This window comes from Lytechinus pictus, chromosome 17 (assembly GCF_037042905.1).
Source record: "Lytechinus pictus isolate F3 Inbred chromosome 17, Lp3.0, whole genome shotgun sequence".
NCBI classification, from domain to species: Eukaryota; Metazoa; Echinodermata; class Echinoidea; order Temnopleuroida; family Toxopneustidae; genus Lytechinus; species Lytechinus pictus.
The window spans coordinates 25,501,197-25,645,375 of record NC_087261.1 but is presented as its reverse complement, the minus strand read 5'-3'; the positions used below and the strand labels follow the sequence as shown (position 1 = coordinate 25,645,375).

The 144,179-nt window shown below is 37.8% G+C and overlaps 7 protein-coding genes across 14 annotated transcripts; 3 read left to right on the top strand and 4 right to left on the bottom strand.

The window, feature by feature from the left end:
* Nucleotides 1-10,093: 10,093 nt before the first annotated feature.
* On the bottom strand, nt 10,094-13,258 carry LOC129280606 (Y+L amino acid transporter 2-like). Its single transcript, XM_064112503.1, has one exon. The coding sequence runs from the start codon at nt 12,893-12,895 to the stop codon at nt 12,161-12,163; it is 735 nt and encodes a 244-aa protein (XP_063968573.1). The 5' UTR covers nt 12,896-13,258; the 3' UTR covers nt 10,094-12,160.
* A 21,216-nt stretch (nt 13,259-34,474) lies between these two features.
* Nucleotides 34,475-47,077, bottom strand: LOC129281022 (rRNA-processing protein UTP23 homolog). 2 transcript variants are annotated; one of them, XM_064112345.1, is made up of 4 exons: nt 46,609-47,077; nt 39,779-39,983; nt 37,837-38,025; nt 34,475-36,239 (listed from the first exon to the last, which is right to left on the bottom strand). In XM_064112345.1, the coding sequence occupies exons 2-4, from the start codon at nt 39,950-39,952 to the stop codon at nt 35,838-35,840; spliced, it is 765 nt and encodes a 254-aa protein (XP_063968415.1). In that variant the 5' UTR covers nt 39,953-39,983; nt 46,609-47,077; the 3' UTR covers nt 34,475-35,837. The 2 variants fall into 2 exon arrangements, with proteins under 2 accessions (XP_063968415.1, XP_063968416.1); XM_064112346.1 differs by having other exon boundaries at nt 39,779-39,978; nt 46,609-47,068.
* Nucleotides 46,466-62,297, top strand: LOC129280008 (p21-activated protein kinase-interacting protein 1-like). Its single transcript, XM_064112344.1, has 9 exons — nt 46,466-46,827; nt 49,851-50,025; nt 51,319-51,439; nt 52,164-52,291; nt 52,751-52,896; nt 54,284-54,393; nt 55,638-55,755; nt 57,939-58,083; nt 59,058-62,297. The coding sequence occupies exons 1-9, from the start codon at nt 46,717-46,719 to the stop codon at nt 59,099-59,101; spliced, it is 1,098 nt and encodes a 365-aa protein (XP_063968414.1). The 5' UTR covers nt 46,466-46,716; the 3' UTR covers nt 59,102-62,297.
* LOC129280010 (ATP-dependent RNA helicase DDX24-like) lies at nt 61,138-84,696 on the bottom strand. Of its 7 annotated transcripts, none has more exons than XM_064112342.1 (15): nt 84,492-84,696; nt 75,685-76,138; nt 75,163-75,317; nt 74,106-74,660; nt 73,101-73,211; nt 70,586-70,704; nt 69,694-69,815; nt 68,825-68,943; nt 68,202-68,371; nt 67,202-67,313; nt 66,180-66,297; nt 65,362-65,536; nt 64,556-64,620; nt 63,916-64,014; nt 61,138-63,031 (listed from the first exon to the last, which is right to left on the bottom strand). In XM_064112342.1, the coding sequence occupies exons 2-15, from the start codon at nt 75,953-75,955 to the stop codon at nt 62,898-62,900; spliced, it is 2,325 nt and encodes a 774-aa protein (XP_063968412.1). In that variant the 5' UTR covers nt 75,956-76,138; nt 84,492-84,696; the 3' UTR covers nt 61,138-62,897. The 7 variants fall into 7 exon arrangements, with proteins under 7 accessions (XP_063968412.1, XP_063968411.1, XP_063968408.1 ...); XM_064112341.1 differs by lacking the exon at nt 84,492-84,696 and adding an exon at nt 83,973-84,151; XM_064112338.1 differs by lacking the exon at nt 84,492-84,696 and adding an exon at nt 83,523-84,149.
* Nucleotides 83,774-88,170, top strand: LOC135157277 (uncharacterized). The gene is made up of 2 exons (XM_064112343.1): nt 83,774-84,544; nt 85,615-88,170. Exons 1-2 carry the CDS (start codon nt 84,442-84,444, stop codon nt 87,105-87,107), a joined length of 1,596 nt encoding a protein of 531 aa, XP_063968413.1. The 5' UTR covers nt 83,774-84,441; the 3' UTR covers nt 87,108-88,170.
* Nucleotides 88,171-105,698: 17,528 nt separating this feature from the next.
* Nucleotides 105,699-107,117, top strand: LOC129283743 (uncharacterized protein K02A2.6-like). The gene has a single exon (XM_054919390.2). It carries the CDS (start codon nt 105,699-105,701, stop codon nt 107,115-107,117), a length of 1,419 nt encoding a protein of 472 aa, XP_054775365.2.
* Nucleotides 107,118-112,832: 5,715 nt separating this feature from the next.
* Nucleotides 112,833-134,678, bottom strand: LOC129280014 (uncharacterized). The gene is made up of 15 exons (XM_064111781.1): nt 134,562-134,678; nt 134,218-134,303; nt 133,921-134,039; nt 132,948-133,035; nt 131,066-131,227; nt 128,457-128,568; nt 125,713-127,539; nt 124,229-124,354; nt 123,647-123,778; nt 122,429-122,502; nt 120,528-120,565; nt 119,889-120,051; nt 117,878-117,955; nt 117,065-117,308; nt 112,833-114,322 (listed from the first exon to the last, which is right to left on the bottom strand). Exons 1-15 carry the CDS (start codon nt 134,617-134,619, stop codon nt 114,264-114,266), a joined length of 3,366 nt encoding a protein of 1,121 aa, XP_063967851.1. The 5' UTR covers nt 134,620-134,678; the 3' UTR covers nt 112,833-114,263.
* Between the last annotated feature and the right edge of the window lie 9,501 nt (nt 134,679-144,179).

The window sequence follows — 144,179 nt, the reverse complement described above, 5'->3', positions numbered from 1 at the left end:
TCGGCCCCCTCAAGCATATAGAGCTTCGCCCTGATGCTCACAATCATAAGTTCATAACAAAAATCCTGTTCACCGTGGCGTACAAAAAAAGAGAGAAAAAAGGAAAGAGAGGAGGGTGAATATATGATATCATCTTTTTAACATTATGTCAAAATCTATCACAAAATTTGATTTTTTGCAATAAAGATGTCAAAAAAATTTTGCTCGCTCGCTTCGCTCGCTCGCTTATATATATATACATTTTCCCGATACGCCATATCGCCCCCTCAAATTTTTTGCCTTATGACGCCATTGCCTGTTCAATGATATGACCGGGAAATTTTTGGCTCTTGCCCCCCCTGGCCACCGACCCCTGTTACGCCGCTGATGCTAAGCATTAACAAATGTTGCCGCCCAAAGAATTAAAAATCATCTTGGCCGATCACATGATGTAGGCCTAATATACTTATTAGTCTTAGCTCGTCTGTATTACAATTAAGAAATAATTGGTAAAAATTAGCTGCATTAGATAAGATATATAAGATCAAGTGTCATAATTCTCAGGAATTAATTCATCTAAAATTTCTTCTCTTTTAGGGAAACAAATTTCTCTTACGTTTTCCACCGCAAATCCAAATATCATGTGTCTCGTTGAAATGGCAGTCCCCCCACACGTTGGCAACTGTGCCGAGATCAAACAGCCTCTAAGATGTTGTTCTCTAAAGAAATTCGGTCGGCCATGGTTGTTGATTATCGAGGGATGTGTAACTATTCAACATCGTTTCTTCTGGGGAATAGGCCCATAAAGTGTTGTAAAAAATTGGACCAAATGTTGTCATCTTAGTAAAAAATGATGTTTAAAATACCATACAACGCGGTTTGCTATACGAACCTTACAGAAGTTGTATAATAGATTTAAAAATCATGCTTAATTGATTGAGATTTAAGTATCACAAATTAAACTTTGATGTTTAAGACTTTGAACACCCATTTAAACAACTACTGTATAGTCCAGGATAGGCCCCATAGAAAATTGACCAAACCTTGTTTTTTTCATATATACAATATTTTTTCATGGTTTCTTGTCAATTCGAGGGTGCTGATTACGAATATGAATGATGCCACTCGTGTAACCTTGAGCATTTTCCGCAAATTGGCAAAACCTAATATGGCCGCCAAAATATGCAAATTACCCATGAAAATCATAAAATTGCCAGCAGATTGGCTATAAAATGTATGTAATTGTGTTGCAGGAGTGAAATACTCTCTGAAAAAACGATTTTTGAAAAAAATATATATTTTCTTGATATTTAAAATGGCCGCTATAGACCGCTGTATTCAACATTATGTACAATATGAATGGGGAAAATAATTTTCACAAAAGTGAGCACTAAATGCAAATAATTGTTATTTTCTTTGTGAACTAATGGATGAAAACATGATTACTAACGTAATGTATCATTTGTTATATCATGTATGTAACAAATGAAGCATTTAAGTATTAAAAAAACCCACCAAACGCCCTGACAGTATATGTATAATGTTAATAGGGACAAAAGAAAATCGAAAGAGTACTAAAATGCATATTATTAAGATAAGCGAGTGGAATACTGGCTAAAATTCAGTTTTAACGGAATATAATATTCAAGATGCAATTTATGTGATAAATGCTGTACTTTGAAATTCAAAATGGCCGCCATAGGCCCATTATACATTATGTACAATGTGAATGGAGAAACTAATTTTCACAAGAATAAGTACAGATGCATGTAATTGTATTATACGAGTAAAATATTGTCTGAAAACATGTTTTCTAGCTAGACATATCATTTCTTTTATCCATATAATCCTTTTGTATTAGTTAAATATTATTTGAAAGCATGATTTTTATAAAATATAGCATTTCTTCTGCCATGTATGTGATAAATACTGTATTTTGACATTCAAAATAGCCGCTAAAAGCCCTAACTAAGTGTTACATGCGTTTTAGGGGAATCATAAAATATGCATGTTGCTGTGATGTACGAGTACCAATATTGTCTTAAATATGATTTCTAAATAAATACATCACATGTTGGTCATGGAGGTAATAAATGCTGTACTTTGAAATTCAAAATGGCTGCCATAGGCCCTAAAAGTATTATGTACATTGTACTTTGATACATATAATTTTGACAGAATTTGGCTTTGCTTGATTATAAGTATTGCAAATATTGTGATGTAAGAGTGAAATAATGTCTAAAACCATGGTTTCTAACGAGATATATCATATCTGGTGTAATTAAGGTGACAAATGGTGCATTCTAAAATTGAAAATGGCCGCCAAAGGCCCTTTACTGTATTATATGTACAATTTGAATGAGGACAGATAATTTTCACAAAAAGGCATATGGCGGCCATTTTTTGAATTTTGAAATATAACATTAATCACCTAAATTTTATATATGATATATTTCGTTAGTAATCATGTTTTCAGACAATATTTTACTCATACACCACCATTTAGTCAAGCAAAGCGAAAATCTGTTAAAAATCAATTTGTCCCCATTCACATTGTACATAATAATTTTAGAGCCTGTAGCGGCCATTTTGACTATCAAAATACAGTATTTTCACCTATCTGGCAGGAGAACTGACATATCTTGTTAGAAATCATGCTTTCAGACAATATTTTACTCATAGATCAGAATTACGCGCATTTATGGTGCTCACTCCTGTGAAAATTAATTTCCCAGAACTTCGCATTGTACATAATACAATGTATGTCTATGGCGGCCATTTTAAAAGTCAAAATACAGTATTAAACACAAACTTTAAACCTGATTGATATATTTCGTTAAAAATGATGTTCTTAGACAGTATCCGATTTATTTACCACAAATAAATGCATTTCAGTGCTCACTCTGATTTCTTTGGTCCTCTTATTTCTCATTGTACATAATACTTTTAGTGCCTTTGGCGGCCATTTTGAGTATCAAAATACAACATTTATCACATGCATGGCATATTAAATGATATATTTTGTGAACAATTATGTTTTTAGTCAATATTCCACTCGTTTATCTTAATAATATGCATTTTAGTGCTCACTCTTGTGATTTGTTTTTGCCCCCTTTGCTATAGTACATAATACTATTTGGGCCAGTGGCGGCTATTTTTAATATAAAATACAACAATTTTCCCATACATGACATGATAAATGACATATCTTGTTAGCATTGATGATTTTCATACATTACTTCATCCATAGATCACAATTACTTGCAGTTTATGGATCATTTTTGTAAATAATAGATTTCCCTTTTCATATTGTACATAATAGGGTATATGGCGGCCATTTTGAATATCAAGAAAATAGATATTTTTTTCGAAAAACATCACGATTCCATACATTTTGTAGCCAGTCTGCTGGCAATTTTATGATTTTCATGGGTAATTTGCATATTTTGGCGGCCATATTGGATTTTGCCAATTTGCGGAAAATGCTCAAGGTTACACGAGTGGCATCATTCGGATTCGTAATCAGCACCCTCGAATTGACAAGAAACCATCAAAAAATATTGTATATATGAAAAAACAAGGTTATGCCTCTTCTATCCTGGACTAGTATGGTCCATAATCATAGTACACAGCGTGGTATAACATTTTAAACCGTGTTTTCACTGTGTAATTTCATTTCATTCATTGCATTCATCTCATTAATTGATTTTCATTTCCAACATGCAGTTACAAACTTGCCATGAAGAATGTCATTGCATTTTATCACAACTGGATAAAGTGGCGTAATGTGCAGGTACAACACAGCATTCTTAACGGGGGGGGGGGGGGCAAGTTTTTAGTAAGTTGCAAGCGAGAAAAAGATGGCCCATTTAAAATGACAAAAAATGATTTTTTTTTAAATTATATTTATAACCTATATTTACCCTTTATCCTTTACTTTCTTTCTCTCCATTTTCTGTAATTGGCCACGGTGAGGGGCAATTAACACACCCAACCCCCCCCCCCCCCATACATATATTCGCCTATTACTGGAGGTATATAGGAAAATAAACATTAATGGAAACAAAATAAGTTAAAACAATTGATTTGGAATTGGTCTTGAATCAACATTCTCTCCTATTTCATGCTTCAACGAATTGTTGACTCGTTGTGATGCAGTCTCTGTCTTTTCTTATTTTTTTTTTCATTTTTAACACTTGGGGCAGCCCAGAGTTATCAATAGACATGTCTATTGATAACTCTGGGGCAGCCAGTCTTACTCCCTCAGCGATATATCTGATATATTCTAAAACAGTGAATGACTTGGGGCAGTTTTCACGAACCTGTTGGTGAAAGTGAGAAAAACATGATGATGATGATGATGGTGATAGAGATGATGATGATAATGATGATGATGATGATGATGATAATGTTATGGTGGTGATAATGATGATGATGATGGTGGTGGTGGTGGTGATGATGATGATGATGATGATGACGGTGATGATAATAATGATGATGATGGTGGTGGTGGTGATGATGATGATGATGACGGTGATAATGATGATGATAATGATGATGGTGATGATGGTGGTGGTGGAGATGATGATGATGGTGGCGGTAATAACAACAATAACAATTATAATTATTATTATTATTATTATTATCATTATTATTAGTTATTATATCATTGTTAATTTTTGTTGCTGTTGTTATTATTATTAGTATCATTAATATTATCATTATTCTCATTAGTAGTAGTCACTAGCGTACCTAAGGGGGGGGGCAGGGGGCAGACTGCCCCCCTGTTGAGTCACAACTAATGCAGGGGACGTACCCCTGCCCCCCTGACGAGTCACAACTGATCCAGGGGACGTGCCCCCCCCCCTTTTGAGAAGCAAAAGTAATAATTTGTAATGAAAGCATAATCATTCTGATTTACGTATATCACAAAATAAAAGGATATAGTGGGGACGCGACGCCAACGGATCATCAGCATATTCATATTTGTTTCAAACGAAATGCTGCAAAACCGAAAAGTGGAATAACTCGTTGTTTAAATCCTGTTTCGGTTATAAGTATTTCACTTGGCTGTTTAATTTCACTTTGATTATTGAAATTTCAACAACATCAGGTTGTGATACTCCAACCCCCCTCTTTCTTTCTCTCTCTCTCTCTCTCTCTTTACTCTTTTCTCTTCCTTGAGGGAGGTTCACATTATACAAGCTATGCTTTTGAGTGAATCTCCCATTTCCACAGATACCTTTTTTTCTATTTAAATTATATAATTTTATTATAATTTGTCTACGAAATGCACCATATTTTGTATATATCTTTATATGTCAATTTTCATGGATGTTTTTTAATATTATTATAATGACAATGATTTGTATCGAAAAATATTTGTTATAATGTATAAAAATGATTTGTATCAATATTTATGTCATTTCTGTTGGAAATAAATCTGAATCTGAACCCCTCTTTTCACAGCGTTCTCCCTTGTAACCATGGCGACAGACGCATCTAAACGAAGTGCCATTTCCAGAGCATGAACCGCCATTGAAACACGGATTCGAAGCACATGCTGAAATTTAATGTATGAAAACTATGAAAAATCTCTCCACTATCATAAAAAAATACTAATTTAAATAATTTTTTGTAAGTATGCTAGCACATTCAACCAATAAATAATATTTGCATGAAAAAAAAGTTTACAATGAGTTAATATTCCCAGAGTATTTTTGTTTCGTTTCCAACATTATAATTTCTATCGTTATTATTTTGTTTCATTGCTGGTAGTCAAAATGTTCACATCGTAAAAATAGGCACGGCGTTTCTTCATCAACATAATTTTTCAAATGATATTGATGTACATATATTTATAATCATACAATCCTTTACCTTTAACTATATTATATTCATTCGATTTCACATTCAATTTATAAAAGATGCATTTGATTTTATATTATATCATATTTGGCACACACGATATTTTCATATTAATATTATGGTTTATCAATATATTTTTTACGTTTTTGTATTAATGTTATATCAGCTATACGTGTATATGAATCTATATTCATATTCTTATACTTTTATTTTCATATCATAACCATATTTACCGTCTATCACGCCCATTGTGCAGACCCAATACTGACGTCTTCCGGTTGATCGTCCACAGTTTTGAATAGCATTAGAAACGGGTATTTCAAGCAGAATCAGACTCACGTTGACGTCGGCTGCGTGGACGACATCGCCGACTTTCTAAATTCATCACGACGTCGCATGAATAACTCGACCTGATTTTTTTCAGACATGATTTGAAATTTGCATAAATGATCATAATAACTTCTTCAGTCCATACCTTTTGCGTAGATCAATTTGGGCTCATCTCTCGACTACTATTGTGATTTCACTGAAATTGCAACATTTCCCCGAGTTTTGTACGACCCCCGTCTTTGTCATCCATCATGATAGCTATGATTACAGACATAGACCGATACCATTATCATCATCACATACACCATTACAGATCTAAACATTTTAATTACTATTATCTATTATCTTCATCACCATCATCATCCTCCTCCTCATCATCAAGGTTTTCACTAAGGTGGTTTTTGTCAAACCTCTCAAAAAGCGACATGTGACTATCGCCTATGTGTTAATTTGGTAAATTAATCCGAATGATATGATTTATTGCGTATAGGCACCCCCATAAAACCTTGGGGATGGGGTGCTTTGACAGCAGCCCCTGACCCCTCATCTCAGGGCCATGCACCTCCACCATCTCAATCATCACCATCATCATCATCACCACCACCACCACCATCATGATGATCATAATCATCACAATTATCATCATCGTCATCATCATCATTATCACAATCATAATCATCATTATCACAGTCATCACCATCATCATCATCATCACCATCATCATCATCATCACCACCAGTGGCGGACCGTGACCCGGAAGAGACAAAGCATTGGAGGGGCACAGCATTGTTCACAAAAAAAATGAATAAGTTCAATTCATATTCGCACCAAATACAAAGAAAAAAAGCTATAAACTCAGATTGAAAAATAAGATTCTAACGCAATATAACTTGATTCACTTTAGCAGACCGGCCACAGTACAAATAGCCCTTGGAAAAAAAATCGATGGCAACATTCGATAATGCCCGTACCTTGCTCCTTAGTGTTTTTACCAGGCATTTTTGTTGGGATGCTAAGCATTAACAAATGTTGCCGCCCAAAGAATTGAAAATCATCTTGGCCGATCACATGATGTAGGCCTACTACTTATTAGTCTTAGCTCGTCTGTATTACAATTAAGAAATAACTGGTAAAAATTAGCTGCATAAGATAAGATATATAAGATCAAGTGTCATAATTTTCAGGAATTAATTCATCTGAAATTTCTTCTCTTTTAGGGAAACAAATTTCTCTTACGTTTTCCACCGCAAATCCAAATATTATGTGTCTCGTTGAAATGGCAGTCCCCCCACACGTTGGCAACTGTGCCGAGATCAAACAGCCTCTAAGATATTGTTGTTCTCTGAAGAAATTCGGTGGGCCATGGTTGTTGATTATCGAGGGATGGGTAACTATTCAACATCGTTTCTTCTGGGGAATAGGCCCATTAAGTGTTTTAAAATGAGTGAATATTCCCAGAGTATTTTTGTTTCGTTTCCAACATTATAATTTCTATCGTTATTATTTTGTTTCATTGCTGGTAGTCAAAATTTTTACATCGTAAAAATAGGCACGGCGTTTCTTCATCAACATAATTTTTCAAATGATATTGATGTACATGTATTTATAATCATACAATCCTTTACCTTTAACTATATTATATTCATTGGATTTCACATTCAATTTATATAAGATGCATTTGATTCTATATTATATCATATTTGACACACACGATATTTTTATATTAATATTATGGTTTATCAATATATTTTTTATGTTTTTGTATTAATGTTATATCAGCTATACGTGTATATGAATCTATATTCATATTCTTATAATTTTATTTTCATATCATAACCATATTTACCGTCTATCACGCCCATAGTGCAGACCCAATACTGACGTCTTCCGGTTGATCGTCCACACTTTGGAATAGCATTAGAAACGGGTATTTCAGGCAGAATCAGACTCACGTTGACGTCGGCTGCGTGGACGACATCGCCGACTTTCTAAATTCATCACGACGTCGCATGAAGAACTCGACCTGATTTTTTCCACAGCGCATGATGAGGAATCGTTGACTGAAGTTGCTCCTGTTTGTTTTTTTCAGTCATGATTTGAAATTTGCATAAATGATCATAATAACTTCTTCAGTCCATACCTTTTGCGTAGATCAATTTGGGCTCATCTCTTGACTACTATTGTGATTTTACTGAAATTGCAACATTTCCCCGAGTTTTGTACGACCCCCGTCTTTGTCATCCATCATGATAGCTATGATTACAGACATAGACCGATACCATTATCATCATCACATACACCATTACAGATCTAAACATTTTAATTACTATTATCATATTATCTTCATCATCATCATCATCGTCGTCGTCGTCGTCACCATCATCATCCTCCTCCTCATCATCAAGGTTTTCACTAAGGTGGTTTTTGTCAAACCTCTAAAAAAGCGACATGTGACTATCGCCTATGTGTTAATTTGGTAAATTAATCCTAATGATATGATTTATTGCGTATAGGCACCCCCATAAAACCTTGGGGATGGGGTGCTTTGACAGCAGCCCCTGATCCCTCATCTCAGGGCCATGCACCTCCTCCATCTCAATCATCATCATCATCATCACCATCATCATCACCATCATCATTATCACCACCACCACCACCACCATCATGATGATCATCATCATCACAATTATCATCATCGTTATCATCATCATTATCACGATCATAATCATCATTATCACAATCATCACCATCATCATGATCACCATCATCATCACCCTCATCGTCATCATCACCAGTTTCACCACCAACACCATCACCATCATGATGATGATGATCATCGTCATCATCATCACCATCTTCATCATCATCATCACCATCATTATTATCATCGTCATCATCATCACCATCATCACCATCATCATCACCACCACCATCATCATCGTCATCATCATCATTATCACAATAATCATCATTATCACAATCATCATCATCACCATCATCATCATCATCACCACCACCACCACCATCATGATCATGATCATGATCATCATCACCATCATTATCATCATCGTCATCATCATCATCATCATCATTCCCACCACCACCACCATCTTCATATATCCTCCCCATCTTTATCTCCGTCATTAGACCCATAACTGTGTCATCATCACCACTTTTCATTTATCATCATCATATCATCGTTTTCGGCTTCATCTCAATGTTCTTCCTCCTCCTCTCTATTCACATTTAACTGCATTTACTAATACCTCGAACATGGCCCTTCGAGTTAATTATTAAAATTAACTACCTAGAACAAACACTGCGTTCAAGGCAAATGATGAAAATCCCGAACATTTCAATAAAATGATGAGAGCCAAATACTGGTGCGTTGCTATATGGAATCTAATTAATGAGAAGTTGGATTTGACTGTTTTAATAATCAAACATTGTTTTAACCAGTGTTTCTATAGCAGAAAAGTTGCGATTAATGGCAAAAAAAAGAAAGAAAATACAATGGCCAATCAAGGGCACCATTATATTCACATTCTGTTCAGAAGATTGACCAATAACCAATCAGAATCGTTGTTTCCTTTTATTGACTGTAAAGGTTTGTGTAAAGGGGTCTTGGCTTTTAAAGTTATTGATTGTTGAATCAACTGGAAGATGCATTTTTTTTAAAATTCATCAGCTCAACAAAGTAGATCTGTAGGTCTGAAATTCATAGTAATATCTACGGGAGGTATATTTCTAATAGGAAAATATGAGCTATATACTCTAAATGCAAAATGGCTAATCTGGTCCCTAATCAAATATTCCTTTCCTCTTAGACTGAGATATGAAATTTATATATATATATATATATATATATTTATATATATATATATATATATATATATTTATATATATATATATATATATATATATATATATACACTGTTCACTCCAGAAGGAGCTATATAATGCACTCTCAAAGGATGTAAATCCCACTCCCAAACGACTGGTCCCTCGTCTCACGCTGAGGGGAGTATGATTTAGGGACCGTCAGTCACATTAGCTCTTTTACATTTGGAGTGTAAGTTTGATATGATGCCTTAAAGGGGAATCTAACCTTAGCCATAACATGTTGCGTGAGAGACAAGAAAATACATGAAGCAGGATGGTGACAGTGAAAGAAATCAGGCAAGCAAAGTTGTTGGGCTGTTTTAGAATAAACCAGTTCGTAGTTCCTTTCTGCGCATGATCAAACGATCGGTTCTACGCATGATCAGAGGAAGGTCATTTGTACTAAAGTGACATGGTGGTTTAAAATCTAATGAGATAAGCACCAACTTTGATGTCTTGATTATTCATATATTCTTTTGAATTGTGGTTTTCATTTACATCCACAAAAAACAACAACGCGTCCACGAACGACTGCATGGTTTCCACAGTTTGCCAAGTACATTGTGCAACATGCTATGATATGCATTCAAAGTAGGAATGCAACAAATACCTTCATAAAGTGTTCATCGGTGTGCTATTCTAGTCACCTGGTCTATTCAATTTCTTCATCCTGCTATGTAAGGCAAGCTTACGTAATATTTTGCTCTGAAATCTGCCTATCATAATGAAAGAAATGAAAGGTCATTAAGACCGAAAATTGTACATGAGTAACTTCGAACTGGTCTATTGAGATCACACTATATTTGGATACAACGTCCAATGACCTATTGATTGGCAGAATGTGATTGAATTGACAATAGATAATGGCATGATTGATCCTCTCCTCCGCCATTCGGTTTTGTTGTTGTTGCTTTCTCCTACTTCCTCTTCTCTGTTTTTCATTTTCGAATCTCTTATAACACGATGTGGGGGCCAGGGGAGGGGGGGGGGGCGTCAAACCTCTAGCCCGCCAAATAGCCTCTCGGTTACGTTGTTGTAGATACGCGGCTGATCACCCTTTCTTCCCCCTCCCTATTTTGAAGGGGGATACAAAATCTAAGCAACGTAGAAGACATTTATTTTCTAAAGTAAAACGTTTATAAATATGTGTTGAGACTTATAAACAAAACATATGTGCTAACAGTAGGTGAAATTAATATGGTGAAGAATAAAGGGTCCTGAAAATGAAACGTCCATGTAAGAAAACACTTGAAAATGAGTTTATAGAATCAGTCTTTTCCGATCTTATCAACCAGTCTATTCATTTCTGATATGGTGTGGATTTAATTGAACTGACACAAGCCGACGCGACGTCATTGGTTGATTCTTTCAGGGGAAACAAACGTTACCTTTTGAAGGAAAGCAATTGTGTGTCGATAAAGATGCGTCACCCACGGGGCTCGGATGACACATCGACCCCTGATATAGTAAAGCGGTATCCCACTTAAGATAATCCCTACGCCAATGAGCGAATCCATGGGTGCTCCCCAGAAGGAAAACCCAGTCAGAAATGAGCACATCATCAGGAATATAACAGGGATGATGAAGGTGACGTGAAAAGATCTTGGTCGCTCAGGTTCCTTGATTCGAAGGTACAGGATCCCGATGGCTAACAGTCCAAAGAAGAAGCAGTTCAGGAAGCGGGAGACGTTAATGAGCAAGAAAATACTATCAACATAACAGAGTGCGATTGTTACAAGTGACGATGTGACGACGCAAAGGAGTGGCGTCTTGTGACGTATCCCAACTTGGACGAGAAACCGTGGGAGATGGCCTTCCCTGGCGCCTACGAAGTACGATCTTGACTGCGATATGATGCACCCGTTGAGAGAACCGATACAGGACAGTACAACGCATATGTATACAACGGCAGAAAATTTCCCAAGGGCCTGCTCGGCGAAACTGACTGCAACGGCGTCAGAACGCAGTAGTTCCGAAGAGGAGAGTACGGCAAAGTATGCAACATTGGCAAGGGTATTTACAACAGTTGCCACAGTAGGAGGAACTAAGACGGCGATTGGAAGGTTCCTGGAAGGGTTCTTTAGTTCTTCTACGACTGAATTTAGACTTTGCCAACCTGCGTATAAGAGAAGAGGCAAGAGTAGAACGCTGGCGCAAGTCCTTGGATGTTTGTCGATGCGAAAGGGTTTTGAAAGTTTTCGGTGTGTCCGTTCGCGAGTTTGACCAACCCCATGACGATGATGACGCCGAGAGCGACAAGTTTGGTGAACGACGTCACGTTCTGGAGACGGGACGAGAGCTTCACGTCCCAACAATTCACAAACGTGATGAACAGAACGGCTGCAACGGCGATAAGTTTGACGGCTACCCTTGGCGGCGGACATTCCGAATCAGGGTAAAATGGCTCAAGGCAGTACTTGGAAATCATCAACGCAATTACAGCATTGGCGATAGATGAAGAAAAGAATGTAAGAGACCAACAGCTTAGGAATCCCCAAAGGTCTCCGAAGATTACCCTGACATAGGTGTAAGTGCCTCCCGATGCTGGGATCATCGTACCTAGCTCGGCGTAACAAATAGCGCCGAAGACAGAAAAGACACCGCCAGCCAGCCAGATACACAAGGTGGCGCCTACGCTGTCGACACCGGCCAGGACACCCTTTGGTGAAATGAAGATTCCGGATCCGATGATGACACCGATGTTGATCATGGTGCCATCCAGGAGACTAAGCCGGCGTTCAAGCTTCACTTCGTGTTCATCATCGACACCGATCCGGGCGTCGGAGTCCCCATTGTTCTCCTCTTCAATTTTCTGATTGCCATGTCTGCTTTCCATCTCGCCGTCACTAAGGGCTATACCTGGCCTGAAGTCATGCAGAGCATCTAGTCCTTCGCCAACAGTCGTAAATCGATAGAGGTATTAACCCATAGTAATTAAGAGTTTGTGATAAAATTATATTGCAGTTGTTAAATTGGGTATTGGAAGTTCCACTCCTTTTATCTTGATCATTGGTGAATATTACTTCTCCCGGTTGTCCATTTCCGTTGTTTTAAATTAGCCTTCAACATGTTCAAAGTGCAGTTTATTCGGTCAATATGATACAGCCTCGCGTGTATACCTGACCTTAAAATGACCACTGATTGTCTGTCAGAGCAAGATAATTACAAATGGAAAAAAAGTGTGGTCTTAGCAAGCAAATGACGCTTGCTTGGACTGTAAACGTGGTTAACAATACTAACCTAACAGTCCAAAGGTTGTCAAGTTCAATCTGTTTCTGTTTTAGTGCGGGGGGGGGGGGGGGTCGGACTGTATAAATAGTATAAATATGGCATTTGGATGTAGGGTGATAGGAGACATGTTATAAGTTATTTGGATTAGGCTCTAACGGCACTTAAAGAGTAATTCGGTTATAATATCCGACGTTTGTTAGTGTAGTATGATATCATTATGATTTATTTTGACGTAGTGTTTTTTTTTAATTAGTTAAGGTGTTACTGGGGAGTGGTGAACGGGGGGGGGGGGGACAAGGTGCACATAAATTGTTACCATGGTTACACTCTATAAACATTGAGTAAAATTTTACCAAATATTGGATAGAAAGGGAACATGCATGTTTGCTGGGTATTTTTTTTTTATATATATATCGGGCAAAATGCATGTTTTAAGGGTAAATTTCAACGCAACATTGCGTAAAAAATACAAAATATTTGGTAACTTTTTACCCCACCATCATGCATGTTCTCATTTCACCCAATATTGGGTAAACCTTTTTTAGCTTGTAGGAATGATGAAGAAATTCTATGTGTTTTATTAAAATTGTAATTTGCATCAGATTTGTTTTCGTTTGTATCTTTCTTTTTCAGGAAAGCAACTTTTTTATTGCTTTTGCTGGAACACTTCCACTTCCATGGCATAATGCCCCAAACTATATTCTCGTCGGCATTTTTACAGCGTCCAAAATTGTTTGAGCGTCACCATGATGGCTAGAAATTCGAGAAACAGACGATTCTCTATTGATATTACTATTATTAACGGTATCAATTTCAAACAAGTAAAACGAGAAAATTAGATGTTCAAAATGTGGAGCGTTGTGGCCCAGTGGATTAGTCATCTGACTTTGAAGCAGTGGGTCGTGGGTTCGAATCCCAGCCATGGCGTAATTCCTTCAGCAAGAAATTTATTCACATTGTGCTGCACTCAACCCATGTGAGGTAAATGGGTACCCGGTAGGAAGAAATTCCTTGAATGCTTGAGCGCCTCGGCAGCCCAGCTAAGGCCAGGTTAATAATAATAGCAGGGCCCGCTGGGAGAACAGTTTTCAGAACTGAAGTGGCTTCCCTGGGTAAATATAACTTTAGTATTATTATTATTACTATTAAAATGGAATTGCGTTATGGCGTATTACAGACAATAAAAGTTCGCCCTCGTATTAAATTGATAAAAGCGTTAACAGTCTATCAAAGACTAACATGGCTCATTAAACATTAAACCTTAATCTTTAATAAAGATTTATTTATGTGAGGGTGACACGATATTTGCTGCGGCAATTGCTCCGCTCCGGGCATAAATTCTTCTAAGATGCAAGGTTGGGTTGCAGTAGGGTTTTGTGTTAGCTTTAGGGTATAGTATAGTGTTAAACCCAGGATTAAACTTGGTCATTCGATTAGTGTGTGAAATTTATAGTGGAGCAATAAAAAATTGTCGCCGGAGCCCATATGAGAGCAGTTTCATCATTATGTAAGTTGGAAGAAAATGGGAGGCGTTTACACCTCCGTAATTATTTGCAAGAAATTTATTTATTTCCACATATAAAAAAATTATAATACATCTTTAAACAATCAATATTACACGAAGTGGGGGGGGGGGGGGAGGTCACTAAAAGCTAACATGCTTGTCAAGAGAAGCTCTTGTTAAAAGAAAAAAAGTTCCTTGTAATATAAATGGTACACATCAAAATCGCACAAATTATTATACATATATACAACAAAAACAAAGGAGAATTTGGGTTGGATTCCCCTTTAAATTTAAAGGGGAAGCCAACCCAAATGAAAACTTGTATTTAGAGCAAAAAGAAAAATCAGACAAGTTCATATGTGAAAGTTTGAATAATATCGGACAAACAATAAGAAAGTTATGAATTTTTAAAAGTTGTAAAAATTGATAATCACTGTACCCATGGAGACTTCAAATTGGCCGCATATGTGATGTCATAGTGATGCAAGGCAAGGACTACTCTCTCATGTACCTCAATACATAAAATGGCTAAAATGTCATTTTCTTCAAAAGTTTTACTTCAAATTATATTTTTCTTTCATAAGGACATAAAACAATACACTACCTGGGATATATTTAGATTACTCCCCCAGGGGAATGGGTTCTTAGGAGAAAACCACAAATCCCTGATAATTAAGTACATGGCCTATGGGAAAGTTGTCCTTGCCTCTTGTCTTAATTTACTTACCCAGTTGCCAATTTTTAAATCTACATAGTCTTAGGGATCTCAATTTTAATACAGCCATAACTTTCTTATTGCTCGTCTGATTTCTTTCAAACTTTTATCATTCTGTTTAATTTATTTTTCTCCTTTCCAACCCAACATTTTATGACCAAGGCTGGATTCCCCTTTAAAACACTCCTCTCGATTACATTACATGGGAATATGACTGTACAGAAGCAAGAGAGACAGAAAAATATAGAGAAATTAATAGGGGAAAATAGAAGAAGAAAAAGAAGGAGAATAAGAAGAAAAACAAGAAAGAGGGGAAGAAAATTGAAATAAAGACAGGAAGAAGAATTTAAGTGGAAGACAAAGATGTAGAAAACGGAGAATAAAAAAGAGAAGAAGAGGAAGAAAAGAGAAGGAAAAGAAGAAAAACAAAATGACGAAGGAAAGAAGGAGGAAGGAGAAAAGGAAGAAGATGACAAAGAAGTAGAAAAAGAGGAAGAAAAAAAGAGAAGAAAGAAAAAAGGAGGGAGAGGAGGAGGAGGAAGTGCCAACACCCCATTTTGTTGTTCACATTTATTGCTCTGTGAAACATTGTACAGTTTATTATAAAAACAAACACAGTCACCAGGAGGGGGCGTTTCACCAAAACAAGATTAAGTTACACTTAATTTTTGCTTTTATGAGATGACTTATACATCAGGGCTATTCCACGGTTACTCACGTTACATTTGGAGACACCTTGACTCATACTTGGAGCTGTAACTCCATTATTATTGATAGGAACTAAACATCTCTTTATCACAACATAGTACGCAGTCTGACTATCCTTTGTATAAAAACAAAACTTGGGAAATTTCATTATGCTCCTGGCAAATCTTTGAAATGTGTCGGTTACTCATGTTACATGACTTGGACATGCATAAAATGAAAAGTGGACATAAGTGAAAAGTGTCCTCATGCAAGGCTTTTATGAAAGTTGATTATATCCATTTCAAAGAAATATATTAGGGAGACAAATTTGTATATAATTAAAAAAATAAAGAACACATGGTTTTTACTAGGGGTGCAGATAAAGTGGTTACTCACGTTACGGTTCAGATGGGCTATATGTACTAAGACACATTGAGCTCATGTCCACCAACCTATGGAATTGCCCATCACTGCATTTGTCAAAATTAAATGTAAGGGTTAACAATGGCGCAGTCACATTTCCCCTCCAGTGAGTCAAAATCAGCCGTTTAAACATTTTTGTTTGTACCAGGTGCATAAAGGTGGTTTGATAAAATGAAAGGGCCCTTTTCGACTCGCCCTAGAGGAAATGTGACTGCAGCATAACACATCTTAAACCATTGTTCCAATGTATATCACATGGGCGACAGAATGAGGGAGGGGGGGGGGGGGGCTTGGCAACCATTTTTAAGTGAGTGTTTTAAAAATGTGAATATAACCATCAAAAATTGCGATCTATGTACGTTGCCCCCCCCCCCACTTTCAAAACTGCTCCACAGCTCCCATTTTAAATGTCAAGTATGAGTTAAAGTATAATTAAAAAAAATTGCTTTCATGATGTATACACAACATTAATGCATTTTTAATCAGATTTCAAGGGTAATTTTATATCCAGAGACAGTGCTTGATGTATTTAAAGTTATATGAAAGGGGAATTATATTAATCATTGTTACTTATATGACCTCTGGTGTTTGTGCAGCATAACACATCTTAAACCATTGTTCCAATGTATATCACATGGGCGATGGAATGAGGGAGGGGGGGGGGGCTTGGCAACCATTTTTAAGTGAGTGTTTTAAAAATGTGAATATAACCATAAAAAATTGTGATCTATGTACGTTGCCCCCCCCCCCCCACTTTCAAAACTGCTCCACAGCTACCATTTCAAATGTCAAGTATGAGTTAAAGTATAATTTAAAAAATTGCTTTCATGATGTATATACAACATTAATGCATTTTTAATCAGATTTCAAGGGTAATTTTATATCCAGAGACAGTGCTTGATGTATTTAATGTTATATGAAAGGGGAATGATATTAATCATTGTTACTTATATGACCTCTGGTGTTTGTGCACAACTTTTGAATCAAACTCCTCTTTTGGTGGATCCCTTAATAATGTAATAAAATTATGAAATTCATAACTCTAAATCCTTCTAAATCTTTGTTCAAGAAATCAAACAAGAAGTATTTGATTTGATATTCGTCTGTTTAATAGCAAAATTTGTGTTTCATTTCATTTTTACTTCCAAACATTCAGCAAAGAATACAGTAAAAAACAAGTTTAAAAAATGAGAATGCAAGAATATAATCATGAGAATTGAGTAACGCACCATTTCAGATTTAAATAATTTGTATAGAATTGGTAACTATTTAACCATGCAGTAAAAATTGTAATTAAGGGGAAGTTCACCCTGACAAAAATTTTATTGTAAAAATAGCAGAAAAAAAAAAAATATGGCCGAAGGTTTGAAAAAAATCCATCAAAGGATCAAAAAGTTATTAGAATTTTAATTATTTGATATGTGATGTCATATGCAAGCAGCATTTCTACTTAGCGAATGGTAAAAAATCAATGAAATGTCATTTTCACAGAAAATTGTCTTTACTGTACCTTTTATATATATAAATAGACAAATCATTTCACACCGATCATGAAAAGAAAACAGACATACATCATCAGGAACCATTAAAAAATAAAATTCATACATATTATATTACATAACATATGAGGTAGCTGACGTCACAAATCAAAAATGTGAAATTCTAATAACTTTCTTAATCTTTAGGTAACGGATTTTCCACAAACCTTCACCAATATATTTTATTATTTTTTTCTGCTATTTTTACAATGTTTAAACTTTTCTTCAGGATGAATTTCCCCTTTAATATTGTAATAAAAAATGATGAATGAAATTCACAACAACCAAACATAACACAATCACACATTCTTCTAATTTTTTGTTCAACAAATCAGACAAAAGAGAAAGAATTTCATTTCATATTCAATTGTTTAATAGCAAAATAAATTTCATTTTATAATTTCTTTCTTTACCTTCCAAACATTGGATGAGGAGTACATTAAAGTTCAACTTTTCAATCTAATAATGAGAACACATGAACATGACCAGTCAGTGTATATAATAAGTCCCTATTTCATATTTGAATCATTATTATAGAATGGGCAAACTATTCAATAATGAAATTAAAATTTTCAGAGAAGGGATTCTAATATAAATGAAAAAATATAACTATTATGAGACTATTTTTTGACAGAGTCTAAAGGTGATTATTTACTAGAATCATTTGTTTAAATAACGAGGAAAAAATGAACATCACAAAGAAATGTAATTACATAAACCTGGAAACTTCTAAAATAACCTATGTACATATCGGATAATGAAGCAAATATTTTTGAAAATATACATGTGTATTCAGCTTCAATGCCCATTTAGTTTCCATAGGTGATGCTGTAATATCAACAACATAATGTACCTCTGAGCTCTCTCAACAAATACCTTTCTGCTTTTCTTTGCCCTACCAACCCAAACTTAACATCTTCAACTGACATAGATGTTCACCAATTTTTTTAAACATAGACAACAAGAAAAGTTCTGGCTATGATAATATAAGTAACATCATTCATGTGCTTGAATCCAGCATCTCAATAAAAATGTTGATCCCCTCATATACCTTTTCAATTTTTTCTTTCTTAATTGAGCAAATTCCAAAATCTATGGAGATTGTAGCTGAACGTTACAACAACCATGTTTAATTTGGAATACAAATAATATACTTTAACAGGTTAAGGCATTTTCAGTGTCATTCGATTTTAAAGAAAACAACCTAGCAAGTATCATTCATGCTTCACACCTATTTTGTTGAGAAAGCAGCTCCCACATTGATAATATTTCTGTCATTTGCCAAGGTCTTCAACACAAAGAAACAATAAATCACTTATAATGTTTGCACTATGGTGTATTACAATACTAAGAAAGGCCTTGGAGTGGTTTAGGAACTACCTTTTAAGCCCCCATCACACTTATTCCGAATCAAGCAGAATTGGCCTGAATGAAAGGACTATTGTTTGACCACCAGTTGGTCATTTAAATCTACTTCGAACACCGTTCGAAAATACCCCTCGAATGTTTTGAACATGACCAAAACCTTCGGGACGGCCAAAAGAAATGACAAAAATATTTCGAATGCACCCAGAATGCAGTCAGAATATTTAGAATGCGCCTAGAATGTCCAAGAATGTAGCACGAATTATCAATCTGACTCCATTGCGGCTCATTTTGACTAGTGTATGATGATTCACCTGGTCAATTTACTGAATTTGAACTCCAGTTTGGTGAATTCATAAGTTCCTCCCAAAAATTTCTAGATTTTTTAAATATTTTTTTCGTTCCAGCTTCGGCTTGATTCCTGCTGATTCCGAATAAGTGTGATGGGGGTTTTAGATAAACTACCTTGTCTCTCTAAATGACAATTTTTTCAACATAAAGTGTGGTTTCCAACAAGGAATCACCTTGGGCACCCTGTCAGGAAAGAAATTTAGTTATAGAATGTTTCAGTTTAAACATGTGTTCAACATATTTACTTGTCCAGGTTAGGGTTGTCTTGTAGACAAGCATGTACATATGTTTTGAACATTTTAAAAGCAAGCGTTGGAAACGTTTGATACCCCCCCCTTTAGAGTACAAGTGTACCAGGTTGATGCCATATTTTGTACCGGTGCTAGAAATATTTCTTAGTACTAGGTGTAGCATTTTCATACAGGTGTCATAAATAGCCAATACAGTGCTCTAGCATTTATGAATGTGGTTGACAGATGCACAGGAAGTGTCTTTTATTAATAAGAATGTGTTGCTTTATGCACATCTGTTATTTGAAATTCTTTGAATTACTTTATAGAAATTTTACAGTTAGTCCTAGTAACGAAAGGGTATATTAGGAGGTTAGTTTCAGTAATTCAGGGAGAACCACCTAAGCTAGAATAGACTACAGATGTTAGTATAGGCAGTCTAAGTTAAAACTGAGGGACTACGTCGGTGACAAGATAACGACCCCAGCTGCCGCCGGTTCTCCACCGACACGATTGGTCAAAATTTATGTCATCATTGGGGGCTCGATCTCGTCCACTAATTCGTTGAAGCCAAATCTCTGATCTGGGGGCTACTCATCAGGGGGCAATTGTCGGCGGAGGCAGAGTGGAAGAGACATCGCAAGCTGCGGAGGCCAGGAACTGGACCGACCACCAGGGACGAGTGGGGCATGTCAAGCCAGAAGAGATGATGGGGGCTCTAGTCAACTATTGTTTAAGTTAAGTTATATTTTGTTATATCCATGTATATTTAATGTACAATCATTGTAAAAGAAATCAAAAGGAAACCACAGAATGACAAGAGATTTGATTAAATCTTTTTAATAACTGTATTTATCAGTTTTACGTGTTCTTTATTTGGTGTCAAGCAGCAGGAGATAAATAATTTTTAAAAAAGTCACTCCCACGTGACACATCCTTCTATTCATATGGGATTTAAGCGACTTTTTGTAGATCATCCTTTAAAATCCACCCAAGCAAAATGAGATAGTTTAGATAAACTTTTGTCAACAAGATGTCAGCCTATGTATGTTTAAAAGATTCCCAGCAAATCCAAGCATTTTTATGTGGAATTACAGAATTTCTGAGAAAGGTTTGCTTATGAACTGCCAGTTGTGATATTCATTTAAGGAGACAGGAGTCACTTGATCACAATTATGGCCAGAAGTAGGGTCACAGTACAGTAAAGTAGCCACAATACTACACAGCCAAGCCAGGGACTTTATCACGAATACTAGTACCTGGGGCCCGTTGCATAGATCTTTTGCCATAAAAAACTCTGGCAAATATTTTGCCAGAGTTTTTTGTATGTACTTTTCAATGGCATAATTTTGTTTGCCAGAGTTTTGTTTATTTGCCATTTTTTTTATGGCAAAAGTTTTATGCAACGGGCCCCTGGTGAGTGTTTCATAAAGCTGTTCATAAGTTACAAATGACCAATGACTTTACACACGACAGATGACCCTGAATGTACATGTATCAGGGTCTATCACCCCCCCCCGCACAACTACCCCGGGACAATTACCCCCCCCCCCCCCCGGACAACTACCCCCTGGACAACTACCCCAAAGACAATTATCCCCCTGACAACTACCCCCTGGACAATTATCCCCCTGGACAACTACCCCCGGACAACTACCCCCAAGGACAATTACCCCCCAGACAACTACCCCCTGGACAACTACCCCCAAGGACAATTACCCCCGGACAATTACCCCCTGCACAAATACCCCCTGAGGAGAACTACCCTCAGGAAAGAACAAGAGATTTGAATGAAAAGCTATATTAAGAAGGTATAAAGTGATACAATGGATTTTGTTATTGTTTTTTAAACGCTGAATACAGAATATTCCAGCTTATAATATCCTACTGGGGTTTGAACTTCGTTTGTAACAATAATCGACACGGCGCAAACCCTACATAACAGTTTGCCTTATTATTAGGTTTTGGTATAACTGTTTGTGTTTGAATAGAGATATTATCATGATTATCTGGCGTGCACGAAATATCTGTCGTGTTGATTTCTTTCATGAGAATGCTCTACTTAATCAATGGCAAAATTTAAAGGGAATTGGGAGATTTTTCTATGCAAACCATAAGACTCGCCATTGATATGGTACATTCGACATTCTCACACTTATTTCCCTGCACTGTCAAACTCCCAATCTCTGCAAGACATCTATAATATCTTCAGGACGGTAATAATAGAATCATACCAGATAAGTGCAGTCAGGATCACGTTTATTTACAATCAATCTCCGTATGGTTCTCATTGGATAGTGTTCCCTCTCTATAGCTGGGTTTAGATAAGAGAACATATGCTGTACGAGAGGAGACTACTGAAGTCAAAGACAAGTATCCTCACCTCTTCCAGGGACTAGGGTGCATGCCAGGAAAGCATCAGATCAAGCTACGAGATGCCGTACCAAAGATTCATGCTCCTAGAAGACTTCCCGTAGCTCTGAGGGAGAAGGTCAGAGAGGAACTTAAAAGAATGGAAGACCTGAATGTCATTGAAAGGGTGACACAGCCGACAGCTTGGGTTAATAGCATGGTCACAGTAGCTAAGAAGAACAGTGACAGAGTGAGGATATGTCTTGACCCCAAGGAACTAAACCAAGCTATAGAGAGGGAACACTATCCAATGAGAACCATCGAAGATATCTAACATCCCTTCACCTTTTTCGGTCATATTTCTCAGATTTGTCAATGCCCCTCACATTATGATTTCACAAGTTTTGCAACATTTGTGGTCATGTGGTCGAGAATAAGGAAAAAAAGTGTTCATGTTGTGGTTGCATATTCAGCAACAGTGATAAGTTCACAAGTCATTTTATAGAAATACCTATTACCCTTTTTACACACGCTAAAATTTCCTTAACCCCGTACTATAGGTGGGGCTAAATTGCCATTTAGCCCCACCTATAGTACGGGGTTAAGCTTAGCCCACTTTCTTTTTACACAGCATTTTTGCAAAGTGGGCTAACCCCACCTTTAGTACGGGATTATTTGGCCCTGCAAAAAAGCAGGGTTATCCCAGCAATTGCGGTGCTAAGAGCGATAGTACGGGGTTAAGATCGCTAGTGTAAAACGAAAGTGGGCTAAGCTTAACCCCGTACTATAGGTGGGGCTAAATGGCAATTTATAGTACGGGGTTAAGGAAATTTTAGCGTGTGTAAAAAGGGTACGAGTGAATGAGCTACCACTAGTCCGGGGTTAGCGAGTTTCGTGTGTGAAAAGCAAGCATTCCTTATCCGGGGTTAGCAATAACAATTTGGCATGTGTAAAAAGGAAAAAAAATAGTACGGGGTTAAGGATAGTACGGGGTTAGCGATAGTCCGGGGCTAAGAAAATCCTGTGTAAAAAGGGTATTAGTTAGTACAACTTCAAAATTTATTCAAGCGCGAAGATTTTTGTCAAGATTTGAAATATAAATCAGGACGTACAAAAATTAATTCAAGAAATATTGAAGATATTTATGATGCTAAATTGTATCAAAGTTTTTCAAAGCCAGGTGGGTTTCTACATAATGAAAATAACATATCATTCATGCGGAACACCGATGGTGTACCTGTATTTAAATCCTCAAAATTTTCGATTTGGCCTTTGTATTGTATAATTAATGAACTTCCCCCATCCAAGAGATACAAAAAAACACATGATTATTGCAGGTCTTTGGTATGGTGAAGCAAAACCGTGCATGGGCACATTCCTTAAACCGTTTCATAATTCATTAAAACAAATTTATGAAGGGGTTGAAGTTGAAACCTGAGGTTATACTTCAAAAATAAAATAGAATTATAACTACCTGGAACCCTTTGTATAAATATGTTGAACACTCAACTACTGTTTTAATTTTCTCAGGTCAAAGCCAGCAATAAATACTGGCAGAGAGCGGCTGACCACATTGCCATTGAATGTGGGATAGAAAGGTAGCGGGAGGAAAGAATGAAGTGGTCAGCCTCAAAGGTCAGGGCCAACAACTACAAAACAGAAAAGAAGAAGTTGTAACAAGAAATATTTTTTTATAAGAATGGTAGAATATCTCAAACTGTAAGGATATCTTTTCATGATAACTACATGTATACTACTTGTTCATAACTTGTTTTTCTCAGGCAGAAGCCAGGATTTAGTAATGAATTATTTTCCCCTAGTCAATTGGATCTCTCACTTGCACTGTTGCCAATGGATGTCTCTTCTTAATAAAGCTTTCAAGGTGGCGGACCACTATCACGCTTAAATCATAGATTTGTTGATTGTCAGGAATTTTTCAAAATATTATATTTTAACTTTTTCTTTTTTTTCAAAGCAAGACTTTAATCAATATTTCTACACAAAAAATTGATTTGTGGAGGATTGTTTTCCTTTTTCTGTTTCTTGATGTAGATGGTACAAAAGAGATCCGAAAGGGAATACGGGGATGTATCTAGACGATGCAGGGCCCAGACAGGGGGCCATCGGAGGATTGCTAGATGCAAGAACAAAACTACACATTTGAGCCACACTTGTTGGTTGCACCTAAAGGAGTTGATGGATTTGAAGTAAGTATCCCTATTCCCTCCTTTTCCTTTGATCTCATGACTAGGATGTATAATGTATTTTTTTCAATGTATGGACCATAGAGATATTATGTACTAATTTTGTCAATTTTATGTTTTATTACTACTGTAATTGTTAGTAACTTTTTTTCTTTTTCTCAGGCAGAAGCCAGGAAGTAGTAATGAATTCTCCCCCCCCCCCCCCCCCCGAGTCGATTGGATCTCTATCTCACACTTTCGCCCATGGATGTCTCCTCTTAAAGTATACACACAAAGAAAATTCACGAAAGTGATGATTATAGACAAATTATATATGAATGGAAAGGTCTTGTCTTTTTATACACAAATATGTCACTAAAAAGTCTTATCGATGTCGTGGAAATGCAAGAAATGAAATTATTAGAGACCATTCTAAGCCCCCCAGCCGCCCCCCAGACCGACAGTTCACGCAGTGAAAACAGTCGAGAATAATGACGTCACACAATAATCGAGCTCATCATCCCTCTGTGCATAATACACTGAATCACCTTACTGACCTCTTCAATATCTTCCGAATTTACCGTTTTCTTCATGTAATGTGACATCCGAATTCTGTTTTCGACAACTTCAGACTATAAGGGAACCAGAACTGTGTTATTTTGCCCGTTTTTTATTGAATTGTGAACTGGAAAGATCGATTTTGTCCACTCGACAGTCTTCGTTGTGTTGCTCTACTAACTATTGAAAAACTCCAAGCTACACGGTCCCATTCACTTGCTCCCGATGCATGTTGCAGGCTACGCTGTTTGATCCAGTCAAAAGTCAAGGTAAGCATGTTTGGAAACTGTACTTGTTCTGACGATGCATTCAGGTCAGATGACAGATACAGATCTGATATAAGTTTAGAATCATGCATTTTGGCATAACTACTATTAAAATTAAAAAGTTTTTATTTTAGAAATAATGTTTTTGTACAATTCCACCCAAGGCAAGGGTTCATTACATGCCGCCACGCACAGAAAAATCAAGCCATAGAAGTCGTGTGTTGTGGACCCAAGAAGTGAGATCCCAGACGCCTCCAGGCTAAGCACGCGCGACCCACTAGTTAGAAATCCACTGCCAAACGCGGTTCGTGGTGCGGGGTTAGTATACTTAATACGTGTGAGTGGCACAATTCCAGCAGATTTTTTCTTCAGATTTCTAAAACTGGTCAGGACTCAGGCAGGCAATTAAATTATTTAGGAGCACTGAGTGGTATGGACCATGGCTGAAAATCTGCTGTTTCAGAGGAATGTTTAAGTTTTTATTATACACAGAATTATATCACCATGATGCCGATGTCATGAAGCCAGACAAATTTTCAGCAGTGATTACCCTGATTCCTGGCCAAAATCACTCACACGTATTGCGAGGTTAGTATTAGTATACTACTAGTACGTATTGCGAGGTTAGTATTAGTATACTAACCACGAACCGCGTTTGGCAGTGGATTTCTAACTAGTGGGTCGCGCGTGCTGGGATCTCACTTCTTGGGTCCACGACTTCTATTGCTTGAATTTTCTGTGCGCGGCGGCATGTAATGAACCCTTGGGTGGGCCAAAATTAGAGTCTGGTGTTTCTTTCTGATTAGAGTGTTGCTGCATATATGTATGCGTAATGCCTTCAACAATGAAGATAAATGCAATCTTTGTAATGACACAGAGACTCAGAGAGCACCGTACCTCAAGTGATGTTCGTGTAGTCTCCACTTCACTACTGGAGTACTGCTACAGCCTACACTACGCTACACACTTACCCGGGTAGGTGTGGCGTACATGTACGGTAGTGTAGCGGTAGTGAAGTGGAGTGGGGCCTACACAAACATCACTTGAGGTAGAGCACCAGTGTTCTGAGTGGAACTTTTCAGGTGTCTAAACCTACTATCATTTGTTGTTGACCGGGAATTACATGCCACCGCACGTCATCAATCATCACGATAATTAAATTCATACTTTGATTTGATTATCTAAACTATTTCTTTTTTTCTCTCTTCTACACACAGATCTGCACAATTGCTAACTCTGGTGACTTCTGGTCTCTGCTTGCTACCTCAATCTGGGAGATTCCATCATGTCCTTTTACTATGATTTGGATATAGCCATTTTTTTCTTCACTCTTTCCAGGACCTACGGTTTGCAAGTTGTGGAATGATAATGATACAAAAGAAAAAATTTCTTTATCAATCTTGGAAACAATTTTGAGCACAGTTTTGGAGAGAACTAAGAAATTTTACTCGGACAGGAATACAGCTTGTCAAAAATAATAACACACAATTTAAAACGAAAGAACAATTTTAATGTTACTAGGGCATTTTGCGAGAAATGTTATACTCAATCACACGTCCCAAATCAAGGGAAAGTCCTTTGATTAAACATGTAGTTGAATTGCGATTGCAACTCGACCTTATTACGCTTGAATTTGAATTTAAGACTTACGCTTGATTTGCAATTGAACATAAGTTTCTTGCAGTGCCCCATAATTATGTTTTGTTATCAGATATTTAACGTGCTGATTTTTCTCGAAAGGTATAATATATTTGTCCTTTTAAACGGTATTTGAATATGGGTACGCCTTTTATTTGTTTTCCACAATATTTATTGCATGTATGAACAGAAGTGAAATATTTATTGTGAAGCACTGTGAATGTTGTGTGATGGTTCATCATCAGACTGAAAGCCTGGTGGATGTGAGGAAGTGGCCTGGATGAAAGAAAAGTGAACATGTGTCCAATTACTGATTTGCATATTCTAAGACAATTTTGTTTCTGGATAAATTTTGCTATGCATTCCCTACATTAAGAGTAAAGGAGAAGTCCACGCAATCAAAAATTCATTTGAATTTAAAGAAAAATAACAAGATATTGCAGGAAATTTCATAAAAACTTTGATTCAAATTTATATAATTACTATTTTAACAGTTCCGTAAATATAACCTATTGTGATCAGATGAAGAGTTTCCTATCGTCAAATCTGCAAAGAATAAAAAAACAAATGCCACAAAAAATAGAAACGAATGTGATGTGAGTGACAACTCTAATTTGCATATCATTGTTTTGTGTATATGACTGTTTTGAGTAAAAACAACAAGGGAAATCACTCTATTCAAATAATTTTTAGTTGATGTGGACTTGACTTTTAACTCTACCCCTCCCATCCCAAATAAGAGTAGAAATAATCTAATCAAGAACTTGAAAATCAAAAGCAGCAATTAAGAAGCAAGATTTGATAAATACAGGTCTGAATAGAATTTCACAAGAAAATAAAAAGAGAAAAAAAAGATGGGTAGGGACGGGGAAGGAATAAAAAAAAAATACCCAGAAAAAAAAAATCCGAGTTTCGAACCAGGGTCCTCGCACATGACAAAACAATGGCCAACGCATTTGGCCACAGACCATCACCCTAACAGGAAGTCATTTTTAAGATATATGAAAGAAAGTCCGCTCGCCGCTGTTTCCTAATAATGCTTCGGCAATTCAACTGCAATTTCAGTCATTTCGCGATGGATATTGCCGTGTTTTTTTTGTGATTCCTGACTTTGCTACTTAATGAAATTTCATAATTTTTGTTCAGTCATAAAGAAGAATGTCTATGCTTTATATTGACTATAACATTAATGTGACGCAAGTGTGATTTCTACGTGAAAATATGCTTTGTTTATTCACCTATATTTCTTGAAAAAAAAAAAAAAATTCTAAGCTAAATATCGGTCACCAAAATACGTTAAATGTGCACTTTTTTTCACTGTTCAGTAAATTCAAACTTTTATCTATATAACAAGACCAATCTTAAGAGGAATAAACAATTCTAAGAGCAAAAAACGCTGATTGGAAAGATCGTCTCCAATGGGCTGCTGTCAGCTCAGCTGCTCACTGCTCATTGTGTGACGTCACTCAGCTGGAGCTCGCAAGAGGACCGGTGGAAGGCAGAAATATGGCATGAAAATAAATCATTTTTGAGAGCCGATTTCTGCAATCTCTGATCACTATTTTGAAAAGTGAAGTTATATATCTGATTAGTAATACTTCCCCTTTACAATGATGACCACATAAAGTCATTATAAAATACTTTTGATTCTTTGGATGTATACTTTAATAAAGCTTTCAAGGTGGCGGACCAGTATCACACTTATATCGACACAAGGGTACCTCTGCTAGGGATGAGAAAGTCAACAGTCGTTACTACAGTACTAGAGAGAGACAAGTCATAGAGATGGCTTCTCTCCAAACAGTGCCGGTCGTGGGAGGAGACAAGAAAGAAGTGGTCCGATGCCAAAGTCAGGGCCAACAACTATGAAACAAAAAAGAAGACCGGCAGATGTTTTCATTATTGTAACAAGAAATATTTCTGATAAGAATGGTAGAATATCTCAAATTGTAAGGATTTTTTTTCATGATAATTATACTAATTAGTAACTTTTTTTCTTTTCTCAGGCAGAATCGAGGAAGTAGTAATGAATTCTCTTTCCACTAGTCAATTGGATCTCCAACTTGCACTATCGCCCAAGGATGTCTCCTCCTAATAAAGCTTTCAAGGCAGCAGAACAATACCATACTTTCGACACCAGGATACCAGCTAATAATTACTCCACTAGGAAAGAGAACACCAACAGTCACTTCTTGAGTAAGGTATGTCAAAGAGATGGCCTCTCTCCATGCCAAGTACATCATTAATACAGCGTAGGTTGTGGGAGGAGACAAGAAAGAAGTTGTCGATGCAAAGATCAGGGCCAACAACTAAAGAGTCGGAGAAGAAGAAGACCAGGAGATGTTTTCAATATTATAAGAACGGTAGAATATCTACAATCATAAACTATCCAAACAGAAAGGGAATACGGGGATGTATCTAGACGATGCAGGGCCCAGACAGGGGGCCATCGGCGGATTGCCCGATGCAGAAATAAGACGACCCATTTGAGCCACACTTGTTGGTTGCACCTAAAGGAGTTGACGGATTTGGAGTAAGTATCCCTATTCCCGCATTTTCCTTTGATCTCATGACTAGGATGTATTATGTATTTTGTCAATGTATGGATCATAGAGACATTTTGTACTAATTTTTTTAATTATATGTTTTATTAGGAAATCACTATCAAATCACAAAGTGTACAAACAATTAGTCTGATTGAATACTAAATCGTATGAGGAGCTCAAGCGGTGTCTTAAGGAACATTTTAAACCGGCCCCAATTGTGATTGCAGAGCGTCATAAGTTTTGGACGGCTCAGCAAGGGGAGAGGGAGACAGTAGCAGACTTCATCGTTCGGCTGAAAAATTTGGCTTCGACGTGTGACTTTGGAGCTTTCCTGTTGGAGGCTCTTCGAGACTCCACCAGAAGAAGTCACGTACCCAACGGCAGCTTCTCGCCATAAGGGACTTTAACTTTTGAGAGTGCTAGGTCCCGTTGCATTGCTGATGAGATGGCTGGTGCTGCTAATAAGCAGCACATGTTACCAGCAGTGGCCAGCAGTGAAGTTCATCGTGTAGCAAATCAGGGACGTTACCAGGGTAACCGACAGTTTCCAAGGAAATCACCTGGCGCATCCCCTCCTTGGAAGAATTTGTCTTGTAAATGCTGTGGAGGAGACCATCCGGCGGATAGATGCCGATTTAAGGACGCCACATGCCACAACTGCCGATCGAGAAGACGGGAAGAGGGACGAAACCAGTGTGTTGCCCAAGTGCCAGATGGAATAAACTCTGACTCAGAAACAATAGTAGACCATGATCATGATGATGATGTGAATAATGTTGAGAGTAGTTCTGGATTACACAATATTGAGGGTGAGGGTGAGTGCAATCATACATCTTTGCCTTATTATGTACATGTTAATATAGGTAGTACTAGTTTGGAGATGGAGGTACATGTAGATACCGGGGCGGCACGATCAACGGTGTCGGAAGCCGTGTATCAGTCTGAATTATCGAGATACCCTCTTCGTAAACCAAATATAACTCTACGTAGTTATTCCAAACATGTCGTACCCCTTCTTGGCTGTATTAATATACCTGTGGTGTATAATGGGGGGAGGACGGTGATGCTAGAACTTCTAGTAGTAAAGGGCAGAAGACCTGCCCTGTTTGGGAAAGATTGGCTAAACAAGATAAAGCTGGACTGGAAAAGCATTTTTGCCATGCAAAATAAAATTTCTGTAACAACAAAGGAACAAAAGAGGGTTGATCCCAGCAAAACAAGGGACAAGCTTAATGCTTTCCTACTAAAACATGCAAAGTTGTTCAAAAAGGATAAGACTGGAATAAAAGGGTTCACTGCATCCTTAAAACTGAAACCGGATGCAAAGCCTTGCTTTCAGAAGGCTAGACCAGTCCCTTATTCCCTGGTGGAAAATGTAAATAAAGAGTATGAGAGACTGATAAAGGATGATATTCTCTACCCTGTCACTCACAGCGAGTGGGCATCACCAACTGCCTAAAGCACAGGGTGCCATTCGCGTAGTTTGTCCAGTATATAAATAGGAGGAACATAAAAGAACTCTTTTTTTTTCTTTTGATGAGGATACGCGTTTTTGGCACATTGGAACAAACAATTTAGATTTTGGAGTTTGGGACAAGGACAAACAATATTTTATCGAACTTTATAAGACCTGTTCAGAAATATTCAGAGGATCTATAATAGTTTTTTCTTTGATTTTACCTCGTTGGGACAATGAACTTCTATATATTCAATCTCTGTATTATAATGAACAATTGACATGTCTTGCTCGTACTCTTCAAAACTGTGCAATATTTGATGGTAATCTAAATGCAGACTATTCTGACTCTGATTTTTTGTATGCTGTTGACGGGTCTACATTTGCGTTTTTTGGGAAAGTGTTTTTATTTTTATGACTTAAGAGTCTTTTGTGATTCCTTCATTGAAGAAGATCTTATGCAAATGTGAAATTGCCAAGTCTACAAGGATTCCACAAGAACTAAAAAGGGTTTGGACACCAACTAAAAAAAGGAAGGCAAGAAAAGAAATAAAGGAACCGAAGTTTATTTTGTGTGTGTCACCCCGCAAGAAGAAGAGAAGGAGTTCAAAGAAGCAATTGCCATTTAATGATGAAGGAGGCTACATTCATCCTTAAAGATGTAATAAACCTGTTCCTCCCCCTGTACTGCCTCCTAACCGCCACATCCCAGAAAAAACTTCCAGTTTATATCCCATATGTACATGTGAACCTACATGAACGTTTTCCAACATGAAACGACCACAGTACAGTTGCCTGCTCCAACGTCCCCATATGTGGCCAGGAAAAAGAAGGGGAAGAGGAAGAGGATACTCCACCAGCAGAAACAGAGGAAGAGAAAAGTCAGATACATGTACAATGTAATTTTCACTTTAACACTCAACTACTGTTTTAATTTTTCTCAGGTCAAAGCCAGCAAGAAATACTGGCAGAGAGCGGCTGACCACATTTCCATTGAATGTGGGATAGAAAGGTCATGGAAGGAGAGAATGAAGTGGTCAGCCTCAAAGGTCAGGGCCAACAACTACAAAACAGAAAAGAAGAAGTTGTAACAAGATATATTTTTTCATAAGAATGGTAGAATATCTCAAATTGAAAGGATTTGTTTTCATGATCAGTATTGGCTACTAATTGTAATAACTTTTTTTTTCTTTTCTCAGGCAGAAGCCAGGAAGTAGTAATGAATCGTTTCTCCCCTAGTCAATTGGATCTGTATCTCGCTACTTTCGCCCACGGATATCTCTTCTTAATAAAGCTTTTATGTGGCAGACCAGTATCACACTTATATCGACTCAAGAGTACCTCCCCAGGATAAGTCTGCAAGGGACGAGAATGTCAACGGTTATTTCTACAGTACTTGAGTGAGGAATGTCAAAGAGATGGCCTCTATCCATACCAAGAATGTTATGATTTACAGTGCCCATCATAGTCTGATGCTAAGGTCAGAGCCAATAACTATACATGTAAGTCAGAGAAGAAGAAGACGACCATTAGGTGTTTCGATTACTGTAACAAAGAAATATTTTGAATAATGGTTAAATATCTAGATTATAAGGATTTCTTTTCTTGATAATTATAATCATATTTGAATGGCAGCATTGAAGGAGAATGAACCTATGGAACAGGTTAGCTTACAGTGTGAAAGAAGAAAAATCAAAGAATAAGATCAATGAAAGTTTGAGTAAAATGGGATAAACTATAAGTTATGAGTGGCATCTGTTGACAGTTTTCTGGAGGAACTTCCAGTGTATTCACTGGAACATGCAGATGCTACAAAAAAGAGGAGGATCCATGCCAAGTATGATCTAATTGAACAGATTTTCAGTGTGGAATGATAACAGCTTCAATTGTAAAATCTGTCATCTCCAGACAAGAGACTGAGTGAGAAAACATTGAAACTTTAATAGTCAGGCTCCATGTCCAACGATCCGAAACCTTTCCCGTTTTGGACTATAAACATTTTAGTCTTTTTCTTTTGTTTCAGCAGATGTTCCCTTCTTTTAGTATAGTGATATTTGCAGGGATGCCAGAGTTCCGGCTTTTTCATTTTTTTGACCTTCAGTTCCGGCTGGTCGAGTTTTCTCAGGCCGGACATAAACTGTCAACGGCCAGATCCGGCCGTTCAATGAGATGTCTTTGCTCCATACGGCTGTTATATGTACCTAAGCTATTGTGCAAGAAAAAATCCTATGATATAATGGAATTAGACTCGTACGAGCCGGTCAGTTAAACGCTAGTTTTAATCAAGGTTTTTTTTTTGTGTGTGTATATGGTCATATTTTGCTAGACTGCACTGTATGTATGTGATTGGTGGTGACTGATCGCCATACATTATAACGTGTATGGATTCTGAACGTAACTTTGAATTTTGATAAAACGACTGTATTTGAGTCTAGTGTAATACCAATGCGATAGTGGCATGGGTTGCATGGCCATGTATTCGCTGCACGATGTGTATGCCTATACCGGCCGTACACGGTGTTTTCGCGCTCCCATTCAATTCACATTGTATACTGAGCTGATTCTCCGTTTCGATTGTGGATTAAATCATAATTTTTCAACAAGTATGGATGTTGAAAGAGGAACCAACATTAAGCAAATAGACAGTGGAATCAAGAACAAATTCCAGTGGAAGTGGTTGGAGAACAAAGACAATCGTGGAACATTTCTCTCGGATTATTTTCGCAAAATCGATGTCGCTGGTAAAGCACAATGTATTGTGTGCAATCAAACAATCGCGTATGGAAGCAGTAGAATGAAAGCCCCGATGAAGCACGGGAATTCAGATGCTCACAAGACTGCCTCAAAGATAAAAAGGGAAAACCAAACTCTGCCTGCAGTATTCCAACATGCAGATGCAGTTAATTCTGGTGAAGCAGGTAAGCCAGTCTTGTTACCAGGGAATGAAGAGGGCCCAGGAAAAAGTTCATTTCCGTATGGTGCACCCCCTATTAAACGTTCATGAAACGGCAACATGCTCTAGCAAGAGAGATGCCCCCCTTCCTAATGTGAATTATCAAGATCGAAAGGCAAATGCTGAAGCCATGGTTGTATCATTCATAGCTGAAAATAATTTACCATTTACTATGACTTCAAAGGTTTCAGACCTGGCTAAAGAGTTATCCAGAGATGAAAAAGTGAAAAGGAAAATGATCCCTAAAATAGGCTCAGATTGCATCAGAGACAATTTAGAACCCTAGAGCTTCCAGGGCCCTTGGGCGGGCCGTGGCCGAATAGGACTTCGTGCACATAATTTACCTTCCAAGAAAAGTTCAGGCCCTGAGACCATTTGCCACTGGCATCCCTGTATTTGGAAAACAGACCATATTCATGTCAGATATTGAAAATTGAGTATTAATTGAATTTAGAGTTTAGCAGTGAAAATCTTTCGATTCTTGAAACTTTTCAGTTTTCTGTCCCAAAATCAGTCGTTCCAAATGCAAAGTTTTGATATGTGTACTTGAGAGAGAGAAACTTTACTGATTTCAATATCAGGTAGAATTTACAATCCTAGAACTGTTGCTTTCTTTGGTAGCATTTTTTTTACCTGATTGCTAAGAAAGCATGAATGCTTGTAAGCAAGCAACCAAGGGACGGACAGCTTAAGGTCCTCTCTGAGGGACCTGGTAATGAGGATGAATGCCTTACCAAAGGGCACTAGCACATCAAGTGGGAATCAAACCCGGGTCACCGGAATCCGAACCCCCCGCTCTATCGATTAAGCTATCGCACCTCCCCGATATGCACCGAGATAGATTCTCCATTTATTTCCTCACAAAAAAACATTTCTTCACAGCTTTTCACTGCAGGATTGAAATATAACATGATGATTGAATAGCAGCTGGCACTCCATAAATGTGTGGACCAAGTTTAAGGCCAAGTTCACCCCACCCCAAAAAAAATATATATATAATGCTCAAAATTTCATCAAAATCAGCTATAAAATAAAAAAGTTATACATTTCAAAATGTTTGCTTAATTCAGAAAACAGCAATATACACGTACATGGATAAACATCCCGGTTGCTATGCAAATGAACTGATGACATCGCCCGCTATTTCAGTATGTGAAATACCTCAATTTTTTCTTCATCATGATGAGAAATCAGATTTGAGTCCTCCTTGAATATGAGGGATTGCAATGCTCGCAACCTAAAAGAAACAGTGAGCAACATGATCAACTCTCTGATACATTTGCCTATAACTATTTTGTAGAAAAAAAGCGAAACTTTAAAAATGCATGCAACTCTCTTTATTCAATGCTTTGCAACTTTAAAGCAGAATTCCTGCAAGCAACTCTTGCTTCAAGTAAGGCGCCAAAACAAAATCTGAGCCACCTAGCTGCAACTTATTGCGGAAATTAATTTGCATCTTTTCCCTTCCAACCCTTTAACACCTGCATATGAGGGTTTGAAAAAATCAATGTGAAATCTTGGCCAATCATGTATAGGAATATCAATAGCTTATCACATTCACAGTTAAAATTCACCAACAGGATTCTACATGAATGTTTCCACAACATTACCATTGCATAAGACCTCCACTTATGATGTAAAAAGGGATTCTCTCACGGAGACTCTGAGTCTTGAAATCCCTCTAGATTTAAGACGGTATCTCTACCACCTTTTTGTTTCTTCTTACCGCTTGAATCAGACAACCCTTTTTTGTAATCCTTCATTTCGCAGACGTAGAGCATTTCAGGATCCAGAGGCATGCTGAATTTGAAGTTGCTCCTCCGCATGTGATGCTATCTTCACTTTCTTCCTCCTTCTCCTCTTTTTCTTTCCTTCAGTATCTCCTGTCACAACCGACACCTGCTCAGGACTCTTCTTCTTTTTCTTCTTCACGGACAGAGGGTTCGGCTGTTTTGGTCCTCTCCGCTTCTTCCTCTTCTTCTTTCCTTCATCGGTCCCATCCGCTGCTTGGAGTTTCTTCAAGGCGCTCTTCTCAAACTCCGAAGGGTTGATTTTCTTGGATGTCATAGAAGAAGCAGCTGTGGTAGAGGTGACTGAGGGTTTCTCCAGGACTATTGCACTGAAGTGAAGGTACAGGAGTGGAGTTCCTGGAGTTCTATGGACAAGAGAACTCAGATCTGGATCCTGTGAAGAAAAGGAAACGAGAGGCAAAGCCACCAAAACAATGAGACAATCTTCTGATACAAACAACTATTTCAGTGAAAGCTTGCACAACGATATTGAAGTACAGAATATACATGTAAGTTTAGAAAGGGAAACTTTATTAGGCCCTTGTGTCATAGGTTCAAAAGACATTTGCTCTGGCGACAATTTCTCCGGCGACAATTGCTCTGATGTGAAATCTGCATGTTAAGCCAAACATAAAACCTGACATCCGAAACTATTAAATAAACCCTAATCCTCGTCTTAACACTATTCTGAAACAAAAACTCTATTACAATCCTAAATCTTACCCTTTTCCCTCTGAGATATCAAGATCGGAGCAAATGTCACAGGAGCAAATGTCGCAGGAGCATATGTCTTGTCACCATTTCATAAGGGTTACAACTATGGTAAATTTACTACTATGGCAACTACCAAGGTATTACAGGCTCAGCAGCCAATAACAATCAAGCCTTCGATGGTATTTGCAACAATGACACCGTTCTCACTACGTTCCTAAAACTAGTTTACTGGAAACTAGTTTAACGCATAGTGAGAACTGTCAAAGCGGTCTTGGAAGCGATCTTCCAAACCAGTTTGGAAAACCACCTCGTGATGTAGTTTTCAAGATCGCTTCGCCTCGGTAAACTGGTTTTAGAGCAAGTGAGGACACAACCGTTCTTCGTGAAGCGATCTTCGCACATTTTGAGCACGCTACTCCACACGACAGGTGTAGAATGCCTACGCTGCGGTTTTGAATTTCGCGCAAAACGTGTCACCCAACTGAGAGCGTTTCCATAGCAACAAGATCACTTTACGTTAAGTGATTTTGAAAACCACTTTCGTGTGATCAAGTGGGAATGCTAGCAAAGTGATCTTCCAAATTGGTTTCCTGAACCGGTTTCCAGTAAACTAGTTTTAGAAAGCGTAATGAGAACGGCCTCATAGACAAACTTACCATAGTTTTTAGGTCTTTATGAAACTGGAACCAGATGTTGGGAAGATGAAATTATTTGTGAGCTTTCAAGTTATTTAGGAGGAATATCATAAAAAAATTAACTTCTTCGATGCCCTCATCGGATTTTGAACAAAGGTTGTTCATTGACAATCAAAAAGCTTGCCAGGCATAGCAACAAGTTATGTACATTTTTTTTAAAATGAATATCAAACTAATGAATCACATTAGGTCCCCACTTAAGTAACATCCATAAACTTGAGTCATTTCATTAATAGTTGCAAAATTTAAAAAGGAAATGCATACCCAAAGAGGAAAAACAAATTAAAACAAGTATTGAAATGGCAAAAAAAAAATATTCCCAAATCTGATAATTACTTGTTATGCAGAACAATACAAGATGCTAACTAAAAAAAAAAAGATACAAATTTGGGAACTACTTGGGAATTACATAGGAACTACTTGGAAATTACCTGGAACTACTTGGGAATTATCTGGGAATTACTTGTTATGCAGATCAAATAGATGCTATTGCAAAATTAAGAATCCATAAAAAATGTTCAATGGTGAAGTCAAACCGTTAGATGGGCAAATTCCTTTCAAAGATATTAACGCTGTACTTGCCTGAGTAGCAATAAAATAGTGGTTCTTGTTGGAGTCAGCTATCATGCTCATGACACACTTGAAAGCAGAGACCGGTTTATCCTTGTGACCGCATCTTCTCACTTGGAACCTCTTCAGGATGACGTACGCGCCGTACACCGCCTTGCCCAACGCTTCCGCTTCCTTCAGGATGCAGTTTGTTGTCGTCAACTGTTGGATAGGAAGTTTCCCGTGGTTTATCAACGAGTTTTAATACGTCAGTCATGACAATCTCAAAATAAATAGGTTAAAGATAAATGCCAGTTGTGGTAGTGATCTCAAAGTGAGTTCGTTCAGAATCCAATAAAATGATCACCCTAGTAACTGTGTTTATAAATAGAAAATATGTGCCAAACAATTGTGGAAGATGCTGAATAGGGCTTAATTGGGAATTTAACAAAATAAGTATGGGATTGGAATAAGTGTCGGGTATTTTTTGTAACTGTACCAGGGGCCCATTTTCATAAAGGACTTGCAACTGTTGTAACTGCCATAATGGCAACTACCATGGTAATGGGCTCAGCAGCCAATCAAAATCAAGGTTTCCATGGTAGTTGCCATAATGGCAAAGTTACAACAGTTACAAGTCCTTTATGAAATGGGCCCCAGATCTAGATCCATGATGACAATCTCGATTCTACAGACTTCCTTGTAAAATCAGTGTTCACGGCAACTATTTTCAATTTCCTTTAATATTCGAAAGGGCTGAAGTTCAAATCCCCCCCTCCTTGAAGTCTGATAAAATCCTTTATAGCCTATTGATATTTTTTATCAACATGGAATTAATGATTATCAAAGAAGTGATATCTTAATGATTTCCAACCAAAACTGTTTGTGTGAGAGAGAGAGAGAGAGACAGAGAGAAGAGAATCAAGATGGGTAGGCCTACATAGACAAAATTCTCAAGACCGTTGGCAAAATTGCATGGGGGTGGTGAGAGAGGACTGTATAAAAATTACCCACACACCGTCCCAATATCATGATTATCAAGTCCATCTGAATTCCATACAAACAACTGAAATTAAGAATGAGACTATTTGAATCAATGCTGATAACAATACCATATAGTGTATGCAAGAAGCTATGTTTATGGAGGTAGAACGGGGTTTCATCTAAGTTTTCACCTACATTCCCTTCAAGCAAGAAAAATGAAATGAGATTTACTCATTTATCCAACATTCATTTCAGAACCACACATTTTTTCCCTTCAAAATAAAACTTCCTTTTAAAATAGGACCCCATTCCCAAGGGATGCCATCAGTTTGTCTTTTAAAAAGTGAGAATGTTTGGGGTATGGCGATCAGAGTAAGAGAACATCTGATGTAAAGGTCATTTATTTTTTCTTTCTTGTTACAGAAAAGTCAGAACTGCAACTAAACTCAAAGTGATATCTACATTTTCTGCCTATTGGAACTACACAGAAATCTAAATACTACCTCTTCCCACTTGTAAATTGCCAATTCGTCTACTGCCAACTCGTCCACACACCACATGGTCTACTTTCATTTAGTCAAATGCCATTCCGTCCATCAACATTTCGTCTAACAACCATTTGGTCCAATAACCAATTGGTCCAATCATCACTTCTACTAATCACCATTGCGTCTATGACCATTTCGTCTCATAACATTTCATTTCATTTTCATTCATCTTGTACAATCAACACTTTTTCCAATTAGACCAAATGGTATATGGACCAACTGGTTATTAGACGAAGTGGTGAGTGGACAAATTGGCAATTAGACCATGTGGATAGTGGACGAACTGATGGTAGACCAAATGATAGTAGACGAGTTGGCAATTGGACGAACTGGCATTAGACGAATTGGAAATAAACCCTCCCACTCAGCCCCAAATATTATGTATTATTTTAACTAATGAAGAGATAGATATCATACTTCAAACGATTTTGAATAACTCTCACCTGAACCTCTCCTCCTAGATATTTAGGCAGCTGCTCCTTGATGTTGATCTTGTTCTGGAGAGCCATGCGTGTGAACGTTCCATCTATGAGGACCTGATGCGGCTCTCGGAAGTTGAAGTTGTGCTTGTAGAAGCCAAGGTATTTGCGTGCGTGCTTGTATCTCTTGACCTTCATGATGGATGATTACTCTTCTAGATCAGCTGTGCTGGTGTCAAAATATGGAATAATGAAGCATAACAAGTGGAATGCCTCTGGCCGTCTCACCTGCATCACGCGATTCAATATAGCAGCAGTGCTGATTTTGAAAACTACTATAACTCGCACAAGATGTTCAGTGATACTTGGTTACTCTTATTTCCACGTTTTATGAACTAGACCAATACACTTATAGAGATATGATGGCAATTCAACAAATACCCCCAACGTGGCCAAAGTTCTTTGACCTTACATGACCTTTGACCTTGATCATGTGACCTGAAACTCGCACAGGATGTTCAGTGATACTTGATTACTATTATGTCCAAGTTTTATGAACTAGACCAACACACTTTCAAATTTATGGCTGTAATTCAACAAATACCCCAATTTGGCCAAAGTTCATTGACCCTAAATGACCTTTGACCTTGATCATGTGACCTGAAACTTGCACAGGATGTTCAGTAATACTTGATTACTATTATGTCCAAGTTTCATGAATCAGATCCATAAACTTTCAAAGTTATGATGGTAATTCAACAGATACCCCCAATTCGGCCAAAGTTCATTGACCCTAAATGACCTTTGACCTTGGTCATGTGATGTGAAACTCATGCAGGATGTTCAGTGATACTTGATTAACCTTATGTATAAGTTTCATGAACTAGGTCCATATATTTTCTAAGTTATGATGACATTTCAAAAACTTAACCTTAGGTTAAGATTTTGATGTTGATTCCCCAACATGGTCTAAGTTCATTGACCCTAAATGACCTTTGACCTTGGTCATGTGACATGAAACTCAGGCAGGATGTTCAGTAATACTTGATTAACCTTATGGCCAAGTTTCATGAACTAGGTCCATATACTTTCTAAGTTATGCTGTCATTTCAAAAACTTAACCTCAGGTTAAGATTTGGTGTTGACGCCGCCGCCGCCGCCGCCGTCGCCGTCGGAAAAGCGGCGCCTATAGTCTCACTCTGCTATGCAGGTGAGACAAAAAGCAATAAATGTAAAAACATTTCTCAAAACTGATTAAAACAACTCTCATACTAAAATGAAACAAGTATATAAGCTTGTATTTGTCCTTAAAAACCCTGAAACACAATATAGGATGATTAATTATAATTTGAGACACAAATAGAAATTTATTTAATAACTGTCTCTCCGACATATTTAGTTCATGCCCAGTTTTCTCATATTCAAGAAGTCTATTGGCTTTGGTTTACTACATCTCCAAAGTTTTAAAATAGTTTCCCAAGATTCAATTCTCTCAAATCTTTTGGACTGGTATTTTTACATTAAGCTTTACAGTATGTTTAGCCCATTTCCAAGAACCAAATGAGATTTCTAAAAGTCGGAACAAAGTGAAACGATCACTGTCAGTGGCGGACCGTGACCCAGAGGAGACAAAGCATTGGAGGGGCACAGCATTGTTCACAAACAATACAGTGCCCCTCCAATCATTGTCTCCTGCGGGTCACGGTCCGCCACTGATCACTGTAACCCTGTGAAGAGCCAGATTACAAAGACCCATCCTACAACCAGAGGGGGACAGATTTTTAAAGAGCTTGGCCCTCCAGTATGTGGTATCACAGGCCTAATTCATTCCCCATAGACTCGTGTGTTAAATTGGCACTTTAAAAAATTCATAAAAAATAAGGATGAAATTCGGGGGTCGAATGTTTACTACCAGTGGATAGGATATATATCTGGCAATCCATATCTGACAAGAAAAGGGTCCCTCGACCGGCTCATTTAAAAAATAAATTGGCGTGTTTGAAGACATCGTCGGGGGGAGCAGATTCATCACCTCAAACAGCAAAATAGCCCTAATCCTTCCGCCAGTCAAAATATAGTCCAAAATTTGTGATATTTCTTCCCAATTTGGGAAACCGAAGTTCAGTAATTACCAAAAATAGAATCAGTGTTAGATGGACAATCATATGCATACACTTTGTCAATCAGCCATATCAAAATTAAAAAAATAGCAATGGGTTGGCTCGAATGAATATCTATGGCCTGCCACTAGTGATTAGGCCCGTGTAGCCATGTGTTCACAACGAAAATCACACGTCAACACCTTCCATTTATAAATCTTTGATTCACCAAAATTGCATGATTAATTATGCCAATATATACACTGCAAAAACTCTGGTGTTGATTTAACACCAGCCGGGAATCTATAATTGTCCACACCAGAGAAGTATTGAAACAACACCAGTTTGGAATCAAACCTATGCTGTTTTGATACTAATTGGTGTTGTATAAACACCTATCTGGTGTTAGACCAAAACGAAACTGGTATTGTTTAACACTTCTCTGGTGTGGACATATATATAGATTCCGGGCTGGTGTTAAAACAACATCAGAGTTTGTGCAGTGTATGCATGCGAGGCTACCGTTGCAGAGCACTCTGTCGGGTCCTAGCTGGAGTATATATACTGCTGGGGTATGTCACGTCCACAGGCCAAGTGATACACGCTTACAGCGACAGCTCCATTAGAAGCAAACTCAACTACTCTCTAACTAAAACTGTTTTCCTATTTATACCCTGTGCCTTACTAGGAGTTAGTGCTATGTCCCTGCCAAGCATCAGTGAGCAAGGCATGATATTACAATAGACCCCTATAAATTGCCCAAAGCAGCAGCTTAAGGCTAACATAATAGAAAGGGAGGCATTGTCATTAACATACTTGTAGCCAAGACAGAGGAATGTCTTAGTCATAGTAGAAGCTGTATCCACACAGCATACAATCTAGATTTACGGAAGTGTTCACATGATACATAAAATTAGTGCCTGTCTCTACACTTCTCCCCATCTTATTTAGGATAGATCCTATCTAGACTTATTTAAAATAAACCTCCACTCAAACTTCAACATTTAACCTAACAAACTAATCTCACTTAAATGCGGATATCAAGATAATATTAAAATATTCCTGCAAAAAAGGACTTGATGTGTTACATAAAACATCAATTTACCTTTTTTTTAAAGCATTTTCTTTTGTTTTCTCGTTTTTTCCCTCTTTTTCATTTGATGTTTTTTATATTCTTTTTCATTTGTTTTTTCTTCTTTTCTTGAAATAATATTTTTCTTCTTTGACATTCTTTTTCTTTTATCAATTTGTTTTCTTCTTTTCTTAATTCATTTTTTTCTTTTTTGACATTCTTTTCATTTTTTTCCTTCTTTTCTTTTCTCTTCGTTTTCTTTCTTTTTTTAAATTCATTTCTTTTCACAATGGTAACAATACATACGAAAACAGTAATAGTTTAAACTACAGGGAACCTTTAACTTAAGTACTGTATGGTACATCAACTCTAATACTGGGTACTTATCATTGAGAAGTTATCATGCATGTATAGAGATTTGCCACAGAAAATTTCACTACAACTATATACATGTATGTACAACTACGAATGTACAGTACATGATTTGACATTGTAATACAATATCTTTCTCAACCTAAATCTGAATGAACAATCCAAAACATTCTATTATCTGTTAGTATTTTCTGTCTAAATGTATATATGGGTAGCCTTGTTAATGAACCTACAAAGGTTCTGAAATGTGTTGAAATTTTAAATATCAGAAGTTCAGAATTTGGTTATCATGGAAAGCATCCGTACAGGTCAAGCGGTTGAGCAACCTCAGAGAACAAGAAGGTTGAATGAATGATCAATACCTGGAGCCACAAATCATGGCAATGGCATGATCATCAAAAGAATGGGCTGATAGGAAAGGATTCCCCTATATGAAAGTAGGTCATCACTACGACATACTTATGGAACCTGGAATCCAAAGTTTGAGGCATGAGGACCCAAATTGTAATTCTAAAATGCTATTGTCGGTAATCACAAGTCATGGCTTATTGCCCCTTTTCACTGGGATAACAATGTGTAGGATTGAAATAGATACTGTAGATGCTCAGTGCATATTTGAAAATTGATAGTGGGTTAGAATCTTTAAAAGTCACTGTTTGCATTAGGAATTCCCTAAATTTGTTTATGAATTAAGTTATAAGGTGGTATCAACAATCAGTAACACATTTTGTTATCAGTAAATCAATCTTTCATTAAACAGGTCACAATTCAAAGTTGTTTTGTAAATTATTATTCACAGATGAAGTTTGACAATGAAACATTGTTTATAAATGTGAAAACCTACATGCTTTACTGATCATACTCAAGTCTTATTTGTTTTTTATTGTTAGAATTATTTCTTTTTTACAGATTTGACAGTAAGAACCAACTTGACTGAACCATAAAATGTTAAACAATTGTAGTTCCACATGTTGGGGGAGAAATAAAAACTTGTTTCATAGGACAATGAGGAGAAAATTAAACTATTTCATATAATAAAATACAAAAGAAATAGTGAGTGATGTCATTAGTTCCCTCATTTGCATACTGATCTGGATGTGCATATAAACTATCTTGTGAAATTAAACGAAACTTTAAAATGTCATAACTTTCTTATTTTACATCCGATTTTGATGAAATTTTCATTGTTATGCTTGTTGGATTTTTCTCTTTTTATTCAAATCAATTTTTGTCGGGGTGGACTTGTCCTTTAAAGTTTTTAGTATAAATACCATCTCTAACCTTATAGTTGCAATGATTACATTGTAAAGTTTAAGTAACACATTTATTGGCAACTATTTTAGGTCATTAAGTCAACTTAATGTAGTTTATCACTTATCAATTATTCCTATTTTTAAACAATATGAATGAATTTAGTTATTAATCTAGAACCCCCAAAATAGTAATTATGATCAACTTTGATCAAATATCACTGACTATGAATTAATTATATTTTATCTCATTGATTTATTAAGTTAGTTGTTATATTAGAATTGTTGACAAGTATCATTTAGGATCAACTTTGTATTAATTATTTACATGATTTATACATTCCCTATATTCGTTACATGCACTGCACTGAAAATTTGACGGAATAAAAGCCTTATTTGCACTCTTTTTTTTGGTATCATACAGCCAGATCTAGATATATCATTATTTTTAACCTTCTCCATATTTTCATTCTCAATTTTAGTGGGGTACTCTTGGGAGCTCTTGCCGGATCGTGCAGCAAGCAGCAGTAACTTTACATGTATGTGCACTTGTGCCGGGCTTAATTCACCCAAGGGTTCACAGTCAGACTGCAGGTCCCAAGAAAGTGGCTTCTTTCATCCAAGTGATATTCATGACTTGAGATGTTTTGCATATTTAATGAGCTTGATGCGGACCAAAACACCTCTTTTCATTCGGTCATTGCTGCTCTAATTGAGCATCGAATTTCATAAATTTGGTACCATTGTAAAGAAGAAGAATCATTCTTTCAGGTCATGTGTTTGGATTTATTCAAAGATTTTGTAATATAGGTTAAAATTTTGATCTAAAATATGCTACAAAATAAAGATTTTCACCTGACAAAAGCTGCTATTTTCACTCTTTATTTTTGTTTGAGCCCAAATGATTTTTATATCACGATAAAAGTGAATATGTATGCTTTGAAATGATATAGTTTTCAAAATAAGAATTGGTTTAATCGGGTCAAGATCACACTTTTCATTTGCCAAGTACATAAAGCAACTTGAAAACAAGAATACTGCACTCTGATTGGTCAAAAAGACCACACAATGGCAAATTCCAACGGTTCCAGTGCCTGGGTTCGTGGGAAGGTCACACTTCCCATGTGGTAATCTCCTCAAATACCCCGCACCTGTTGTTCTGTGAACCTTATCCAGCCAATCAGAACTCTGGATTTCATGCAAGTACAAAATTTCAGAAATCTCGTATTGTACCTTGGTGGGAAAAGTGTGATCTTGACCCGATTAAAAGGTGCCGCATATCAAGAGTGGCATTGTGAGAAAGTACAGAAGTTCAGCTTTATGGTGATATAGATATCATTGAGGCTCAAAATAAAAAGTTTTACACAATTTGCAAAAGAAAACAGAGGAAGAAAATTCAGTTTTGAGGCACATTTTCGGGCCAGAAATTTACTTATTTAACAAAATATTGTATATAAAATAAATGACCAATATGAAAGAGTAACTTTTACTCTATCTGATGGTGCAATAATATTTCATGTAACTTGAGGTTAAGACAGGTAAATTCTTAGAGAAAGAAAATCTCACGAATCACGAGATTTTGCAAGGAGGAGGATTCAGCCACGAGATGATTTGGATGAATCTGGCCTTTTTGCTCATTAGCATAGGGACCTGCAGTCTGACTGTTCATTACATGCCGCCGCGCAGAGAAAAATCAAGCCATATTAGTCTTAGAAGTCATGTGTTGTGGACCCAAGAAGTGAGATCCCAGCACGCGCGACCCACTAGTTAGAAATCCACTGCCAAACGCGGTTCGTGGTGCGAGGTTAGTATACTAATACTAACCTCGCATTACGTGTGAGTGGGCTTAATTAAGCTTTACGTCTTCAGCAACCAAAGGCTGTGTGACCGCCCGAAAGTTCAGGCGACCTGCGCTGCCAGTGCTCGGTATCATTATCGCGGATGAGCTTGCGCTTGTGAAAAACTTAAAAATTTACCATTTCAATCATTTTCAGAGTTTGAAAAACAATATCAAGCTGGTCACACACTCTCTCTCTCCGTCTTTTCATCAGTAATACTCACACAATTATTAGAGGTCTATCTGTTATTTCAGACGGTCTGAGCTGAGTCGGCTTGCATTTCAACAGCAACCCGCCATGTGCTTGTGATTCCGTGACGTCATGGTTGGGCATGAATATTCATAAACTTTTAAAAATGGCGAAGCACGTGTGCCTTCAAGTTTTTGCTGGCTGCTATGAAAGGACCACTTTCGGATACGATTTGTTGGAAAATGAAGCGGAGGTATGATTAAATCTTAGGCTTTCAACAAAATGGCGGCCAACAAAACGCTCGATTGCATCTTCATGTCATTTAATTAATAATTTAAGTTTCCGACGTTCCTCAGCTCAGCGCAGGCAGCGCAACCAGCACCGCGGCCGCGTCAGCTCAGGCTCAGCTTAGCCTTAGGCTCAGGCTTAACCCAGGGAGCTCCGGCCCGCGCGGGCCGGAGCCCAGCGGCCTGTTGCACGACGAGATGAAATCTGGGGCCTGTTACATGAATGGGTCTTTTGTTCTCTCAATGCCGACGGTGGCGGGCGGTGTGCAAAGAAGATCATGCCTCCGTAGGACATGTCTGGCCTGGAGGTGTCTTTCCAAGGACCATTCTTCGTATCGCCCAAATCGGCTTTGTGAAACAGTTGAGCGATATCTCGTTCTTAGACTTAGTTTTTCTTACGTCAGTAGAGGCGCACGGCCAATATTGGAGACTGTCTCCAATGTAGGAGATTATCTCCAATAATAAAAAAAATATCAGAGACTTTTGTAAAGAATTTGGGTATCCAATTTCATTTTCAGACTCGGACTCAGACAGAATCAGAGACAGTCTCCAGTTTTGGAGACCAATTTCCTTTGTTTACATTTGCTGCAAAAGGATTACCTTGGCGGCAAATAAAAATGTGATAAGGAGAATCCTCATGAAAAATTACCCCTTTTCACCGTCTACTTTTGTTTTGATAAGGATTTTTGTTGTCAATCACGCATAAAACAAATGGGCTTCTGACCTCAGTGAGACAAAATTTTGGGTGGAAAAAATCTAGACAGCTGGCAGCCGTCTGTTTCGAGGAGTTTTTTAACATTTTTTTATTTTTTTATTTCTCCTCGTACACAGACGGCTCGCTATCGTGCAGCCACCATTAGGGGACTTGCAATGCAAAATCCCCCCGTCGAGGCTCTTCAATTTTTGTCTTTAATGAATAAAATTTTTGAAAATTAACGCAACCAAAATGCAAATTAATATTCCCTCTTGGCATTAATTGCCAAAAAACAGAGAAAAATCAAGTTAAAAGGAACAAAAACAGTGACTTACCTCGGCTGTCGCGCAAATTCACTTCCCCGTTATATCCGCTCTTAAGTACATAAACATATGGCCATTGAGTCCCCTGTACAGATCGCGCTAGAACTTCGGTCTCTGTATTTGGTGAGTGAAGCCAACGGAGTTCAGCTGAACAACCAACATAACAGAGACTGAAGCTTTTGGTCTAGAAAAAATCATGCTTTTGTTGGTGTTGTTTCTTTTGTCTTTTTGCAAAGCAAGTCTCCAATGTGGGAGATTGTCTCCCCTATTGGAGAGAGTCTCCCATATTGGCCGTGCGCCTCTACTGTACGTAGAACGGTGAACTACGAAAGACCCTTTTATGCAACAGGCCCCAGGACTCGTCCGTGTGATACGACGCGGACATATGCTCTCCAAAATGGGGTAGAATGGGGGCGCAATATCAAAATAAAAGGGGAAAATATAAATTATGCACTTACCTCGATTATATGGATGAAGGTCTACGTTATCGTGAGACACAAAATCCTGACTTCGAGGCACAAACTGGACCCTCAAAAAAAGGAAAAGTTCTGTCTTGTTCGTTCTCCTTTCAAAATGCAAAACAAAATGGCCGATCGATAACGAGAACACACACAACATGGAGGTCTAACTTTTCCTTTCTTTGAACTTTTCCTTTTTTTGAGTGTCCAGTTTGTGCCTCGATGTCAGGGTTCTGTGTCACGATAGACCTTTTTTATCCATATAATTGAGTAAGTGCATAATTTATTTTTTCCCCTTTATTTCGAGTGCTATTGCGACCCCATTCTAATTAACCCATTTTGGAGAGTACCCATGTCTGCTGGGCTTTTGGTAGCTAGGCCCTAGCTTTCCTGGCCTAACTTAGCCATGACTTTGTAGCCAGGCAACTCCTGAGAGCAGGCGCCAGTCTGCAGGTCTTCGCTGACGTTGCTGCTAGCTGCCGCACCGGATGTTGCAGCCTGGGGGGGCATACTGGGGGTAGTTACGGGGGACATGCCGCTGCGGCTTTGATGACCTTTTTCAGACCTCATTTTCTGTGAGCTTAATGTTAGACATGTTAAAGGTAGATGTAGATGATAGATCTACTCCAAATGACAAAATTTCCATTCAGAAGCAGCTAGCAGCCTGCCCTGCTCACAAGTCCCCTGTTACGAAACATCTCAGTTACCCATCCCTGCCTAAGTTGTCCAGCGCAAGCATCACAGGCTTTTTTTAGCTGCACATACGGCTTTATTCCCTCTATACCATATACCACGGCATGCTGAGCACTAGCAATGGCTGGCGCCCACAATACATGCACAGCGCTAGCAATCATAGCACGTACCGCGATCCTGTTCCTTAGACCCTGTTTTTCACAGTGCCTGGTGGTAGTCAGTTCCTAAATTGACCCCCATTTCAGGGTTTCGTGAGGCACACCCCCATCAAAATACATGTATAATTGAGTGCCCCCCCCCCCCAAGGGTTGCAGCATGCAGCAAGTCCGGCAAATCTGAAGCCAAAAAGTGACAATATGTTTCAAGGGACACTAGTACTGCTAAATGGTTGCCCACCCCCCCCCCCCCCCAAATAAAATAAAAAAAATCGAGTGCCACCAAAATTTTATAGTGCCTGTGGAAAATGGCTTTTTTTTTGCTTGTCAGGTATTGTGTGGCATTTATCATCTTTTGCTTATTTTTTGTAAGAAATATGACCCCAATGTTTTTGTAGATCCTGAATCTGCCCCTGGTAGTGGTACTGATTATTAGTCAAGCATCTTTTCACAGTGTGATGACAATGGAGGCATTGAATATTTTGACTGTTTGACAAAATAATCATGGACTATTTAAATATCAAGTTCTTCCTCCTCTTCCTCCTAATTTCTCCTCCTCCTGTATATGTCGACAGACTTTGTAGAGACACAGGAACTAAAGTGCCAACTGCCAATATGGTCATGACTAATAAAACTAATCAATTTGTTCTCATTTCACGGTTCAAGGATGGTTCCCCGGAATTTGCCTTCAAAGCGAGCTTCACAAACAATGCCCATACTGGATGCATCAAGGCACTTGCAGCAAGCAGCCGTCACCTAGCCTCGGGGAGCACAGATGAAATCATCAATCTTTATGATCTAGAGGAGAATGTGGAACTAGGATCTCTTCTACAACACAATGGTAATGATAACAATAGGTGTTTATAAATGCTATCTATTCAGAAATAATTTATTCTGAGGTGCTCTATATATTAAAGGTAAATGCCAGTTGTGGTAACGATATCAAAATGAGTTCGTACAGAATCCAATGAAATGACCACCTAAGTGTCTGTTTGTATAAATAAAAAAATTTGTGCCAAAGGATTCTGGAAGAAATTGTGTAATTGCTGAGAAATTAGCAAATAAGCACAGGATTCGGGTCAAGCGTCGGGCCGACATTCAAAGCAATAATAATACACTGTCCCACGTGCGCTTATCTGTGTTGGTGATCTTCAGTGTGAAAATTTTTCAGCGTAGATTTAAAGATTTCACAAAGTTCAATTTATGTAACTGTACCAGATCTAGATCCTTGATGATATACCGACAATTAAGCCTGATTTTACAGACTTCCTCATGAAATCAGTGTTTACTGCAACTACAGGCATTTCTCTTTAATTACCCCAGCTTTAGCTCAAGCTACCTTCCTAGTCTGCAGGCACAAACCCTGATTGAAAATTCGATCACAAAATGTGTCTCCATGCAAAGACTAGCACATACAAAACTTGCTGTTTCAATTCGAGAGGGCCTTCAGTACACAAGGCATGAGTAGGCTGCACATTCAGACCCTGAACTCTAGTGAAGGGTTTGCACAGCAGACTTACTGCCTTCCAGCACTCGGTGCATTTAGGGAATTAATCCTGCTGGAGTGCTGGGTACTCATTCACCTCACTTGGGTTGAGTGCTGCACAATGTGGGTGAAATTTTTTTCAAAGGAACACGTGCCATGGTTTGGATTCAAACCCATGTCCTTCTGCCTGAAAGACAACAGTCATAACCCCTAGACCATCATGCCCCCATAGTAGGAGTTTAGTCATTGCTTTAGTTTGTCTGCTAATAAACTTTGAATGAGGTTGGGAGTAAGATCAAATAAATGTAAAAAAAATCTCAGTCATGTGCCTTGCTGTGTAGATTTATAATAAATCTTTGGTTTTGTATGCTAACTCATTCTACAGAGCGATTGTCTCACAATACAATTTTCCTCATTAAGTCCCTTAGAAAGGACTGTAAGCTGTCAGTCCCCTGGTTGCTCATTCAGAAATCTTTATTGTACACTTCTTTAGGTAGGCAGGTAAAATCACCCCTCTCTCTCCTTAAATTTGGAGGGGGTTATTACCTCTAATAAAAAATTAAACTATAAAGCACATTTATTCCTATTTCTTCTTGAATACAAAATTTGTTCATAAAATCATGTTTTACCTTGATATTGTCTTTTCAGGCTCTGTGGCATCGCTCAGTTTTCATGAAGACAGTCACATGATTAGCAGTGGAGAAGACGGCGTAATTTGCATATGGGGCACTAAAACGTGGGAATGTATGAAGATTCTCAAAGGCCACAAGTAAGTTAAAAATATTTATAACTGTCACGTAATGCATGATCCCTCCTATCCCTCCCTCGTGCATACTATAACCGAAGTGCATTTACATCCAAATGTGCTTTTCATAATGAATGGGGGGGGGGGGTAGAGGAATAAGGTGAAGGAGCAGGAGGAAGGGAGGAGGAGGAGGAATAGAAAGGGTGAGAAGGGGGAAAGGAGGAGGAGGTAAGGAGCAGGGGGAGGGAGGGGAGTGGGAAAGGAGGAAGAGGAAGGAGAGGGAAGAAGAGGGGAGGGGGAGGAGAAGGATAGCAGGGAGAGGGGGTGGGTGTGGAAGAGAGGGGGATGGAGGAATGACGATGCAGGATAAAGAGGAAAGAAGGAGGGTATTGGGGGAAAAAGGAGGGAGAAGTGTAGTCTGCAGGCACAGACCTTAGTTTTTCGCAATTCGCGTAACATAGAGTCTGAAGTAGTGAGAATAGATTCACTATGTACTGTGGCTGGCTATTGACACAGACAGAGCCTTTGGCATCTAGTCTTTATTACTCTAGACCTGCTATTGGTTTAACTGTTAAAAATTAGTGTATGCTTGCAGACTAGAAGTGGGTGGAGTTTGAGGGAGAGGAATTGATTCTGTGAACTTTTTATTTTCTGGTGTTCCCAGTAGCAGAGTTTATATTTAACTGCAGAAGAATTAATAGATAAACATTCATCTTCTATGTCTCCACCTCATATTCCTTTTTTCCAGGGATGCCATAAATTCAGTAGCCGTCCATCCTTCTGGCAAGCTTGCCCTCTCGGTCAGCAAAGACAAGACGTTACGAACATGGAACTTACTGAAAGGCAGGGCAGCTTATACCACCAATATCAAGAAAGGTAAGGTTACAAATTGTAAGAAATGATAAAAGGTGAAATAGGGGCTGACAAATTAAATCTCTACTAGTAGAGACTAGTGTCATTATTGTCTCGCCCACCAGAGGTGAAGGCGAGACTTAGGGATCCAAATGAAGTTTCAATACACATCTGTCGCGTGCCCTCGCAAATCACAATATTTCTGGTTATTTTCATAAGTGGGTGAGACACAAAATCGATAGTAAAATCACAATTTTAGACTAGAGTATTACTTTCACCCAACTTAAGAATATGTGCCTTTGAGTTTTAACTATTTGGCTTTAAAGTTTTAAGCTTAAATTCTCATTCCAAGCATCAGGAATCCAGTGTTTTTAGGGGTTTATGAAGAAATTAGCAAAGATGTCCATTTGGTGTCATTGATCTTCCAAACTCAATATTTTAATATTTTAAACTGCTCACATCATTCCGTCTACATTCTTATAGTGTCGGACATTGTGCTATGGTCCCCCGATGGCCAGTTATATGCGGTCATCACCAACGATCTTGTCGAGATTTATGACATCACTACTGCTTCGATTTGCTGCTCGTGCAAAAGCAATGTCAAGATATTATCAGCATGTTTTCTTACAGTAAGTAGACCATGTTTATATACTGGTTGTGAAGATGGTGATGATGTTGATCGGTAGATGATGATGATGATGATGAAGATGATGATGATATTGATGATGATGTTGATGGTGATGATGAGATGATGATGTTGATGGTGATGATGGAGGTGATAATGATGATAATGATGATGAATGATGGAGATGATGATGATGATGGTGGTGATGATGATGATGTTGATGGTGATGATGAGATGATGATGTTGATGGTGATGATGGAGGTGATAATGATGATAATGATGATGAATGATGGAGATGATGATGATGATGGTGGTGATGATGATGATGGTGATGATGATGATATTGATATTGATAATGATGATGATGATGATGATGGTGATGTTGATGGTGATGATGGTGATGTTGATGATGGTGATGATGATGGTGATGATGATGATGGTGATGGTGGTGATGGTGATGATGATATTGATATTGATGATGATGATGATGATGGTGATGATGATGATGATGTTGATGGTGATGATGGTGATGATGGAGATGTTGATGGTGATGATGATGATGGTGATGATGATGATGAAGATGATGGTGGTGATGATGATGATGGTGATGATGATGATGACGACGATGATGATGGAGATGATGGTGATGGTGATGATGATGATGGAGATGATGATGATGGTCGTGATGATGATGAGGATGATGATGGAGATGTTGATGGTGATGATGGAGATGACGACGATGATGATGATGGTGATGATGATGATGATGGTGATGATGGTGATGATGACGACAATGATGGTGATGATGATGATGATGATGATGATGGTAATGATGATGAAGATGATGATGATGATGATGTTGATGGTGATGATGAGATGTTGATGGTGATGATGGAGGTGATAATGATGATGATGATGGAGATGATGATGATGATGGTGGTGATGATGATGATGGTGATGATGATGGTGATGTTGATGATGGTGATGATGATGGTGATGATGATATTGATATTGATGATGATGATGATGTTGATGGTGATGATGGTGATGGTGATGATGATGATGATGGAGATGATGATGATGATGGAGATGATTATGATGATGGAGATGATGGTGATGATTATGATGATGGTGATGATGATATTGATGATGATGATGATGGAGATGATATTGATGATGATATTGATGGTGATGATGATGATGATGATGATGAAGGTGATGATGGTGATAATGATGATGAAGATGATGATGATGAAGGTGATGATGGTGATAATGATGATGAAGATGATGATGATGGAGGTGATGATGATGAAGATCATGGGGATGAACAAGTGCTTGTACACCGAATGAATATAAACCATATATCTTTATATGTTATATTATATTTTCAGGACCGAGTTCTGGTCACTGCAGGCGAAGGGGAAATGATATCACTTCTCAAAGTGAATGAAAAGAAAACCAAGTTGTCTCAGCTGACAGAGTTCAAAGCTCACAAAAAGAGGTGGGTATAATATGGACATTCTATGTGTGCAATCAATAGATGCTTGCAGTTAATAATTACATCCTTCTGAAAGATGAATAGAAAAAAAGAATGCTAGAGGGGGAAAAAGGGCAATTAAAATGAAAATGGCATTGGAGTAGAGAGAGGAAGGGGAGGAGACGGTCAGAAAAAAAGGAGGAGGTAAGGTGGGGAGGGGAAAGAAAGATACACCACTCTCGTCCTTTGGCAAGGTATTTATCTACATTTGCAACTCTTCACCCAGGTGTAGTAAATGGGTACCCAGTAGAGGAAATTCCTCTAATGCTTTGAAAACCATCATCATAATTATTATTCTTATTAAAAATGAGGAAAACTACCAGAAGAGGTGGGAGGAATATAATGTAGATACATGTATACCCAGTAGAGCATTTCAACATTTTTTTGTCCAACAAGTTGTCGGATCTTACAACTTTCTTTGATTCTAATTGGCTGATGAGCACTGTTATGTACCATGATAACTGTCCGATAAAACAGGACTTTTCAGATAAACCGTCCGATAAGTCATTTCATTATTCCCATGTTGCTGTTTCACATTATAAGCAGTTTATTTCCAATTCGTCTAATGCCAATTCGTCCAATTGCCAACTCGTCTACTATCGTTTGGTCTACCCTCAGTTCGTTCACTCACCAAGTGGTCTACTTTCATTTAGTCTAATGCCATTCCGTCTAATAACCAGTTGGTCCAATAACCATTTAGTCCATATACCATTTGGTGTAATTAAACTAAAGTGTTAATTGTGCAAAATGAATGAAAAGAAAATGGGTATTAGACCAATTGGTTATTAGACGAAATGGTAATAGACGAACTGGTGATTAGACGAAGTGATGATTGGACCAAATGGTTGTTAGATGAAATGTTGATGGATGGAATGGCATTAGACTAAATGAAGGTAGACCATGTGGTGAGTGGACGAGTTGGCAATTTACTGTATAAGCATCACACAATTGGTAACCTGATCTTGTACTAAATGACCTATAGTACATGTATGTGTATCCCTATGTATCTGACCTAGCACCTGAGAACATGTTCCAGTCATGCATAATTGACAAATAGCTCTATAAAACACCAAATGGGGGGGGGGGAGAGATAAAATTGGGTGATGAAGAAAATAGAAATTTGAGAGCCGTAAGAAAAAGCAGACTCCGAAGTGCAGTTTCATAATGGAAACCCAAATATTTTTCTGTCTTTCTAATTCCTTCTGCAGAATAAAGTCTTTGAAATGTGTGAATGCTAAAGGGAGTCAATCAAACCAGACTGAGAAGTGGCTTCTGTCAGCATCCAGTGATGGTTTTCTCAAAATATGGTGTATAGATACTGAAAAGGTAGGTCAACCTGTAACTAACATTCTCATTTTACGATTCTGTGCCGCCAGAAGGAGTTTGTAAGAACCCTTGCGTTATTTTAGTTGCTTCGCTTCAATATACGGCTGGTACCAAGCCTAACTTGTTTACTTGACAGCCAATCACGGTTTGCCATTTAGCGTCCTTTGTCTAGTTTCGGTTCTATTATATATTGTTTTGCTCTAGCGTTTTAGTCATTCATGCGATTTACTCTGAGTGCATGTTGAAAGCTTCAGTATGTCCGTTTTTAAGGCTATTTTACGATTTTGCGGTACCAAATACTTATTTACTCTTATATAAACTGTGTATTGTAAACAGCAAATGGTGTACAAATATTTGTCAGTGTTTTTTAGTTCTGAATATCACATGAACTTCAAAGTTGAAAGTGAAGCGTTCAATCGGCATCTTTGGCACGGCTGTCATGTGTTGGTGTGCTACAGCTGGTTCCTCTGAATGTCACAAGGGCCGAAATCTCTTCCTAAAGGTAGGGGGGACCAGGGGCTGGAAAAAAGGTTATCACCCCAAATGTAAGGTCATTTCGACCAAAATGAATTTGACAGCAAAAAAAAGGGGGTTATCACCCAAAAAGTAAGGTAGTCTCGTCAAAAATACATGTACATGTTTTATTTAGATTTCGAATGAGGTATTTCTTAACATCATACAAGACCAAAAATAGTAGGGGGACATTTGATATTGTGTCCCCCCATACTATTTTGGGTAGGGGGGATGCGTCCCCTCCCCTGGGATTTCCGCCCGTGGAATGTCATGTGATGCACATTCATCCAATCAGCTGTCAAGGATCTATTATGTGTTGTATAAATTTGTTAATACATATACTTTTGAAAAATATGCATAGTGCCATCTGTTTCAAAATTGAATAGTTGTCTTGGTGTGGTGTGCAATTTCCTTGAAAGGTAGAAACTGAAGTCGACTGTTCTCTTTTTATACGCCCGTCTCGACGGGAGGTATTATAGTATCACACTCGGTGTCCGTCCATCTGTCTGTCCGTCCGATAACTTTTCCTTGTAAACGCAATAACTTCAGTTTAACTTAACCTACATGTAGGCTCATATAATTTGGTTTGTGTGATACTAGCATGGATCCTAGCAATTCTGTTGATTTTGAGGTCAGAAGGTCAAAGGTGAAGTTGCCATCATCCACTTTTGTTGCTTGACCAATAGCTCCATTTTCCTCGTTACAGACGGGCGTATTATGTGCTCGCCTTAGCGACACTCTTGTTGTTTATTTTATTGATATGACTAATATTCAAACAGTTCAGTTCAGTTCAGTTCAATTTCATTTATTTCCAATTAAAAATCACAATATCAAAATTCATAAAAATACATAATTGAGCAAATGTAAACCATATTCATGTACATGTATTACAAAAGTCTTCCACATAAAATATATATGTATACAATAAGTTAACATTTTAAACAGAGGAAATAGGGAAATTATAAAAACCCAAAAAAGAGTTTGTCAAGATAACCTCCCTTAAAGGAATTAGACAAAATATAATTAACAAAATAAGATATAAGAAACTTATTTGCCCACAATAAAACACAAGATCAAACAATAAAGGGGAACAAACAAAAAAAAACAAAAAAAAAAAAACCAAACAAACCATACACAAAGGTAAAAGGTGGAAAATAAATCTACACAAGTTGAAGATTGATTAAATGCTGCTTTATACTTATTTTAAATGCATTATAATTATTTATTGATGCTATATTACTTGGCAGGTCGTTCCAAACTGTTGGTGCTTTATGACTGAATGAAAATAAAAGATAGGATTTTTCGACTGCCCATAAATGATATTTATTTTTATTCCTTGTATTATAGTTATGTACTGACATATTTAATGAAAGCATATTATTAAGTAAACAAGGTAAAAACCCAATTCTGTGTTTGAAACATAAAATCAAGATGCAATATCTATTCAACTGATAAATGTCAAGAATTTTGAGTGATCTGAACAGAGGCCTACTATGGGCATAATATGAATTCAAAGAACATATTCTAACAGCTTTCTTTTGTAATAAGAAAAGGGACTTCAACTTAGATTTGTAAGTGTTTGCCCAAACAGCATTACAGTAAGTCAAAAATGGTAAAATAAATGTATTGTAAAGCAATCAGGATATCTTGTTATGCTTATCCTTATGCAGATCACAGATTATCCAGTCTTACTCTCAGAGGTAAATACCAAGGCTCGACTGACATGCTTAGCAATAAGAAAGGCGCCCTCTGCAGTTGATGGAGAGAAAGACGCGACGCAGGAAGCAACAAAACGCTCCACAGAAAGCAAATCTGGTGAGAAAAGGGATCTGTTATTGCAAAAGATATGTAGTTGATACCCTAGTGTAACAAAGTCCACAAAACCATTAAAATTACCTCTTTGAAGTACATGTAAGAGTCTTGTTTTCTTTATAAGCAGACATGGCACTATAGTCCTGGGGGTGTTTCACAAAGATTTAAGTATGACTTAGGTCGCACTTAAATGTCGACGCGTACATGATATGCAACGTGCAATCTTATTGATCAATACTCAGTAGTGCGTGTCATGGCATGATCTGACCAATACTGTCATGCCTTTTATACTGCGTGCAACTAGACATTTAAGTGCGACTCTAAGTCATACTTGAATCTTTGTGAAACACCCCCGAGGTCCTGTTTGGCCCTTTGTGAGAGGGAATAATATACTTTCCTCAAAGCCTAACATAGACTTATGACAGTCGCATTGTTCCTCCCCCTCCCCTCGCGTCTATGTCAGTTGCAGCCAACACATTTACTGAAGTAAACTGGAAGGGGGGGGGTAGCCTACAATGAATCTGATGCTGTTATGCGAACGTCAGCAATGGATATAATACGGAAGCAGCCTCCTCCTATACACACTGGTCTTGCATTAGTTCATTTGTGATTTTTATGGATTGAGATTCACTTCATGTTTTTGGTTACAAAAAAATGCCACCTGACTTAGTCAATACCAAAACAGGAAATAGCGCAGGACCAGAGTAGATAGGCAGTGGCTGTTTTTTTTATTTTGAATATCTTTTTTATTGAACCTATTCATGATGTATGGGGGGTGGTGGGTTACACTCATGGTGCCGAAATGGCCTCAGCCCCTGTGTATGTATTTGCTGGGCAGGTGTGTATATCTGTTCTATATCAGTTTTTACTGTCAATAATTTTTAAGTTGACATTGTTGTTTTTGCAGATTCAGTCTTTCTTTCACACTTGAAATGATAGTTTTTAGTAATAAATTAATTGTTTTCTTTGTATTACAGATGACTCTGTGGTCAAGAAGAAGAAAAAGAAGAGTAAACCTTGATAAACCATGCTTTTCCTGGATCCCCATACGTAGAAATATCTCTTATTTACAATATCAGATAACCTATCGGAGCTAAAGTCACTAATATTGTGTCCATCATACACATTTGTGTGGTTAGTTGGACAATGAAACATGCCGACAATGATTTGTGTCCAGATATACTTGTATGGTCTACTCAAATGGTGATAGGTCCAACAATTTTCAGATTCCAGCATCTTAAAAGGGAAGTTCACCCTGAAGAAAACTTTGTTGTAAAAATAGCAGAAAAAATAATACAAAGTATTGGTGTTTGAGGAAAATCCCATTAAAGATTAAGAAAGTTATTAGAATTGTCAGGTTTGGATTTTTGACGTCATAATCGAGCAGCTGCCCCATATGTTATGTAATATAATATGCATAAATCTCAAATTTTAAATGGTTCATAATTAGTTATGTTTGTTTTCTTTTTAGGAAAGGGTGTGAAATGATTTGTCTAGTGATATACTGAGGGTAGAGTAATTACTCTCACTCCTGGAGAGGGGGGGGGGGGGGGGGTCACAAAGGTTCAAGTGCATCTTATACTTAGAGTCACACTTAAATTCTCAGTTATGTGTGCTTTATTTAGCATATCACTACATTAGTCAACTCCTGCTTAGAGGAAGCACTATTCTGCATTATAAATCAATCGGGGCCCCGTCTTACAGAGTTACGATTGATCGGATCGCGCAACTATGGACGGCCAGATCTATTATGCATGTTTGTTCAAAATATTGATGTATATTCATGCATTCATTGTTTTCTTGAAAATTCACTGCGCTTCTCTTTGCATACAAAGGACATTGTGCACATTTCCTGTAGAAAAAATTATGACACTGATGGATTTCCATAGTTACGATTGATTGGATCAATCGTAACTCTTTGTAAGACGGGGCCCAGATTACGTGTTTAATATCATGTGCGTGTTAGAATTTAAGCAGGACTCTTTGTGAAACACCCCGGATGATGAACATTTGCACTGCTCTGAACAAAAAGCATTCTCATCTCATCATCTCTTCAAGCTGTCATACATTACTTCTTGTATCTCTATTATTCCACTTTGTTCTCATACAAAAACTTGATTCACCAACACTTCTCAAGATGGTAAATTGCGATTAGGTCCAAGCCCACTTAGGGGGTGTTGCAAGAAAATATTTGCGATCAATCGCAAATATTCTGTTGCAATTTTACAACTGATAGATCAACGTTAGCTGTAGCAAATCAGATTAAACGTCTTGTTTCAAGGAGCAAATTAGCAATCAATCACTAATGGGCAATTAACTGCAAGACATATGATTGATTTAGGGACCAAAAATAGACTTGCAATTGATCGCAAGCTTCTTGCAACACCCCATTAGTCCACTTTTCACCTGCCCTCATCCCATGTGGTCCAATCCTAGATTGCCTACAACTATATTGTAACCGTTAAGACGAACTGGGTTCCTTAACACAAAGATTAGCGATCAATCGCTAAATGAACTGACTAATCAAGATCAATGTTACATGCGCATTTGGCGCAAAATACTGACCAGGAACCAATCAGAAGTTTTCTTTCATATTAGCTTTTCATCGCTAATCTTTATGTTACGGGGCTCAGGTTGTAAATGTACTAGGATTAGACCATGTGGGACGAGACTAAATGGGACAAACACCACTTGGCCTATATTGTATGGTGAATGGCCAAAATGGCTATATGACAAAATGTGTAGTAGGCAAACAGCTTGTAGATGAGCTAGGACTAGACCATATGGAATGAGACTTATGAGGTGTTGCGAGAAACTTTCGATCAATTGCAAGACAAAGTCTATTTTCAGTTTCTAAATCAATTATAAGTCTTGAAAGTAATTGCAAATTTGGGATTGATTGCTAATCTGCTTCATGAAGCAAGGAGTGTACTCTGATTTGCTAGTTGAAATTGAACTATCAATTGTAAAATTGCAACAGAATATTAGCAATTGATTGCAAATATTTTCTTGCAACACCCCCTAAGCGTGAAGTAGCCAAAGAAGGGGTAGACCAAGTGGCAATTAACAAAGGTTTATTTTCATTTTCATCTAATAACCAGTTGGTCCAATAGCCATTTAGTCCATATAGCATTTGGTCTAATTGAATAAGTGTTAATTGGGCAAAGTGAATGAAAAGAAAATGGTTATTAGAACAACTGGGTATGAGACGACATGGTCAGACGATGTGGTGATTAGACAAAGTGATGATTGGACCAAATGGTTAGACGAAGTGATGATTGGACCAAATAGTTGTTAGACGAAATGTTGGACGGAATGGCATTAGACTAAATGAAGGTAGACCATGTGGTGAGTGGTAGTAGATGAATTGGCAATTTACCATTCAAGAATGCATGGGCGTTGTTGCAAGTGCCTGTAATGACTAATCCAAGCTAGTTACAGATTGACGCAAAGGTTTGAGGTTCAAGCCCTGGTCAAGTCTTTCGGATGGTGACGTTAAACGTAGGTCCCAGACAGAAATAATCATATTTGATTGATACACGTCTGACAAAACTCAAATACACACACACGCATGTCACAGCTGGATATATTCACAAGAGAAATTATTTGATTTATAATCTGTAAAGTTTTATTTACAGTTTGAAACTATAGAGCGTACAGATGCATCATTGATCATATGTATAACTTATTTCACTGGATAAATATAAAACATACATTCATCATGTTTTTAAAAACATGAGATGGATTTAAACATTTTGTAGCCCAACACTAACACTACTTTTAATCAAGAAAATCATTAAAATTGTGGATATGCAAATCAAGATAATTTCTGAAAAATTAAATACACTTGTCACCTAATTTTTATCTCGGAAGTCCATTTTACAGTACTGGGTTAACCTGAAATTTGTTTATATGGTAATCAAAGGGCAGATATATTCAGATTTTGCTTATTTTGTGTAATATGATGTATCGAAACAAACATTCGATGTGGTTTTTATAACTTATTTGTTTTAACAAATGCAATGAAAATGATTTTGTTAAAACAATTCTAATTTTTAGAAAAAACTGTTTACATTATGTGTATTACACATTCAAACTTATCTTTAATGAAAGGATATTGCCCAGGAATGAAAAAAAAATTATCTGTACATGTACCTGTGTTCTTTTATAATTTTTCCAAAATAAATGATGCCGCCATGTACCTGCATTATGCAAGCAAAATTTTGAAGTGTTATTGTCCTTCATATCATTTCTTTGCTAGATACTTTTCTTGTGAGCATAAATTAAATAAAGATGTGATAGTGATGATGATGATGATGATAATGGTGATGATGATGGTGGTGATGATGGTGGTGGTAATGATGTTCGTGGTAATGGTGATGATGATGAAGTTGGTGGTGATGATGCTGACGGTGGTGGTGGTGGTAGTGATGACGATGGCGACGGTAACAGAGGTAGTGGATATGGTTATGGTGGTGATAACGATGTGGTGAAACTAAAAAACTGCCAATGATTGCTGATGCTAGGATGCTGACAAACTCAAGCTAGAGCATCACTGGATTTAAAGCTCACGTGAGATGGCTCCTAATACGTATTCTCCTTACATGATGCCACTGAAAGAATGCAAGATAGCAAGAAAGTAGACCGAAAGATGGTAGGGACAATGAAATGTTTTCTGAGAATGGCCGAAATGTGATCACTATGATGAGGAATATAAACATCAAATGAAAAAAATTCTGAGAAGAAAAATCTGAATAATTTCTTATGCTCCCATAGCCTATATTCAGTAACTATCTTCTTTTTTAAAAGATTGTCCTTCATTTCCTTTTCTGGTATCTGCCCATCCGTTTGAACTTCTTCCTTTTCTTTTCCTTCTCTTTACCATCATCCTCCTTGTCCTTCTTGATACGAGCTTTCAGCTTGGAAAATGCTTCGTGAGATCCAACAGTGGCTGTGAAATAACAAAATTAGGGAGACAGTAAGATTTGGCCAATGTTTTTAGTGCAGGCAAAATACTTTTCGGGATTCCACTATGCAATATGATTTTGTGTCATTCATTGTAATTATGGCATAATTTTAATTATGTTGTACAAATGCAGAGACAATATATAGTTTGGTAACATTTGTAATCTAAAACAAACAAATTGGAGAGAGATTTTTCATGTTTTCAAATAACAGTGGTGGAAGTAGGTAGTATTAACATAAGGATTCCGAGGCCAACTGTTTTTATCTCTCTTTTTTTTATTGTAGGAGATAAAGTTTGTGAGAGCAATGGTGCTGGAACCAAGTTAATATTGATTTCTCACGGAATTGCTGGGAGTTGTTGCAAAATGAGTATCGTAGTAGACTTAGTACATGTAGTATGATTGTCACTTGGGTTGCACGAGGTCCCGGGTTCAACTCCAGACAAGCCCCCCGGTTTAACACGCTAATACAGAATCTCTGATGATACCTCAAAACAATATATTTTGACACTTAAAACCTGAAAACACTGAAAACAGAGATATGCCAAGAAATATCTAATTTGAATAAATTAAGTCCCAAAACATATTTTAGTGTCCACAAGGTAAATTAGAAGGAAATAATCTTTTTTTTTTACTGAAACAGTTGCGCATTTAAACACAATTAAAAATATCAATAGGAAGATTTTGTAATTGCATTTGATTGCAATTCTTACTGCAATGGGCCCCTGGGGATGTTTCGGAAATAGTTAAGTGTGACTCTTAAGTCACACTTAAATTTTGTGAAGCACAACCCTGGTGTCATTTTACGCAATGAAGGCAGTGGTTAAATAAGGAGCTGCTTTCACAAATTTTATTACTATGGCATTATTACCTTGAGAGAAAGGAGTGGTCAGTTTCCCTTGAGAAGTCAGGTAGCGTTGCGAGTAACCAGCCGCAAAGATTCTCCTCTTCAACAATGCTTTCAGATGACCTGTAAATTCAAAATGAGAACTGCTTAATTGACTGTGAGCTTCTTAAAATCCCTGCCATATATTCATATTGTCTAATAAAACAAATAATGCACAGGTTTAATCCAAGAATGTGACATGAGTTGCTAAACAGTCATCTCTGGTATTGTGGTTGAAAAGCACCTGGAAAGCCTAAAACTTCTTGCACCGTTGTAACTTTGTGTGCAGTGCATTGCCACAAACACATTCACAACTGTGCATTATTTGTTATATCAATTTAAAAAAATATACAAAAGGGTGTTGAAGAAAATGGGGAGAAATAGGCAACAAGGAATGGGCAAGAGATGATACAGAAATATATCACAGCCAAATCACAAAGAGGAATTCAGGAAGTTAAAAAGGAAATACATCTTAACCGCCAGACTACTGAATTCTGTAATTCTCATAGGCTTTGTACAGGGGCGTCTAGTTTTTAGTATGCAATGGGTGAACAGCTTGAAAGACTGAAGAAGCTTGGGAAAGAGACAGGGTGTACAGTTTGCCAGAGAATTACAACTATCTCACCTCTCATCATCCTTATTTTTTTGTTGAATTGTTTTTGCTCTGAAGAATCCCCCATGTCGTGAAGACTGGAGGGTGAAGTAATTAAGGAAAGATATCAAGAAATTCCAACAACTTTGATATAATGATCTTCATCACCATCATCATCAACACCACATCATTATCTTCTTCATCACCATCTCCTCCATAACTACTTCAATCGTTAGTCGGAAATAAATTTATAATCATTATCACCATCATCACCATTTGCATGACAACCACCACCACCACCATCGTCATCATGACCATGACCATCATCATAATCATTATCATCATCATAATCATCATCACCATCATCATCATAATCATCATCATTATCATCATTATCATCATAATCATCATCATCACCACCACCATCATCATAATCATCATCATCACCATCATCATCACCATCATCATCATAACCAACACCACCACCATATCCACCACCACCACCATCATCATCACCATCATTGTCATCATCATCATCATCACCATCATCACCACCACCACCACCATCATAAGCACCATCACCACCATCATAATCATCATCACCACCACCACCATCACCAACATGAACAAATAGGCACCACCAGTCAAGGATATTTCAAGTGCTCATCTACGTCCACATCCAGCTCCTTGGCGGCCCTGACAAACCAATCGTTCTGATGTTTCATCATGATGACCATCATCATCATAATCATCATCATGATGACCATCATCATCATCATCATCACCACCACCACCACCATCATGACCAAATAGGCACCACCACCACCAGTCAAGGATACTTCAAGTGCTCATCTACGTCCACATCCAGCTCCTTGGCGGCCCTGACAAACCAATCGTTCTGGTGTTTCTTCTTGGAATGGACATGCTCAAGTTTGTCAATATCCCTAGCAAGATCTACCCTCTCCTTCACAGCTTGGTAGTAACTATGCTCCACCGGAAAGCTGGGAATCTCCTCTGTAAAATGAAATCCAACGAAACCTTTGTTTACGCACATCTGAAAGATTAAAATAGCATGTACGATTTCCCTCTTGAAGAGGCAAATTCCATGAATCAATATGTAACTATCACTTCAGTAATGTACTCAAATTCTGCACATATATGTATCTTTCAAACAAGAGTTGTTCTAGGCAACCTGAAAGCTTGCTATATACAGGCGCCTGCTATAGACAGGTTCTTATACACACAATGGCCCGTATTCTGAAGTCGGGTTTAACTTAGACCATGGTCCTACTCTGTGCTAAAATTATGGGAAGCCAAATGTTTCAAAATTTTGTTTATAGTAAATACTTCTCATGTTTACTGTGCTCTTTATAATTCATTAATGGTGAAGACAACTGTCATACTTATCCTACCCAGCCAGTTTATAATGTTTTGGGAGTCAAATGAGCTGATACATTGAACCTCTACTGTTAGAGATTTATGTAACAACTGGCTTTCCATAGTTAGACCACAACTTAAAACCAGAGTTTAAATTAAACCAGACTTCAGAATACGGGCCAATCTGTCTCCATGGCAATGGGTTTTAGAGGTCACTATAGGCAGGCGGCTGCTATAGAGAGACCTGTAGTCGCTAACACAGGTTTGAATATATACATACCTCTGTTGAGTGTCTTGCATAATCTCCTGTAGAAGTTCATCTCGTTGGGGGATAACAGGGTCACACTTAAACCAGACTTGGCCTGCCTCGCTGTACGTCCACTACGGTGAACATAAGACTACAAAAATAAACAGGAAAAAAATGATAGTAGAAAAATGATAGTAGAGAAAGGACACAGCTGCATTAGAGAACATGGGTAAGCAGTGAGTAAGAACAAAAAGATATTGAATGTAAAGTACTCCCGGGGACGTTTCATAAATCTGTTCGTAAGTTAAAGGTCAAGTCCACCCCAGAAAATTGTTGATTGGAATCGATAGAGAAAAATCAAACAAACATAATGCTGCAAATTTCATTGAAATCGGATGTAAAATAAGAAAGTCATGACATTTTAAATTTCGGTTTTTTTTCACAAATCAGTTAAATGCCCAACTCAGCGATATGCAAATGAGAGAGTCGATGATATCCTTCACTCACTATTTCTTTTTTTTATTGTTTGAATCATACGATATTTCAATTTTTACAGATTTGACCAACGGACCAACTTGATTTAACCATAAACTGTTAAAACAATGGTAATTCCACATGTTCAGGGAGAAATAAAATTTTGTTTCACATGACAATGAGGAGAAAATTAGAATTTTTTTTATATAATAAAATACAAAAGAAATAGTGAGTGGGTGACACCATCAGTCTGCCAATTTGCATACCGATCAGGATATACATATAACTGTTTTGTGAAATTAAGCGAAACTTGAAAATGTGACTTTAAGAATTATTCATTATTTATTATTATGATTATCATATTATTATCAGTATTATTATCATCATCATCATCATTATTATCATTTTTCTCATTATGACCTGTGAAAATTTATATTGATACCCCAAAACGAAGAGCATTGTCACTCCCATTGTTTTTTTTACTTAAAGGGAAAATTATCAAAAAATACAATAATCATTGTAGATCTGGCAATGCTGCTAAAAGATGAATTATTATTATTTTTTTATAGAATCAGTCTTACCTCTGATGTTCGAGGGACTTGGTAATGTATAACATGCTCTATATCTGGGATATCCAAGCCTCTGGCAGCGACGTCGGTAGCCAGGAGTAGCCCTTTGGGATTCTTTGTGAATCTGGGAAACAAGTATGGGGGGGAATATATGGAGGTATATCCGATTACCAAACACTTTTCATGCATACAATCATATCGAACACCAAATTTCTTGAAAAATTTTCAGACTTCGACTTTAAATACACAAATAACAAATGTGGGTGCGTCGTGGTCTAGTGGTTAAGACTCTCGTCTTTCAATCTGAAGGACGTGGGTTTGAAATGGGTACCGGCAAGAAGTAATTCCTCAAAAAGCTGTGCGCACCGGAATTGGTAGACTAGCTTAGCCAGGGTAATATAGGAGCACCTTGAGCACCTACATGTAGCAAGGTGGATACATGCGCTATACAAATCCTATATTATTTATTTATAACTAATGACAATAAAGATGTAAAATGTAACTGAGATCAGTTATTTTCATTGCAATATCACCTTCTAATTACACCTTTATTTGAATTTCAGAGATTTTAAAATGGTAATGTACTGCCTATCATGTGTATTCAATGAAAAAAGTTAGATAATTGACATTAGTCATCAATCCAATATTTTAACCATATTTTTTTTATTTTAGGAGAACAAGGTATTTACAAATGTAACTGGTGTGTTGGCTTAGAGCGTCCGTCTCACATTTGGGAGGTCGGGGCAGCGTCATACCAAATGACGTAAAAAGATGGGAGTTGCTGCTACCCTGTTTGGCGTTCAACAATGCAAGGGATAGAGCTACGTTGATCTGGCGCTGCGCAGTGGCTGCCTGGCAAAAGGAATTTTTGGAGTATTTCTATTTTCTGATTTCATTTAGAACAATGAAATATGGATTTTTCTATTTTTATCTATTTTAGATTCTTTTGTCATCCTCCTATTGAAATTCCCTAGGAAGAATCTTACAAAGCTTGAAGTGTGTAAAATCTTACCTTTCTAGATTTTTAAGGCGCTGCTTTTGAATCATAGAGGAGTGTAGTGGAAGCGGTGTGCATTCTAGCAGAGAAAGGATAGACACCAGTCTTCTGATGCAGTCTATGCTGTTAGTAAAGACTAGTGTACGGCCTGGATACTGCCTCAGGAAGTAGAAGAGGTAGATATCCTGCAAAGAATACAATATTATATTATATTGCATGGATCAGAATGGGATATGAGAAGTAGTATAGTGTATTCTAGCAGAGAAGGGATAGATACCAGTCTGCTGGTACAGTCTATGTTCTCACTGTCACGATTCGCGACACGATTGATCGTGGAGTAATAATCTTATATGATCGTACCAGATCAGTTGTGGCAATCGTATTGAATATAGAATTTTTTTTTAAATGGTTCACTAATTTTCGTTATCAGGTACGAAAAGCCAATTGCAGCTTTTGTAAAGGGGCTTTCACAATTGCTCTTGCGATCGTTTGTGATCATTTGGTCACAATATATGTTGCACAGGATCGCAACAGTTGTAACCAGTCGCACCACCAATTGTGAAAGGGGTTTAAAGGATCACACAACAGTGGGAAAGAGGTACATGTATAAAGAAAGATACACCAGGAATAGCAATCACCTTTTCTTCAACAGCACAAACAATCTTGCTCTCCAGTAGAGTGGAAGCGGTGCCCTCTCGTTTGGTGAGATCCACCACCTCAGCATCTTCTCGGATTCCAACTTTGGCCATTACAGAGTCTAAAACAGAAAGAAACAAATGAATGAATTGGTAACCGGAGTTGAGTTCCAGTAAATGAATGATGAATGAATGAGTGGATGAATGAATGGATGAATGAATGGATGAATGAATGAATGAACGAACTAACGAGCGAACGAATCAATCAATCAATCAATTAAATGAAAAGAATGAAAGAATCATTTTAACAAATGAATAAATGAATGAAATATTTAATTAATAACTGAAAATGATAGAATGAATTGATTAATCAATGAAGTAATGAATGAATGCATGCATGAATGACTGAATAAATGATTGAATGAAGGAATGAATGAACGAAAGAACATACAAATGAGTGAACAAATAAATTAATGAAAGGATGGATGAATGAATGATGGATAGATGAAAGGCTAAATAATAAATGAATTAATCAAGGGAATAAATGAATGATTAAATTGAGTTAATGAAGAATGAAGTACTCAATCAATTAATAAATTAATAAATTAATGAATTTATGCATTGGTTAAATGAGTGGGGCAGAGACATGCCTTCTCTTTTTTTGTCAGCTCTACCACCTTCGGATCTTTCAACTTTTGCCATTATAGAATCTAAGTACATGTGCATTGACAAACAAAGAAATGAATGAATGATTTCATTACCAAATCTATTCACTTCATCGATTGATTTAGTGAATAGCGAAAGAATCAAATGTGCATTTGTACATATCTTTTTAATACCATACCTTAATATCATTTTGATCATTGACTCACCTAGTTTATCCTTCTTGTCTTGTTTGTAAGCCTTCTTGAGTGATTTCCTGAGTGGACCCAGATGGATTAGACTCAGCGTTGCTGAGAACACAAAGGTCTGTCGCGATGACTTCTGCTCTGAACTGGATATTTAATCAGACAAAAACAAGAAAAATATAAAAAATTAAACAAATAAATAAATGAAAATCATCAAATAATACAGAGCTTAGTCTTTATTTTTGTAGAGTAAACACTTTTGATTATAATATTCTGAAATCATAATCTAAATTATGGTCTTTAAGTTGAGGTTTTGACTATGGATAACCAATTGTCACATAGATCTCTAACAGCAGAGGTTCAATTCGTCAGCACATTTGGTGCTCAATTCACTCATACCTGTCTGGGAACAACTAAATTAGTTTTCTTTATCATTAATGCAAGGGGTAAGAAAAATCAGTCAAAATAATAGATACAATTGATCTAAACGAAATGTTCATACTCTTGGTTCCTGCCATTGAATTGTCTAAAAAAGTTCCCTCTCGGTCAGCAAATTGCCACAGCAAGTTTTATTATTGCTAGCCTTGTATGAAGACCTACTTGTTGATAGATGGAATTCTCTACTAATCCAACTTCGTAATTGTAACAACATTGAGACTTTGAAATCTGAACTAAAGACCCATTTTTTACAGCAACTTTGTGAATGTGTGACATACAGTATTAGGGAGCCAGTGCCTTTGAATGTTTCTGTACAGATAAATGGCACTTATACAAATGCTATTCATAATCATCATCATCATCATAGAAATTACGAATAGGGTCTGTGCCTGCAGACTAGACTGTGAACAGGTCGTCCATGTGCAAAGCCTATGGGAATTTAAGAATGTTCATTTTTCCCCCACAATTGTTTTCTAACCTGTTTAGAACGTCAAGTATCTCTGAAAGCTCTGCGTAGTGACCCTTCTCAACCATGCGGTCAGCCTCGTCGATGACCAGGCATTGTATATCAGGCAGACTGGCAAGATGAGGCTCGCCCTGCGTGGATAGTGAAACAAGAAAGAATTGAGTGATGAGTTGTAGGCCTGGGACGAATGTTAATTTTACCATTCGATTAGTTCCTGAAAAAACAATCGAATAATCGATTGATCGTCGGAAATCACGTCTTCTAATCCAGTAGTTGACCTACTTGTGAAGACTTCCCGAATAGGGTTTTTCAATTATTGAACATGTAGGGTAGAGTACTATCTGTTCCTTATGAATTGAATTAGGCCTTTTATCCCCCCTTCTTGATTTCTATTTCAAAGAAACTCTATGAAATAGGATTAAAACGTTCACTTCATTGTTCCACTGAAAAATCTATCCCAAATCATTCTTGTATTATGCATCCCTCCAAGTGCAACACCCCTGCATATGAATGAATCCGCCTACAGTCTTGGGTACAATTTACGTCTCTGTAAACAACTCATTCATGAAGTATTCTTTGAGACAGACGTACCCCCATGTGGTGCTTTTTACTTATTGAAAATTTTCATCCATTGCCCACACCATGCCCCAACCCTCACCTGTGGTAGTGCCACGATGTTAAAAATATTTTGCGAAATATTTTTCATTTGAATTACCTCTCAGAATTACAATTTCTGATAATTTGAACCTATAACGGGGTCTGTTTTGGGAGACTAGTGACATTTGGAATTACGTGATAGTGCGTATTGGAATGTTATTTTGATTGAGTGAGAGGGGGAGAGGCCAGGCTAAAAGAGATTGCATTGTTTTGAAACATGAAAGAATTCCCACCGCTATGTTTCTTTCTCTCTCTCACTCACACCATGCTCACACCCATACACAGAGATTGGGATGGGGTCAATTTTTTCTGGAGTCATGACCTTTAATGGGAACCACATGGCTTATTCTTTGTCTCCCAGAAGTTTCATTGGCCATTGAATGGTCCAATCACACATCGGCTCAAGTCATAGCTCCTTGTGTGTGTGTGTGTACTTTGTTTTAGGCACACAGACAAGGAACCATAGAGTTATTATACACCTATGCATACAATATACATTGTGTATCGAGGGCATGGAAGGCCGGGTGGGATTAAGATATTTAGACCTCTTTCAGGTTGGTGTTTATCTGTGAATGTGATACAATCATTGTTTATTTTTGACGAATGATATCGGTAACATAATTTTCTAAAGCCATATCAAGTACTTAACAATTGTTATCTTGTCATTTTGTTACTATTACTTGAGTAATCGTGTTATCCCAATTGTCTAATCGGGATCTGCCGATTATTCGATTAGTGTAAATTTTGCTAATCGATTAGCGATCGGCGGCAAGCCATTCGAACCATTCGATCAATCGATGTTTACTCCCAGGCCTAATGAGTTGTATGTGGTGATCACAGGGGGAGGGCATTAAAGACACATCATCATCTGTTTCATGGGACAGAGGTGTTGTGGCTCTGGATAAGTCACCAGACTTTGAATCACAAGGTCCGGGGTTCAAATCCTACCGCACCACTCTCGTCCTTTGGCTAGGCGTTTTATCTACATTTCCCACTCTCCAACCACGTGTAGTAAATGGGTACCCGGTAGGAAGGAATTCCTTGAATGCTTGAGCGTCCGATCAGAATAGCCTGCTAAAGCCGGGGTAATAGTATGTAGCGCTCAGGGAGATTTGTATTACAAAGCGCTATATACATGTTGCATATTATTAAGTTGGATATAAATCATCCAGACTAGAACAAGAATTATGACCAGCAGACATTATATAATGCCACTAGAAATTGTCTCAACTTTACCTGACCCCTGAGTTGCCCGATGCTCGGCATGCTTAGCCAAAACATTTCTCACTGATACACAAAGTTTGATCTCCTCTAAAGCGGTCTCTATTGCAGATTCTTCCAATGCTTTTCTCAAAGTGTGTGGTCAGCAAATGATAACTCATTCCCCATGAAAACTAACGCCTATATGTCTTTAAGGGGGTACCAGATAGGGAGCAGGGAGGGGGGTGTTTCATATAGCTGGTGGGCGTTTCATAAGACCGGTGATCCTTTCTTGTGGTAAATGGTATATTCATTGGCGATGGTACGTGCGTAAGAAAGGTTCATCAGTCGTTCTTAAAGTCGCTCTTAACTTACAAACAGCTTTATGAAACGGCCCCCAGGTCATAAGGTTCACCAGTCGTTCTTAAAGTCGCTCTTAACTTACGAACAGCTTAATGAGACGGCCCCAGGTCATAAGTTAAGAGCTACTTTAAGAACGACTGGTGATCCTTTCTTACGCGCTAAACAATCGGTAATGAACATTTTGGCGTATATCATATACCAAAGGCAGGGATCATCAGTCGCTCTTAAAGTTGCTCTTAACTTTAATACAAACAGCTTGATGATACACGAACCAGATATGGGAGAGCAAAGCAAAACGTTGTCTTACCAGTTGATAAAGCTCCCATAACCTTCCAGGGGTACCCACTATGATGTCTGGTCTTTTCTTCAGAACTCTCTTTTGCTTCTCGGCAGACATTCCTCCAACCACCACCGCAACCTGGAATAAATTAAAGGAACTAATCAACTTTTAAGCCAGAATAAGAGATAAATCGTACTTGTATCTCCTCATAGTGTATAATCGACAATACTGAAGTATTAAGATGAAGCAGTAGTAGTATGGTGACACAACATTTGCTCCTGCGACAATTGCCCGGGCTTTATTTCGTTGAAGATGTATGGTTAGGGTTTCAATAGGGTTTTATGTAAGGTTTAGGGTTAGGCTTATGGTCGGGTGTAGCGTTAAATCTAAGGTTGAAGTTTATTTGATTAGTGTGTGACATTCATAGCAGAGCAATTGTCGCCGGAGCAAATATTATCGAACCATTAGTAGTCCATGTTTTAAATCTGGTTTATCTCCCGCCTACGAGGGGGCCCCGGATGCACCTCGCACTCATAAAAACCATCCTCACCCCTTACCTCTATTTTAAACTACCAACATTCCATGTGCGTACACTCACCCCAAATTAAAGTCAACTATTGAAAAAGGTGGCTGATAATAGAAGTTTGCCATACATCATGTCTAAGGGCACCCAACAGGTAGACCTCATGGGTGGCCCAGAGTAGAGGCATACAACACATAGATATTGTTTAACTGCTGGAAGAATTTGTCATGGTTCTGTGGTACTCTTATTGCAAAATCGCAGAAGAAAAAAGACATTCAGGGATGCCACTTAAATTCGTTAAAAAAGTCTGAAAATCATCTAGAATGACAGAGCTTTCTTACATGAAAAATTTACTTTCTACGGCTGAAAATGTGTTTAAAAAGTCTTAATTCAGACTTAAGTGGCATCATTAGACGTTACTCTATATTCATTACCTTGATATTTGAAAATGCGTTGTGTCTTAATTCAGACTTAAGATGCATCTTTAGACGTTACTCTATATTCATTACCTTGATATTTGTCATCTTCGCTGCAGCAACCAGGTGATTCTTGACCTGCACAGCCAGTTCCCTGGTGGGTGTCAGGACTAGTCCAAAGAGCTTCTGTTGTTGGTCAAGCCCTCCGGCCGGTGTACTGGTCAACGGTAGCCCGGCCTTTACCCAGTCCTCATCCGCGATGTTATCGATGACATCTACGCACTTCATTTGCGACTTGAGCCTCTGCATGTCAACCCGTCCTTTGGCGTCATCAACCTCGGAATCGGTGTCGTCATCGCTGTCAGGTTCCTCGACATCATCATCTATGTCATCATCAAAGTTATTGTCATTTAGATCATCATTAATATCACCATCGCTCGCAACCTCCACCATCAAATCCACATCCTGGTCTTCATGTTCGTTTGTCCTTTCGTGATTCGATGGACTTTGTTCAATTCTCGTGATATCAGTCCCGTCTTTACTTGGGTTAGGCTTTGTCTTTGAGGTCGGGTCAGAAGACCTTGCTGCTTGATGCTGCAGTAGCTTGTATATTAGAGGTATCCCAAAGGCTAGTGTCTTTCCGCTACCCTAAATGTGCACAGGAGAATTAGAGCTAAATATCAGGGCTTTATATCAGAGTTTTGCAATCATTCGCTATAAATGGTGATGACTGATTAAGAGCGAACAATGATTATGGAACAATAAGGAATGTTCTTTCATAACTGCAATCAATCATAAACCTTTGCGATACTTTTGATACAGAGACCTAGAAAGCTTCCTTCATTTTCCCTCTTACTTTGAGAAATCAGGAGATGAACAAGATAGGATATTGCACTTCAATATTAAGAGTCACCAAATATGCTCAGCACTTTGAAATGTGTCTTATTTCTTTCTAGAAATATATCAACTAATAATGAAATTTTATAAAGTCACAAAATATACTCCACCCATTCCAAGAATATTCTAGATTGAAATTCTTTATAATTCATACTAATACTTCAATCTGAGGCAATTTTGTTTCAAACACCTTAACAATATTCGAAGTCAAGATTTTAGTGGTTAATAGATTTATTTTTTCTCACAATCTCACCGTTTCAGCTGCTCCCACTATGTCTTTGCCTTCGTTGATAGCAGCAGGTATGCAACCAGCTTGAATCGGGGTGGGGCGGGTGAATCCCATGGACTGCAGGGATTGATGCACTACGGTGGGGACAGATAGGCTGTCCCACTTTGACATAGCAACTTCTGGATTAAAATTAGAGAGAGAGAAGACATTCAGCATTATCATTGAAGACATGAACAAGGAATGGTCGAATGGGAGTGGGGCAAGTGACTGCAGAGACTGATGCACAAGGGTGGGGATAGATAGGTTCTCCCACTTAGACATAGAAACTTCTAGATTAGTATAAAGAGAAAGACATTTATTACAATCATGGTTAGGGATGCTTGAATGAGGTTTAGACAGGCGAATCCTTACAACTGAAGAGACCGATCAATGCACTAGGGTGGGGATATGTAGGGTGTCCCACTTAAGCATAGAAAATTCTAGATTGAATTAGGAAGAATAAATTTATTACAATTATGGGAATGCTTGTAAAGAATTTGTACTCACCAGTATTTGGTATCTCTCTTTCATTGTCTTTGTCCTCCTCATTCCTTGGCTCCTTCTCCTCTTCCACATCTCTCAAGTTCTCTTGTTCTTCTCCTCCTTGTTCACTCTTTCTCTTTTTCCTCTTAGCCCTAAGCTCTTCAAGTCGCTCTCTTCCTGATTTTCTCTTCCTTACTCCTGACTTTCCGGGGCTTGCTGCTTTCTCCTCATTCTTCAAAGCATCTTTCACATACTTGCTAGCAACGGCAGTTTCCTGCTTAGTCCTTGCTTTCATATTGGCAGATTTGTTTTGCTTGTCTTTTGATGAGGTGCTTTTCTTAGGGTTTGTGATGGTATTTCCTACAGTCGTGCCTTTCTTCTTGTTCTTTTTATTCCCTTTCACCTTCTTTTCTATGGATGTTTTACTGGCTAGGGGTTTCTGGACGTCTTGAACCTTCTTGAGTGATTTGGAATCCTGCTGCAGAGGGTAATAAAATGGAATAAAGGGATACAGAAATTAAACTGGCAACAATGAATACAGTGGGTGATTTCAACTTCAGTGTTGACCTTTAGGTGTTGGTGCATGGTCAGTTTTTTTAATTAAATAATAAATGGTTGTAAACATAACTATATTACAATGGTGATTGATTTCATAACATATGTATTACATGTAATTACCTCAGGCATGTGATTACTTTTTATTATATATTTTGAATTATGTTTTTCATTTCCGTTTTTCATTATGTTGTCATAATTATGATGTATATTTGTGTATTTGCTTTTATGTTTGAAAATCTGTAATTCAGCCTTTGGGCTGCAAATGATTTTTGTTCAATAAACCATTTCTGTTTCTATTTCTATTTTACTGCAAGCGGCCTTTAATCATCTTGCATCATATAAAATTAATATGTAATGAATATGGATACAGGAAATAAAATTATAATTTGAATCAACACTCTGGAAGGTAAATCAATTTTTTCATTCTTCTTTGGGCTTTAACTTAGGATTATCCAGCAAATCAGATAATGTTGATGTCTTTTTGATATCATACATATGTATTTCATATTTTTTTAAATTTTTATCTATGGATGTATAAGTACTGTGTGCGAATGTTTACACATTTAGTTTAATTCGCTTAGCCAAATTCAATTTTACATTTTCTACATTCTTTTGTTTAATCTTTTCTGTTAAAGAATCGAGCAGTATTTCCATGTATGTATTTATTGCTGTTTGTCAATGTCATGCATTTTATTTATTCACCTTTTTATTTTTGCTCAATTTACTAAGGTTACTAAATGTTCACATTTATTTTGTACTTTTAACATATTGCTGTACACTATGTACATGTATATAGTTTAAGTCTTGTTTTATCATCTTTGTCTGTTTGTACTGAGCTGATATACATCTCAGTGGTTATTTTCACGCATATTTTACATTGTATTTTTACAAAGGGCCCCAATGAAAACCAGTATTTCTGCTGATTGGGCTACCCTTTTTAAATATGTGTAATAAATAAATAAATGAATAAAAGGCCGAACATGAATCCTGAAGAACAGCCAACAACTTCAAGTTCATGGAAGCAAGGCGGTTGGTATCGCCATGAAAGCCCACCAACCGAAAACCTTAGCTGGAGGGATTTCCAGAATTCATGGACTTTCCATGACTTTTCCAGGAAAGATACTTGTGTCTGGATTCCCTGGCTGATACATCGAGGGAGCCTTCATGGAAGAGGAGGAGGGTTCACCCTTTTAGAACATTATCTCTTAACATCTTAATATTAACATTATTTTGTACCAGTAACTATCATAGGGAGGAGGGCTCTGTCACTAAAGCACTTAGTGATCTTGGCTGGGAATCTCTTCAGACAAGAAGAAGAAACCATAGACTTTGTAAGCTATACAAGATCAACAACGGTCTTGTCAATATCAAGATATTGAGCTATCCAACCTCAAATGCACTCCACTCTCTCCCACATCCTGAATGGTTTCATTAAAGTAATAAACCAGCAATTGGAATCGCAGCTTCCTGGAGGAGAGTTCTGGGATCCATCTGATGAACTTAAGGAAGCTGCGATGTCGTGTTCTCCCACCAACATAAGTGGTGAGAGGAATTTTGTGATGATGGATTCCAGACTTCAAAGAGCACCAAATACCAAGATCTCTAAATTGGAGAGAAAGGTTATGCTCTCTGTCAATAAGACAAGAAAGTGGTTTGAAACATCAAGTCCACAGAAGAAAAAAATACCAAGATCTCTAAATTGGAGGGAACGGTAATGTTCTCCGTCGATAAGACAAGAAAGTGGTTGGAAACGTCAAGTCCACAGAAGAAAAAATACCAAGATCTCTAAATTGGAGGGAAAAGTAATGTTCTCCGTCAATAACACGAGAAAGTGGTTGGAAATGTCAAGTCCACAGAAGAAAAATACCAAGATCTCTAAATTGGAGGGAAAAGTAATGTTCTCCGTCAATAAGACAACAAAGTGGTTGGAAATGTCAAGTCCACAGAAGAAAAAATACCAAGATCTCTAAATTGAAGGGACAGGTAATGTTCTCCGTCAATAAGACAAGAAAGTGGGTGGAAACATCAAGTCCACAGAATAAAAGGAACCTCATAGAAGAGGCAGTCACCCGATCCACAAGAGCAGATGGACAAGCTTATGTTGAAGCAGTCAGGAACAGGGTCAGAAGCAAGCAAGCAAGAAAAAATGAACGTAAAAGATGCCAGAGAACGAGAAAGACTGGAGGAGATAATGGAGTGTGTCGTAAACACATGGACTGATTGCACAGGACAATATTGGTGAGACACCTCAGTGTAAGTCCAAGACAAAAGCCTGTAATGTCCTCCGAAAGCAAATCAGCTTTCGCACCCGAAAGTTTTGCAACAAGGTGTTGAAAAGGATGCCTTCTCCAAATGCTCAAGAGAGGAGCATGAAAGAATTGTATGCAGTTTCCCCACAGGAAGCTGAGGATTATCATCACTTGTACCTGTGATTCATTATTGATCCATCTAGCATTCTACATCGATATGTGTGTATGTATGTATATATGTGTATTTATGAATATGTATATGTATATATGTCACCTGCATGCTTATCACTCCCTTCTATTATTTATGCCATGATGCATTTATTATTTATAAGTAGACATAAGTTTTTTTCTCTTTGACGAAATACTGTTTTATTTATTTTTGTTTATTTGCTTATATTCCTTGAATTGTATTATTTTGTACTCCTTGTTTTGAACAAAATATTGGCGAATGTCAGTAACGTTCTAATAAATTCAATTCAATTCACCAAGAATTCCACCATCGATGGGACGAAGATGGCAGAGACATCTAGTATAAAGGTAGAGTGGTAGCGCCTGACAGCGGAGAGCTCAAGATACTTTATGATGACCAGGATGAGCCCTACTTCATGTGGCTTTCAGAATTATTAACAGACTTGTATCTGCAAGACCTTATCATGGTTTAATAAACTCTTGCCTGCTAAAAAAAGAAAAACAAAATGCTAGTGGGAACACAAATGGTGTGCACGTAATACAACAATATTTTACAATTGCTTTGATAGCAGTAGTCCAAGCATATTGTTTGAATAACAGTTTATCGATACCAACAAAAGTATGGAAAACAAGCTCTGTGTGTATCTTAGAGAGTGTGGTAACTTGCTTCTTGATACCGATGAATCATGAGATTTTGAGTTATTTTCGAACAAATTTGAAAGGTTAGCTATTAAAACTGCGTATTAATGTGCATGAATATGCAAATATTTCCATTCATTGGTAGTTGATGAATGAATGGTTCACATCTGAACAAGAATAAAAGAAAATATATGCATGTTTACTATGTTGATATTTCACTTTTTGAAGAAATAATAGACATGTATATATATTAGAACAGCTGGTGCTGAATGTTCTAAGGGGGGTCACAAAGAGTTAAGTATGACTTGGAGTCACAAATGAATGTCCAGTTTCATGTGGTATAAAGGACATCACCGCATTGGTCAAATAATGCTGAGAGGACATGCACTACTGCATATTAAGCAGTAAAATTGTGTTTTCATTATAGAAGCGGATATCAAATTTTTTGTTGTTTGCTTCTCTTGCTTACATCTTTATAAATTTTGCCCAGTATGCAATATCTGGACCCTTCAAAAACTTTTGGCACACTATGCCACGGTTCATCTATAATTAATATAATATGATAAATATCATATTTATTGACCGATGCAAGTATTTTATGATTCATGATATTTATCGGCCGATGGAAGTATTTTTTTAAAATTTAAATTGGCACTGCTCATGATATTGTCGCCCTCTATACGCGTCTTGTAGCTATAGGCTACGATAACAAAGACGGCAAGATGGCGACGATAACATCTGTATCTGCTCATCTTCTTACATGATTTTTCTTCATTTTTATATTATTTTTTGTGTAAAAAGAAGTTTATTATTTCCTATAATGGGGGGAAATGAAGTTGTAGCCCATTTACATAAATTTGGGATAAGTAAGTTAAAGAAAACAAGTATTTTGGAGCAACATTGACGTTGTCTCCAAAATACTCGGTGTGAGTGGGCCTATGCCATCCCGTCCCAGGCTCCATAGAGAGTAATAAGCCTACATGTACGTCAGTAAATGACTTCTCCAGGCCAGGAGCCTCCTAGACCAAAAGCTTCGGTCTCTGTTATGTTGGTTGTTCCGCTGAACTCCGTTGGCTCCACTCACCAAATACAGAGACCGAAGTTCTAGCACGATCTGTACAGGGACTCAATGGACATATGTTTATGTATTAAGTTCGGATAAAACAGGGAAGTGAAGTTGCGCCACAGCCGAAGTAAGTCACTGTTTTTTCCCCCTTTATTTTATTTTTCCCCGTTTTGGTGCATTTCAGGCCAAAAAGGAATAATAATCTTTATTTTGGTACAGTTCTTTTTATATATTTTTTATGAAATAAAGCAGGGCTGCCAACTTTTGAGACGAGTTTGGAGTGTGACATTGCGAGGGAGCGGAGCGCCCGAGGGGGGATGTGTGGAAGGGGGGTGTCCCCCCTTTCACGGTAGGGAGCTTTTACAATTTTGCAATTTAAATGGTGCAATCTGGCACATACTTTTAACTCTGATTCCATAAATACATAAGGAGTCAAATAGGTTAATTGACTTTTTTAATGAAGTTCACTGACCTTGAAAAAAATTTCCACATTTTTAAGTGCATTATTCCAAATCAACTGTCTTTATAAGCTTAGCAGTGAAACCTCAACCTGTGATTATCTGCTGCTCCCAGGAGAGGAAGGAAGGAAGCAAGCAATATAAAAAAGAAAGAAAAGAATAGATGAAAGGAAAAAAAAGAAAGACAAAGAAAGGAATGAAAGAAAGAAAAGGAGAAAGAAAGAAAAAAAGAAAGAAAGAAAGAAAGAAAAGGTTAAAGGATAGATGGAACGAAGGGAAAAAAGAAAGAAAGAACAAGACAGAAAGAAGAAAGGAATTAATGAAAGAGAAAAAAAGCTAAAAGGAAGAAATAAAAAACAAGAAGGGGTAAAGAAAGGATGGATGGAAGAAAGAACAAAGAATGAAGGAAAGAAAGGGTAAAAAGAAGGAAGGAAAGAAACAAAGAAAGAAAGAAAGAAAGAAAGAAGAGATAGATATAGGATGGATGGACTCAAGAATTAAAGACAGAAAGAAATAAAAATAAAAATAAAAAAAAAGAGAAAAAGAAATAGAGAAAAATATTTTTTTTAAGGACAGAAAGAAGACAAAGAAAAAAAGGAAAATTAAAAAAGAAAGACAGTAACAAAAAACAAAGAAAGATTGAAAAGAAAGAAGGAGAGAAAGATATAAAGAAAGCTATAACTATCATGATAGTATCATCATATAAAAATTATCAGTTTCTTTTTGGCTCATTTAAAATAAAGCTACGAAAGAAACCAAGTGTATCAAAACACACACAAATGCATATGTGGGGCTATCATGTATTCAAAGCGCCGTGCCGGCGGGCTATCGCCATGGCATGGCATTGCATTGACACTCGATCGCTCGTTGTGCCTCGCTCAAAAACCCAGCTTCATAGTAAAATTTTGATGTCACCAGCTCTTCACGCGGGGTACAGTAAGCCAATCGCAACTCAATATCTTGTCTTAGCGCGGCAAACCGAAACCAATTTGCATTGATGGTTTAGCTTTGCGCTTGTGTGGTTAAAAACTTTGAAACTTTTGCCTGGCCGTGTTATAATGTTATTGAATATCCAATATAGGTTAATAAAGAGGCGCGATAGCTCAGTAGAGCGGGGGTTTCGGATTCCGGTGACCCGGGTTCGATTCCCAAGTGGTGCGCTAGTGCCCTTTGCCTTGGTAAGGCATTTAATCCTCATTACCAGGTCCCTCGGAAAGGACTTTAAGCCGTTGGTCCCCTGGTTGCTTGCTCACAGGCATTCATGCTTTCTTAGCAGTCAGGTAAAAAACCTCGGTACTGTCTTCAGGTATTAAACTTTTTTTCTCTCTATTTTCGGGGTTTAGCTTGAGAATTCCTACGGCTACGGTCAGCGTGAGAATCGGGTGAATTGTGTGCGACTCACGCAGCTCAGATTGTGTGAGAGTTGGCAGCCCTGAATAAAGACAACAAATAATCAACAATCGATGAGCCTTGTCGCGTCGCATCGGGGGGATTTTGCATTGTTTAATGTTAACATGATCTATTCTAAGTCTAACGACTAACGTTAATGGTGGCTGCACGTGCACGATAGCGAGCCGTCTGTGTCTGACAAGCCTCCAGGCTACTCCAGGGCCATGCTAAGTCAGTAGAGGCGCACGGCCAATATTGGAGACTATCTCCAATGTGGGAGATTATCTCCAATATCAGAGACTTTTGTAAAGAATTTGGGTATCCAATTTCAGAGACGGTCTCCAGTTTTGGAGACCAATTTCCTTTGTTTACATTTGCTGCAAAAGGATTACCTTGGCGGCAAATAAAAATGTGATAAGGGGATTCCTAATGAAAAATTACCCCTTTTCACCGTCTACTTTAAAAATTCACCGTCTACTTTAGACCAAAAGCTTCGGTCTCTGTTATGTTGGTTGTTCAGCTGAACTCCGTTGGCTTCACTCACCAAATACAGAGACCGAAGTTCTAGCGCGATCTGTACAGGGGACTCAATGGCCATATGTTTATGTACTTAAGATCGGATAAAACGGGGAAGTGAATTTGCGCGACAGCCGAGGTAAGTCACTGTTTTTGTTCCTTTTAACTCGATTTTTCGCCGTTTCTTGGCAATTAATGCCAAGAGGGAATATCAATTTGCATTTTGGTCGCATTAATTTTCAAAATGTTTATTGATTAAAGACAAAAATTGAAGAGCCCCGACGGGGGGATTTTGCATTGCAAGTCCCCTAATGGTGGCTGCACGCTAGCGAGCCGTCTGTGTATGAGGAGAACTTAAAAAAAAAAATGTTAAAAAACTCCTCAAAACAGACGGCTGCCAGCTGTCTACGTCTACTTTTGTTTTGATAAGGATTTTTCTTGTCAATCACACACAAAACAAATGGGCTTCTGACCTCAGTGAGACAAAATTTTGGGTGGAAATAATCACGCTTTTGTTGGTGTTGTTTCTTTTGTCCTTTTGCAAAGCAAGTCTCCAATGACATGTGGGAGATTGTCTCCCCTATTGGAGAGAGTCTCCCATATTGGCCGTGCGCCTCTACTGTAAGTGGAGCCAACGCAGTTCAGCTGAACAACCAAAATACAGAGACTGAAGCTTTTTGGGCTATCCTGAGCTGAGCCCCAGCTCCGCCTGAATCATCGGCGGCGTCTTTTTCGAGCTGCCGCAGCGCGCAGTAAGCGGCGGAGCGGAGCACCTTCACTCTGCATGCGCATGCTTACCTTTCCCACAGTCCCACTCGTAAGTTTTCTAAACATGTTTGGATCGTAATCAGTTAAAACCTCCATTCCAACGAATCCACCCATCTCTTCGTCAGCAAACGCTGACATATCCACTTCGAAAGGTTTCCAATTCTGTTCATCTAGAAAAGCGGGCTGTTTTCGTGATTCTCTCTTCATTTTGTTGTATTTCTTCAAGCGCTCGCGCCGCTTCACGTGTCGAATGGAAGTCGCCATCTTGATTTGATAACCTTATATTATAACTTGATTTAAGGCATAGCACAGCGTATGCGCACACAGTCTGCTTGAAATGCTAAATTCATCCATTCCTGCGTGAACATAATTTTTGTTACTTTTTAAAACATTCCTGTGAGTTTAAAAATAAGTATATAGTTTTAATTTCTTTACCTCCATTTTTATTGTATTGTCAATATGCTCTGTCTCGCTTCTCACCTTTTTTCATGAAGAATTCATATTTCTAATCAATATTTAACTCCAAGCACACCGCCGGTATTTGGGGGGAAATGACGCGTGGCGCTTAACTTCGCGTATTTTTGAAAACGCCCTGAAAATGACTAAAAACATCCCCTCAGAAAAATCAACGATCCTCACATGTTACACTCTAAATATGTGCATGAAATTTCCATATAAGGATATCGTGACCTTTCCGATCATGACCCTGTATTCTGCTTCCGTGGAAACCAATTTATGGTCACACCGCAGGCGATTTTACCGTGTGGCTTGGATTCTTCATATCTCCGGTATTCAAGTGTATTTCCGAAGAGTGAAGTACTTGTTACATTTTTTAGGGATGATATTATTTTGTCCTGAAAATGAGTGTAACTAGCAAGGAAATGGCTTTGAATTGAGCAAACCAAATTTTGGTTCACGATTTCGAGGTACTACGCGCTTGACTTCAATCATGGCATCCGCTGACTTCAGCGCAGAACATACACGAATACTCCAACTCACCGGATGGACTGCCGATGAAATTCACTCTCTTGTACACGAACGGAAATGTCCTGGTGAGTAGATTTGTGCCGATTACGTATTCTTAATACCCGATTGATTGGATTTTTATTATGAAATGATGTGAAATGGTTGTGATTGTGACATGAAATGTGAAAAATGTCGATCTTTTTCAAATATCTAATGAACAATTTTGCCGTGATTGTGCAGAGGGAGTGCGCGCAAAATTGCACAGCCATTTCTCCAGTCGACCGGCCACATTCGCCGACCGAATTTTTCTTTTCTGCGCATGCGCAGTTTAAGGTATGGATATTCCATTGCCTCTCTCCCTCCCTCTGGAACGACTGTTTTCATTTTCCTCGTACGTTTTTCAAATCAATAGTTGTGTGATGTCAGGCAATTCAAGAAATTAGACTTGAAAGTCAAATTTGTCACTTTTAATTAATTGTTTGGTCATATTTACTGAATTATTTTGTCTCAATTGTGCCCATAACCAATTCTTTTCCTTTATTAATTAATTTTTTTTTAGGGGGGAGGGGGAGGGGGTGGGGGCCTCAAAGAGACATAATTACAAAAGAAACAAATTATACTTTCAAATGGGCTTTAAAAATTATTATAAGCTAATAATTATTTCTCATTCTCAGAATTTCTTTATACCATTGCTGTGAATAACACATCCTTCCCCTATCAATTTTAAAACCCTTTCTCTGTTTAGTGCCCGTTCATAATTATTTTTTTTTAATTCATTGACAAAGAATTGTGGCCCCCCCCCCCCCTGCCCAATTTTTTTTTTTTTTTTTTTTTTTTTTTTTTAAGAAACACATATATTGGTTCAGTCCTAATATTTGTTTTGGTCTACAGTATGTGCATTTATTTTCAAGTTTCACATTATTTTTATTTTATAAATCCAGACTTTCCCTCTTAAATTAGCAAATATTATCCTTTTATTTAAGGTAGCAAACACTTTTTAATGTCAATAATTAAAGTTTAGATCAATAATTGATTGATATTTTTTTTCAATTATTTGAGTAAATATAGTAATTAGTATGCCGTTGATTTTAAATCACTCAGGCAAAGAACCTACATTGACATTTTTTTTTTCTTCTTCCTTTTCTTTTAATTACAGATCACTGGTGGGAGGACCCAAGGCCTACTTTTGGCTTAATGGAAATCATCAGAAAATGTGTTGATGACACTGAGAGCTTGAGCTTCCGGAAAGACTTTGTTAATATTTTGAAGAGCATGGGCATCAAAGAACCTAACTGCACATTACCTGGAATCCTGTCCAAAGTGAAACGCAGTGCTTTAAAAGCAATCAGTGCTGATAACTTAGAATCCCTATGTGAAGAATATACAGACTTGTCTGGGTCTAATCGTGTTATTGGTTCAGCATGTCAGCAATTGGGAATTACTCCTGGTTTGTTGAAAGAAGGATGCAGTAATTTACAAGGAGATATCTCAAATGGAATCATTGTAGAGCTATTTCATTATCGTAGACGAAATTCCATTCCTTGGAAGACTGTTCTTGATGAGTGGTGGTGTGCACTTTTTCCAGAAAAAACTGGTGAAGTACCACATAGAGGAACTGTTATAAGTAGTTGGAAAAGTGTAGCCACAAGGAGGATCAAATTGTCCCGAGATTCATCAAGAGAAAGGTTGGAGGAATTTTTAAGAACTCCCTACTGCTATCCAACTAAAAGACCCATCAATGAAGAGCAACTGGAAGATGACCATCCTGATGGAAATGAGCCTCCCCTGACTACTAAAGATGACAGTGAGCTTCCCCTGACTACTATAGATGACAGCAACGAGGACATCGTGAGCACATTTGATGATGCCACTAAGAATAAAAGAATAGTTATGAAGAGGTACCAAGACAAGGTTAAGGATATGAAGAAGGAAAGGCAAGAGATGATGGACAGACAGCAACAAGCAAAAGAAGAAAAGAAGAGAAAATCAGTAGCAACAGCAGTCAGAGCAACTGAGATGGTAAACAAGTTGTGTGATGGTCCTTGTACCTCCAGTGCTGATGTGGAGTCCATGATGGCTAAGAAGGCTCCGTCTGATCAAAGAAAGGCTCTGTTGGCACAGATTGACTACTACAAGTCTGTTAACAAAGGATTGGTCAAAGGTGCTTTGTTTTTTAAGTCAAAGGCTGGTAAACCCCTAAGCGCATCTGACCTGTGTGACAACTTAAAAGAGATAATTCAGGTTGTTCATTCAGCCCCCATCGGTCAGTCAGAAGATGCTGAATCTGGTACATCCTGCACATTCCCTGATAGTGACACTCTTCAAGAAGAAAGGAAGGCATTAAGAGAGAAACTGCTATCAAAAGTGACAGGGAGAAAGCGCAAAGAACCCTTTCCTGAAACTACCATTTTACACAAAAGAATTAAACACAAGTTTCTTCCTGAAGGTGGCAAACGTCTTGTCACATACCATGGCAGAGTGTTGAGAAAGAGTACTCAACAGGACATTGAAGACTTGATGGAATGTAACGATCAGGAATATTTCGACAAAGGTTATACATTTTACACCCTTGTGTATGACAATGACGAGAACCTGTACACATATCCTCTTGAGAAGGAATGGGAAGATAATTGTCTGGAGCTCATGTAAGAAAGGCAGCCAAAGTTATTCATTTGTACAAAGGAAAGAAAAATGATGTCTTAACTGAAAATGAACTCTGCACAAGAGATTTTGGCCCAAGTTCACTTCAGAGTTATAGCATTGATTTGAGAAAGATTACTTATCAATTCATCAGGATATTGAAATGAATACTTAATGGATCACTAACCTTTATTATTTGGACAAATTATTTACATATCAGACTTCTATGGTGGTTTGACAATGCTTAGTAATGGAACATATATCTTCTGGAATTCAGTAATTCATCCATGTCGACAGATAAAGAGGTATGTGAAATAAATTTGCTATCTTTTTTGTGTGTTTGAAAAGAAACTATTCATGCACACACCGAAAATAAATTTCGTTTTTACTCAATGTAATTGCATTTATTGCATGAATCCACCAATTACAATTATGTTCAGGGAATAACACTAATGTACAAATTATTTTTACTCAGTACATGTTTATAGCTGCTCTTTTTGTAGTAAATCAAGATTACTTCATCTTTTGCAATACATAAAAACATTGAATTGTAATATTTCCTGCCATATTGAGACACTAGTTTGTGGTACATATAATATGAATGTCTTTCAAAATTTTGTACCAGTCCACCAATTAATTTTTTACTCTTACAGTTTATACAAACCTGCAATCAAAAATCTACCAGGCAGATTTTGGAAAATTCTAATGAAACAGCATCTGTTATATTATTGTTGTGCTAAAAAAAAAACACAAGTTCAATGAATGAGGTAGAATATCTTATGCAGACTGTCCAATGGCTTTTACTATGCCTTGAATGCCCTCTTATCCCTTCTCATCAGGTTGTCCGCTCATTTGTGTCTGGCTGCAGTTTCCCCTTTCTCGATTTGATTCCCTTGGCTGTTGCTCATTGTCCTTGTCATGACCTACTTGAAATGGGATGAAGATTACAGTTATTTTTTGTTAAATTGTTTGAAGTCAGAATTCATAGAAATGTATTAAACATCAATGTTATTAAAAATTCAATTTATTATGCTAAAATTGGGAATATATTAAAATATCTAATGAAACAGCATCTGTAATATTATTGTGATACTTGAAAGAAAACTCAAATACCAGCCTGGATTGACTTGTGCAGCAACTGATCATTCAATTTCAGAACTGCCAAGAACAGATATGTGCTGTCTTTGGCATGTTAATAATAATATCCTCTTTCATTAAGGTTATCTGTCCAGTGCTGTTCTTAAACTCATTTTCAGCACTGTATAGGTAAAAGATAAGTGTTGTGAAATCATAAAGTTTATCAACCTTGTATAACCCATATGAAAGAGACAATTTGTAGGATGGTTTGATTGTTGCCGATGAATCTTTGATGAATTATGTATTAATAATTATGCATAAATTAGCTAATTTGCATAATAAATGAGCTAATTTGCATATTTGTCAAATAAGATTGTACAAAAGTGGTGAAAATTAAAGGTCTTAGTGCAAGAAAACATCTTGCCAAGTTTCATTGCGTGAAACCTAATATAACTGGAGATATTGCATTTACGCATATTAATTAGCTCTCATTTGCATATTTTGAAGGTTTTTCTGTGGTTGCGGATGGGTGATTTTGAATTAATAGGTCCCACTCTGACGACTATAATTCAGCAGTAACTTACTCATGTGATCCCGTTTTTGCAGACTGTGTAGAACACAAGTGCTATAGCTATGTTTAATTGTTTTTAGACACTATATAATCATATTTTTCATGTGACAGATACTTGAATTTGCCCAAAAACGCATTTTTTGCCTTTTTAGGGCGATTTTGATGATTTCCGGCAGGTTTTTACCCTTTTTCCGATAACTTAAATCGACCATAACTTTACCAAACATTGGTCAATTTACATGAAGTTGGTATCAAAATAAAGCTCTCACAAAGCTCTATAAGACAGAATGGATTTTGAATGGATATTAGCTAGTTTTAATTTTTGTGTGCTATCCCAGTTATATCCATGCGCCGTCTCGATCTCTCACCTATGGATTTTTGTAGATTTGAGAAAATGAGGGGGTCAATATTAATTCACAATTATTTACAACAATGATGATTAACAATTTCCATTAGGAATTAAGCCACATTTTACATCTATTTGCACGAGGAAAAGTTGGAAATATACATAGGGCCTAGATCTATAGCATATGCATTACGGAATCGGGGGGGGGGGGGCGGGTGACTGCCCCTAAAGAATATAGTTTAGAGAAAGAATAAAGAAGCAAAAAGAAGTATTAAAAGAGAGGTATAGACATGTCTGTGCACTGGCAGATCCGGGGGGGGGGGGACTAGCCGGCCCGTGCCCCCCTTTTAGATTCAAATTTATATAAAAATGGCATTAAAACAGAAGTTTGCCCTCTCCCCCCCCCCCCCCTTTGAAAGTGAAGACTTTTTTTGGTCTGTTTGTTTTTTGTGTTTTGGTTGTCAATTTTTTTTTTTGATGCAATATCCTCTTCTATTTTTGGTTAAAAACCTTTCTTTTTTTTTGCTCAAATTTGTTGAAAATATAGATCAGAGCATATCGATCTATTTTTCAATTTTTATTGTAACTCTACCTCTGGAAAATGCCAGATAGAAAAGACAAATCAAGAAAAAGATAATGTATGTATGTATATATATATAGAGAGAGAGATATAGTGTGATGATAAGTTTACTTCTACCAATCGCTGTTGAGTTGTGAATATTAAACATAATGAGATGAGGCAAGGCCAACTCAACAGATGACACAGGACACCATTATTATTTTTTGATGCAATATCCTCTTCTATTTTTGGTTAAAAACCTTTCTTTTTTTTTGCTTGTCAAATTTGTTGAAAATATAGATCAGAGCATATCGATCTATTTTTCAATTTTTATTGTAACTCTACCTCTGGAAAATGCCAGATAGAAAAGACAAATCAAGAAAAAGATAATGTATGTATGTATATATACACTACTCAAAAAAAGTTAAGGACCACTTTTTAAAACGTACATAAAGATTTTATACAAGGTGTTTTATTTCTGGAAATACCTCAGTACAACTGTCCTAAATGTCCTTAAACACGCTGTAATCAATTTCACGCATGGGTGGTTTCAGTTGTTGCACAATGTCTCTCGCATCACTGCACATCCTGAAAAGTGGGCCCCGAGGGGTATCAGCTACCGACATGAAGTGGTAAAAACGAATGTCTGAGTGTCTTTCAGGCAGTTCAGTAACGAGTGTGACCACCTCCTGCAGCAATAACGGCTTCACAGCGCTGTTTCATGGAGCTGATGAGGCGATTGATGTCTCTGACGTCCAGTGCATCCCATGCAGCCTCCAGAGCCACACCCAGCTGCTGCAGTCCAAGTGGATGGGCTTCGAGCTGCTCGAGACTCCTCCCCATCATGTCCCAGACGTGCTCTATCGGGTTTAAGTCCGGGGACCTCGCTGGCCACTCCATACGCTCAGTCCCCTGGCCCTCAAGGAACTCGGTCACCACCCTAGCTCGGTGGGCACGGGCATTGTCATCCATGAAAATGATGTTTTGTCCCACATTTTCTGCAAATGGCACCACTATAGGTTCAAGGACCTCATCCCTGTACCTCACTCCTGTCATTGCTCCCCCTGGGACCACGTAGAGACGAGTACGGTTGGCGTAGGTGATGCCTCCCCACACCATGACGCTGCCTCCCCCATAACGGTCATGTTCTGCAATACAGGGGTCTGCAAATCTCTCTCCTGGTCGCCTCCAGACTCTCGAACGTCCATCATTGTGGTCAAGGGAAAATCTGCTCTCATCTGTGAACAGAACTCTACGCCATTGCTGTCTGGTCCATCTGACATGCTCCCGGGCCCAGTTGAGACGAATTCTTCTGTGAGCAGGGGTGAGTGGGACACACTGAGCTGGCCGTCTGGCATGCATATTGGCTCTGTGAAGTCGGTTACGGATTGTTTGAGTGGAAACAATCACTCCAGTTGCTGCAGCGAAGTCATTGTTGAGGCGGCGTGCACTGTGAAAGCGGTTGCGGAGGCTGAGATTCGTCAAGTAGCGATCATCTCTAGGGGTCGTCGAAACTGGTCGGCCACTGCGGGGTCTCTCGGAGTATAGCCCTGTCTCTCGGTGTCTTTGATTTGCTCTGCTAATGACACTGTGTGACACGCCCATCATTCTGGCTACTCTTCGCTGACTGAGGCCAGCTTCCAGCATCCCTAGGGCTCTGGCTGTGGATTCAAATGCATTTTCTGTCTTTAGTCTCTACAATCAACAAATTGCTGACAATAGCAATGCCAAGATACAGCTGTCCAGAATGCCATCAAACACAATGACATCAATTTCACACATGCAGTTCTTTCATGATGTCTCTGGCATCATTGCAGTGGGCCATAAGACAAGTGTCTTCCAAAGCATTTTCCGTCTTTAGTCTGTACAATCAACAACTTGCCTACAACAGCAATGCCAAGACACCACCTAAGTGAAACAGATGTAGCCAGAGCCCTAGGGATGCTGGAAGCTGGCCTCAGTCAGCGAAGAGTAGCCAGAATGATGGACGTGTCACACAGTGTCATTAGCAGAGCAAATCAAAGACACCGAGAGACAGGGCTATACTCCGAGAGACCCCGCAGTGGCCGACCAGTTTCGACAACCCCTAGAGATGATCGCTACTTGACGAATCTCAGCCTCCGCAACCGCTTTCACAGTGCACGCCGCCTCAACAATGACTTCGCTGCAGCAACTGGAGTGATTGTTTCCACTCAAACAATCCGTAACCGACTTCACAGAGCCAATATGCATGCCAGACGGCCAGCTCAGTGTGTCCCACTCACCCCTGCTCACAGAAGAATTCGTCTCAACTGGGCCCGGGAGCATGTCAGATGGACCAGACAGCAATGGCGTAGAGTTCTGTTCACAGATGAGAGCAGATTTTCCCTTGACCACAATGATGGACGTTCGAGAGTCTGGAGGCGACCAGGAGAGAGATTTGCAGACCCCTGTATTGCAGAACATGACCGTTATGGGGGAGGCAGCGTCATGGTGTGGGGAGGCATCACCTACGCCAACCGTACTCGTCTCTACGTGGTCCCAGGGGGAGCAATGACAGGAGTGAGGTACAGGGATGAGGTCCTTGAACCTATAGTGGTGCCATTTGCAGAAAATGTGGGACAAAACATCATTTTCATGGATGACAATGCCCGTGCCCACCGAGCTAGGGTGGTGACCGAGTTCCTTGAGGGCCAGGGGATTGAGCGTATGGAGTGGCCAGCGAGGTCCCCGGACTTAAACCCGATAGAGCACGTCTGGGACATGATGGGGAGGAGTCTCGAGCAGCTCGAAGCCCATCCACTTGGACTGCAGCAGCTGGGTGTGGCTCTGGAGGCTGCATGGGATGCACTGGACGTCAGAGACATCAATCGCCTCATCAGCTCCATGAGACAGCGCTGTGAAGCCGTTATTGCTGCAGGAGGTGGTCACACTCGTTACTGAACTGCCTGAAAGACACTCAGACATTCGTTTTTACCACTTCATGTCGGTAGCTGATACCCCTCGGGGCCCACTTTTCAGGATGTGCAGTGATGCGAGAGACATTGTGCAACAACTGAAACCACCCATGCGTGAAATTGATTACAGCGTGTTTAAGGACATTTAGGACAGTTGTACTGAGGTATTTCCAGAAATAAAACACCTTGTATAAAATCTTTATGTACGTTTTAAAAAGTGGTCCTTAACTTTTTTTGAGTAGTGTATATAGAGAGAGAGATATAGTGTGATGATAAGTTTACTTCTAACAATCGCTGTTGAGTTGTGAATATTAAACATAATGAGATGAGGCAAGGCCAACTCAACAGATGACACAGGACACCATTATTTGCTTTAGCTTTCGTCTTTTAATTGAGACTTCATCAGAAGCGTCTGTAATTACAGACTATTGTGATAGTTAAGTATGACCGTATCCTATCTCGTTCTTTAGGAAAGAACGAGAGAGAGATAGATATGTATACATCCTACATAAGGGCGAAGTCTATGAATGGGTTTATTCCGTCATAACACATATAGACGTAAAGACGAAGGTAAAATATATATTTATTTTTTTTGAGAGAGAGAGAGCAGACGTGAGAAAGGGGGAAGATTATGTAGAGGGGAGGATTGTAAGAGGGGTGAAGTATATGTTCCCGATCTCTCTCCATACTTTGATTTAATTATTACCAACACCAACATCATTGCCATCATCGATCTCCATCGCCTTATCTATGCATACTTATCTTCACAATTGACATCTTTACCTTTTATCATCATTAAGATTATGAAACTGTTTTTGTCATTTAAGAAATACATGTATACCCATTCTGCTTTTTATGAAAGTAATAATCAAGCAGCTGACAGGTACATTCTAGCTCTGGCCTTAATAATGAAAATGGAAAAAAATTATTCCAAGTCAAATTCTTATCACCTTAAAAATGACTGTTATGTGAAATTATGAATAAAAACATTGGAATTTGCACATCAGCCCCCCCCCCCCAAAAAAAAAAAAAACAGGATGGGCCAGGATCACCATTCTTTCCTGTGCAAGCTAAAAAAAATTACCCCTTTTTGAATTTTGTGTAAGCTAAGTACAAGCTAAAAACAAACCTACTTTTCAAAACCACTTCAATTCTATGTTCACAGAAATGCTGAAAAAAAACTTGCCCACTTTTCCATTACATTTAGAATGATATCACCTTTGCATATAAGTGACATATTGCTAAGATTTAAATGATGATTAAAGAACAACTCTCAACTATTACAAAATTGAAAGTACAATTACTAAACACATGTTCATATTTTCTTTATATTTCTGAATTTTATTAAAAGTTGAAGAATAACTGATAAGGACTCATAAGATATGAAATATATTTTCAACACACTGCAACAAAGGAAAATCTCACATAATTCTGAGAGAAAAATATCAAAAAGAAAGTTATTCAATATTTTCAACGTACTGATAATAATGATTCACGTGAACAAATAATAAATTCTATAAATACCTGTAGTACAGAACATTTTGTGTAAACTTTCTCAGATAAAAGTAGACTTGAAACAAGTATCAATGTAAACATTCTCACACGAAATAAAATGCCCAATTCCTGAAGAAGTATGTATAATCCAAATTCATAATCAAATTCCTAGACAAATTCAAAACTTAAATACAAATGCAAATTTAAATTCAAATTCACTGAATGAGTTCTCCAACTTTGGAAATAAAGAGATATTTGTGAAATGTAAAAGTACAAACATAACAGGATGAGGAATGTGAGAGAGAAATATTAAAACAGAGATCAGGGCCCCGTATTACAAAGAGATACAATTGATCCAATCAATCGTAACTCTATGGAAATCCATCAGTGTCATAATTTTTTCTACAGGAAATACGCAAAATGTCCTTTGTAAACAAAGGCGAACACACAAAATTTTCAAGAAAACGATGAATTTATGAGTATACATCATATCTAGAAAATATTTTGAAGAAATTTGCATTTAAGATTTTGACGTTGCTGGCCGTCCATAGTTGTGGTTGATCAGATCAATCGCACCTCTTTGTAAGACGGGCCCAGGGGTTGCTCGTTGTAGTGGGCATGCATGAATAACCACCTCAATGAGCCAGTTCATAGCACTTTTTCTCAATGACATTTCCCCTTTTTCATTAGGATAACCTCTGAAACTTTTCAAATGAAGATTTCGTATTTAGCTGTTCCGACATACATGTAGCATTCTGTGGTATTCAAACTCTACAGAAATTTGAATATCTTGCTAAAAACATGATGAAGGTCATATTTACCGAGCTTCAGCTCAAAATAATTTGGCACGCCTGGATGACGGAATGACCCTGTTCAAAAGAAAGATTATCATTTACATGTAAAACCATAAATACATTTTAAACTAAGAGACTGAATATGCTTGCTATAACACACATTTTCAATAAACTCTAGCCCACAAATGCAAGCTCAGTCTCCAACGGTTAATTGCATAAAAATATGTGTCATATCCTCAATTTTTTTACTTCAAATAACTAACATACTTCAGGTAATCAGACCATTGATATTTTTTCAGTAGTTAATCACAATTAAAGAATGGAAAATATTATAGATATCATTTGTCAAAGACTCACAGCCTTGATTTCTTTCTTTTTCTCTTCTAAAAAATATTGTGTAAATGTCTATAACATATGATTTATATATAAATCTATATTTATCAAATCCTACTGACTTTGATATTTCTTATAATAATCTGGCATAATTCAGTACATAACAGTAATTCTCGGAGATATAGCATTCATATTTACAAGGTAATTGTGTGTTATATGGAATAAAACATAAACGCAATACAGGTATGTATACACAGTGCGTCCCACAAAAAACGAAACCGAGATTTATCGATGATTTATTATAACTTAATCACAAATACAATAGACAATTACCTACCATTGTAAAGCTTAGAATCTCCTCTTTCATCTGAAATTACTTAGATTATTTTTCATTCACGCATGAGTGAGCAAAAACAATTTGAAGAGGGGATACCAAAAACTCATTTGGCGAGCTGTATCTGGGTTTCAAAACGAAAACCACATTTTTTTAAAGTTCAATATATGCTCTTTAATTTGATACCTCAATTACAGAAAATGGTCAAGAAATAACAAAGTTCTGGTTATTTGAAATAAGGCTTGAATTTCAACAATTTCATAAAATGAAGAGGTTTTACATGCTAGCGTTCAAACTCACTCGGCACTCAGTTTTGTTGACGATCAGCCATGCATTAAGTCTTTTGTTAACCATGCGATAGCTTCTGTGGGAAACCGGTGAAAACACGTTTACTTAATGAAATTATGGAAATACAAGCATTGTTTCGAGGGAACATAACTTTTTTACTTCTGGACCATTTTTTGTGATTAAGGTATCAAATAAAAGAGCAGATATTGAACTTTTTAGGCATGTGATTTTCTTTTTGAAATTCAGATACCCCCCCGCCAAATGAGTTTTTGGTATCCTTTCTTCAAATTGTTTTTGCTCACTCATGCGTGAATGAGGAATAATCTAAGTAATATCAGATGAAAGAAGAGATTCTAAGCTTTACATTGATAGGTCATTTGTCTGTTTTATTTATGATTAAGTTATGATAAATCATCGCTAAATCTCGGTTTCGTTTTTTGTGGGACGCACTGTATATTGAAATTTTTCACTAAATTCATATTTATATACATGTTGCACATATCAGAAAAGAGATAAGGTAAAGATGCAATGCTAATATAAAATGGATATCGTTACATTGAAAAGTTATCTCAATATTTAAAAAAAATGTTGAAACAAAGGAAAAAGTCCATACTTGTACATTATCTTGTTTTTTCAGCACAGCATTAATTAGCACATCTAATTACAATTTTGTTTCAACACAACAAAACTAACCACATACTGTATAGTACAAAATATAGTGCATCCCATAAAAAAGGAAAGCTGTTTTCCAAGATTAATATCACAATTGTTGAATATGATTTGGTTCCAAAATACTAAGTGAATCATGTAGAAATGACAGATTAAAAATAATAAATACTACATGTTATAAACAATTTGTACAGACATTTATGTGTGAATCTGAATCCACTCTGACTTCAAGATTAGTTAAACTTAACAAAGATTACAGAAGAAAAGCTAACGAATCAGGCATCCCCTTCTTACGACATATTGGTGTATCCTTTTTAATATAATATCTTGGCCCATTTTGCTGCACAACTTGGCTTTGACATTAACATTTCAAACTGTTCTTACGCATGAGCCTTTCGTATCACATTCGGTACCAAAATCAAGGAACAATAAAAAGAATTATATATGTGTGATAAAATGAAACACCATATTAAAATTATTTGATGTTTGAAAAAAAAAAATAACCAGGAATCCTGATTTCCTTTATTCCATGATGTGCTGTACATGTTTTTAATAAACCTTGAATTATAAACCTAGAGTGACTCATTTGTACTTTGACTTGTTTGTATAAATATCTGGCAAGAAACAACATTCTACTGATTCTTAGCCTAAATGATACAAAAAAGGTATTTCTCTGACGGTCATGTAAAACAATGTACATGACTGTATATGAATATTCAGAGTAATCAATCATCATAAATAGAATGATTACACTGGATATTTATATAGTAAAGAAACATTTGAGCTATTTTATTGATGTCATGTTTTTAATCATATAGGCATATATTGCATTCCTCTGTCAGAGTTCTTCGTATCTGGTTTTTCTATTGAGATTGCACAATATAGCCAATTCATAGATTTGTCAATATGTGTCGCAATCTGATGGAACCGGGAGGAATGTAGTAATTGGGCCATGTACCTAGCTGTAGTACCCTATATGTATTAGTCTGTGTATTAGTCTATGTATTGATCTATGTTCATGTATATTAAGTTTGTGTGTATGATATGTGTATGTGAGGAGCGCTCTGATTGGAGCAGCCTTGATGTACGCTCCCACATTGCCTGCTACGTGCATGCATCGCACAGCACGCACACAAGTTGGTGCCTGGTCGGTATCAGCGAGAGATTGGAGAGAGACAACAGAGAGAGAAGACCCCAAGACGCTAACGAATGTGGACGCATGCAACCCAGCAGCTCCCCACCAGGCGCCATGGTGAACCTGTTATTAGAAGTCTTAGAAGAAACCTGATATTGTTATCTGTTGTTATATACCACGTGGAACCCTGTGTACAAGTGTCAGGTGAGTATAAGTCGCTGTCACTGTTTTGTACCGTCAGTAATCCATTTGTGATATTCGCGAGTCGTAACCAACGAACGTAGAGGGCAGCAACACACAAAAATATCGCTTAAAATTTTCATTTCTCTGCTTATATATATATATATCTAATATTTAGAGCACAACTATGCGGATAGTTTGGGGCATTCACTCGCCTTACGGGAAGAGACAGAAGAGATAAATGAACTGAAGAAAGAAGATGGTAAAAAGCAAGATGAGGTAAAATTAAAAAAAGAAGAAAAGTCAGATAAAGACAAAGAGGAAAGTGCAAGTAAACAGAAAGAGGAAAGGGTTGGTGAAGAGGATGTACAACATAAAGATGAAGAAGAAACAAGGACAATTGAAGACAAATAAGACAATACAGATGAAGAGAAAGAAGAAATGACAGAAAAGAAGACAAATAAAGAGGAAGAAGAGAAAACTGAAGAGGAGCAAGCCACATAAGAGAAAGGCGATACGACTGGGGAAAAAAAGAAGAAGAAATACCAACTCAAGAGGAGATGAACAGAAAATTAAGAAGAGAAAATCTAAAATTGCGAAAAAGAATGAATCAGAAGGTGAAAAGGTTAAATGCTAAAATTAAATTACTAACAAGTGATCTCTAAAAGGTAACCAAAAAACAAGAAATCAGTACTATAATAAATGTGATTTTGATGGCATCAAAGTACCTAGAAGAACCTACTCTTACAATTTTCCGGTCGCAACTAAGAGTTGGAAAAAGAAAAAGGAAAGGAAGGAGGTGGTCTTTGAAAGACAAGCCTTTTGCTGGGTCTCTGTACCATGCAAGTGCCAAAGGGTATAAACTAATGCGAAAGATAATTGCACTTCCATCTGTGACTTGTATTAAAAGAATGCTTGGTGACATACAGGTCCAGCCTGGTTTCTCTGCTGCTATTTTGGAAGCGTTGAAAAAAAAGGTTCAAACATTACCAGAAAGAGATAGGTACTGTTCTATCGTTATTGATGAGATGAGTGTAAAAGAACATTTACACTTCGATGAGAAAAATGACATTGTTTCTGGACTAGAGAACTTTGGAAAATTTGGGGGAACCCCCCAAGTTGCGAATCAAGCGCTCGTTGTCATGATACGTGGTGTGGCATCCAAATGGAAGCAGCCATTGGGATATTTCTTTTCAAACAATGGGATCAGAGCAGTGTTTTCAGTGTTTAGCCAACATAATAACCATTGGCTTCCATCCCGTTTGTCTAGTGTGTGACCAAGGTCTGAACAACCGGTCCTTGTTCAAAAATTTGGGTGTTACAAAAGTCTTTCAACTATTACAATCATGAAATATTTTGTATATATGATGTGCCTCACCTCATGAAAAGCACACGTAACAACCTGATGAAGTATGACATTGTGTTTGGAGGTGAGAAAAAGGCAGTGTGCTAACATATCAAGACTTTTTTTGATAAAGACCAAATCCTTAATATTAGATATGCTCCAAAGTTGACAAACCGACACTTCGAGATTTCATCTTTCAGCAAAATGCGAGTTTCTTATGCTGTGCAGGTACTCAGTAGGACAGTTGCTGCAGGCATTCTACCTCATTGCTCATTAGGCAGTATGCATCCGGAAGCTGTGTACACAGCAGAATTCTGCGAAAAAATGGATAAGTTATTTGATTCATTGCATTCAAGATCGTCGAGGGCCAGTAGAGATTGTAGAAGACCAGTTAAAGAAGGTTCATGCCACTTAAAGTTGTGGGAGGAAATTATTTCTTGGTTGAGTAGCTGGAAAATAGGAAACAGAAGCAAAGTGTGGTTTATGGATGGATGGATCACAACTATAGGGCTCACAGGCCTAATTCATTTCCCATAGACTTGTGTGTTAAAGTGGCACTTAAAAAGAATTCATAAATCTCACTACTGCAAGAAGATAATGGGAGTAAGAGGGGTAAGCAATCACGTGAATCACCCAAAAACACAGATGTAACTGTCGAAGCTGTGCAAGAGAGTTTACTTACCAGTTTGCCTATCTCACTACTGCAAGAAGAAAATGAGAGTAAGAGGAGAAAGCAATCACGTGAATTGCCCAAAGACACAGATGTAAGTGGTGAAGCTGTACAAGAAAGTCTACTTAAAAGCTTGCCTATTTCACTAAGTCTTCGAGAAGATGAGATTAAGAGGAGAAAGCAATCACGTGAAACGCCCAAAGACACAGATGTAGATGAAGATATTGACACCGTACAAGAGAATTTACTTACCAGCTCGGCTATTTTACTACTGCAAGAAGATAATGGGAGTGGGAGAGGTAAGCAATCATGTGAATCACCCAAAGACACAGATGACAGCTAACGTTATGAAACATGGTACTCCCCTCAGGTTATCAATAATGCACGAGAAAGATAACTCATGACGCAACATGTCTAAAAGAACTGCGTAATATAAAAGAGAGGATACTGCAAAATAGGTATTATGATACTCGCTGATAGCAGTAGTGAAACTATAGCTTTTTGCTAATGGGGGGGGGGGGTTAACCAGGCGCTTTGACCCAATGACAATGAGCCGCGACTCACCGTTCTGCTTGCGCGACCCTAGTTAGCAGGAAGCTGGTGTTGGAATTAAACCCCCTCCTTTTTTTTAAGGGAGCCCGGCCGGAGGGGGGGGGGGGGGTAGACCAATAACCCCCTAGATCCGCCACTGGATAGTTCTAATTACTCCTGCAGGGGCAATAATGACTGTTCTCCGCAAGGTCTCCAATAAGAAAAATATTACAATATTATTATTAGTTTAACTGCGCCTTAAGGGAAATAATGGCAAATAAACCCTGCTGAAAGTGGTATCATATTACTCTGCATGCATAATGATATATGTGTGTGAAATTGTGTGACATAATTCCTTCCATGAATTTGGGCGAATTTAATGTTTTTGTCCGAGACGTATGCAATCGAGACCGGCACCCATGAGTCCGACAGCCCACGATCGAGTCATACAACTTGCGAGCTCGACATGTCAAATAGGCCAACGAGATAGACATTGAATGAAATAGGGGGAATAGGCCCACTCATCTGACAGCTTACCAGATAGACGCTAGCCAGTAAAGGTCCACGAGACCGACAATACAAAAAGTTGACCCGCTAGACAGACACTACGCAAACCAAGCCCATGAGACAAAATACCAAAACAACCGACAAGATAAACCAGTCCACCTTAAGATCAAGTACAGTAAAGCATTTGTACAGGGTGTCTCAAGATTTTCAGGTAAACCCTTTATTCATACAGGTATTAAGCAAAACACACCAAACAATCCAAAAATATGAAAGAAGATAGTTGAATGGAATAGAACAAAATCACAAAGGGAAGACAAAATTTGAGGTATAGTCGAAGAAAAACATCGACAAAGAAGTAGATGTGGATACAATAAATTACATCACGAAAGGGAAATGGACAGATATATTGGAAAGACTGCATCTGTGGTACATGAATATAGTTAAGATTGACAAGAGAAAAAAAATTATATACAAAAAAGATTGATAGGGAATAAAGTAAATATATCAGAAAAGTCCTCTTCACTTTCTTGACGTAAATCTTTGTTTTGCATTAAGCTTTCCTCTCCCCGAAGTGTTTTTTCCCCCACATGACTTTCAATCTCCACTTATTTCTTAATGTTAGATACGTTAGAATTTATCTTCCAATTTTCTTTTCATGGTCTTTTTTCTTTCCTCAGCCAAGATCCTTTTGCTTTCGGGCGTTAATCCCTGAAAATTTTGAGACACCCTATACAAATACTTCACTTTATTTGATCACAAATCACGATGTAGCGCTGTTTATCTTGTCGGTCTGTGGGTTCTTTTTTGTCTATTGTGGGCTTCATTTTTAGATTAAGGAGATTTAATAATTGTTTGGTTTGTTTGGTTTTATGTTTTTCTTTGAAAGTCAGAACAAAACATTATTAAAGCTTCATTCCGATGACGGTAAATGAACAGATGGCTAAATGAGAGGCTTCGATTTAAAGTCAGTTACATCATTTTTAACTTAAAAAGGGAAGTAAATTGAGAGAACACGAGAGGCACTGTCTACAAACCTCTTTAAATATAAATAGTGACGCATTACATCAGAAAGAACTGTGAAATATATCTGGGATATTGAAAAGGTACTATTATAATACTCGCTGATAATTATTATATCTTCAGGGGGAATGATGATCCTTTAAGGGGAATAATAACTGTGTTCTCCCGAGGGTCACCAATCCTACTTTAGGGAAAATATAATAAAATCTCCCGAAGGATGGTCTTTTCGTAAAAATATGTTCGGGGGAACCCCAAAATTTTTTATATCTTTTGTTCTTTATATATTTTTTAATTTAGAGCAAGAAATATCATTATGTGTTAAAAATAGATATTTAACGCCAAAAAAAAATAAGAGGGCTTTTGAAAGAAATTATATTTTCAATTTTCGGATTTTCTCCTTAAGGGGTGTTTTTATGTTCCCCCCTAAGGTGGGATTTAGAGTCATTATTATTATCATTATCATTATTATTATTATTATTATTATTTTCCTACAATCTACTATACGGGGAAAATATGTGGTTAGAAACAGTATCACAGGGAGAAAACAACCAAGAGGGGAAATAATCACTTCCCCCTATCGTTTCTCAAGTTTATTTCAGGCAAATTTTGCCAATCAATGAAATCAAAGTTATCAGTACACATCAAGGAACAACATGGTGAAGAAGAAAGAGTGAAAATAGCTCTGCTCCTACCAAAATCTGAAAGAGATGCTGCATTTCAGGGTTTTAAGAAAGAGGGTATTCTCAAGCAAAACAAAGAAGAAGTTAAAAAGGCTAATCCAAAGTACTCAAGGGAGAGGTCATCAAATCACAAACATGCAGGGGAATTGGTTATGTGCTCCATATGTGAGGGGTTTTATTCCAAAGTGTACATCAAGAGACACCAGGACCAATGTATGAAGCAATCGCAAAGTAGCAACTGTGATACAAAACCAATTAGGCTTAATATGTTCGAAAGGTTCACGAACAAAGAAGATACAAGTTTTGTGATGAACGTATTGGGCAAATTTAGAGATGATGCAGTTGGCAAAATGTGCACTACAGATCCAGTACTGATGGAGATTGGAAAGAAGCTTTGGTCGAAAGAGAAGAGAAAGTGTTGTGTTTGTAAGACTGTGCTAACAGTCAACGTCGAGGGCTCAATCCCCTTTATGTACACATGATCACAATATGATCGGACATCTTGGAATAGATTAAATCATCTCAACTTCTAAATTCATTGTATCTAGTTTTATGTCTCAGAGTTCCTAAATACTACATCTGGCGACGAGAATGGCTGGAATAGGTCTTGTAGCACCTAACCCATTCCTAGCAACCCCAGGAGAACCTCCTGTGCCTTGGTCACGATGGATTTTGAGCTTCAAAACGTATTTGACTGCAAGCGGGTTGGACACAGCGGAGATACCCGACCTCCGCCGCCGCGCAATCCTGATCCACTGTTTGGGCGCAGAGGGGCAGCGGATCTTCGGACAGCTGGAAGTGTCTACTACCGGTACGTACGATAAAGCTGTTGATGAACTTGAGAAATATTTTGGGCCAAAAACAAGTGTGATGATTGAACGATATCGTTTCCGACAGAGAGTACAAGGTCATGGGGAGCCAGTAAAACAATATGTGGCAGCCATAACCGAACTGGCATCCAAGTGCAAGTTTGGCACCTTAAACGATGAACTGGTTAGAGATCAACTAATCGAAAAGACGTCTATTCCCTGTATTAGAGAACGTCTGTTAATGGAGGATGACGGTCTGACACTTAAGAAGGCGCTCGATCTAGCGATCCAGATCGAAGCCGCAATGCTGGACGCCAAGCTCCTCAAACAACACGATGTGACTGTGAGTGCCAGTACAGGACATAGTCATACTGCACATCAGGCAACTCCAGTACAGAACATCAAACGACCATATCATAACAAAGCCCGCTCTAACCATGCTAACTTGAAGTCGTGTTCGAACTGCGGACGGACACACCCTCCGAAAGCGTGTCCAGCGTTTGGAAAACGTTGCAATTCGTGCTCGAAGATGAACCATTTCTCTAGCGTATGCAGATCTACCAAGAAAAGTGCATCTTCAGTTCGACACGTTGATGAACCAATAGAGGGCGACATAGCAAGCAGTGTGTTCACACTCTCAGACCGGATTTCTTCAGCAAATTCAGGTCAGTTCAAAGAATGTGAAGTGCAGATTGCTGGTACTAACCTCTCTTTGATGATTGATGTGGGGGCCAAAGTGTCAATTCTTAGTGATAAACTGTATCATCGACATTTCTCACATTGTAGCCTGTCATCGACATCGAGCAAGCTCATAGCATATGGTGAACCACCTACACTGATTTCCGTTCTGGGCACGGTTGAGCTTCCTGTCGGGTACAAGGATGTACATCTCGACAGCTTTACGTTCTACATAGCGAAGGGCGAGAGCCTTATGGGAGTCAATCTGTTCGACGCCCTAGGATTTCAGATGAACGACCACACTGGTGAACGCATTCGGCTCATAGACAATGCGTATAGAGAACGCTATGCTGCACTTTTCAACGAGTTTGGTAAATGCAAAGGATATTGCCATGCACCAAGGGTGGATTCCTCAGTCCCACCTACTGCACAGAGTCTCCGTCGACTTCCGTTAGCTGTCAGGGATGAAGTCTCAAAGGAACTTCATAGGCTTGAATCCGATGGCATCATCGAGCGCATCGATTCATCCCCGTGGGTGTCTAATCTGGTCATCGCACGCCGTAAGAATGGAGATCTTAGACTTTATGTAGATTTGAGGGCAGTCAACAAGGCAATCATTCCGGATAAGTATCCACTTCCTACTATGAATGAACTTTCAGCTTCATTCCACGGAGCTAAAGTTTTCTCTAAACTAGACAGGAGACGTAGCTATCTCCAGGTTCCGCTAGCAGAGCAGAGCCGCCATCTCACTGCATTCAACACACACATAGGCATGTTTCAGTATCGCCGTATGCCCTATGGACTGAATTCAGCACCTAGCGCATTCCAGAAAATCGTTTCTTCAGTTCTAGCTGGAATCGAGGGCACGTTGAATCTCCTTGATGATGTGGTAGTCTTCGGAGAGGACAAGGCTCAGCACGATCAACGATTAGCAGAAGTCATGACGCGCCTCGCCAAGCATAACTTGACGCTCAACGAGGCCAAGTGCACGTTCGCTGCTTCGGACATTGATTTTCTGGGATATCATGTCACTGCAAGTGGTCTGACGCCTACACTCGACAACGTTGCAGCTATCCGAACACTCCCAGCCCCAACGAATGTGAAGGAGCTAGCCTCATTCTTGGGAACAACGAACTTCTACCGCAAATTCGTGCCACAATACGCAGAACCTCTGCAGAAGCTTCTCCGGAAGGACGCGCTTTGGGAATGGCACAACGCACAAGAGACCGCATTCAACACGCTCAAAGGAAGAATCGCAGAGCCGCCAGTTCTCGCTCACTTCACTCCAAGCGCTGAAACGTACGTGACTACAGACGCGTCAGCGTTCGCTATCGGAGCAGTGTTATCGCAAACGATCGACGGCAGTGTACGTCCGGTCGCATTCGCATCTCGTCGGACACAGAGCGAAAGTATTCTACAGGAGAACGCGAAGCTCTCGCATGCATCTATGCCTGCGAACACTGGCATATGTACCTCTACGGTCGCAAGTTCACACTTCGTACTGACCATCAAGCCTTAACAACCTTGTTGAGCACTTCAGGATCTGGACACCGCCCACTCCGCATCTACAGATGGTCAGATCGACTGCACCAATATGATTTCAAGGTCGAATATCTCGCGGGTTCACGCAACCGAGTAGCAGATATGCTTAGCCGTACACCGAACGCGAATAGCAATCGCGATAGCCATGCAAGAAGCGACATCGAAGACGACGTCGAAGACTACGTTCTTATGGTGATCTCTCACGTGACCGCAAAGCTTGTGACGTGTGAGCAGCTGAAAACAGAGTCAGCCGCTGATGCAACTCTACAGAAGGTCTGTCATTATCTCCAAACAGCATGGCCTAGAGAGATTTCCGAAGACCTCGTTCCATATCATCGTGTTCGCAATGAGCTAGCTATCTTCGACGACACGTGTATCGCCCGTGGCACCCGAGCGGTAATCCCGAAATCGCTTCAACATCGTGTGTTACAAACCGCACATGAAAGTCATCCAGGTGTGGTGAAGATGAAGCAACGATGTCGCGAAGCAATCTGGTGGCCAGCGATCGATCGACGCGTAGAAGATCTCGTCAGATCTTGTGAAGCGTGTACTCTCAGCGAGAAAACTCAACCGCGGCCAGCACCACTGCAGCCGACCCCATGGCCGAAGAAGCCATGGCAGCAACTTCAAGTCGACATCTTTGGGGAAGTCCAAGCCGCTCCTCAAAGTCAGCGATTTTTGTTAGTTGTACACGACCTCCATAGCAAGTGGCCTGAGATAGCAGCAACAAGCTCAGTCACTACGACATCAGTCATTAGCATCTTGGAGAAGATGTTTACCAAGTGGGGTCTTCCAGAATCTATCACCACGGACAATGGACCACAGTTCACGTCTGAACAGTTCGGAGAATTCCTAGCCGTTAATGGAATTCAACATCGCCTCACAACTCGCTACAACCCTCAAAGCAATGGCGGCGTAGAGCGTTTCAACCGGGTAATCAAGGAGAGCTTGAAAGCGAATCTCGCAGATGGAATGACCTTCGATAAGGCCATCCAGACCCTACTACGCACGTATCGCTCAACACCTCATTCGCTAACCGGAAAGACTCCAGCAGAGTTGATGTTGGGACGGAACCTCCGTATGCCATTCAACATCCTGAAACCACCGGTTTCAGAGCCTGCAAGCACACAGGCTGAAGCGAGAGAGATTGAGAGGAAACAGCAAAGCATGAAAGCTGACAAACGCAGACGAGCAATCACACCGAAATTCGCTATCGGTGACTGGGTTCGTGTAAAGCGTCCAAATCGCAAGCACAAGCTAGCTTCGGGGGTATCGAAACCCAAACAGATCGTGAAGAAGCTCGGCTCGAATGCATTTGTACTAGATGACGGAACGCGATGGAACACCAGACGCCTTATCGCGAGCAAGCCAGGCAACATGAATGAAAGCGATTGGGAAGACACCTTTCCATTCCCTACAAGCACTGAAGATCAAGAGCAACAGCGAGCAGAACCGCGAACTGTTCGTCGTTCTCAGCGTCTAAGGAGACGACCTGGATATCTACGAGATTACAGATCTTAAATCCTTAGAGCCGACAAGTATTGAGCATAGAAATTAAAAAACTGGAACGTTTAAGTTTTGGACTCATATGAAACAATTGCTCAATATAGGCTAATAAAATTTCAGGCTTGTTGTTAATAAACAAGTTTTATTTTCTGGACTCATAAACTTTTGAACTCATATCTGGACTTAGTTATATAACATTATTCATCTCTTTAAAGGAGGGAAATATGTTGTGTTTGTAAGACTGTGCTAACAGTCAACGTCGAGGGCTCAATCCCCTTTATGTACACATGATCTGAATATGATCGGACATCTTGGAATAGATTAAATCATCTCAACTTCTAAATTCATTGTATCTAGTTTTATGTCTCTGAGTTCCTAAATACTACATATATAATATACAAATAACGCACGTCCCAGAGTGCAATAGCGGTGAATGCAGAATGCGCGAGGTTTCTTTAGATTGGTGCCGCTCTGTGCAACGAGCCGCTTGCGGCGAGTTGACAGTGCGAACCATCTGAAGAAACCGAGCGAACACTTCATTTACGTTTCGCACAACAGGGTCAAGTGCGTTATTTGTTTTATAAAATAGGGACACAAACAGCAACAAACAAAAGTTTAGATCTTAAGTATACGAGAGTTCGATCTAGATCTAGAGTTATGTTGGTTCTAGAAATAAAATGAGGGTCTAAGACCTTGCAGGCTTACCAAAAAGTCCACAGGATTCATTGTTTGATTAAAAATAAAATGCATAGGGTGTCTAGAGACGAGTCTACTTCAGACAGCTGAAATTCCTGGCTTCATTATAAAATCCAAAAGTCAAAACGGGTCTAAATCCAAGGCAAAAGTAAAACAAAAATTTGCTTTCTAATAATAACCTGTTCTAGCTAGAGCTAAGCTACGCGTACGCTGCGCTGGGGATCATGGTGGATATGGAGCGTACAATATTAGCTACGCGTAGCCTATAGCCTACAATGCACTAGAGGGAGCGTACTAGTACTACGCGTACGCGCGCACTGGATCTCCATGGTCACGTACGCGCCGTGCAATATAACATTGTGCCCCCCCCCCCCCTTGGTCTTGATAGGGTTGATGTTTGTTGTATTTTCCCCGCTGGCTATCAATATTAAAGTGTTTATTAATATAAAGTTTAATACAGGGTGTTATATTTACGTGTTTATGAATAATAAATCTACAAAAGGGTGTTACAACTTGCAATTTTGGGTGGTTATCATACTAATTGGACCCTGCCTCAAAATTGATGGGTACAAACTTTATAGTGCTCTAAATTATTCATATTATTATCAATAATTTGTGTGAAGCCTATTAAATCATCTGGTGTCATATTCATGAAACCTTGATAAGTCTACTAAGCAACTACGGTCCATGCACTCACGGTCCATTTTAGTTGCTTAGTAGACTTCTTGAGGTTTATAAATATGGCCCCTGAATATTAAGAAAATGTTATCACATCTGGTAGGCCTACACATGTTGGGACAGCTTGAATACCAAAACTATTAATAAAACAAAATCTAATTTTCTTTTATTATTTTTATATATTATAAAGATCACAGGACCCCAAAAAAATGTTTATTTCCCAGAAATTTCAAATTTTCTCTAATTTAAATTGTATTTTTATGGACAAAAAAGGCAAACTTTCCCTCCAAATTCCAAAATTTTCCTCCTCCATGCACATCAATTTTTTTCGGGATGAGCTTCCCAAATTCCGCATTTTTTTCTCACCATGACAAAGATGTGTCAGTCTTCAAATAAACTGATTTTCTGCATTTTTCATAATCTAGAGGAAGCTTCAGTGTCTTCAAATACTCTAGGAGAAACACCAGCTGATACCACCGTATCTCAAGTAGCAACTTCTAGTCAATTTCCTAAAGGTGAGTCGAGGGGCTGTGATGCACACCAATTTTCTGCTAGTCAATATTCATTCTCAAATTCTGTCATCCAACAATCAGTTGCCAGCTGAGAAACTATTCCTCATTTGGGAAAATGTGTTTTGTCGATATTCAAAGGGGGAATAGTGAATATCCACACCATATGGCTGTTTAATAATTGCTTTGCTACTTTTCTGAAAAATAGCCTAGACTCAAGTAAAAAAATAAATGACCTACAGATTTTTGAATTCTTTAAAATGCTTCATCAAATTGCACACTTTTTTTTTCTTGCTCTCGCCTCCACTGCTGTTACCACTCTAATAGTTTCAGATTCCTGATTTTGTATACACTTGAATCATCTTTTGCTGCTTTGTAATTAATTCAATTGTTAAATGAAATTGTTACTGGTAATTGAAATCGTTATTGTTAATTGAAATTGTTGAATATATATAGGAATATATTTGTTGAATATATTAAAACCGAGGGACATGCAAAAAAAGCAGAGCTTGTAAGACCAGGCCCCTGTGACTTAGTTACTTTAAAGTATTGTTATTGTTAATTTAAATTATTGTTAATTGAAATTGTTATTGTTAATTGAAATTTTGTATTGTAAATTGATATTCATAATGGCATGTTTTTCTTGTAACATTATTGTAAATTCAATGGCAATTCAGGACTCCATGCAGGCTGCGAAAATTGAATAAATACATCTTGAATCTTGAATCTTTTACACATCTGTACAAACGTTGCCCCCTTATTTTCACACGTTCCTTACTCTAGACTTTTAGAGACTTTTGATATGTTATTCTCCAACAAATTCACACCAGAATGACGCTTGAAGTATATATGTATATATATGTATTTTTTTTTGGGGGGGGGGGTGGTTCAAACAGTAAATTTTGTCGTACGACTAGTGGAGGGGAGTCGGTTTCTGCAGGGCAACTAAAATTATTGCCTTTAATTTTGTGTCTAAGTGTTTATGTCTTGAATGTTAATACCTTTGCAAGAGTTTGTTTTTATAATAAAATTGTGTTCACGTTTTACACCTCTGTTTGCAAGTTTGATATTTTGACTTCGATGACATTCTTTTAACGCTTGAATTTTTCTTTCACGCAAGTTTCATTCTGATTTTAAAAGTCATTCAGAATGGAAAACATCTCAATCAAAACGAAAACGATGCCTACTTTAAAAAAAATACAAGTTACAAGGATATGTTACCACGCCTATAGACCACACCTTGTGTGCACCGATTAAAAGCGGTTCATCCATAATCTTTTAATGTAGGGATCGTGAATCGCGAGAACCGTGAAAATGGAGTTCAAAATCACTTACTTTCCCTTTGAAAAATGTTTAATAAATTACCCAAAGGAAAAATAATAATTATCATAAAAATTCCCCTATGAGTTCATATTTTGATAAAAATAGAAAAGGGGAAAATAATAATAATTAAAAAAAATCCCCAAAGAGGCGGTATTGTGGTTGAACATATTAAAGGGAGCCACGGTATATTTTTATATCTGTAATAACTTGCTTGATTAGAACCAAAGATGGTGCATGGTAATATAACACAAAAACAAAATTATTGACGTGGAGATGTTGCACATACGATGCACCCGTACGCCGGAATGCAATTTTCTCCCTATAGTACTGTTTTTAAGATTTCCCCTTTAAGTAGATTTTCATGTTATCATTATTATTATTATTATTATTATTATTATTATTATTATTATTAATATTATCATTATTATTATTATTATTATTATCATTTTACTACTATTATCATTATCATTATTATATCATTACTACTATTATTATCATTATTATTATTATTAGCTGTAGAAGTAGTACATATCATAATACTGCATCCTTGGTAAGCATCCACAGATTCTATGAGTAGTTGGAGTCTAGAGCTCGTGGGTGTTTCATAAAGCTGTTGTGAAGTTGCATGTGACAGCTCTGCAACTGGTATCAGAACAAAGCTTTTAGCTTCTAGCTTTTAACACATCCTTCTCAATAAAAATAAATGACCTACAGATTTTTGAATTCTTTAAAATGCTTCATCAAATTGCACACTTTTTTTTTCTTGCTCTCGCCTCCACTGCTGTTACCACTCTAATAGTTTCAAATTCCTGATTTTGTATACACTTGAATCATCTTTTGCTGCTTTGTAATTAATTCAATTGTTAAATGAAATTGTTACTGGTAATTGAAATCGTTATTGTTAATTGAAATTGTTGAATATATATAGGAATATATTTGTTGAATATATTAAAACCGAGGGACATGCAAAAAAAGCAGAGCTTGTAAGACCAGGCCCCTGTGACTTAGTTACTTTAAAGTATTGTTATTGTTAATTTAAATTATTGTTAATTGAAATTGTTATTGTTAATTGAAATTTTGTATTGTAAATTGATATTCATAATGGCATGTTTTTCTTGTAACATTATTGTAAATTCAATGGCAATTCAGGACTCCATGCAGGCTGCGAAAATTGAATAAATACATCTTGAATCTTGAATCTTTTACACATCTGTACAAACGTTGCCCCCTTATTTTCACACGTTCCTTACTCTAGACTTTTAGAGACTTTTGATATGTTATTCTCCAACAAATTCACACCAGAATGACGCTTGAAGTATATATGTATATATATGTATTTTTTTTTTGGGGGGGGGGTGGTTCAAACAGTAAATTTTGTCGTACGTCTAGTGGAGGGGAGTCGGTTTCTGCAGGGCAACTAAAATTATTGCCTTTAATTTTGTGTCTAAGTGTTTATGTCTTGAATGTTAATACCTTTGCAAGAGTTTGTTTTTATAATAAAATTGTGTTCACGTTTTACACCTCTGTTTGCAAGTTTGATATTTTGACTTCGATGACATTCTTTTAACGCTTGAATTTTTCTTTCACGCAAGTTTCATTCTGATTTTAAAAGTCATTCAGAATGGAAAACATCTCAATCAAAACGAAAACGATGCCTACTTTTAAAAAAATACAAGTTACAAGGATATGTTACCACGCCTATAGACCACACCTTGTGTGCACCGATTAAAAGCGGTTCATCCATAATCTTTTAATGTAGGGATCGTGAATCGCGAGAACCGTGAAAATGGAGTTCAAAATCACTTACTTTCCCTTTGAAAAATGTTTAATAAATTACCCAAAGGAAAAATAATAATTATCATAAAAATTCCCCTATGAGTTCATATTTTGATAAAAATAGAAAAGGGGAAAATAATAATAATTAAAAAAAATCCCCAAAGAGGCGGTATTGTGGTTGAACATATTAAAGGGAGCCACGGTATATTTTTATATCTGTAATAACTTGCTTGATTAGAACCAAAGATGGTGCATGGTAATATAACACAAAAACAAAATTATTGACGTGGAGATGTTGCACATACGATGCACCCGTACGCCGGAATGCAATTTTCTCCCTATAGTACTGTTTTTAAGATTTCCCCTTTAAGTAGATTTTCATGTTATCATTATTATTATTATTATTATTATTATTATTATTATTATTATTAATATTATCATTATTATTATTATTATTATTATCATTTTACTACTATTATCATTATCATTATTATATCATTACTACTATTATTATCATTATTATTATTATTAGCTGTAGAAGTAGTACATATCATAATACTGCATCCTTGGTAAGCATCCACAGATTCTATGAGTAGTTGGAGTCTAGAGCTCGTGGGTGTTTCATAAAGCTGTTGTGAAGTTGCATGTGACAGCTCTGCAACTGGTATCAGAACAAAGCTTTTAGCTTCTAGCTTTTAACACATCCTTCTCAATAAAAATAAATGACCTACAGATTTTTGAATTCTTTAAAATGCTTCATCAAATTGCACACTTTTTTTTTCTTGCTCTCGCCTCCACTGCTGTTACCACTCTAATAGTTTCAAATTCCTGATTTTGTATACACTTGAATCATCTTTTGCTGCTTTGTAATTAATTCAATTGTTAAATGAAATTGTTACTGGTAATTGAAATCGTTATTGTTAATTGAAATTGTTGAATATATATAGGAATATATTTGTTGAATATATTAAAACCGAGGGACATGCAAAAAAAGCAGAGCTTGTAAGACCAGGCCCCTGTGACTTAGTTACTTTAAAGTATTGTTATTGTTAATTTAAATTATTGTTAATTGAAATTGTTATTGTTAATTGAAATTTTGTATTGTAAATTGATATTCATAATGGCATGTTTTTCTTGTAACATTATTGTAAATTCAATGGCAATTCAGGACTCCATGCAGGCTGCGAAAATTGAATAAATACATCTTGAATCTTGAATCTTTTACACATCTGTACAAACGTTGCCCCCTTATTTTCACACGTTCCTTACTCTAGACTTTTAGAGACTTTTGATATGTTATTCTCCAACAAATTCACACCAGAATGACGCTTGAAGTATATATGTATATATATGTATTTTTTTTTTGGGGGGGGGGGTGGTTCAAACAGTAAATTTTGTCGTACGACTAGTGGAGGGGAGTCGGTTTCTGCAGGGCAACTAAAATTATTGCCTTTAATTTTGTGTCTAAGTGTTTATGTCTTGAATGTTAATACCTTTGCAAGAGTTTGTTTTTATAATAAAATTGTGTTCACGTTTTACACCTCTGTTTGCAAGTTTGATATTTTGACTTCGATGACATTCTTTTAACGCTTGAATTTTTCTTTCACGCAAGTTTCATTCTGATTTTAAAAGTCATTCAGAATGGAAAACATCTCAATCAAAACGAAAACGATGCCTACTTTTAAAAAAATACAAGTTACAAGGATATGTTACCACGCCTATAGACCACACCTTGTGTGCACCGATTAAAAGCGGTTCATCCATAATCTTTTAATGTAGGGATCGTGAATCGTAGTAGTACATATCATAATACTGCATCCTTGGTAAGCATCCACAGATTCTATGAGTAGTTGGAGTCTAGAGCTCGTGGGTGTTTCATAAAGCTGTTGTGAAGTTGCATGTGACAGCTCTGCAACTGGTATCAGAACAAAGCTTTTAGCTTCTAGCTTTTAACACATCCTTCTCAATAATACCAAAATACTTTCAATTCATTTATTTCCCCTCATCTTGTGCAATATACCTCACGAGAGACAACGTGCCACAGCTAAAAAAAAATCTTTATTATTTTTTATGATGAAGAATTTATTGAATATACACTGGCACTGTTATATGACACTGTTGATTATTACACCTTACGGTATTCTGTCTCTTTCTGGGCACCCTGTAGAAACCAGTCTGCTCACGTTTTATTCAGCCTGTATGGATCCCATGGAAGAAGCTTGAATCTTGTGATACAGTCTAAAAGAGGGAGAAATAGAGAGACGGAAAAATGAATAGAAAGAGATAATCATCACATCACATTGCAACAAAATTATCAATATGAAAAAATGTGTTGCAGGCAAATCTTGCCACAAGCAAGTACTGTCTTCAGGGACTTAAGGCGACTGCACACCTTACGATTGGTCTGCGACTCAATTTTGGAATAAAACGTAGTAGAATTTGATGCTAATATCCAGACTTGGAATATCTTACTGTGTAATCAGAGCTGCCAACATTGGGATGATAGAATCCAGTAGATTTTGCGGAGGTACGATTTTGTGAGGGAGCGGCGGAACGTTGTCCCACGGATGGGAGTTTTGGGTAGCAAAACACATTAAAAAACAACATTTGATAGTAACCGACAGCTGTCTAACTCTAAATCATCAAAAAAAATTCTGATAGATTAAATACACATTAGAGAGAATTCATGAATTGTCATTGACTAAATATACACTTCAGGCAATACAGTAGATTTTTAAAATAATTCATAAAAGAATGCATTCAACATGAAAATACCTTTAATTGGCCAGAGGGGGAAGGGGCTGCAGAAGTGGTATTCAAGCTTTATATGTGGACTGTTTAAAGTCTCTGAGTCTGAGGGATTCCTGTGAAAATTGTCACACAGTCCCATTCTGCTTGAAAATTATCTTTATTATACTTCGACAAGTATTTTGTCGTCTTGGTCTTGGATGACTCCATCTCCATGATCTCCATGGTCACTGGCGATGCGATTATAGTGTGGATGAATCGGGACGGGGCGTGCTTTGCACAGCTCAGCCAGCCAGCGCCAGGCTAGCTCACTCACGAAAGAGAAAATGTTCGAATCCGATCAACCCAATTGAAAGTAAGCGAAAAAATCTCCACTTTGCTTCTAATTCTTCAGGATTGTCAATAAAATTATTCCAGAAATTGAAAGTCGAGGTGTAAAAGTAATCCACTTGTTAATCCCATCGTTGATCCACAGTTTCAGCTCGAATAAGGCGCACGCAAGCTTACGAAAAATGCCTCGCAGTGCTCGTGAACTTTAATTCTCGGAGCTTCCTGGCGCAGCGCGGCCGGCTGGAGCCGCGCCGGGGCGCATCGGGGGCCATGTGCATAGAGTACCGCTGAAGAGTTTTCATCACACACATTGCAGAACCCGGAAATAAAATGACTTGTTAGACTACTTCACCAGTCGTTCAGTAAAATTATCTTCATTTACATGGGAAATCAATGTACGATTATACAAAAACTGGTAGAAGTTACTGGGTAAAATGAAAATGTGATAAGGAGGTTCCACATGGGTGTTAGGGAGTTGAACATGCTAGACTCGTTAAACAGTCGTTTGTATGAATTTTACAATTTAACAGCTAAAAACCCTGATTATCCGGGAGATTTTGGCATGGGGTCGGGAGAACGGGAGATTGGACCGCAATCCAGTATTCCCCCGCAGGATCCGGGAGACTTTGAAGCTCTGTGTAATGTTCGAAATCATCGTACAAATACCTATGTTCAAATAATATCTAGTCGTAATGACGTCATAGCAGTCGTACGATTGGCTACGATTTGAAACTAATTTGGCCTGTACTCCAAAATAAAGGCTTGCAATCTTTCAAAATGGTTATATTAGTATTCTTTCAATTAATTTCAACCTCAAATAAAATGATATGTTCCATTCACGTTTTCAGAAAATGAGCAAAATGCGATTTGTTCCAGAATCGAATCGCGAACAGTCGTAAGGTGTGCGGTGGCCTTCACATGTAGGCCTTCATCTCACACATGTCTTTGTATACATCTCGAAATATTTTCATATGAAGTCTATGTTGAATTTGTTTTGAGAAAATGGAAGAACATACTTGTAAATTGGCAAAGTTATTTCTTCTTCTTCAATATTATGTTCATATTTGTAAATTCCAAAACAAACCACCAACTTTTGACATTTATATCTATAAATCATAAACAAAGATATTGAATATCATATTGCCAAGAAAAATAATAAACTTTCAATTCATTTTTGGAAAAAGATATTGAAGTTGTAAGTAATTTTATCTATATTAATTTCTGTAACTAAAATTACTAAGTGTGGCCCTCTGCGGATGAAAATAAACTTTGTCCAGAATACATGTACTTTATAAGTAAAATTGCAAATTTCTATTCCTCCACTAAATTCATGCTTGTCTTAATTCTATGAGTATGAAGAAAAGATAAAGTGACAGCCTTGACTACCTGTTACTTACTTGTCGATATGCTGTATTGTTTCCAAATTATAATCATAACTTAGAAGCTGCTTTGTTTTATTTACATACATATTTTTTGCCGCAGTTACTTGCATTGATTATCTGGAATTTGTTGCGCGAAATCATGAAAACTCAATGGCCCGTATTCTGAAGTCAGGTTTAACTCGGACCATGGTCTAACTCTGTGCTAAAATTATGGGAAGCCAAAAGTGTCAAAATTTTTCTTAAGTTGTATGTTTCTTATGTTTAATGTGCTCTTTCCTGATTCATTGATGGTGAAGACAATGATCTATTTATACTTCCTAGACAATTATGAATGAATTGAGAGCCAAATGATATCTCTACCGTTAGTGATTTATGTAACAATTGGCTATCCATATCCACAACTTTAAACCCGAGTTTAAGTTAAACCCGACTTCAGAATATGGGCCAATAAAACCCAGACTTCAGAATACGGGCCAATAAAACTTAAATCATAAATAAAAAGGCAAAGTCAACAACTCACCAAGAATCCATTTCTCAGCTATGACTGGTGGTGATCCCCTCTTCCCCCTTCCATTCCCTCCGACACACAGCTTAGCATCAGAGGCTTTCCTTGAGATGCGACCACCACACAGCTCTATCAGCTCTACCAACCTCTCCCGAGGAGGATTGCTCTCCGGCGGAACATAGAGGGCAGTGCACGACGAGAAAATCTCCACCGGCGACGTCTCGGTCACAGATCCTGCCCCGTGGGCCAGCCTTGATATCTGTCGTTGAGAAAACGCATTTCTGATATAACTTTTTCCTTGGCTAAAACGGGTCCCATTCAAAAACACATACATGTACATTTGTGGCAACTTTGCTATAATGGCAACTACCATAGTAACAGTGCTTAGCAACAATTGAAAAACAAGGTTTTTATAGAAGTTACCATAATGGCAAAGTTACCAAATTGACATCCATTTCAACTAAAAAAAAAACTTTCAGATTTAGTTTATTATATTACTTGGAAAAGAGAGGGTATACCTCTCTCTCCGTCAGGTGCAAATTTTTCTACTTGGAACAATGTTCATTCATCCCTTTAAATTGCAACGTTTTTCTATTGGTGCATTGTATACTTACATAAAAATGAACTTACTACTTTTCATCATAAGTATAATCCTACGATTTTTAATGAAGTCAGTCAGCTTACCAGGGGAAAAAAAATATTTGGGGGGCTTCTTTCACAATCTATGGCCTAAATCTGCAACATTGGATATGGTTTTTCCTAGGCTCTTTAAGCAATTCTGGGGTGATTTGGTCTGCGCCCCTGTGTAATTTCTTTTCTGCCACTTACCATTGCACCAGGAAAGTGGATGTTCATTTCATAGGGTTCCTCAGGGAGCCATGAGCCCGCCTCTATTGATCGATATACCTAGTAAATCGAATCATAAAGGAAACATGAAAATATAGCACATTTAAATTCTATATTAAATGCAATGATGTACAAAGAGCAAGAGGAAAAATATGTTTGAGATTATTAACAAGTGGAACGCCTCTGGCAGTCTCGCCTGCATTACGCAATTTACTATAGCAGCAGTGCTAACTTTGAAAACTACTATAAAATAATCATTCACAAAAACATCATTCATATAATGACATAATACCACGTTCATTGACCATAAATGACATTTGAACAGAGACTTAAGACTGTCAACTACATCCATGTCCACATTTCATTCACTCTATCCATAAACTTTCAAAGTTATGATGGCACTTCAACAATTACCCCAACATGGCCTAAGTTTATTGACCTTAACTGACCTTTGACTTGGTTTTGTGACCTGAAACTCACAGGGGATGTTCAGTGATGCTTGATTACTCTTATATCCCAAGTTTTATGACCTTTATTTTAAGTTGACCTTAACTGACCTTTGACTTGGTTTTGTGACCTGAAACTCACAGGGGATGTTCAGTGATGCTTGATTACTCTTATATCCCAAGTTTTATGAACTAGATCCATAAACTTTCAGAGTTAGGATGGTAATTCAACAAATACCCTCAACACGGCCAAAGTTCAATGACCTTTAATGACCTTTGACCATGGTCATGTGACCTGAAACTCGTACAGGATGTTCAGTGATACTTGATTACTCTTATGTCCAAGTTTTATGAACTAGATCCATAAACTTTCAGAGTTAGGATAGTAATTTAACATATACCCCCAACACGGCTAAAGTTCATTGACCTTAAATGACCATTGACCATGGTCATGTGACCTGAAACTCGCACAGAATATTCAGTGGTACTTGATTAACCTAATGTCCAAGTTTCATGAACTAAATCCATAAATTTTCAAAGTTATGATGGTAATTCAACAAATACCCCCAACTTGGCCAAAGTTCATTGACCCTAAATGACCTTTGACCTTGGTCATGTGACCTGAAACTCAGGCAGGATGTTCACTAATACTTGATTAACCTTATGTCCAAGTTTCATGAACTAGGTCCATATACTTTCTAAGTTATGATGTCATTTCAAAAACTTAACCTTAGGTTAAGATTTGATGTTGACGCTGTCGCCGCCGCCGTCGGAAAAGCGGCGCCTATAGTCTCGCTCTGCTATGCAGGCGAGACAAAAACTGATTGATCTATTCAACAAGACCAAACATAGATGAATAAAATGTATTTCTCCCATCTAATGCAAAATCTTGTACGATTGCAAAATTTTAGATGTATAAATCACTGAAAATTCAAATCAATTTTAAAAACTCTAGCCCGTGGGTTGCCTTTTCAGCCCCCTCCCTGGACATATTTTGCGATAACGTGAAAAGATCCGACAGCGATGTTTCATGACTTCTTATCTCAAAATCATGCGCAACTTTTACCAATAAATGATGTGGGGGTATACGGTTCTATGCAAAGTTACAAAAAATTTGTAAGTGCATGTCAGACCAAAATTTGCTCAAAAACTTGATTTTGAAATTGATTTACAGTTGGAGTGAACTGTGTGTGGTCTCTCATTGACTGTGTGTTCTAAATACATAGTCGTAAATATACGTTTTCAGATATTTATCTACAGATAATAAATTGACCTATAATTGTATTTGTATAGAGAAACTGTAATGTTTTGAGAGGAAAAGTATTGTTTTGCTACTTGGTAACATAATTATTGTGGTATACATGTAGATGTATTGAGTAGTTAATTAGCATGTTTTGGGTCTATATTTCTAGACTACACTAGCATTATGGGTCAGGAAACTGGCCAGGTATGAGTAGTTGAGGACTCGAGATTGGCGCTATTGGTTGGTATCTGCTTTAGGTGTTGTAGCTGTTGTATCTATTACGATGAGAAATGAAGACACTCACCCAGTTCATGGAGAGGATCCAGCATCCCCTTGCGATGCCAGAGAGGACGTTGAGGGTCCTCCGGTTCTCTCCCATCACCACGTGGGTAGTGGTGTCACACACCGTATCGGTCACGGAAAACCTTCCTAGGTCCTTCACAACGGCCATGACGATCTCTTGGTCACTACGGGACAGAGTGGAGATGAGGAGGAGGGCGGGGTGAGGGATAGAGATACATGAAGGGAGGGGGTGAGGAGAGGAAGGAGGGGAGGGAGGGGGACAGGGGCAGAGTGAGACAAAGAGAAGAGGAGGGAGTGGGGCGATTGAAGAAGAGAGAGGGAGAGGGGAGAAGGGGCGGAAAGGGAGAGTAACAGAATGATAATCATATTTTAATGGTTCTGATGATGGTGATAATGAGAATAATATATTATAGTAATAATAATAACACAGTTCTTGTATAGCGCATATCACATTATGTCATAATGTCCCTATGCGCTTCCAAAGGTTTTGCATATTATTACCCTGGCTGTAGCCCCTCAGCCTTTTACAGTGCGGTGGCATTTCAAGGAATAAATTCCGGCCAGGTACCCATTCATCTCACCTGGGTTGAGCGCAGCACAATGTGGATGAAATAATGAAGAATTACCAAACCACACTTACCTCCTATGCAAACTTGTCATGACAATTGTTGATTTCTTCTGCAAGATAAAATGGAATCCCATTTCATAAATTAATAAGACTCAACATCGGTTATTAAAAAATGCTTTTAAAAATTCAGTTGAGAGACAAAAATCACACGTCAACAAGTTTGTTAGCATGCACGTGTAGGTCTATAGCCAATAGGCATGTGTATGGTTGATATAATGAAACAGTCTTTCAAAATACATATACTGCACATCTGAAGACAAAGAATTTCCAATTTTCCATCCATTTTTAATCATTTGTTCATTCAAAAGAAGGGACACACAATAATAATCACTTCATCATGAAAAAAAAAATTGATTCCATTGACAAGAGGAAATCATACATGTCCCAAAAATTATTAAAAGGCTACATATTTCAAGAAATGGCAATTTAAATGTATCTATTCGTAATAATAGTTCAAAAAACATAAAATGCTTTAAAAAAGGACATACTTTTTGTGCAGTTACCTACATGATTAGAGTCTTATTTGCAAGGGGTATAAGAAAATAAAGGGCACATATTTTGCACCATCATTGGTTTTGGGGGGTTGGTTTGCTTGTTAACTGTGTGGCCCAGTGGTTTAGTCTCCAGACTTTGAAACAGAGGTTCGTGGGTTCGAATCCCAGCCATGGCGTAATTTCCTTCGGCAAGTAATTAATCCACATTGTGCTGCACTCGACCCAGGTGAGGTGAATGGGTACCCAGTAGGATTTATTCCTTGAACGCTTTAGCGCCTATTAATATGGCGGCTTAGCTACAATCGGGGTAATATGATACCAAGTATCAAAGCGCAGTTGAGTATATGCACATAGTAACTGCGCTATATAAATGGACATATTATTATTATTATTATTTTAACTAACTAGCACCCCGTCTTTCAAATCATTCCCAGGCCTCAACTACTCCTTTTGTCGAGAAGGTTCCATGACATTTGCTCCAGCGACAATTGCTCCGCTGCAAATTCCACACATTAATGACCAACTTCAACCCTAGGTTCAACACTATACCCTATCCTAAACCTAAACCGTTAACCTAACACAAAACCCTATTGCAACCCTAACCCTATATCTTAGACGAAATAAAGCCCGGTGCAATTGTCGCTGGAGCAAATGTGTCATCAGCGTCAAGTAATGCCCGGTTGACACTTGCACCCATTGTGGTGCCCGCATTGATGCGTGCCAGTGCGGGACACTTTATGGCACGACTTGGCTATATCAGTTCACGCAATGTCCCGACACGTTCACGACATGTTTGCGCATTGTTTGCGCATAGTTCGCGCATAGTTCACGCAGTGTTCACGCACTGTCCCGACGTGCTTTCAGCAAATATTCTCGACACCCTATTTCTGTGACGTATCTAGCGCAAATTTAAATATTCAACGTTCTGGTGTTGACACCCTCTACGTTCGTTGATTAGAACGACTCACATTGATCACGTGGTCTGCACTGACAATTTTGCGCATGTCATTCGCGAACTATGCGTGAAGTATGCTTGACCTATGCGCAAAGTATGCGCGACCCTGTCGTGAACTAGTCGCGAACTGCGTGCCACTACCCCGGGGGTGGGGTACCCACTGTTTTTACGCCACGCACTGGCACGCATTGGCACGACTTGTTTGCGCATAGTTTGCGCACAGTTCACGCACTGCTGCAATGCGGGAAGTGCGTGGCAAAATTTTCAACATGTTGAAAAAAAATTTTCGCTCTTCACGCATTGCTGCGCATTGCCGCTCATCGTCCCGCCCCTTCCCGCAAGTGTCGACGCATTGGCACGCATGACGCAATATCAGTGCGTGAACTATGCGGGAACCGAAAATCGTGAACGTGTCAACTAGGCATAAGGCAGTTTATTTCTAGGAGCTTAACAATCATCCTCACCTTTCTACTTGGCATGCTGTCAGACATTGTGACTTTCTTTCTCTTTTTCTTTTCTTTCACTGTAGTTGCTCCACCTGGAAAAAATAATAGCAATATGCATCACTGACATTGTATTATCAGCTTGGGTCCTGGGCCCCGTCTTACAAAGAGTTACGATTGATCAGATCAATATCAAGTATATGGAAAGCCATCAATGTCATAATTTTTTTTTGAGGAAATTTGCACAATGTCCTTGGAAAACCAAGAGAAGCATACTGAATTTTCAAGAAAACTATGAATGTATACATCCTATCTAGAAAATATTTTGAACAAACAAGTATTTTAGATGGTGATGTTGCTGGCTTTCCATAGTCATGGTTGATTGGATCAATCGTAACTCTTTGTAAGACGGGGCCCTGGTGAGCATTTCATCAACATTTGTCATTGGATTAGTTGTCAAGTTGTCAGATCTGACGACTTTCCTTGATTTTAATTGGCTAAAAAAGAAGCATTGTTACTATGGCAATTGTCAAATAAAAAATGCTTTGTCGGATACAACATGCGACAAGTCCTTGTGAGAGCGTTTCATGACAGGATTGTTTTATCAGACTTACGTGTAAAAACGTGTTGTGAAAATATTACGTGGGGGGGGGGTAAATGGAGCCCCCCGCCCAACACGAAATTTTCGCAACACAATCAATTCTTGCTGCGATATTTCAGGACTTACTTCCTTCGAGTCTCCCGCATCTCTTAACACCAAATTTCCAAGGACCAGGAATGCAGTTCCAAAGATATGCATGAGTTTGTTTTAATCATTGAGATAAATATTTCGAGTAGTGAATTACATGGAGGTGTATATCATCCAAGTGGGCCTATACAACAAGACTACACAGCTCAGGATATTGTATTATGGGTAAGGAAACTAGCCAGATTTGAAGACTTCAGGTGGTGAGACTGGTGGTATTTGCTTTAAAGGCCCTGTCACATCGTTCCATGCAAGCCTCGCGTGTGACTTGCATGTAACTATTTTTGCTATCCGCAGGTTGACAGTATCTTGCACGCATCTCACATGCAGTTGCCAGCTGAAGCGCACGCAAGTCTGTTTTGCACGCAGATAAGTGTTGAACATGCTCAAAACTTTGTTGCAGGTGAGTTGCGGGCAATCACACACAACTCAAGCGCAAGGCTTGCACCAGACGATGTGACAGGGCCATAAAGTTTGATTATTTTTATTCTTACTTTTGTTCTCTTTCCTTGCATCATCTAAATCATCAGACGTTGATACCACACTCCCTTCACTGCTCTTGCACAAGACCTCTGCAGAACTCTTCAACTTCAAGGCTGATCTGTTAGATTTAGACCTCGTTGATCCTGTGGAAAACGGTGCTAATCATAATTAAAGTTTTACAAAGATGCAAAGGTATGGGAGCTGAAACATGCAACATTTATGGAAGCATTCTCCAAAATGCACCATTGTACGGACACATATGGCTCAATTTGTCTTTCAAAGACCTTCCCATTCATATTTGTATAAAAAGTCCAAGCTCATTGTAAAATAATAATTATAATAATAACGTCAGATTTTACCAAGGGAAGCCACTTCAGTTCCGAAAACTGTTCTTTCCAGCGGGCCCTGTTGTAAGCGCTTTGGGCCATTTTGGGAAAAGCGCAGCACATGAATAAAAATAACCTGTCTGAATAAAATCAATTCAATTCAAAGCTCACAATGTCGCCTTGGGATTGCCTTCTGAAAGCATGGGAAAGAGAAATTGAGAGCTCTGCAAAACTTCTGAATGCTTCTTTTTTTTTAAATCAATTTACCTTCTGGTTTGAATTCTCCTAGGCTAGGTCTGTTCTGAACTTCTAAGGATGAGAGGATAGATGAACAAGTCAAATCAAGTGGGGATAAAAGCTTCCTCTTTCTTTCATCATCTTCACTCAGACTTCCTGTTTAAATAAAATAACAATGATGCAAAACATTGGAGGTGCCGTGGCCGAGTGGTCTAAGGCGCCTGGTAATCTCTTCAAATTACCCGCGCCTGTTGTTTTGAAAACATTATTCAGCCAATCAGAACTCTGAATTTTATGCTACTCAAAAATTTCAGAAATCTTGTCTTGTATCTTGATGGAAAAAGCTTGCTGCTGACCCATCTAATAGGTGCCACATATCAAAAGTGACATCGTAAGAAAGTATAGAGTTTGTGGTTTCTGATGATATAAATAGTATTTATGCCCAAAACAAATTTTCTAGAGAAAACAGATGAAGAAAATTCTGTTTGATGCATCTTTTCAGGCCAGAAATTCACTTATTTATCAAAATATTTTATCAAAAGAAATTACCAATAAGCAATATAAATGAGTAACATTTACTCTTTCGTATGGTACAAACATAATCAATTTTACTTGAGGGGTAAGTGGATAAATTCTTTGAGAAAGAAAGTCTCACAATTCTCGAGAATTTGCAGGGATATGCATTCAGCCACGAGAGGACTCGGATAATCTTGCTCATTTGCTCATTAACATGGGGACTTGCAGACTGACTGGTACCCGTATTGATGGAGAGTGGCAAATGCAGATAAAAGCCATGTAAAATGGGGCAAGTGGTGTGGTGAACCCCAGACTTTATGGTTCAACGTCTATATTCTGGGAAATGTTGCTAATATCAGTTTGTGCAGCATGTGAAAAGCAAAATGTAGTAGTGACTATTCCAAGGACTCGAGGACAATACCCCAATCGCAGAAAGCTAGTTCTCACTGCATTCTAGAGAATGTTCGTAAAACAGGCTCAACCGAGTGTAAATTCTACCCAATCAAAACCCTGTTTTATGAGAGGAACCACAAAGAAGGCACCGTTCTCACTAGCTTCCTAAAACTAGTTTAACGTGTAATGAGAATGTTCAAAGCGGTCTTGGAAGCGATCTTCCAAACCAGTTCATAAAACCACCTCGCAAGGTAGTTTTGAAGATTGCTTTGCCTCATTAAACTGGTTTTAGCGTAAGTGTGGACACAACCGTTCTTCGGGAAGCGATCTTCGCACATTTCGAGCGCGCTACTCCACACACTGTATGTGAAATGCCTATGCTGCGGTTTCAAATTTTGCGTGAAACATGTCACCCCACTGATAGTGTTCCCATAGCAACAAGACCGCTTTACGTGAGGTGGTTTCGAAAACCACTTTCGGGTGATCAAGTGGGAAAGCTAGCAAAGTGCTTCCAAACTGGTTTCCTGAACCGGTTTCCAGTAAACCAGTTTTAGAAAGTATAATGAGAACGGTGTCTAAGTGACATAAATAAATTGTAGTCTTACCTATTCTTTGGACCAAAGCCATGGGTGAGGCATTCTCTTTATCCAGATTTTCTTTCTCTTCAGCCTTTGATGGTTCCTCCTTCAACTCCTCCAAGGTGGACTTCTGTGATCCTCCAGAAGAAAGTGACTTCCTCAAATTTCCACAAGAGCTTGCCTTCCGTTTCCTTTTTGTCTGTGGACCGCATTCCTCCTCTTCATTTGTAGCACTGCCACAAGGAGATGTCCCTTCAGAAACATCTCTTGTCCTTTGTCTTGAAGACTTTTCACCAGAGACTTTCGTTGACTGTATTACCATAGGTTTCAGGTGATCAGCGATAGATGGTGAGTTGACAAGCGGAGTTACGCTCTTCCTCCTGTTGCTTCTCGTTCTCGTCTGATCCATCTGTCCAATTTCGGTGGAAGGCTCCACCGGGAAAGCTGGTCTTTCACCCGAGACTCTGGTTGACTGTATTCTTAAAGGTTTTAGGTGATCAGAGATAGATGGTGGGTTCATGAGTGGAGTTACACTCTTCCTCCGGTTGCTTCTCCTTCTAGTCAGATCTACTTCTACATTTTCAGTGGAAGGCTCCATCGGAAAAGCTGGTATTTCACCCGAGACTCTGGTTGACTGTATTCTTAAAGGTTTCAGGTTAGCAGCGATAGATGGTGAGTTGACGAGTGGAGTTACACTCTTCCTCCGGTTGCTTCTCCTTCTAGTCTGATCTACTTCTCCATTTTTAGTGGAAGGCTCCACAGAAAATGCAGGTAAGCATGACCGTCGCCTGGTAGATGCTCGAGTAGTCCCAGTACCACAAGAACTCACTGAAGCGATTGCTACATTGCATATATCAGAATCACCATTCTTCTCTGTTGACTTCTTAATTTCATTTGTGTCTTTGGTGCAAGTTTGTTTCTGTTTCTTTCGAGACAATAGTCCTTTCCTAGAACTTTTGCAATCCTCTTGCAATCTCGCTAATTCTTTCTTGTGTAATGCAGACCTTGTTCCACCATCAATGGCACAAATGCCAGAGGAGATCATGCTCTCATCAGTTATTTCTAGATCACTTTCATCTGTGAGTACAATGACTGATTCATTTCTAGTTGTGCACCCACTGGATCTCTTTTTCTTTGAACCCAAAGATCCGTCTTTTAAAGTGCTTGCCTCACCATCTAGCGAAAGCTTACGCTTCAGAGAAACGTCCCTCTTTCCTTTTCTCTCCTTCTTAGAGTATATTTCCTCCCCACTTCCTGGACCGGATGAGCTAATCTGCACCTTGGGCTCACCTACTCCTCCTTGGCTTTGACTTGCATCACCACCATTCACGTTAATCTCTGCTTCTTCCCCTCCAAGCTTGTTGAGTCTCTCTTCTTGAACCTCAAGGTGCTTCGTACCTCTTGGAGTACTCTTCCGTCCTCGACTCCTTCTGCTCTCTGCTACTTCTGGATGAGACAAACCAGATTTTGTTTCTTCACTACTAGGAGTGGCTTCAATCACATGGCTTCTTCTCCTACTGCTTCTCGTTGCTTCTGCGCTACTTGCAGTTCCAACCTTAATTTCTCCTCCCTCTGGAAGTTTAGCAATATAATTTGTGATTGTACTTCTACGACCTCGGACTGTGCTTTTCGCTTCCAATTCCACAGAGGGGGTATCAGACTCCATCTCAATGTCTTCCTCCAAAAGATTCCTTCTGGATGCTGGCCGTCGCACTGGTCCTGACTTGTGGAGCTTCACGCTGGTACTGGGAGATTCCGTGCAGGAGTTGGCTTCCTCAGTAAAGCACTGGAACAGTCTTTGACGGAGGGGCGTGGATGGAGAGATGTTGGGCGAGTTGGTGATGGACACACGCCCTGCGGATTCATTAAAAAAATACTTGGATGAAAAAAAGAAAAATTTCACAAGTTTACAATAGATATGACATTCAAATAAATATAGCATTGGAGAGGGAGGGGAGACAGACCTACAAAGCAAATGACAGACAGAAAGACAGAGAGACAGAGGTAAACAGACAGAATGACACTTATACATGTATGTACCATCTTCGGTTATTAAATTTATCCCAGTGCTGTTGCAAGACAGCGACTCCACTATAAACCCCCTATAAATGCATTCACAGTAGAAGAGTAACCCCGGTCAAGTCCCAGGATATTTTTCATGTATCAAATCACACTGCAGAGGGCGATTATAATGATCTCCATCGCAAACAAAAAAGCTTGTGACCCAATAATTGACCCTGATATGACCAAAAACCACAGATCATAATGTACAGATCAATGCCAGAAACACATCTCCGCTCCCCTGATCCTTGATCTTAACTCCTTTTAAAAATATTTACATACTGATCAATGCCGGGAACACATCTCTGCACGCTGGATCTTCACTCAATGTTAACTCCTTTTAAAAATATTTTATTCATTTGATTATTTTGGGGGAGGCTTCTATTCAGAATTGCATTATTATTTGAAGTACAAAATATAATTTCATGAAATATAATATTTATATAATAAAGTTTACTTGAATCCATCGGTTGCTTTTTTTTTCACTTTATACATCCCAATATGGAAAAACATTGTTAATTTAACAAATAATGATTGGTTTATCCCAGTGTTGTCGCGGTGTGCCTTCACACTGAAGGCAGACCTGGAAAGTTGCATGATTTTACGATCTAAGATAGGAAAAAAATGCCATTTTGTTCGAAAAAATAACCACTTCAAGTTGTCTTTTTTTAGGGAGGAGCGGGGCTGATAACATTGCTATTCCTACTTACTTTTTGCCGATCCCTTTCCTTTCTTGATACTATCCAAGAGATCCAGACACGGCTTCATGGAAGAGGGCGTCTCAGGGATGAGGGATGGGGTGTGAGGAACCTCACCGGTTACCTGAGAGAGAGGGGGGTGAGGGAGGAGTAGAGATGTAGATATAAGGGGGTGGGGAGAGAGAGGGGTGGAAGGAGATTAAGAGATAAAGGGAGATAAATATAGGATTAAAGAGGAAAGTGAGGGAGGGGAAGAAATGGGGTTGAGAGACAAGGGAGGGGGGGCGCATGAAGGAAAAGAGGGGGGAGGGACAGTATAAGAATGGCAGATATACAGAGAGTGAAAGAGAAACAAAGAAAAAAAAGAGAGAGGAGAGACACAAGGAGGCAGAAAGAAAGAAAAAGAAGGGCAGGGAGATAAAAACAGATAATGCATTTTAATAGGAAAGGATCTTTATAAAATCATTTTCAAGTGATTCTATAACATTGTACAATAAATGCCTATTAAAGGTCAAGTCCACCCCAGAAAAATGTTAATTTGAATCATTAGAGAACAATCCAACCAGCTTAACCCTAAATAGACTGGGCTATTTTGATGCCTAAGAAGACGGGGGGGGGGGGGGGGGGGGGGGGGGGGGGGGGGGGCTGATTCAGCCCCCCCTATGATCTCGGCCGTCGACCGCGCGATCGCGACGAAAATTGGCACGTGCATTACCCACGGCATAATCTCCAAGACTGTAGGATCTAATTTTCCGAAAAATTTCAAAATTCATTAATTATGCTAATTTATGCGTAAAATCAAAGATTTGCTCTAATTAACTAAATAAGGCCTCTAAACTGCTATTTTTTTTTATTCATAGACTCTTTGTAGGATTCTAATCAAATGTACATGAAAAAAAATTCAACATCACAATTCTTTTCTTATGTATTTTATTGTTTTAAAAATTTCTTATGTATTTCTTTGTTTTTTTACTTTTTGTTTTTATTGTTTTTTCAATCAATGAAAATCATCCGTGACTTTATTCTGACCATAAACAAGATAAAATTAATTTAGTTTGATTAGTAAAATTGAAAATAATGATACATTTATGAATTTTGGCTGAAAACACAATTTGCATTGGATTTGTACACAAATTCACATTTTTTAGCAATTTTGGGTCGACATGTACTTACGAAATGTTGCGTAATTTCGGAACCACGTACCCGGGGGTCGCAAATTTGGTCTCAAAAGTTGCGCAAGACTTGAAAGAAAAAAGTCATGGAACGGCGCGGCGCCAGCTTTTCGCATTACAGATTTATCGCGAAAAATGTCGAGGGGGGGCTGAATCAGCCCCCCCCCAGTCTTTTTAGGGTTAACGCTGAAAATTTCTTTAAAAATCGGATGTAAGAAAGAAAGTTATGACATTTTAAAGTTTTGCTTATTTTTCACAAAATAGTTATATGAACGATTCAGTTACATGCAAATGAGAGAGTCGATGATGTCACTCACTCACTATTTCTATTGTTTTTTATTGTTTGAATTATACAATATTTCCAATCTTACAAATTCGAGAATAGGGACCAACTTGACTGAACCATAAAATGTTAAAACAATGGTAATTCCACATGTTCAGAGAGGAACAGTACTTTCTTCCGCATGACAATGAGGGGAAAATTTAGAATATTTCATATTTGACATAAAAATTACAAAATAAATAGTGAGTTGATGACATCATCAGTTCCCTCATTTGCATACAGCCCAGGATGTGCACATAACAATTTTGTGAATTAAGCGAAATTTAAAAATGTCATAACTTTATTTCATATCCGATTTTGATGAAATTTTCAGTGTAATTCTTGTTGGATTTTTCTCTTTTTATTCAAATCAACTCTTTGTTGGGATGGACTTGTCCTTTAACTACCCTACATGCCACAAAAGAATATTGTATGATGTAACAATAGAGCCCTGAAAAATCCATGTCAAAGGATGTCAAAATATGCAAGTGACCAGATTGTCCGATACTTCAATTCAATTCAATTCAATTTATTTACACTCTCAATAAAAACATGAAAAACATACATAAGGTACATAAGTAAAACATTGTCACAACATACACAAACATATTTATGAGAATGAGGGGCTAACAAAAAAGAGCAGATAGCCTTATTGAGCGTTGACCCAACAACTATAAGACAACATCGATAAATTTTACAAAAACAGATAACATAAATGAAAACAGATATTAACACACACATACTTCTTCCCCTTGACTTCAAGAATTTTTTTTTTATACAAAGGGAACCATAATGTAATTTTATGAAAGTTCATATTTTATCACAACTTTCTTGCAAATAGTGTCATTGATATTGAAATTTTCATATTCATGGTGATTTTAAAAGGAACGGGGGCCGTTTCATAAACCTGTTTGTACGTTTAGAGTGACTTTAAGATCGTCTGGTGATCCTTTCTTGTGGTTAATGATATTCACCATTAAATGTTCATTGTTAATAACCCTCGCATAAGAAAGCTTCACCAGTCGTTCTTAAAGTCACTTTTAACTTACGAACAGCTTTATGAAACACCCACCTGGACTCTAATAATAAGAAATTATTGATTCAATAAGAAAAAAATGAGCACTCACTGGTGTCATTGGCTGTGTTTCTGCTACCAGGATAGCCGGGTTGACGATGGTCAGGGGCGCTGGTGATTGGTGGGGTACCCTCGCCCGTCGCTTCCTTGTACCCCACCCAGCACTCCTCTGTACGTCCTCCTCGACATCCTTCGGCTGCATGGATTTCATTCGCTGAAAGAGTCAAAGTAAAAAACAACTAAAAAACACATAATAAATACAAACAAAGTGTATAAGAATCAATTTTAGTACCAATTTACCCCCCCCCCCATCTTAAACCCACCTCTTTTAATGTAAATGCTAATTTCCTCATTAACATTTATAGCATGATTGTTTTCTTTAGCAATCATTGTTGACATTACTTCTTTATATAATCAATCTCGCGTTTTCAAGTGGATCATCATTCCTGATGACGACCTGAACACACTGGTCAAAACGTTGTTAACAGTTCTTTTCAGAGCTAACATACAATCAAGAAAGAATAACAAACAGTCCTTTTCAGGACTACATACATGGTGTTTACTGTAAAAAAACTCAATTAATCATTGTTTCATGTTCTTGTATTGTAATATCACTTTTCATGTTCACAGACCTGCCAACCTCTGGGAATGAAAAATTGTATTCTGTGATTAAAAAAAGTGTATTTTTCCCAAAAAAAGTGTATTTCATAATAAAATGCGTGGCGCACTCGCTCATCACGGCGCTCAAGCTGCATGCAAGCTAAAATGCGCACTGCTCTTGCAGATCTATGAAAAAAAAAAAACATTTAAACATGTGTATATCTCACCCTGGTTTTAACAAAAGTTACCTGAAATTACATTGATCTAATAACCATATTTGTGTAAGTTTTATGAAATAGAGACATATAGAGATGATTTTTCTCAATAACGATTTTCAAATCAACCTGCCTTGAACCAGTGTAGGTTCATGGACCTGCGGAGCATTTCATCAACATGTTTGTCCGACAAATTGTCAGGGTAGTGTTTCATGAAAGGATCTGTCAGTCGTTTTATCTGTCAAGTCCTGTATTATCTGAGTTACCATAGTAACATATGCTTCTCAGCCATTCAAAATCGAGGGAAGCTGCCAGATATGACAACTTGCCGGACAAATATGTTGATGAAACGCTTCCTTTTTTCACTTTTTTCATCATTTGTACACTATTTTTCGTTGAAATGAATAAATTATTACAATCAAATAGGTGCATTTGATCAAAATTCCACAAATAATCTCTAAACATACAAAGAAAAATGTCAGTTCAAGGGAATTTATTTATAGATTTTACAGCTAAATTCTAATCATGCCTAGATTAGCATAATACAATGAAGTACATAAGAAACCGCACAAATGCCAGTTTTTTTTGGGCAGTATGCATTTGATCAGAATCCCAAAAGAGTCTCTATACATACAAAAAACATCAGTTCAAGGGCCTTATTTATGTATGTAACGCTAAATTCTATAAGTGCATTCATTGGAATATCTAATTCATGTAAAATGAATAGAGTTTTAGAAATTTAGGTATGTAACCAGACCTGCCAACCTCTGGGAATGAAAAACTGTATTCTGTAAGTTACCTGAAATTACATTGATCTAATAACCATATTTGTGTACGTTTTATGAAATAGAGACATATAGAGATGATTTTTCTCGACAAATTACGTTTTCATTAAAAAAAAAAAAATTATAATAATAATTTAAATAAAAAACATACTGCCGTATTTTGGTTGCAAAAACGTACTTAATACGCCTAAAACGTACTAGTTGGCAGGTCTGTGTAACGCCTTACATTAGATCATTTTCTACCATCAAGCAAATTTTTGTCATGACCATGCAAACTGGGGCTGATATCTCAGAAGATGGGGAGGGGTACCTTAATAAAATATTTTTAGTTTACCTTTAACTTGCCGATCTGAATATCTTTATCATCGGGGGCAGAGATGGGGAAGAGAGATTCCGCAACGTGTTCTTGATTCTGCTTACAACTATCAGGTTAAGAAGAAGAAAAAAGACAATCACGTCAATTGACGAAATAAATGATTGCTCAAAGTGATGTTTTCCTGATCATAGTGGAATAAAGGGAACAAATTTCATAATTTTGAATCACAATTTGCGAGACACTTTTTGTGCAACTGCTAAGCAAAACATTCTTCCAATCATACTTGATTTAAAGGGAACAATTAAATTTCCTAATATTGAATAATAACAATAATACTAGTGGTAAATTTACCAGGGAAAGCCACTTCAATTCCGAAAACTGGTCTCTCAGCCGCTGCGTGCCCTGCTAGTATTATAACCCTGGCTTTAGCTTGGGATTCGAATCAGCTTCGAATCACAATTTGCTATGCATTTTTGTATAACTTCTAAATCATATGCCTTTATTAATTGATTGATCATATTATTACAATCGATTGCAAATTATGATCAATGCAATCAAGCATACAACTTTGCTCTATGATCGATTGCTAAGCATTGTGTTACAGGGCCCTGGTTTCCCTTCTGGTGACACATTTTCTCCGGTCTTAATTTCTCAGAGGGCATGGGGTTAGAGTTGGGATTGTAATAGAGATTTTGGTTCAGAATAATGTAAACATAAGGTATTAGGGTTTATTTAGTTTTGGAGGTTAGGTTTTATGTTTGGCTGAATTTCCAATCAGAGCAATTGTTGAAGGAGCACATGTCATGGAACCTCCCTTATGCTGCAGTCACATTTCCCCTACGGAGGCCATACAGCGAGTCGGAAACAGCCGTTTCATTCATTTTCATTCAAACCACCTATATGTAGCTGGTACAGAAAATGTTGAAACGGCTGTTTTCGACTCAACGTACGGCCGCTGTTAATAAGGAAATGCGACCGCGCCATCACTTACCTATCAACCCAGAGTACAGACACAAGTCTGACACCCTTCTTGACTGCCTTGTCTCTTGTCGACTTCTTCCCATCTTTCCATACCACGTGAGTGACATCGTTGGTGAACTTTTTCTCGATCTAATGAGAAGAGGAAACAAAGAATAATACATGCATGTACTGACATACAAATTAATTTCCTCCACATTGACAGAGAAGAACATATACCGGTAGTTGTCCAATAAAACCTTCTGCCTCAAAATAATTTTAAAAAATGAGATTGAGATGAAATCTGATGCTACAGGATTTTTGAACTCACCTTTGCACCTAGTAGCTCTAATTGCTTAGAAACTCCCTTGGATCGGTTCTCCGTCTTGGTTCTCACTTCGATATACGCAACAACATCTTCGAGAAAGAGTGAAAAAACAATTCTTTATTGCTTTTTAAGAAAAGAATATATGTACAATATTCATTGTGTACTGTTCGACTAGAAGAAATTCAACTTAGAAGAGGTTTATAAATATCTATAACACGTTTCGCATGATCTGGTCTACAAAAAATTGCTTTGACTTGAGTGAATATCCGACTCATTGAAGATCGACTAGAGGGAGCGTACAGCAGAAGCATACATCAAATTCCAACAATCAAATAAAGTCTTCGTACCTTTGAGCACCCGATCATCAACCTGCTGCGTATTGGGGATGTCATCCTCACTCTCCATCACAAATGCATCATCAGCAAAGGTCTCAACGGAACTCTTCCTTCCTCCCTGAAATAGAGTATCAGAATACAATCGTTTTGAAAAACGATGCAGTTTTCAAAGTTGGTTGACCACTGACCAGTCATTACAATAATAATAGAATTGCCCTGGTTTTGCCTATCAATTATAGGAAATCAACAATGGACTTGGTTTGGGTGATTGTATCACATCAAGACCATGGGCCAGTTTCATAAAGAGTTACAACCGTTGTAACTTTGCCATTATGGCAACTACCATGGAAACCTTGATTTTGATTGGCTGCTGAGCCCTGTTAACAGTTGTAACTCTTTATGAAACGGGCCCCTGGTCCATCACCTGCCACATTCTTGGAAAAATACGGACGTTGAATCGTGTCTAGAATCTATCCGAGTATATCCCTGGATATTACTTTTTATTCTCATTTGCAGAGTCTTCAGGAAAAGATGTTCAAAAAGAGCCATGCACTTTTCAAAACTGCATGGTGAGGAGACGTCTCAGTTACAGTGCCAATGTGCCGATCAAGCTGCCCAGACCGTATCGGTAACGTTCATTTCAAGTTCACATTTCTCATGAAAGACAGACTGAAAGCATACACTGTTGATTTTATTTCTTGGCCCCTAAACATTCAAATTATGTTTGACGAAAAATCATATCAAAATCAAATAATAAAAGCATATCGAGGATGCGTCTTGTAGCTTGGCGAAAAACAAAGAGAACAAGATGGCGACGTAAACATCGTGGCAAGTTTTCCCCATCTTTTCATAATATTTTTCTTGTTCTATTAATGAATTCTTGTTTAAAAATGAAATCAATATTGTAGAAATGTCGGAAATTAAGTTGTATCCCATTTACATGATTTATGGCTAGATCTAGATCTAACGTAGATCTTTTAGAAGTAGACATCTCGGGGGCGAAAGTTTTAGTTTTTTGCGCTGTACACACACATGGAAAAAAACTTCAATCGGCCGATGATAATCGTGAATTGTAAAATACTTGCATTAGCCAATAAATATTTATGAGCTAATGCAAGTATTTTACAATTCATTTTTTTTTTTTTTAATTGGCACTGCTCATGATATCGTCGCCCTCTATACGCATCTTGTAACTAGGCTACGAACAAAGAAGGAAATATGGCGACAAGATCATCGGTGCATCTGCTCATCTTCTTACATGATTTTTCTTAATATTTGTATTATTTTTCGTGTAAAAAAAATTTATGAGTGCCTAATGGGGGAAATGAACTTCTTTTCCATTTACAAAATTGTGTGATAAGTTAAACAAATCAAGTATTTTTGAGCAACATTGTTTTCTCCAAAAACTCTCCTTCGTGTGGCCCAATGCCTTGCCGTGCCAGGCGTCATGGGGAGTAAGCCTACGTAGGCCTATAGTAGAAATAATTTTACTCCCCAAACGCCTCCAGGCTAAACTAGCCAGGCGGCTTCTAGAGAGTAAAAATCATTTATTAACGTAAGGTTACTCTCGTACAAAGCCAGGCCTTCTATCTCATAGACCCACACAAAGCCAGCCAAAACCTGAAACTTTCACCCCCGAGATTTCTACTTTCCTTCTAAAAGATCTAGCTCTAAATCATGTACATGGGATAAAACTTAATTTCCGACATTTCTACGCTCTCGTTGTTATTTTTAAAACAAGAATTCATCAAAAAAATGAAAAAATATTGTGAAAAGACGGAAGAGACTTGCCCGATGTTTACGCCGCCATCTTGTTTCTTATTGTACTTCCCCAACGTTACGGACGCGGGTCCTAAAGCTACGCACTCATTGCGCATACAGTTTTTATGGCAAATGCGCACTCTGTGTGTGGAACTGTGACTGCAGAGTGACGAACGATTCCTGTTCAATTTTTTCTACAGAGGCTGCAGTAAATCTCTAAATGCAGAGAAAACCAACAACTGTTTCGAATTTTGGAGTTATATTCGCTTAAGTATCATTTTATCCTATAATAATATTAATATATTTTAGAAATTGAGGCACAGGAAATACTATTTTTTTGCATGATAAATCAAGTGCGTAGCTTTAGGACCCCTTCTACATCGGGTGGCGAAATCAAAAGGTGTTCGGAAAACACGGCGGGATTTTCGTATTAGTGAGTTTTGCGATATTTTCTTCTTGGTTAATGATCTTTAGAATGTTTGCCACAAATTAGTGAAAGATATTTGTTGAAATATTAAAATTGGGATAGTTTTTATTGTTTGAAAACAAAGTGCGTAGCTTTAGAGTTTAGGTCCCCCCATCATACATCATGATTTAGAGCTAGATCTTTTAGAAGGAAAGTAGAAATCTCGGGGGTGAAAGTTTCAGGTTTTGGCCACCCAAGGGTTCATTACATGCCGCCGCGCACAGAAAATTCAAGCCATAGACGTCGTGTGTTGTGGACCCAAGAAGTGAGATCCCAGCACGCGCGACCCACTAGTTAGAAATCCACTGCCAAACGCGGTTCGTGGTGCGAGGTTAGTATACTAATAGTAATAGGATGGGGGGTCGGGTGTCCGGACAGTTTATCTTTTTGAAGCCTTCTTTTTTGTCTTTGGATTAGGCCTACACTAAAAATATTAATTCAATACTTGTGATCATCTTCTATTTTGTTCTTTATAATATTTTCTAACATTTTGTACTAAAAATTGATGAAACTTCGCTTGTAATTTTTTCCAAATGACTTACTAAAATTGATCGTCCGGACACACAACCTGTCCGGACACACAACAACTGGGTATACCATGGACCTATTACGAATGGACATTCAACGAATCCCCTCCTTTGACACAAAGACCATCGCCGCTAATCCTTTTATAAACAGAGCGCTGGCAGCTGACACCCATCAAGCCGGTCGTAAAAAACGCTCTCACCATGCTCTCACTGATGGACAGCGGAAATCAATTGTACGCTGCTCCTACACATTGCGATGTTGTTCGTTCACTTTATCAACAGCAACGCACAGCAGCGAACGTTAGCGCTATGAAAATGATAGCAGAAACAAGAAAACAGGCGTGCATAAACGTATTTTTTACGTACATCGCTAACAACCGGAAATGAAATGCATTGACATCACCTTGCAGATCCGTATATCTATGGCAAAAAAGCACTTGAAATTCGACGAAAAAATCTGCGGAAAAACGTTAAAATTTCATCTTTTTCGGACAGTATTGATGTCGATAGTAGCACTTACCTTCGGTCAGAAGTTGATTTTCATTTGGGCATAAAATTCCACAGGATTGATGAAATTTAACAGGATTTTTTTTTGATGGACAGACGACAATCGCACATTATAGACAGCCTAAAATAATGTACTGAAAAACCGGATATGAATTGCGCATTGCATTCTAGGTAATGTAGGGACTTTCCCTTTTGGCAATCGGGGCTAAAACATGACCACCTTTGGTCGAAAGAGGGCCAGTGATCGATCGGTGACGATCAATGGGCGAAAGGAGCTTGTGTAAACAATCGCCCCGGGCGGTGGTCGTAAAAACTGCGTAAAGAGAAAGTTAAGGGTTAGACAGCGATTTTGACAGCTGGAAACAGGTGGTGGTGAGCATGATCGGTTAAGGGTTAGCATTGAGGTGAAATTTTTTTTTTTAGATATTTCTATCAAAATTGCTTTTAAGATAATCTTTGATATCTCAGGTTTCAAAGAATTCAGTTTCATGAAGATTGATAAATCCGAAAGTACTGGAATAGTCCATTTTATTCGTGGGGGTGCTATTACCTCTCATCACGGACGGACATTTTTACTTAAATTAAATTCTCTCTAGTTTTATTGTTTTTAAAGTTATTCTTATTTGGTTTGGATGTTCTTGCACTCTGAACATTAATCTATTATCAAACATAAATTAGTAGAAAAAAAATATTGGGAAGTAATTTTTTTTGGTAGGTGTGAACATTTCCATTTTGAAATTTCCGTCCGTGATGAAAAAAAATATAAAAAGTTTTTTTATTTTTTATCAGAATAGAAATAAAAAATAAAAAGGTGTAGAGGTATCTCACTAAACACTGTACATCATTTTATTTGAACATAGCTGAAATCCATACTTTTTATCCATATCATAAACTCAATCAAAAATGATCACGGACGGACATTAATTTCATCACGGACGGACAGTGTAAATTCACTCAAACTCAATTCACTCTAGTTTTATTGTTTTCAAAGTTACTCCAATTTGGTTTGGATTTTCTTGTACTCTGAACATTAATCTATCATCAATAGTAGAAAAAATATGGGAAGTAAATTTTTCTGGTAGATGTTAACATTCCATTTTGAAATTTCCGTCCGTGATGAAATTAATGTCCGTCCGTGATCATTTTTATTGAGTTTATGATATGGATAATCTGTATGGATTCAGCTTTTTATTCTTTATCAGAATAGAAACAAAAATAAAAGTGTGTAGAAGCATCTCACTAGACACTGTACATCATTTCATTTGAATATAGCTAAAATCCATACATTTTATCCATATCATAAATCAATCAAAATAATCGCAGACGGACATTAATTTCATCACGGACAGACAATGAGCAAATACTGAGCAGATTATGAATTTAATTTTAGTTCCAATTTGCAGTGAAAAATGGTACTGAGAATTATTCAGAACTCAAATGGATGGAAACCTACAACTCTTCACATTTTTTTGTGAAATCTTTCTTTGGCTGTTATTGGGGCTTAATTGTTGTCAGGAAATTTTTTTTAAACATAAATGGAATGCAGATAGAGTTGGAAGTTACATGTATGCCAAAAAGCTGGAAATGAAATAGAGCAAGAATAAGTCAAAAGCTGTATATTTCATCAATTGAAGCTTGCAGAAAGTGATGGAAAAGAAGAAAGTAGAATGCATATTCTGATAAGCAGAAAAAAAAATCATTGTTTTTTTTCCATGTACAAACCTATGGATTCACAATGCTTCTAATAGAACATGACATCACGTCCCTGAGGCTTGTGAAAAGTACAAGAATTCTTTTTCTAAGTCCATTTTGGAGCTAATTTTGGGCAAATTGCTGATCTGGTAATCTGAAAATGCATACAATTCATATAAAGCTTGCACTGCAGTGTTTAGAAGTTTAATTGGTATCTGATTTCAATTTTGGATTCGGTCAGGGCCTAAATACATGAGGGCTGTTGATGTGAAGGGGTGTCTCCTCTTTAATATGGACAAAAGATGAATTTGAAGAGAGCCTGGATAAGTGTTGTGGTCATACTTGATCTACCAAACAAGCATAATGATCAGCAACCTGTGTATCTTTTGGATTTAGTCAATGGACATAAAAAAAAAAATCTGTGCTCTTCGAAAATTAATGCCTAAAAATGTATGAACATGTATCATCATGATGTATCGTAAAAAGTATCAACATGATCATTGATCCACTGGATGTTGATTTGGTACCAACTATAGTATTCTCTAAATTGAAAAGAAGACAATGTGCATTTAATAGGATATTTGATTTTGAAAAGAACTGTGTTTAAAAGCAATCATATGGCTACATTATTTTGTGTGTCTAGCATAGAAATCATGTTGCTACAACTCAAATCAAGTTGTAGCAACTTGATTGAAGTTGTAGCAACTTGATTGTGCAACTAATATTGTTTAATCATATAAAAAAATGTACAAATTATCAATACAATAGCATTTGTTCCCCCAAACAAGTAATAAGAACTTCTTACAAGGTACTTCCAATGTATTTTAATTGTGTCCGTCCGTGATGTCCGTCCGAGATGTCCGTCCGTGATGGAAAATATTTGCAATTCTCTCAGAAGTTTGATATTGGTTGAGAATTCAATATGCTGAACATAGAAGCTAACATACCTGAGTGTAAGTTGCATTAACAATTATTGGTCAAAGTTAAGCTATTTAGATAGAAACAATAAAAATGTTCAAAAATTCTGAAAACCACATTTCTATCATGTCCGTCCGTGATATGGCACATTTAGTGGCTACCTATGTTTGTAGGTAACCATGGCAACAAACTTTTTTCATCATTCAGCATACTTTGTCCTACCCTTCACTATAAAACAAAAAGGAACCATGTTCATCTTATTCCTAATTTGTTACAAGCCTTCAAAGTTTTCAAAATCTATCAAATGTCCGTCCGTGATGAACCGATCACGCTCTGGTCATAAAATACTCTCGTTGAATGTCCATTCGTAATAGGTCCATGGGTATACTAACATGACTAACCTCGCAATACGTGTGAGTGGGTTTTGGCCACTCCTAGTACCAATGAGGTCCAAACATTACATGTATGGACCTCATAGGCGACATCAGTAGTATTTTGTGTTAGAAATCTTTGAGAACAGGATATTTCTATATTTATATCACAAGTAGAAGCTATAATTCGTTTCTTTTATTGAAATTTAAATTTTAGTGTGTAAATGCATTGTTAGCAACAACAAAAAATGAAAGAAATTAAGGGAAACTTACATTTTGACGACCTTTTCTTGATTTTCTTGGCAGTTGCTCTTCACTTCTGACTCTCGATCGGAGCTGATATGCAGATCACGTGATACGCGTTCTCGTCAGGTGATCGGTTGGTTATTCTTTTCACCAGACGTTGATAGTTATATATTTCATAACGCTAGCATTCATCGTAAATTTGGGTGAAAGAGATTGAAGTTAAACAGCGCAAGCTTTAATTTTTTTTTTTATATTGATTTCACAAGTTTCGCCTCGGACATGTAGGATAATTTGGTCCAATATTGGCGTAACGCATAAGTACGGGGGGGGGGGGGTGTCCCTTCCACTACCGTCCACAAGCCAGCAATTATCTTTTTTTCTCTCTTTTTTTAAACCAAAACCAAAATACTCCCCAGAAAAAAAGGAACCAGGGTTAAAGAGAAAGAGAATAATGATGGAAAAAAAATATTTTATTTTTTCAGCTTTTACTGTTTTATTCGACTTATAATCAAATATTAAATGGGGCTTAGAACAGCCTTTTTAAAAGTCAATTAATAAAAAATATTCCTCCTCGGGATTCGAGCTTTCATCATCAATCTTTTTCATAACTACGAAAATATTTTAAATGTCCAAATTTTGTATTGGTATATAAAGCTTTAGCTCATGCGTTGCGCCCGTCTTATTTTAATGTTGAGATACAATTTTATGCTTCTAATGAATTCCTAAAAACACTAAATTCTCAGATCCTTTCGCAATCGAATGATTCGATTGAGCTAATGAATGATTATTATGTTTCATGAATTGTTTAAAAGGTGTCTCTCTATCAGTTTTGAATATTAAAAAAAAATGCCAGCTCGTGCTTTTTGCTCGCAACATTTTGATTAGTAAGAAGTTCTTGTAAATGCGAGTTTGATAGATAAATAACTAGAGCGAGAGGGGGGGGGGTCCCTCAGCTACTTGTCCTCGCTTATTCCCAATTTTTTTATAATGCTTGTGTTGTGAGTGTTTCAAAGTCTTTTCTTATTTTTTTACCCTTTTTTATTGTCTCGGAGCTTCCCTCTATTTCTTTTAACTATGATGTAGCCCTTTTTACTTGTTTCAATTCTTTTATGTTCTCATTTCATTGAAAACATAATTATTAAACTGACGTAGAAGACTTTATTACGAAATTTTGATATTGTTTTTTCTTGTTTGTTTGGCTTTCTTTTTTTCTTCTCCTCATCCTTCTTTTTCTTCTTACTTTTTTCCATTTCCTTATTTTCTCTGTTATTTCAATTCATGAGGCATCCTCCAACTTATATACAACATCAAATACATTTAGAGGCGGATATCCAGTGAGGGGGCGTGGTGGTGTGCCCCTCTAAAAAAAGGAGGAAAATATGAAGGGAAAAAAAGAACTGGTAGGGGAAAAAATAAGAAAAAAAGAAAGACGATGATGGCAATGATTATGATGATGAAAATTATCTTGGTGAAGATGATGATGGTGGTAGTGGTGATGAAGATGAGAATGAAGTTGGTGATGATGATGATGACTAGATGTAATTTGTCTTTGAAAAAATTAAGTAGTGCAAAGGTGAATTCATTTAAAGTTTATTATGAAAATAGCAGAAAAAAATAATTTGAAAAATTGGTATGCGTTCGAGGAAAATCCATCCCCCACCCAAAAAAAAATTAAAGGTGAGATTTCTAAAAAAATGATTTGTGACGGCGTAGGCCTATGCGAGCAGCTATAGGATATAATTATGGTAAAAAAAAGTAAATGAAATGTCAAGAAATACATGATAATGACTTTTATTGTACATTCAGTATTTCAATAGATAACTTCATACCCCTACTCGTTCCAAAAAGAAAAAAAGTGGGTCATTACGGACCATTAAAAATGGGAAATTTTGGCATTTTATATTACATAGAATATAGAGCAACTGCTTGTTTATGGCGTCACAAATCAAGCATTCGAAATTCTATTAACTCCAATTAAAAAAAAAATAATAACACCTTCACCGATATTTTGAAATGATTTTTCTCATTATCACAATATTTTTATCAAGGTGAAATTCCCCTTTAATTTACAAAACAGTATCAGCATGATCAGTGTGAAGCGGTAAAAAATTCACCTGATAAGTATAGACCTATCTAGTATAATTCATGCGGCGCGCAGCGCGTGCGGCAATGTTTAATAATATATGGCTGTGAATAGAATGAATGTCATTAAAAGCATAATCTCACAGATCAAATAATGCCAGCTCGACGCTCGAGCTGAAAAAATATATTTTGTGCCCTGATAATTTTTAACCCTAACCTAACCCAATTTCTAAGTATTTTATTATCATAAACGGGATGACTATAGACAATTGATTGAAAACTTTATATTCTTTGCGAAAATGAATATGAAGGACAACTTTTAAGAACACAGCCCAGAACACAGTTTTAGAGCGTTAGAGCGCGATTTATACGGATTTATACCTACAACCGCTAAATCCTCATGAAGCAGTTGGAACATTTAGTCCTGATTCAATCAGCTTAATAATTTTTGCAACAGGCGCCAGTCCAACAAACAGACAAACATTTGCCCAAACGGACAACATCTCAACCTCTGCTCATTTCTTTTTGCACGGGCACATAAAATCTCGACCTACCCATCACTTTTCTCACTATTTTCTCCTCCCTTTTATTTTCCATTAATTTATCTTTCGTTTACTTTATTTCTGTCCTCTTTTCCCTTCTATTTTTTTCCCCCAGCCCCCGACGCCCGTGCAGATTCGCAAACAATATCAAGAGTAGTCCGGGTAGGCAAGGGCGGAAATCTCTCCCGAAAGGTAGGGGGACTAGGGGCTGGAAAATTTGACAAGCAAAAAAAAAGAAAAAGGTTTATCACCCCAATTTAAAGAAGGTCATCTTGACCAAAAGAAATTTGACAAGCAAACAAGCCCCCCCCCCCCAAAAAAAAAAGGGCACCCCAAAAGTAAGATCGTCTCTTCCAAAATACATGTTTTATTTCGATTTTGAATTAAAAGACCAAAAATAGTAGAGGGGCATTTCATAATGTGCCCCCGACTATTTTGGGTGAGGGGGACATGTCCCCCTGGGATTTGCGCCCATGTGGGTGGGGGTGATGCGCCTCTCTTTCGGAATCATTATGGAA

Bases quoted from the DNA above. Each gene is read 5' to 3' on its own strand.
- LOC129280606 (XM_064112503.1), bottom strand. From the start codon at position 12,895: ATGGAAAGCAGACATGGCAATCAGAAAATTGAAGAGGAGAACAATGGG.
- LOC129281022 (XM_064112345.1), bottom strand. From the start codon at position 39,952: ATGAAGGTCAAGAGATACAAGCACGCACGCAAATACCTTGGCTTCTAC. The intron at 38,026-39,778 runs GTGAGAGTTATT...CCTATCCAACAG, and splicing joins ATCTAGGAGGAGAGGTTCAG to TTGACGACAACAAACTGCAT. The intron at 36,240-37,836 runs GCAAGTACAGCG...TTTTCTTCACAG, and splicing joins ACTATTTTATTGCTACTCAG to GATCCAGATCTGAGTTCTCT.
- LOC129280008 (XM_064112344.1), top strand. From the start codon at position 46,717: ATGAATATTCATAAACTTTTAAAAATGGCGAAGCACGTGTGCCTTCAA. The intron at 50,026-51,318 runs GTAATGATAACA...TTGTCTTTTCAG, and splicing joins ATCTCTTCTACAACACAATG to GCTCTGTGGCATCGCTCAGT. The intron at 55,756-57,938 runs GTAGGTCAACCT...ATCCTTATGCAG, and splicing joins GGTGTATAGATACTGAAAAG to ATCACAGATTATCCAGTCTT.
- LOC129280010 (XM_064112338.1), bottom strand. From the start codon at position 83,756: ATGGCGACTTCCATTCGACACGTGAAGCGGCGCGAGCGCTTGAAGAAA. The intron at 73,212-74,105 runs GTAATGAATATA...AATTTATTCCAG, and splicing joins CGAAGATGACAAATATCAAG to GTTGCGGTGGTGGTTGGAGG. The intron at 63,032-63,915 runs GTAATAATGCCA...GTTATTTCACAG, and splicing joins GACCACTCCTTTCTCTCAAG to CCACTGTTGGATCTCACGAA.
- LOC135157277 (XM_064112343.1), top strand. From the start codon at position 84,442: ATGGCATCCGCTGACTTCAGCGCAGAACATACACGAATACTCCAACTC. The intron at 84,545-85,614 runs GTGAGTAGATTT...TTTTAATTACAG, and splicing joins ACACGAACGGAAATGTCCTG to ATCACTGGTGGGAGGACCCA.
- LOC129283743 (XM_054919390.2), top strand. From the start codon at position 105,699: ATGCTTAGCCGTACACCGAACGCGAATAGCAATCGCGATAGCCATGCA.
- LOC129280014 (XM_064111781.1), bottom strand. From the start codon at position 134,619: ATGGAGAGTGAGGATGACATCCCCAATACGCAGCAGGTTGATGATCGG. The intron at 133,036-133,920 runs GTAAGTGATGGC...TTAACCTGATAG, and splicing joins TCTGTACTCTGGGTTGATAG to TTGTAAGCAGAATCAAGAAC. The intron at 128,569-131,065 runs GTGAGTGCTCAT...CCTCTCTCTCAG, and splicing joins AAACACAGCCAATGACACCA to GTAACCGGTGAGGTTCCTCA.